General features: G+C 54.7%; 2 protein-coding genes and 1 non-coding gene across 29 annotated transcripts in view; 2 read left to right on the forward strand and 1 right to left on the reverse strand.

Moving 5' to 3' along the window:
- The first annotated feature begins 1,678 nt into the window (after positions 1-1,678).
- Srcin1 (SRC kinase signaling inhibitor 1) lies at positions 1,679-65,990 on the forward strand. 21 transcript variants are annotated; one of them, XM_047543521.1, is made up of 23 exons: positions 1,679-1,936; positions 12,648-12,710; positions 26,737-27,038; positions 30,063-30,161; positions 36,619-36,642; positions 40,136-40,331; positions 40,968-41,166; positions 41,577-41,670; positions 42,203-43,068; positions 44,005-44,097; positions 44,335-44,378; positions 44,676-44,863; positions 45,899-46,074; positions 50,603-50,733; positions 50,840-50,987; positions 51,279-51,525; positions 52,030-52,264; positions 53,977-54,131; positions 54,471-54,623; positions 55,220-55,342; positions 57,859-58,428; positions 59,286-59,432; positions 64,278-65,990. In XM_047543521.1, exons 1-23 carry the CDS (start codon positions 1,762-1,764, stop codon positions 64,410-64,412), a joined length of 4,563 nt encoding a protein of 1,520 aa, XP_047399477.1. In that variant the 5' UTR covers positions 1,679-1,761; the 3' UTR covers positions 64,413-65,990. The 21 variants fall into 21 exon arrangements, with proteins under 21 accessions (XP_047399477.1, XP_047399484.1, XP_047399468.1 ...); XM_047543528.1 differs by lacking the exons at positions 59,286-59,432; positions 64,278-65,990 and adding an exon at positions 56,473-56,620 and having other exon boundaries at positions 57,859-58,085; XM_047543527.1 differs by lacking the exon at positions 57,859-58,428 and having other exon boundaries at positions 1,680-1,936.
- Positions 65,991-72,866: 6,876 nt separating this feature from the next.
- Positions 72,867-139,162, reverse strand: part of Arhgap23 (Rho GTPase activating protein 23) — an 85,216-nt gene continuing 18,920 nt past the window's right edge. Inside the window, exons 1-24 of one of the 7 annotated variants that reach the window (XM_047544138.1) lie at positions 126,200-126,647; positions 122,754-122,915; positions 119,922-119,955; positions 118,608-118,703; positions 118,352-118,430; positions 118,172-118,226; positions 114,060-115,224; positions 112,133-112,288; positions 111,829-111,940; positions 111,626-111,683; positions 109,969-110,112; positions 104,180-104,497; positions 102,873-102,934; positions 102,507-102,637; positions 101,899-102,020; positions 101,395-101,550; positions 96,955-97,033; positions 93,585-93,658; positions 93,270-93,359; positions 92,517-92,642; positions 85,599-85,640; positions 85,046-85,142; positions 83,035-83,069; positions 72,868-75,312 (exon numbers count right to left, since the gene is read on the reverse strand). In XM_047544138.1, the coding sequence (XP_047400094.1) occupies positions 74,290-75,312; positions 83,035-83,069; positions 85,046-85,142; positions 85,599-85,640; positions 92,517-92,642; positions 93,270-93,359; positions 93,585-93,658; positions 96,955-97,033; positions 101,395-101,550; positions 101,899-102,020; positions 102,507-102,637; positions 102,873-102,934; positions 104,180-104,497; positions 109,969-110,112; positions 111,626-111,683; positions 111,829-111,940; positions 112,133-112,288; positions 114,060-115,224; positions 118,172-118,226; positions 118,352-118,430; positions 118,608-118,674 (4,191 nt within the window). In that variant the 5' untranslated portion in view covers positions 118,675-118,703; positions 119,922-119,955; positions 122,754-122,915; positions 126,200-126,647 and the 3' untranslated portion in view covers positions 72,868-74,289. Of the gene's footprint in view, positions 75,313-83,034; positions 83,070-85,045; positions 85,143-85,598; positions 85,641-92,516; positions 92,643-93,269; positions 93,360-93,584; positions 93,659-96,954; positions 97,034-101,394; positions 101,551-101,898; positions 102,021-102,506; positions 102,638-102,872; positions 102,935-104,179; positions 104,498-109,968; positions 110,113-111,625; positions 111,684-111,828; positions 111,941-112,132; positions 112,289-114,059; positions 115,225-116,248; positions 116,378-118,171; positions 118,227-118,351; positions 118,431-118,607; positions 118,763-119,921; positions 119,956-122,753; positions 122,916-126,199; positions 126,648-139,162 lie in introns of those variants that run through there. The other 6 variants (XM_047544139.1, XM_047544134.1, XM_047544137.1 and 3 more) reach the window with 6 other exon arrangements.
- Positions 94,468-94,541, forward strand: Trnag-ccc (transfer RNA glycine (anticodon CCC)). Its single transcript has one exon. It is a non-coding gene; the product is annotated as a tRNA-Gly (tRNA).

Genomic DNA, 139,162 nt, shown 5'->3' on the forward strand with positions numbered 1-139,162 from the left:
ACACTGGTGTGGGCACCATGCCAGCTTCCAAGAGCAACCCTTGCTTCTCTGTTGAGATTCACTCCTAGCTCATTCTTGCTTTGGTCGGGAGGTGGTATCTCCAGCCTCCTTTCTACACCAAGAAGCTTTGGGAGTTCTGAGGTCTCATGGGAGGGAGAGGCGCACCTACCTTTTCCAGGAACAGAGCAGAGGACCAGGTGGAGCCCCTGAAGGATGAGATTGCCAGATCATTCACACTCTGGCTCACACAACTTGAGACCTGGGGGTCTTTGCTCCTGTTCAGAAGCCACATTCCCTCTGACTTCTCCACAGAACCTGTGGGCCCGCTCTCCTAGGTATTTGTGTGTATGGATAAGACATCTCTGGAAACTCGGGGGGAGGGTCAGATGAGCTCATAGCTATGAGATGATCAGAAATGTGAAGGATTCATCATGAGCAACCGAGCTTCCGAAGAACTACTGAATCTGATTTAAGTCCCTCCAGGGGGACATGGAGGGGGATCTCTGCAGGAGCTCTCCTCAGGGAATGGGAAAATGAGTGCTTTGTCCTGATGACACCTTTGGAACTATTCCCAATCCCTGGGGGCTGATTCATGGACCTGTCCCACTCAGTCCTGTTCATTGACTTCTTGGCATCTAGTGTAAGGGTAGAAATATCACCATGTCATTCATTTTCCATTGTCATCTGGGGGAGAATGCCGGTCCTCATTATTGATGAAGTGCCTGTCTTAGCTCTTAGATGCATTCCTGACCCCAGCTCTCTGACAACAACCCTATGGTTATGAGATTTGGTGTGCCTGGGCAGGTCCCTGCTTTTGGCAACCCATGGAGCTAGGAGGCTTTGGCATAGGAGACAGGGTGATTGGCTATATTCCTCTGAGCCTCAATTCCTTTACTGTGATATGGGAATGAAAATTCTCACTTCTATAGGGTTGGTGAAAGTGTTACATTGGACATCTCAGGTAAAGCACCTGCAGATTCTCTTTTCTTTAGGTGGGCAAAAATTGGAAGCAGGAAGAAATTTTGTCTCTAGGGATTGGAAATCTGAATTGGGGAGGCAAAAGGCAGAGGGTCCCGTGTAGCAGCTAAGTGGGGGGCCTGAATGGAACAGCAGGTGTGCTCACACTGGCTCCAGGAGGCTTGGAAGGTGGTGTCCTGCGCTGAGAGGAAGCTACTCTACCAGTCTGACCCCGCCCCCTGCACAGGGCCTGCTGCCTCCCGAGCCCATCCCGGGCAGGCAGCCAGGGAGGGAGCTGGACAGGTGCCCACGGCACTCTCAGAGGCCAAAAGATGGGCACCATCCAGTTGGCAGAGGGAGAGGCAGCTGGCCCACGAGGGGAGAAGTCAGGGTGCCCAACTGCTGGGGTCGTGTGCCCAGACCGTGTGTCAATGTCACAGCACTTGGCTGCCCTCCTGAGTTGTCTGGCAGGAGTTAGGAAAGGCCCCCTCCTCCTCCAGTCCTGGCCCTGCCACCTGGGTTACTGTAACTGGACATTGATCTCTGAGGGGCATTTGGGACCTTGCCCTAGCTGGGCATGTGGTTTGCTCAGAGGTAGGCCTGGGGGCGGGCAGGAAAGTGGGAGAGCCCAGATTAAGGCTGTGACTGGGTAGAACAGGAAGTGGGGAAACCGGTTTGTCATTTGGGCCACTTGGGGTGGGGTCTTCTCTCCTGGATTCTATGCTTGCTTTCCAGTCCGCCTAGTGCGCTACAGCGAAGAGATGTCCTGGGTCCCTGTCTTTATCATCTGAGTTGGCTTTAGGAATGCCAGGAATAAACAAAAGGGGCAGGGGGCTCAGCCCGCCGTCCCTTCCCCAAGAGAGGCTTAGGAGAGAAGGGACTAACCAGAGAACTGGAGGGAGTGAGAGAGGGAGCAATCGGAGCATGAGGAAGGGTCAGCACGGGTTTGGTTCGGAGCTGAAGTCCGCTGAGCCAACAGGTAGGCCAACCACGGTGGGCCAGGGAGGGGTGGGGCGGAGCAGGAGACTCTGCAGGCTGCATGGAGGTGGCAATGGCGCCGCTAAACGAGGCGTGAGAAGGGAGAGTAGTTGGAGCGTCCTACTCTAGGGTCCCACATAAAGAAGAAAAAATAGATTCCCCTTACTCTCAGCACGCGCCGCTGCAGTTCCCGCATGCACCTGCAGGAGGGGCCGCAACCTTTAGTGGGGGGTGGGGGCTAGGAGGCAGCCCAGCAGGGGGCGCCGGGGAGCCAGGTCCCTCCGGAGGAGCTGTGTCTAAGGACTGGGGAGGGGAGGGACCAATGGGGAGGGGGCGCGCCCGCAGAGGCTGAGCGGGGTCCCTACTCTTCCTGCATTGGGCGGCTACCGCCTTCTGAGGTCACCTTGGCTGAAGAGTGGCCCCCAGTCTCGCTGCCTCTCCTCACCTTCCCGCCCCGCCCCGCCCCGAGTGCTTTTCTATCCTAGGAGTCCCCTACCCCTGAGGAGCCCCCTTCCCCAGGTGCCTCCTCCAAGGCCAGTCCCGGATCAATGTATTTGTCTCTATAGTGGCGCGAGGACTTCTTAGGTTGGGGGAAGCAGGTGGAGTGGGGAGGGGAACAGGAGCGTGCCCCGCACCCTACTCGGGTCGCGCGCTGCGGGATCCCGCGGCGCTGCCGGAGGGCGCGAGAAAGCGCAATGCCCCCTCCCCTCCCCCGCTCCCCGCCGCCCCCGGCGGCCCTTTGTACCATCCGGCCACACGCGCGTGCCCGCGCCGCGCGCGCTCCCGTCCGCAGTGACACACCCGCGCCAGCCGCACGCGCGCGATCTCACATACACACACACACACACACACACACTCGCTCTCGCACACTCGGTGACACGCCCGCGCGCGCGCGCACCCACACGCCCGGCCGCCGGCGCCCTCCCAGCTGGTCCACCCCGGCGGGGCCCGCGCCCCCGGCCCGCCCGCCTGGCACCGCGCCCCGGGGCTGGGGCCGAGCGAGGAGCCCGCGAGGCGGCGAGAGGGCGAGCGCCAGGCAGGCCGGCCCGGGGCCCCCGCCCCCCGCGCCCCCGCCCGATGGGGAACGCTCCGTCCCAAGGCATGTCCCTGTCTCTCTCCTCCCTAATGTGCCTCCATGCTTAAGTGGAAGGTATTTCTGTTTTCTTTGTGTGTTTTCCCCTCGGCCGGGGGCGGGGGCGGCGGCCGGGCCGGGGAGGCGGCGGCCCGCGGGGCGAGGGATGCTCGGGACGCAGGTGTGTGTTGGGGGGCTGGGGACCGCTGCACGCCGGGCTTGGGAGAAGGACCCGGGCGAAAGAGTGCTGGGACCAGAGAAGGGGTTAGGGACTGGGGAGACTGGAGACGGGGCGGGAGGGCCTCGCGGCACCCGGGGGAGGGGGCCTGAGGGGGTTGAAATGTAGAGGAGTATGTGTGGAGGGGGAGGGGTGGGAGAGGAAGGGGGATGGATGGCGAGGAGACTGGGGGGAGGGGAGTGGTCCATCGGAGGTGGAGGCAGAGGAGGCTACAGGGGGAGGGGATGGGCATGGAGAAGTGAGGAGCATCAAAGGCCTTCCCCCGCCCCAGCTCCCAGAATGGGGTACGGGCTGGGGCCGGTGGTAATGGGCCCTTCGCATCAGCCCCCCAGGGAAGAAAGGGGCTGAGTGCGTTCTGGGGTTGGCTGTGTTGCCAGGATACAGCCTGTATTCCACCCCCCACCCCCTCGCACCTCGAGGCCCTAGCCCTGGAGACCTCTGAGCCTCAGCAGCAGTTGCAGAAACTGGGGACCTGCTCCCTGCTCTACTGGCGGGTTGGGAGGGCCCACGAGAGGGAGGGGCTGGGGGAGGGGCTATTTGATCTTAAGCCCTCCCCCTGCAGAGGCCAGAGGGCAGGGGAGGGCGCCCCCAGCTGGGGAGGGCATCCAGGGTGAATGAAGAGATGGGGACTGGGGTGGGCTGAGGGGCAGAAGGCGGGGCTGGGGAGGGGACGCGCGGTGGCCCCCCCTCCCCTCCCACGCACCCCCCTGCTACGTCAGAAGCTCCCGGGCCAGCTCCTAGTCCTGTCGGTGGGGGCAGCAGGATGCTGGTGGCAGCAGAGGGGGCCGGCCGGGTGCCTCCGCAGCTAGGCTGGCAGGGCCCGGCGGGGCGTGTGCGGCTGCTGGTACGCGCCCCCAGCCCCACGCCTCCCCATGCAGCCCTGGCAGTGCCTCCGGCGCTTTGCCCTGGCCTGGTGGGAGAGGACCGCGGAGGGCAGCGCCCGCGCTTCCCGGGAGGAGGCTGGACCAAGGGACGCTGGGGGCCGAGGGGAGCCAGGTGAGAGGATCAGGGCTGTGGGCAAGGAGGGGATCCTGGGCCGTCTTTTCCAGTCTTTCTTCTCAAATTCTGCGGGACCAGGAGGTCCTGCAGCCCCCAACTTTGAGGGAAGTGGGGTCCCCGAACTGGGGATTTCTGTCTGAAGCCCTTCAAAAAGAGCTGTAGGAGCTTCTGTCTGTTTGGGGGAAAGGAAAACAGATGAGGGTGGGGTGTGGGGGAAGCTGATCTGACTTCCGATTTGTGGGTCTGAATGTTTTGGGGTGGGGGTTGAGCACTTTAGAGGGGTTAGAATACCTTCTGGACTCTGAGAATCTTGGTCTGGGTGACCTTGAGCCAACTGCTTTTCTGTCTAACTCTGTGCCTCAGTTTCTCTCCTTCCCTTGCTGTCCCTCTGGCTGGTCTTAAAAAAATTGATGATGCATTTGATAGAGATTGTCACTATGAAAATGTAAGGCTCTGTCATTACTGGTTATGGGGGTGGGGGGATGGCTGTGTTTTCTGGCATGGTTGTGCATGTGTGTCTGTATGTGGGGTGACAGTTATGCTGTATGTGTTTGGCTGGTTATGGTTGATGTTGGGGCCACTCTGAGCAAGTGTCAGGGACCGGCATCCACACAGGAAGTAGAGCTTCAGGCAAGCAGAGAGTTGCTGGGACAGAGACCTAGCTGGTAGCCTTGTGTAGAACAAGGGATGGGGGTGAGGACTCTGGGATAAGGGGAGGGGGCTTCAACAATAATATCCCCCCAGTTCCCCACCCAGACTGCCTGGCACCCAGGCACCATTGGCAGCAAGTGCAAAGGCTTTGCCCTGGCTTCCTGCCACCCTGCCTTAGGGACAAGAGGGTCTTTGTCCAGTGCACCCCCCAAGTCCTGCTCCTTCCGCCTTTTCTGCGGTGGCTGATTCTCTGCGATGACCCTCGGGGCTCCAGTGGAGATGCGGTGGGTCCCCCTTCTGGTTCCTGCTATCTGTGCTCTGGAGATCTTTCTGAAAGAAGCAACTGTGGTGTCAGGCAGAGAGTGGAGAGGGGAGGGGTCCCTAGAATAAGCCTTTTGGAGGTTTACCCCCACCCCAGAACTCTACTTGCCTTCTTGCCTAATGCAGGGGCCTGGGGGCTTCATGGCCTGATTTCTGCAGAGCTTCAGGCTTCTTAAAGATGTCTAAGGTATTTGCCAGGATGCAGGGCTTCTCTGGTGCTCTCCTCTCTCCTCTCTTTCCCTGGTCAAGGACCCATCCTGGAAAAAGGGTTTAATTAGAACCATTGATTCCTTCTTTGGCTGCGGGCATTGATCTCAACAGTGTGGTCAGAGATGGGGGCGGGGGTGGCATGGCTACTGTCTGCCCAGTGCCAACCTTACTATTCTTTGCCAAAACCCCTGCCATCCCTGGAAGTGCTGAGGAGGAAAGGGACTGGGTTCTTTGACGTACCTGCTTAGCCCCCCACTCCACCCCACCCTGGATTAGAAAGAAGGAAGACAGGGTTGAGGATTTGAACTGCTGGAACTGTTTAGGGTTAGAGAAAGGACAGGTCATAGTGTTTTCCTTCTGAGTGGTGGGCCTGGGGCACAGGAAGAGGCAGCTGTGGTTGGGAAGAGGACTTTCCAAGAAGAGTCAGGAGGCAGTGGAGGAGGCCTGTGGCTGTGGAGAAGGTAGAGTCCAAGGGAAGGATCCAGGACTTGCCATAAAAGCTTCTCTTTCGAGGAATCCTAAGCACTTATCTCCTCCAAGCTCTGGCAAGGAGATCTGTTTTCTTCTTTCATTTGTGTCCACAAGGCTCAGAGAGGGACAGAAATTGCCTTAGATGCCCAGCCAGCCAGGGTCTGGCTGCTGAGCCTGGCTTCCTGACCTGGGCATAAGGTGTGGAGGGTGAGCCTGCTGGCAGCCTAGGATCGGGTTCCTAGCACTGGTGGGGGCTGGGGACAGGTTGTGCCCCCCAAACCCCAGCAGCCTGCAGTGGGTGGGCTGATGCAGGTGCCGGCTTCAATGAGGCACTCAGACGCTCTTTGAAGAATCCCTAGTTGGCTTCCCAGGGCCCATTCGAGCAAAGATAATAAAAATCTGGCCGTCAGCGGGTTTGAGGGCCGCACTCGCTTCCCCTTCTTTCATTCCAGGCTCTGAAAAGCGGAGATGAAGGCTTTGGATTTGGCTGAGAAGGCCCCCGGGGAGGGAAGGAGGGAGGGAGGCGGAGGGGAGGGAGGACTGATTTCCTGGCAGCCTAGGGAGTAGCTGAGGAGGTGGGCAGAGGGGCAGGTCCCTGGATTCTGCCAGATAGCCTAGGCCCCCACCATCCGGGCTCCTGTTGCCCATACCTGTCCTTTAGGTCCCTGGGGCCTCCTCTGATCTGCTGCCCCCATTCCTCTCTGTCCCTGGGGCTTTCCCCACCCTTCATCATCTCTCCTCCCTGCCACCCAGTCTCCCCGTGTTCTGCCTGGTTCCCCTTCTCCCTGTCCCTCTGTTTCTCCTGCTCTGTCCTTCATGCGCGCCCTCTCTCCCCCCCGCCTTGTCCCCAGTGCCAGTCCCCCCTTCCTCCCTGTGGCTGCCCCCTCCCCTCTACCTGTCCTCCCTCCCTCTTCCTCGCATTGGTCCTGCTTTCTAGGACTGTCTGGAAGGTTGTGAAGCCAAGAGGGGTGGGGGTGCAAAGCAGCGCAGCAGCAGCAGCAGCATAGGAAGGGTTGGGCCTGGCTGGAGATTATGGTCTGTCAGGTGCTATTGTTATCAGAGTCCAGGCAGAAAGGGGCTACTGTGCACTTAGAGATGAGTGCGTGCGTGCGTGTGTGTGTGTGTGCGCGCGCATGTGCGCGCGCCTGTGCAGCAAGGGCACATCCCCCTCCCCGCACCACAGCATGCACCTTGCCCTGACATTGGGCTCTTCCTCCCCTGCCTCAGATGCTTCAGTCACCCTGATGCTTCCCCTTCCAGAGTCCCCAGCCTTGGCTTCTGCCCCTGTGGTCCCCCAGGGATCACCGCCGTCCTTGTACACTGTTCCCCACACACCCACCAGTCTTGCCTCCAGGCTCAGAGGTGGGAGGAGGGGTCCAAGAGGCCTCCCCACTTAGTCTCCCTCAGGGGTCTCTGCTAAACCTGCCTGGAGTCCCCTCCAGGCCCTGGGTCCCCTTCAACCAATTGGTAAATCCCAGAAAGAGCACTGGCCTGGGTCGAGAAACCTAATTCTGATCCTTCTTCAGTGCCCAAGTGTCTGTGTGACCTTGAGCAAGTCCCTTCCCACTGAGGGACTCTTTCCTCACCTGTGAAATGAGGGGGCGTGGGTTGGATGATCTCCAAGGTCTCTTCTGACATTCCGGGCGATGTTGTGTCTCTCTTCTGGGTGATTTGCATATGCTTTGCATATATTAATAGTGCCTGCTTGAAGGAGGAGAGCACCACCCACACCGGCCCAGAGTCCCACCCACCATTCCGACTCCCCTTGCCCATTGGTCCAGGCTTCTGCGGCTCCAGTTTCCCAGAGGGTGGAAGCTGAGGCTGAGCATTCCCTGGGGAGGTGGGGTCTGGCCCCTGCATCCCAGCTGTGCTGGAGGCAAGGCCGAGGTATGGCTTTGTTGGGGGGAATCCCTGTTCTGCTTTAAAAAGGCCAAGCAGGGAAGCACAGTTGTGTGCCTGTGGCCCTCTAGATGCCAGAAGCTTCCTTAGGCAAGAACTCCCCCTCTGCTCCAGCTCCCGTCCACAGTCCCTGGTGAGTTTGGCTGGGTCGTGCCTCTGCCCTGGTCCCTGGACTCCAGGTACGTGGGCTGGATCACAGACCTTAGGGATGATCACTAAGAGAGACCAGGTCACTCGCGGCCTCTCTGGGCCCCTCCTAGCTACCGTACCAAAGGTGGGGCTCCAGGCCCCCTCTAAGGGCCATAGCATCTTCAGGGAGGGACAACCTGCTTGCTTCAGTTTTGCTCCCATCTCTGACAGCCCAGCCTGCTCTCAAGGGGACTTTCCCCAGGGCTTCCTCTCTTGCTGCCTGGTTTGTGCTCAATATTTGGCACTGGGCAGTGCCCTGGATCCCAGCCTTCAGTCCTGACCTTGGTCTCTTTCACCCACATATCACCCGTCACATGGGTCAAGGCTGAAGTAAAGGTTGGCAGCCTGGAAAAGATAATGTGGAACCACTGGATAATGATGAGACTCTGAAAACAGGAACAAAATGCCCTCCACCACCAAGGAGAACAGCCAGGGGAAATGCAGCAAGAAAGATCAAGGTTAGACCTAGTCTTAGGGAAGGACTGTTCCAGGAGACAAATTAGTTTCTCATCATGGAATTTTGTGAAGTGTAAATGAAATAACATAAAACATCCATTGCAGTGCCTGACACATAAAAAGTAATCAATAAATGACATGGGGAGAGGGGAAGATGTTCGTGAACCCAGAGAAGCCTCTTCCTTAAGCCTGAGTCTTTGGATTTGGCAGAGGCTGAGGAGGTGGAGGAATAATTCCTAGAAGATCTGTTTCTCTCGTACTCGGCCTGTTGCTCCCCGCTTTTCCCCTTCACATGCACTAGGCCCCACACATGCACTAGGCTCACGGCCAGCCCCCTGGGACACCCTGCCCTCATCCTTTCTGCTGGGAGTCGGCAAACAGAAGGGTTTGGAGGCTGGAAATCTGCTCTTCTTTCCCTCCCCTTATCTCTGCATAGGACAGCTTCAGAGGAAACAGACCTTTGCTGCAGCAGGAAGAATGGAGGTTAGATAGGAAGAAAAACTTCCCATTTAGTTTCCATGAAGGGTGACCACTTGCAGGTGGGGATCTCAGTGGCATTTTTGCATCTTTTGTATCAATAATAGAAGGCTCAGTAGTGCACGCCTGTAGTCCCAGCGGCTCAGGAGGCTGAGGCAGAAGGATTGTGAGTTCAAAGCCAGCTTCAGCAAAAGTGAGGTGCTAAGCAACTCAGTGAGACCCTGCTCCTAAATAGAATTCAAAATAAGGCTTAGTGGTTGAGTGCCCCTGAGTTCAATCCCCAGTACACCGCCCCCCCCAAAAAAAAATCATTTCAAATGATAGATGTGCTCAGGTAGGTTGGTATTGTATCTAGGGGCAGAAGACTGGTCAGCAGGACCTTCCAGATGACCTTTGGGCATCCTGAGGAGTGTTACTGTTGTGACTGGCGGAATATAGGGTCCTTAATGGAGAGGGATCCCGAGTTGCTGGAGAAGAGGATGCAGAGGTGAAGAACTGGCATTGGCCTGGGGTCTGGCTGCTTGTCTACCCTGCTGCTGTGTGACCTTGGCCATTTCATTGCCCGCCTCTGGTCGTCAGTGTCCTTGGTATAAGTAGAAAGGTTAGTTCCAGAAGGTCTTTAAGCTCCCTTCCAGTTGTCATAGGGTCTACCCACCTCCTCGCTCCTGAGATAATACATGACTTGCCACATGAAGTGTGGGAAGAATCTTTCCCCAGCTTCAGCTAAGCCAGGAGAAATGGAGATTTGGGCCAAGAGAATATGGGGGAGTGTGTGTGCGTCTTACAAACAGCCCCTCCTGTTCTGAAGACCCCTGGCCTAAATCTGTCCTTCGGCCTGGTGGATGGATAAGGGAGTGGCCAGAGGGTTCAACTGTCCCCTAAATCATAACCCCACAGTCTTCCTCAACCTAGCAAAACTGGCTTTGTCACACTCCATTCCATCCAGAGACTATAATCCAATCCATGTTTTCCTCCACGAGGAGCGTCCAGCTGGTGGCTCAGCTCCCCAACAACCTCATCCTGGTTCTTGGTACAGTCAGCCAGCCGGCTCGGTTGCCTGCATGTCCCGGCATGGAGTTCCTTAAGACTGGAAAGAAGTTGAATTTTCCCCATGCCACCACCCTCACCTCTGTAAATATTCTCATTGCATTACCCAGGCTTCTTTCCATCCCAGCCACAGAACATGATGAAGACCCCAGATCCAGGAACGCAGACGGGCCCTCAGACTCAGTCCACCAAGAGACCCCATAGAAAGGCCCCAGCTAGAGGTGTTTGCTGAGCATGTGGGGCAGGGGCCAGGGAGATGGGGATTTGCCCTGTGGCCCACCGCTGCCCAGAGTGCCTCATCATTGCAGATGTAGCTGGTATCCACTGGCATCTGCCTGGGGGAGAATGGCACTCCCTACTGGCTGGTTGTGACCACGCAGACACATGCCTGTAGATGCATTCTGGGCCTGTCCTTTGCCTCTCCTGGGTCCTCCTCACTCTGTCCCCACCATGTGGCCATGTTGGCCTGAGGAGTCCCCAGTTGTTGTCCCCTCGTGAAAGCTAGGGCTAAGAGGAAAAGTGAGCACTTAGGATTGATACAGACCCTTGCTCTGTAGACTCTCAGGTCGTCTGGCTTTCTCTAGCCTGGGTGCTGTAGGACTTCTGGTTGGTAGAATAAGAAGCCTTTGAGGGGCTTTCCACAGCCGCCTCTGTGATGGAGGAGGGAGGAGCCGGGCAGAAAAGGGTTCCTGGACAGACTGAAGTCAGCTGAAGAGGAATGAAGCTCAGGAAATCCTGGACCCATCTCTGTGACCCTGAAAACTCATCACTCCCTTGGTCCATCTGGCTGCCCCAGTTAGAATCATCTGCCTCCCACTCCAAGGATGAGGTGAAAAGAGACTGAAGAAAATCTCCTCTTCCACCTAATTGCCCTTAGGAGATAGTTCATGCTGAAACATGCAATGGAAAGAGATTAGACTTTAGGTAGAACTTCCCAAAGGGCACTGATTGAGAGATAGCCAAAGACTGAGGAGGATGGATGGGAAGCAGTTTAGCTCTAGACCAAGAGCTCAGGCTCTGGAGTCAGATCAAGGCTGGAATCCCAGCACCAATACTCATTTGCCTGGGCTGGGGAGATAGCTCAGTTGGTAGAGTGCTTGCCTTGCAAGTACAAGGCCCTGGGTTCGATTCCCCAGCACCGTGAGGGGGGAAAAAAACAATACTCATTTGCTTTGTGGTTTGGGGGCAAGTAGCTTCACCTATCTGAAGCTTAGTTTCCTCATCCGTAACTTGAGGCTATTAACAGTGATGCATCCCTGGATTCAAAGAGGTAATTTAGGCAGAGTTGTTGGCACATTATAAACATTCAGTGAATAGCAATTTCCCTGTGTTCCTCCTCATTGTCACTGTGAATGACTGAAGCGGGAACCACCCTCCACAGAGGAAGGGGCATGTGTGAGGAAACTCTTGAGACTTTCCTAAGACCACAACATCAGCTTGGCCTCTCTGGGGCTGAACCTCTGGGGTAGCCACTCAGGCTGGTGATAGGAAAGAAGGAAGTTTGGGCTCCCCAGTCTTCACTGGTCCTTTGTGCCCCTGTGTCTGTCTGCCCCTCTTCCCCTCCCAGCCCTAACCCTACTGCCCCATCCAGAAAGCCCTCTGGGGCTGGATCCATCAGTGAGCATTCTTGATTTCTTTCCTAGTCAATGTCCCAACATCTGGGTATGACAGCTGTTTCTCCCTGGGATGTCCGCATGTTGGGTAATCGGTGGGAAAATTGGAACCATGAGATTGGCAGGGGGCTCTGGGAACGCTCGCAGCCAGACGTGATGTGCGTATGGATAGGTCTGAGCCAGCCAAGTGAGGGCTGTGAGGACTGGGTGCCCAGGCCACAGGATCCCCAGGCAGGCGGGTCTAACGCTGCATGCCAGGGAGAAGGCAATAGAGAGGTATTGCCGGCGCCAGAGACAGAGCAGATTTAGAGAGGATTTCCCAGCAAGGTGAAAGGAAGGCATGATGGACAACTGCGGGGATCCTCATGGCGGTTGGAGGCAGGGGCACTGTGGGGCGGGAGCTAGGTGAGCTTCAGGCAGGTCCGGGCACAGGTGTGTTTTTCTGCCGAGCCCCAGCGAGCAAGTGTCAGTGCCCGTTAGCACGTGACGCCTGCTGCCTCCTTACGTGCTGAGGGGAACTTCTTCAGGGTTAGGGGCGAGTGAGGCCGACAGGAACCTCAGGGGCTGGAGAGAGGGTGGGCAGTAGGGCTGCCATGACATGCTTTTCCAAACCAGAATCCACTGGCTTTTCAGAATGGGGTGACCTTCGATGGTGGAAGCAGATGGGCCCTCCGAGGTGCTATCATTTGGGATCTGGCATGGGTACCCCAGAAAAGTCTACCCCTGTTTCTGGGAGAAGAACCAGGCCTGACTTATTGCCTGTCTGTCCTGGGAACCCAATTCCGGGGACCCCGTGTCTTCCATGTTGTCCTGCTGTCTGTCCTCCTGTCTGTCTTCCACTGATATCCCTGCTCTTCTTCCAACACCCAGTCTCTATCCTGCTGCCCCCAAAACCCTGGTGACCCCAAAGGGACAGCTCCTAAGGCTCTGCCTTGCCTTGTCCCTCGTCCCTCCAGGGTCCCTGGCCCTGCCCTACCACATTGAGAGCCCTGCCCCAGCCCCCTCCTCGCTCTGGTTCCTCTGGGGGCCTGTCATTCATGACTCTCCTCCTTTCCTGTCCCTCACCCAGGGCTCCAGCGTGCGGCGGGAGGGGAGTCTCCAGGACTGTGTTCCCTCTGTTTAAAGTCTCCAGGTCAGTAAGCCAGGAGGGAGGCCCCGGTCCTTAGTCAGGCCCCCTCCCTGGCCTGGAGGGCTGGAACTGGGGGAGGGGCTGTCCCTGGTGGGGGACAGCAGATGCCCAGCTCTGGGGAGGGCGCCTTGCCTGGCAGAAAATGTGTCTATGTGTGCATGTGAGTGTGTGCGCGTGCCAGCACGTGGGCATGTCCATGCGTGTGCGGGCAGCACAGCCTCCTTGTACGCAGGGCTGGGAGCGGGCAAGGGGCACTGGCTGGTCCTCTGGTGGAGCGGGCAGCCAGCTGGGGAGAGGGATCAGGTGCAAGGGGCCTCTCAGGGTGGGTGGAGACGGGCCCCTCTGACCTCAGCACAGCCCGGCTTAGTCTTTTTGCAAACCTTTGTCCAGCCGATTGCTTGCTCCTCACTCACCTCTCCACTCAGCAAAGCTCCCTGGATCACCTTTTCTGTGCCAGGCTTGGTGGCAGTGGTGACCAAGACAGAGAGAGTCCCCATGCCGTGCTCAGTGGTGAGCAAACACAGGTGATGCAGGGCTCAGCTCAGCAGCTGTTGTGGCCTGGCCAGCTGACTGCAGGGCACCTGTCACCTCCTCAGGGAAGTGACCGTATGTCCACTGATGCGTGTTTGTCCCTGCTCCTCCGGCTGGCAGAGCCTTTGTTTCTGTCCCTGTAGAGAATCCCCCAAGCTGATGGTGTTCCTCTCATTGTGTAGTCCCACCCAGCAAGCAGTGACTCGGGCTCAAGTGCCTCGTGACCCTGGCGTCTGCGGACAGCATTGTTAGGCTACTGCTGAGGCCATTTCAGAGGGTGTGTAGCAGCCTCAGCCGGGGAGGGCTATGGGAAGAGAGCTCCCCTGCTCAGTGCAGGACCAGCAGCCCAGAGCAGGGGGAGTCAGTGATTTTCACATCCCCACTGAAGCCATCTCCCAGCTGTGTGCCCTTGGACCAGCTGCTTTCCCTCTCTGAGCCTCCTTGTTCTTGCCTGTGGAACAGCAGGATGGTAAAGGAAAGCAGAGCTGGGGCATCTGGCCTGCTGCAGGGCTGCCTGGTGCTGGCTCCCTTTCTGTCCCCACCCCTGCCCTGGCCAGGTGTGTCCTGGGCACTCTCTGGGAGCTTGCCCCCTCCTGCCTTGATGGGCCTCAGCCGCCCATCCTCCAGCCCTCTGCATCTCCCTGAGCTGATGTTCAGACCCAATCCAGGTGGACAGCCTGGGGAGGCGGCCCTCCTCGGCACTGTGGCTGCTGCCGCCTTGATAGCTTTTTAATAACTTTGCTCTGAGACAATCTGCAGAGTGCTCGTTTGTCTGCCTCTTAATTAAAATTACCGTTTTCCTAAAAGAGGAAGGATGCTGTGCCCGCCCTCCCCCATCCTGGCTGCTGCAGGAGAGAGCAGGAGCCACTGGAGGCAGCCCTGCCCCTCACGGTCTCTGGTCCCCTGGCCACTGGCCTTCCATACACAGAGGCTCAGCCTGTGCAGGTGGGGTCCCGGGCAGGGAGCTGGGGAGGAGGCAGGGCCTCCAGCAGAGGCCCGACCGCCCTTCTCTTTCTCCCACCCTCTTCCGGAGTACCTCAGGGAAGGAGCCCAGAACCCTCAAGGCTGGCTTTCTCCATCTGTAAAAAGGTGGGGCAGTGCCAGCCCTGCCTTGTCACCCAGAATGGAAGGAGATCTGGATGGTTCTGGAAAAGTGCTGCGGCCCAGTGCGGGTGTGAGTGGGGACACGGCCTGGGGCAGAGGCCACCACCGTGATGGACGCTGGACGCGGGGGCTCAGCCCCTCACTGTTGACCTCGCCGCATTCAGAAGAGACTGGCGCTTGCCCTGTGGGTGCGGGTGCTCCTTGAGTCTTTTGGAGTTTTGGAGAAAAGTCATCCCTGATCCTCATGAGAACACTAAGGACCAGCTTGCTGAGCGCTGGACTAGGCCTGCGCTCGCGTTAGTTCATTCCGTCCACTGCCGACCATGATCTGGACGCTGTTGACTCTTTCACTGGGGAGGAGGCAGAGAGACCCACCCCAGGGCTCAGGAACATTCCGCGGCCACACAGATAACGCCAGGCTCCACCAGGGCAGCTTGGGCCCTGTGCCCTCTCCTTCATCCTGCCTTCCTCCCTTGCTTTCTCAGGTCTAGCCCTAGTCCCTCACGCTGCGCACAAAGGATGCCTTTGCCTGGCTCCTTTTTGCAAGTAGTTCCTGTGTGGTCCCTGCCACTGAGAACCGACTCAGGTTCATCCCCACCTTCTCCTCCCAACTCCACTCCTCCTGAGATGCCTTTACTGGGACAAAGTGGGGGTTTCACCAGCTTCATGAGCCTTGGCCCTGTGGCTCCTCTTCCAGGGCTGTGCCTGACACATGTATGATCACATAGTCATTCAACAAACAATTACTGCGTGCCAGGCAATGAAGCACAGTTAAGTGCCACCTCCTTCCTCGCCTCCTATTTCTGCCCCACCCTCAGCCTCCTTCCCTGGTCGCCTCTGGTCTTCCCTCTCTGAACCCCTAGAGCACCATCTAATCTCTTCCTGTGATCTGCCTTGAACAGTCGCCAGTTCTATACATAACCAGCTTACTAGTTTACTTTAAAAAATTTTTTTTTTGTACTGGGAATTGAACCCAGGGTGCTTTTTATCACTGAGCCACATCCCCAGCCCTTTTTATTTTTTATTTTGAGACAGGGTCTCTCTGAGTTGCTTAGGGCCCCTCTAAGTCATAAGGTTGGACTTGAACCTGGAATCCTCCTGCCTCGGCCTCCCCAGCTGCCTACTGGTTTACTTTCACTGTTGGAGGCAGCAAGCACACTGCCTTTCAGGGACAGAACATGAGCAATAGAGATGAGGACAGGATGAGGACAATAGGGAACAGTGAGGACTGTGGTAAGGGGAGGCAAATGTGTGCTTCTTAGAGACACTAAAATCCAAAGGGATGAATGAAACACCACTGAAACCAGCAAATGTCTGGACCCCAGGGTGGCCACAGCGTGATCCCCACTAAACCATTCTGTCCCCGCCACACTGCCAGGCACGTGGTCACTGTGAACTGATTGTGGAGTGACTGTATGTCCGCCTTTCTCTCCCGACCTTTCCAAGGTGCATTATTTTCCCCATTTGCCAGTGAGAAACAGATCAAATGACTTGCTCAAGGTCACACATGGGAAGTGACAGAGTGAGTTTGAGCCTTGGCTTGCTTTGTCCTTCTGTCTACTGTTTGGTCATGGGTGTGTGTTTGCCCCGAGCGACAGGAAGCCCTCGGATGGCCAGCAGCCACTCAGCTGATGTGCACCGCTTGCCTGCGAGGTGGAAGGTTGGGAGGTGAGGACCACGAGGCCGGAAGGGAGCAGGTGCCCCTCGCCTGAGTCCACCCCTCCTCCTCAGCCTCTGGTCCTGTACCCACAGCCCGGGGACAGCGTGGTGACAGGTGCCGAGCTGCAGAGATGACAGTGCTGCTGATTCCCCCATAATTACTGTCTGATGAGATGCCAGAATTAGCCACTGCGCAAGCATGGGGTGCGGACGTGGGGCACAGTGCAGGCAAACAACTGGGGGAGGGGAGCTTCTCCTTCCAAGCCTGGGGCCTTCTGGCAGCAGGGTAGCATTGGGGAGAAGGAAGTAGGTTAGCAAGGAGGAAGTACTGTGTGGTTACTATACATCAGGTCTTATTGTGTGGTTGTGGTTTCTCCATCCTCAAGGTGGCCAGTCCTGCCCCTGAGATGGCTGGCTGCTGGACAGGCCATCCAGGGCCTCAGGCCACTGGCTAGAGAATTACAGATAGAGCAGCTACTCACTCAGACTCCCAGTCACACCCTTTGGTGTCTGGGTCTTGGGTCTGCCTTGCGGGGGCTGTGAAGGGCATAGCTGGTGGGGTAGGTCCCTCCAGTCACATGAGCAAGCGCCCGGGGTGGATGGAAGATCCCGCAAGGAGCAGGCAGTTTTCGCTTTCCTGACTGGGAAAGTCATCTGTTCCAGGCAGGAGAAGTCAAGTTGGACCCTGAAGTTCAAGGTCAGGGGAGGCCTGAGGCACAGGAGCAGGGGGCCAGGAAGGTCCGTGCTGGTCTGGGAGCAGCGGAGCAGGACCACTCACGCCCTGGACATTTTTGCCTGGCTGCTATGTGGGAGCAGAGGGGGGCTGGAAGAGGAAGTTAGCAGCGGAAACAGAAAGGAGTCATCTCCTGGGCTGCCGGGACCTGGTCCGGACCACTGGAGCAGCTCTGAAAGCCACCAAAAGAGAGGGGTGGTGACAACATGGGACTTGCCAATCAAGGACATGTAGATGGTCGGGGCTCTGGAGGGCAGGATGCAGGAGGGAGCTGGGCCGCTGGGCACCTGCCCACCCCCAGCGGTGAGCCCTGTCTCCCCAGAGAGGTTGGGTGGGGGCTCTGTGTCACTGAGACAGGAAGGTCATTTGTTCCCTTCCCAGGGTGTGGGCCCAACAGGGACATGAGAAGTTCTGTCCTTATGGCTGAGACAAAGACTCAGGGGCAACCTGATGGCAGAACTGCCACCTTCCTCCGGGGCAGCAGGGTGTAGCGAAAGAAGGGGATCTGAGCCCCACAGCTGAGATCCGCCTCCTCCACTTACCCACTCGAGCCTCAGACAAGCTGCTCCATCCCGAGCCTCAGTTTCCTCACCTATACAATGGGAGAGCAGCCTGTGACAGGTGAGAGCCAAGTGACTCCTGGCTGTACTGTGGGGGTTGTAGAGAGGAGTCAGTTCACAGCTGGCCTGTATTTCCCAGGCATCCGTTAGACCCCGTCAGTCAAGGTGGCAGGGTCTGAGAAGAGCTGGGAGTCTCCAGTCTTTAGCAGAGAGCAGGGCACACGGTTTATGTCCCTGCCTTCCAGTCTCCACTCTACCTTCCATTCTGTCATGATGGAAGGGTTCAGGTTAGATAACAGAGAGAACTTCCCCTGGTATCTGATCAGGCCCAGTTCCCAGGTCTGCCTGGACCCAGTGACCAGGCAGGAGACTTGCCTTCTCCTCCTGCCGTCTTGGATCTCGGCTCTCCTCCTCTCCCACCCTCCATAGCCTCTCAGAATACTAACCTTGGCATCCCTGGGGAGAGGATATAACGGGCTGCAGATTTGGCTGCTGGTTCTCAGCTGACTGTTAGGGCAGAGGGGTGATGCACAGGGCGGCGGGCAGCAGCCCTGTCCTCACCCTTCAGCCTCAGCAGGAAGCTGGGGTGCCGGCGTGTCCGGGGCAGGACTTCTCCGTAGAGGAGGGATGAGGGCCGGGGCATCCAGACCCAGAGGAGAATTTTGAAGTTGGCATTGCTTAAGCACCAGTCAGAGGGGGATGGCCTTGAAGTCGCTGGGCCATCCTGTGTGTCAAGACAGAATGGAAACCCTGGATGTGGCTAAGTAGAAGGAGGCCCCCAGAAAGTGCCTCCATGAAGAGGTGAGGCTGGACTCCAGATGGGCCAGGGGGCGTCCCCACTGTCTTCCCTCCCAAGCTGGACATGCGCTGACCTGGAACATGAGGGAGACAAAGATGCGCTACAACCTTTCTGGGGGACTTGGGTGCACTTGGTGTGTGTGCCTGGACCAGGTGTCCTGTTGGCACAGGTGGCCTCTACCATGGCAGAGCGGAGAGTGAGGGTGGAGACCTCAGTCCTGGCTGGGCCCCGGTGTGTCCCCTGTATGCTGATGGAGGACGCAGGGCAGGCAGGCTTGTGGTGGGCATGTGTCACGGTCACAAGTCTGATGACAGGAGCTGAGCAAGCACACGTGCTGCCCCGGCCTCTGCGCACGGCTCGGAGTCGGCAGGCATCCTGCCACTCTGGTGGCCGAGGGAGCTCTCTGGGTACTGGGGTCCCAGGACTGGGACAAGGCTTTCTAGGGAGGGCTGAGCCCCCTGGAGAATGGGGTCTCTGAGGTGGACTTTGAGAGGTTGGGCCAAGGCTTGGTCTTCTGCCCAGTATTTACGAGGCCCTTGCTGAAGACAGCGTGGCCCCCACCCCACCGCAGATGGAGGGACAGATGGGGCTCCTCCCCCTGGAAACAGGATGCCTCCCTCGGCCATGCCTTCAGCCCATGCAGCTTTCAAGGTGTAAGTTAAGGCCCTTTGGCTCACACCTGCTCTTCCAGGTGCGGCCCCTGGGGCCAGAGAGCCCCTTGGGGAAGAGGGTATTCTGGCATCCTCCTGCGCAAGCTGGGAGGACAGGCTCCCTTCCTCCCTCCTGGCTGCCTCTCCAGGGAGACGTGGAGCTGACAGGACACCTTTCCCGGCGCGTGAGCGATGGAGACACCAGGCAAAAGTTAGCTTGTTAACACAGCACCGCGTGGGCACTGCCAGGGCTGTTCCCAGCTTTTCCAGCTCCGGCTTCAGACGGAGGGTGACATGCTCCTTTCCCAGGGAAGCCAATTAGCCAAATCCTCCTCAGAAGCTAAAATGCAAAAGCCACGATCCTGGAATGATACAGCTCTGACAGCAGGAAAGGAAATGAGGCTGGGGTAGATCAGGAAAGAACTGGCCCCTCACCTCCTTGGTCAGATACCCTCATGCAGGGCACAACCCAAATGCCTGTCTGTGATTAGCATTTAAACAACAAATGAGAGGACTGAGGCTCAGAGAGGTCCCTGACCTCCTCAAGGTCACATAACTAGTTAGTGGCAGAGCCGGGTTGGAGCAGAGCTTTCTCGCCCTCAAATTCAGTGATTTTTGGTGATGCCACAGCTTTGCCTGCTGTGCGTGGGAGGGAGGAGCATAAAGAAGGGGGGCGGTTGTAGCTCTGAAATTCTGACTTGTTGGCCCTTTTAGAAAGAGGGGGTCTTGTCTGAGTGTGGGGTCGGGTTGTCACGTGGAGACCCTGGCTCCTGTGTGGTGAGCATCCTGCCCAGCTGGGCTGGGTACCTGGGCCTCGCTGGCCGTGACCCTCCAGCGCGTATCTCTGGGGCCTGGGTGCTGCAGTGTGCTTTGTGACTCAGAGGTTGTTAGTCTGTGTCCTCCTGGGGCCTGAAACCTGCAGAGAGGCTCCCCTGGTAGTTGCTTTCTGGGAAGGGGCAGAGTGGAATGGAAAAATCCTTGTTCCCAAGAGCCAGGACACCTGGGTCCCCTATCTGGCTCTGCCTGCAGCTCCTGTGTAACCTGGCCAGTTTTGCTTTCTGGGCCTTAATTGCCCTACTGTGAAAGACTTTTGACCACAGAGCACGACCTGGCATCTTTGACTGTTCCCAGCCCTCAGCCCCCTCCAGCGGTGGTTTCCGCGTCTCCTCCTCTCATTCTGTTCTTTAGGACCACCCAATCTGTGTGGAGTGCCACCTCTGCCATCAGGGAGGCCCTCAGACTGAGGGAGGAGACAAGGCCTTGACCTGAGGAGCCCCCAATCTAATGAAGTAAACGAGGGCTCTGAGCTGGGCTTGGGAGTGTCGGGTCTGAGGGTCGCTTTGCCCCACGTGAGGTCCAAGTCTGATGGCACAGACATGGGTCTGCTCCAAGGGTGTGCTCAGTCTGGGGGGCCTGTGGCCCCTGTCCTGGGACTGCTGTGAGTCTGAGAGAGTGACCAGAGCGAGCAGGACAGTCCTGGGGTGGGGAAGCTGGCAGGGTGAGCAGCTGCTGCGGCCTTGCCCCACACCCAGGGGTCCTCAAATGCTCCTCCCTGTGGAAGGCTCCAGAAGCTCTCCTGGGAGCATCTCCTTAGGCTCCACCCTAACAGCCTCTCTAGGCAGGTGAGCTCTCCTTCCTCAGCCCTGACGAGGTCCTTTAATTAGATTCCAACTCGTTTACCAACTAAGTGGCCTTTGGTGGGTTTTAAATCTGCGCAAATTGGTTTGTGTTTTTCTGCCTGCGTGAAGCTGTGGCTGGCGGCGCCCTGCCCTCCCCAGCTCCCTCTGTATCTCCTCTGCTCCTGGCTCCCTCCAGGGCTCCCTCACCCAGATGCCCAGCTCCCTGGAGCTGGGGACAGCAGAGGTCCCTGGGCCCTGGATGGAAGAGAGCACAGGGACACAGGCCACAGTGCTGCCAGCTCCCCTCAGCCCTGGGGCAAGGGAGTCCATGTGGTGACTCAGGTTAAATGACTCAACCTCCTTGGCCCTCGGGTTTCCTTGCTGCCCATGCCTGCCCATGGCGATTCTGCAGCTCATGGTGAAGGGGAGGAGGCCCAGGGATGTCACCAGGACCATCTATACCCTCCTGCCTTGCCTGCCTTCCCTACCCATTCACTGTGGGACCCACAGTGGACAGGGTCCATCTTGGGAGGACAGGCTCTGCTTGGCCGCTTCCATTTTCTCTGTCTTCCTTCTCATATGTGGTGGGAGGGGAGCTGGCCTTCCGGGGGGACTCAGTGATGACAGCTTGCCCAGCCTCGCCCTTCCTCTGACTCCTACCGCCGCAAGTCACCTTCATCGTCTAACCTCCCCCGTGCTTTCACTGCTTTACTTACAGACCCTCCCCAAGGACCCCATCCCACACCCTCTCCCTTCCTTGTTCCTCTGTCCTTCCTTCCAGACCGGAAAGGCTCTCCTGAGGTGGCCTGACATTTAGGGGTTGGCAGAGAACAGGGCAGGGAGTCCTGGGTGCAGGTGTGGGGGTCCCAGGCTGGAGCTCAGCTGAGCCCCTGTCTCTGATCCCCAGCCCAGTGGCCTCCTTCCCTCCAAATGTCCTCCCCCTGTCCCTGCCCAGGCCTCTGCAGCTCTGGTTGGAGTGACGGGGAGACTCAACAGGGCGCTGGGCATTAGCAATTTGGGGGGATATTACACAGGAATGTTTACAGAAAGGCAATTGCCCGGAAAATGACTTTGGTTGCTGTGGTATGGGGCGGAAAAGCTGGTTTTAGAAAACAGACACAGATGGGCTTCTGCTCCAAAGACCCACAGACAGACAGTGGGGTGTGGGGCACAGGCGCAGGGGAAAGACAGTTGGGCACCCAGAGACAGAGGCCAGGTTCTGTGCTGGGTGGGCAGGGGCAGGCTTCCCAGGGCCTCTGCCAAGCTGGAGACAGATCTGTCCCTGGTTGACCTTTGTCCTCTGGCCTCCAACCTCCCAGCACAGTGTGTTTCCTAGCTGCAGTAGGTGTCAGCAGGATAGAGTCATCAGGCAGAATTGAAGGTGGCAGAGCCTCAGGGCTCCTCCAGGGCAACTTGGGCTCCTCTTGCTTTGGCTGCAGAGGGGGGCTGAGGGCGCCTCGTGCTGCAGGTGTTTGCTTGTGTGCGTGGCAAGGCACTCTGGGGTCTGAGGCAGGCCTCTATGCACCTCAATTTCTATGCGAACTTTCCCTTGCCCTGCCTAGTTCTGGAGGCCCTGGGGGCCCTGGGGGCTCCTGAATAGGTGTCACCAGAGAGTTTTCTGCCCTTCCTCCTGCCAGGCCTGCAGCCTGCCTCTGCCCGGGCAGTGGATCAGAGGTACGTGTGTCATACGACATATGACAGTCTTGTTTGACCTCTTGATCTCTGGGGAGAGGGAGACAGGGTCCTGAGCTGGGGGCCTGGTGAGGCCTGCCCCTGGGGCCCCCGGAGTCCTTTGCTCTCGCTTCCAGGCTTGGGGTTTTGCTCTTCCCTCTACTTTCTCCCCTTTGTCTCCCTCCCGTCTTCTCCCTCCCACTCCTCTCTCCCCATTCTCTTCCTCTGATGATGATGTCATGTGTGAATGCTGCCCAGCAGCAGCCAGGGGACAGAGGAGATGGTGACATCCAGGGTGAAGACACCAGGTGGGGATGGGCCCAATGGCTTATGTGATGATGTCACCAAGATGTTGTGATCTTAATTCTTATAATGAGTTACAGTGATCTCATGTAAAAGAAAGCCGTGGAGGATAAAAATATATCAGGCCCATAAATAAATGTGGAATTTGGAATGGGCGGAACAAATAACAATGTCCTCTCTTCTCCAGCACCTGTGCCTTTATCTTCAGCTGGCCACTGGGGGGCGCCTACCAGTTCCCAGTCACCTGCCCGTTTTCGCCTTCCCTGATTTCCCAGGCTGAGGGGAGGGGGTCAGAGCGCCCCTTTCCCACCTTCTGCTTTCCCTCATTGTAATGCTGAATTTCACCAGGCCCTGTATCCTGACTCTCTGATTCAAGATCCAAGAATTAGCTAGGCATGGTGGTGCACGCCTGCAATCTCTGTGGCTTGGGAAACTGAGGCAGGAGGATTCAGCCTCAGTTCAAAGCCAGCCAAAGCAATTTAGTGAGGCCTTAGCGAGATCCTTTCTATAAATAAAAAATAAAAAGGGCTGGGGGTGTGGCTAAGTGGTTAGGCACCCCTGGGTTCAATCCCTAGTACAAAAAAAAAAAAAAAAAAAAAAAATTATAGTAGGCCTTGAATGCAGAGGGCCCTTGGAGAGAAGGGAGACCTGCAGTCCCTCCTTACCTCTCTGGCTCCCCTGATCTTCATTAATCTGCATCCCTCCAGGGGGCCTCATTCCCCTCCCACTCCCCCAGCACACCCCATCTCTGCTTCCCTTACCCTAGAATTCCCTGGCTCAGGGTCCTTTAGCCCCCATATCCCTCCCCATAGAACTTGCCCTGGTCCCCAGCAGTGTCCCACCACTCAACAGAGAGCATTGATCGGCCGTGGGCCAGCAGCCTGCATCCTGCTGCTTGCTATATTGGAATCGATCTCCCTGGCTTTTTTCTGGGCTGCTCAGTCTCGGGAGGCTTGGGGCTGCTTCAGAACTTGCTGGTGGCTGGAACAGGCTCCGGGGTAATCGGGAGGTCATCCTGCCAGGACCCAGCACACCACAGGTCAGGAATGTCTTTCATTGACAACAATGTCCTTTCTCCTCCATTCTCTTCCACTGAACTGTCCCTGTGTGGGACAAGGTTTGGAGTTAACATCCCCATTTTACAGATATAGGATCTGGGGCTTCATAGGGGAGATTTGCTGACTGATTGGATTACTAAATGGGTGGCTAGCCTGGGGTCTCTGGAGGACGGAGGTGATTAAACCCAGGTGTCTTTCTGGCAGGACTTTTTTCTCCCAGTGCTCTGACTTTAGGTGCTTGGGAGGCCCCGGGAGATGAAGTCATGTCTGAGTTTTCAGGGTTGCCTGGAGGCTAGCAGTGGCACCTCTCTCCTAAGGGCAACCAGATGGCTCCCCCACCAGGAGCCCAGGCTGGTCCTCCCAGCTCCACTAGGCCCTTCAGAAAGAAGTTGAATCTGTACAGAGTGGGGAACCAGGACACCAGGGTTATCCAGATACTCCAGTTTTTTTTTGTTAAATAAAGTCAAGAATCTTGAAAGTTCTTAAATTGATTCTAAAGCATTTCAAACCAAAGCCCCTCCTTGCTGCTGCCCCTGGAGTTAGCAGGTTGTCTCTCCAGCTCCCTCCCCATCTCCCATCCCCAAGAGTCTAGCTCCTGCACCCTCCTCTCAATGCCTGGGTACCCCAGAGATGAGCCCTGACCTCCTGGAGGCAGTGAGACTCATCCCTGCTCCTTTCTCAGTTCAAGCCTGCTCCGCAGATCCCTCCCCATTACCTATCCCTGCCCTGGACCGGTGAGACTGGTCATAAAGCACAGCCTGGTGCTCCCACTCTGCGCTCTCCTCTGCCTGCTCTGGGATCACTCCCTGCCATTATCTGTCTGGAAGGGCCTGGGGAGTCCTGGGGGTCCCCCACAGTCACTGCCCATCTCAGACTGATACTCTGCTTGCCCACCCCAGACATGTCAAGATCCCCCCAGGAGGTAGAGAAGGAGGCGTGAAGGAGGACAGGGAGGAGCATAAAGGTCTCTTCTGGGGCCAGGAGAGTAGCAGCTAGAAGATGGAATTTAGAGACTTGTCCCAACAGTAGCTATGTGTGTTCAGAGCCCAAGGAGGGCAGAGGAACTTGGCTGACAGAAGAGGAGGTGTCTGGGCTCAGGCAGGGCTAGAACTGGGCTCCAGAGCTGGTTCCAGCAAGACCCTGGGCAAAATGTCTGAGACCTGGCAAACGGAGGGCTCTGGAGTGTCTAGTGTCTAGGACCCTCGGCTGTGGAGAGTCTCCTGCTGAGCAGTACCCAACAGGGCTACAGACCTCCAGCTGGGAGTGAGGGTGAATGGAGGAGAAGGGAGGTCAATCATGGGACTAGGCTCTCAGAACGGTGCCCCCAATGTTCCCAGCCTCTCCCAGTCAGCTGCCATCTTCCCTGATCTCTTCCATATCAGGGAACCATTTGCACTGTATTATATTAATTCAATATCATTTCTGTTCACTCGACTCACTTTAAACTTAAATACATTTACTTAGAGGAAACCTTATCTCACTGAGATCACAAAGGAACAGTATCCATGAAACCAGTAGTTTGACCTTCTCATTGGGATTTTTTTTCTAATCCTTATAAAATAAAGATCTAATTATTAAAATATAAAACAACGTTCTTCTCAAAATCATCTCTGTACCCGGACCTTGCTGTGGGGAGCACAGCAGGGGGACAGTGATTGTGGTGAGGGATGAAGGATGCCTGAGGAAGGGAGGGGTGATCCAGAGGCCTAGCATCTGGGAGAGTGGCAGATAAGCAAGGGAGCCCCCCCTGAGCTGGGCCACGCTCCCTCAATGACAACTGTCATCTGCAGAGGGAAGTGTGGTGTGCAAACCTAATAGGTACTGGGGTCCAACTGGGCCTCTACCACTCACTGTGGCTTTGGGCAGTAACGCCACCTAACAAGCGTGATGGGAGCTCGTGGGCCATGATAATGGTGGGGAGTCCCTGGTAGGCTGCTGGTCTCTGTACTCTCAAGTGTTGTTCTTGCCCTGGTTTTGGTGGGAGTTTCTGAATCTTCTCAGGCTGTGTACCCCAGATGCACACACTTTAGCCTTAGCCAGGGGAGGGGTGTGTGTGTGTCTGACTTGGTGGCATGGGGTTGCTTTTCTTGAAATACGGAGTCCCCCTGTGCCAGTCAGGACACAAGTGCACACCTTGGCCTGCAGAGCCTAATGCCCTAGTCCTAGGCTACACTTGGGTGGCGGTGCTGCTCTAGGGTTGTGAGGGTGGGCGTGTGCTCGGGAGATTGCTTATTTCCCAATGGGAATGACTTCTGGGAGAAAGGGAGAACTCTGTTGTATGCCCAGGGATATGGCTGAGTTTGGCCCTCGGCATGGCCTCCCACTCCCTGGGGGTGAGGGCAACCTCTGGAACCCCTAGCCATGGGTCATGTGAGCTCAGGGGTAGGGAACAGCAGAGCAGGAGAGGCCAGGAGCTCAGGGCTGGTGGGTTTTGGGGAAGGGATTCAGAGTTCTGCGTGGGGACCTCAACCCCCGGCCTTCTCTTTGTTCCTTGCTTCTGTGCTGTCCTTTGTCCCCTGTGCGTCTCTTATGGTTCTTGAGATTGTGTGTGTGTGTGTGTTGGGAGGAGAGACTGAAAAAGTGGTGGGGTGGGGGCTTAAGCTGTTCTGTCTGCTTTCTTTTTTCTTTAAGTTTGTCCAAATCCATCTCTCGCTGTCCTCTCTGTGCCAGCCTCTCCTGTCTGTCTATCTGTTTGTCTCTGGGGAGGGAGGGGAATGGGGGTCCCTCTGCCCCTCACCTTGGGGCTCCAACCCCTTGGGAAGCCCTCCTTCCCCAATATATCCCAGTCCTGGCCACTTTTCCAGGCAGTCCCCCGTCTTGAGGATACTCTGTCCCGGATATGCAGGTCTGAGGGAGGAGGCTAGAACCTCCTGCCTCTCCTTAGAGGATGCACTGGAAAGGTACACAGTAAAGCTTCCTTTCAGGAAGTATATAACAGCCAACGCCCCTTTTTCCTGCTCCCATGTACACCAATTTTAGGAAGGGGAAGGGGTGCGTGACTAGAAGAGTGTTAGGCCCTTTGCTCCCCTCCCCGCGCCTTGGTCTCAAGGACAGCACCTCCCAAGGTCATCACCGCCCCAACCTCAGCAGGAGGAACAAGAGGTTGCATCTGGACCTTGCTCCCCACCCGTCTCATAGGTCTCTAAGTGCACATTCCACCCGGACTACCCTTCTGCCTCCCTCAGTGCCCCACAGGGGGGACTGCAACTCTTGCCGCACCCCAGAGGCCTTTCCGCCCCTAAACTTAGGCACTGCGGCCCGCCCCCCGGACCCCCGGTGGGGGATGGGCAGCCCCAGGCTGGGCACTCCGTGACCCCGCTGCTCCCCTCTCCCCTCTCGCAGATCCGGAGCGGAGCAGCCCCCCCATGCTGTCTGCGGACGATGCCGAGTACCCGCGGGAGTACCGGACCCTGGGGGGAGGGGGCGGCGGGGGCGGCGGGGGCCGGCGCTTCTCCAACGTGGGGCTGGTGCACACGTCGGAGCGGCGGCACACGGTGATCGCCGCCCAGAGCCTGGAGGCGCTCAGCGGTCTCCAGAAGGCGGACGCCGACCGCAAGCGTGATGCCTTCATGGACCACCTGAAGAGCAAGTACCCGCAGCACGCCCTGGCCCTTCGAGGCCAGCAGGACAGGATGCGCGAGCAGGTGAGTGGGAGCCCGGCTCGGGCTCGGGCTGCGGAGGCGGCGGCGGCAGGGGAGGGAGGCTGACCGGGCTCCCATGACCCAGGCTCATTCCAACTGAGAGGCCTCTGGGACAGATTCGAGGTGGGAGGGCAGAGTTGGGGAACTGTCGGTCCAGGACAGTAGCCCTGGCTGGCCTTTTTTTGGAGCCTGGGGAAGAAGTGGATGGGGCTCAGCTATCCTGGAATTTGGAGCATGGATTGGGCCGAAAGAACCCAACCTTTTTACGTCAGGCTGTTTGGGCAGAAGACAGGAAGGTGTGCCTTGGAGGCCAGAGCAGTGATTGGGAAGAAGGAAAGCGACAGCCCTGGGGACTGAAGGTTCTGAACCTGAGGGTGGAGTTGGACTGTTTGACCTTGGCATTCCTGTGAATTGGGCCCTAAGAGGTGGGGTCCGTGACTTCTCAGCAGGATGGATCTGGTGTGTCCACGCTCCCTGCAAGAATAGAGCCCCAAACTGGGGTCTTTTACCTCCTTTCTCCCTGATTCACCCCAAGACTAGCTGTGTAATTTTGAGCTGGAGGTCTCCTCTCTCTGTGCCTTGGCTTGCTTCCTGCTGTCAGTAAGGCTTACAGAGGGAGTTGAGGCCTTTGCCTCTGCCTCTGCACCAGGACTTGTCTCCTTCCATCTGGGGTGGGGTGCAGGCATATTAGATCAGCGCTCCATCACCAAGCTACACCCCAGGCCCGAAGCTTTTCAACCTTCTCCAAATCCTCAGGTTCCTGACTGCACCTCTCCACTCAAGCATGGGCTTCTGATCTGTAAGAAAGTTCTTTCTGGGGACTAGTATTCTGCTTTTAGTTCTGAATTTGTGAGGTGCCTTACTGATTGCAGCCCATTTAGCTACTTGGACTCTGGGAGAAGAGACTAAGGGATGGTGTCACATCAAATTAGCATCCTTTTGGTCAATACTTGGGGTGCCTTGCGTGATCTTGCTATGTCTCCCTTTTCCAGGTAGTACTGGATGTGCCTGGGGATGAGGAGAAGTGCCCTATCCTCCCCCCATTGCAGGGAACAAGGACATATTGGCACATTGCTGGCACCCTATTTGCCCTTTGATATCATTTCTAGTTTTCTCTGGCTTTTGTCTTCCCCCAGCTTCAGAGTCCTGCTGGGAGCAGGGTCCAGGTTGGGATGAGGAAGAGCTACAGTTTCTGGCCCTTAGTGGTTTCCCCGTGTGCTCAGGCTTGGTGGGGACAGGGACTTTGATGACAAATGGGGAGAAAGGATGGTTAAACTTTGTATGAGGGACACGGTCCACTGAGAGAGGGTTTAGAGGTGGGCAGGTGGGCAGGCCTGATTAGGGAAGGCTTCCAGGAGGAAGAGCTGCCTAAACTAGGCTTGGATGGATGGAGGTTTGAGCAGAGGAAGAGAATACTGGCCTTGGAGCTACGGTGGAGGCGGCATGAGCATATGCCAGAGTTGGTCTGGGGAGTGGCACAGACTTCCCCTTGTCTGGTGCAGTAGGTTCAGGGGAGTGGGGAGCTCAGGGATGTATCGGGGCCAGAGGGTGGTGACCAGGGGACCATGGTTGTTTTTGGATGATGAACAGGAGGGGTGCTAGGGGGCTGGAGGCAGGGGAAGGAGAAGAGAAAGCGCTTGCCTGTAAGGATGAAAAAAAGGGGTGGGGTCAGGAGGGGAGACTAAGCAGGAGTTGCTTGCTCCCTGGATCTAGGAGGCAATGACCGAAAAACAACTTGGGTGACAGGGAGATGTTGGTGCCTTGGAGAGATTGGGAGAGGGAAATGTCGGGGGAGGGGTAGTATAAGAGGAATTGAGGAGTGGGTGGGGCCTCACAGGGATGCCTCCAGCTCCAGAGCAACCACAGCTTCAGGAGGAGACTTGAGAAGTGAGTCCTGGGACATAAGAGGGCCATCAAGGCAGAATGGACTTTGAGAAGGGAAGAGAGCCTGTGATAGTCAGGGAGGGGTATCAGGAACATTTTGGCTCCATGAGGAAGAAAAGGAGGCCCTAGGGAGCAGCTGGCTGGCCGATGACCTGTGCTTCAGAAGTTCAAATGAATGCAGAGTGAGACAGCCATGGGGAGCAGCCAGGAGCTGTGGGTCCCTTTGGGGCTGCGGGCTCATTGCCCCTGGCAGAGTGATGTAATGGACAATTTCAGGGCTTAGGGAGATCGGAGATGATGAGGAACCAGAGCCCTGGTCACAGACCTTCTGGGAAAGTTTAGCAGGACAAAGATGAAGCTAGCTGGGTGGTAGCTTCGAGGGGTGGCAGGCCTGGGAGAGAGGATGCAGCTGTGTTTAGGGACCTCATAGGTGCTGGCATGTTCACTGGTGTGAGGAGGTGGGTGAATACTCAGCAGATACCTAGGGAGTGAATCCACGCACAGCCATCCTCCAGTGCATTTTGCTGTGTCCGTTCTTTACCTCAGAGTGTAAGTGACCAATTCACGGGGGGCTCGGGGCCCCAGCTCAGTGACCCCGGAGGGAGGGATGACTGCTCAAAGGAGGTAGGAAGCTGAAGATGCTGAGTGCCAGCAGACTGTGAGGACGGGTCCCTGAGGAATCAGGTCTGGTGGCCTCCGGGTAGGAGAGGAAGTCACTTCCACTGGCTTAACAGGAAAGAAAGATGTGCTGTGGGGCAGAGACAACTGGGGTAGAGTCATTCCTGCCCAGTGGTTCCCTTCTCTGTAAGATCTGAGGTGGTGTCCTTAGGGAGGAGGGGGAAGGCCAGGAGCAGCTCCCTGTGGAGTGTGAGGCAGGCAGGTGAGGGAGTCAGGAGTGGACAGCGGAGTTTATTTCAGGAATATCCAGTAGGGAAACCTCTTCTGACAGGAGAGATAAACATCCAGAAATAGTTCAGGGTACTAGTTAGAGATGCAGCCCATGTAAGGAACCCTCTATCCCTCTGCAGTGTGAGCTCTGTGCCCCAAGATGTGCCCCAGCAATGCCCCTCCCTGCCCTGTCACAGCCCCAGCGGCTCCTGCCCGCTCCCCCTAATGGGGTGTCCCCTCGCTTCACACACACAGGTTGGTGGCTGGACCGTGGACCCTGTGTGCCTCCTCAGCTCCCTCTGCTCCCACCTCCATGGCGACTCCGCCCCCTCCGGGGCTGGCCAGCCTGCCCAGGTGAGTCACCCACCTCCACCACCACCCAAACCCGTGGCAGAGCTTGGCTTTGGGGAGGATATTTTTCTTTTGGAGGGGGGATATCCAGAATTTTAATTTTGCATCCCTTTCTCTTTTATGTAGGAGCCCCCCCCTATTTCGGGGAGACATCTATGACCTGTACTTGCAAGTCCCCTGATTGTCTAATTCCCTACCATGACCTCCCCAAACTGGTTGGTTTGGAGGAAGGAGCTTTTTGAGGGACCATACTCAGGATTTTAACACACACACACATGCACACACACACACACACACACACACACACACACACTTCTGTATTCTTTCTCCTTTAAACAGGAGACTCCCATATCCCATCTTGCTCCTGGGGTTTCTAGAGGTCTCTTATTCTACACCCCCGACAGGAGATCTTATTCTCCTATCCACACCTTGCTCTTCCATTTCTGAGCACCACCAACCTTCCCCTGATGATTTATCATCAGGAAATTCTGCAGGATGTCTCTCTCCCACACCTCTCTCTATGTTCAAGGCTTGACCTCAAGTTTTTAAGAACACTTGGGCATCTGGCCATTGGTTCTGTCCTGTGCCCTCATCAAGTCTCAGTTTCCCTGATGGGACACACTTAGATAGGACACTAGGGGCTGGGCTCCAGCTCAAGCCTGGACACCGACATGGGAGATAAGTAGGTGTCTGAGGCCCAAGTGGGGAGGAGGGACCAGGGAGTCAGTTGCAGTGGGGAGGGACATCCCAGGAAGTGCTGGACTTGAGAGTGTTCAGATGTAGGAGGCTGAGAAGGGGTAGTGGCTGCAGATCTCATGGACCGGATGGGGTGTCAGTTCCTCACCCAGCCGTGCCTCATGGAGAAGAGCAACAGGGCTTGAAAATTAAATGAAAGAAAATTGTGACCACCTAGGAAACAAGCCTCTAGAGCAAGGACATTCGAGCTGAGGAGCTGAGCATTACTCAGTCTAGCAACAGATTGGTGTGTTTGGCATCTCTCACAGGGCACTCCGCCCACTTCCTTTCGGGCTTTCTGTCCATCTTGGCTGAACTTTGGGGAACAGGGATGTGTCTGCTCCTGATGCTAGACAGCGAGTGAGAGAGTTGTCCTGACTGACCAGGTGTGTAGTGGAGGCCAAAGTGGGGCCTAGAAGAGATGGTGATGGGGCAGAAGACAGGTGTGGTGTGCACAGGCAGGTTCTGTGTTTCTGTCCCCCTCCCCAAGAGGTCCCCAGATGGTTCATCTTGGGCTGTGATATGGTTGGGGTGACAAACAGGAGTGAAACTGGACTTGGTGAGCTCAGTTGCCCAGGTGGTAGAGTTCTAGTCTATACACATCTGGAATCTGCTCTGATGGAGAAAGAAGAGTTTGAGGTGACCTTTGCCCCAGGGCTTTGTAATTACCTGGGAAAGTGGCTGTGCACAAGGTTTGGTAATCACTTGATACTTAGAATTCATCACACTCCCTGCCCCCCAGAACTGAGTCTGAGGTTCTTTTTTGTAAAGTGTAGGAACAGAGACATTCAGCAGAGAGCCAGAGTCACACAGTAGGGCAGGATCAGAGGCCATCAAGGAAATTTAGGCGTCCTAGACCTCCCAGACTGGCTAGGGATTAAGTCATGGGAGAATTAAAAGGGCAAAGTTCACAGCTGAGACCTGGGTGAGGGGAGGTTGTGGGTGGGGAAGGTGGCGGTAGGTCAGACCTTTGGGGTTAGAGACAGTGAGGGTTAGAGAGGTTAGACCAAGCCACAGCCCTTCCCCCCGCTTCCACTAGGCTGTCTAACCTCCCTTCCTCTTGCTGCAACCCGAGTCCCGGGCGGCAGACCGGCGTATCGGGTGACCGCGGCGACGCAGCCACCAGCCTCCGCCGCTCCGCGGCGGGGCTGCGCCGGCGGGGCCGCGCCAGGGGAGGGGGCCGAGAGAGGGGATGTGCACGGCGGCGCGCCGCGCCGCGCCAGGTGGAGTCGCGGTTACCGGGGCGACCAGGGCCCGGGCCGGCTCGGCGGCGGCGGCGGCGGCTCTCGCATTGCAGCAAAGGGCACCGGCGGCGGAGGCAGCTGCGGAGGCGGCCGGGGGAGGGGAGAGCCCGGGCGGGTGGGAGTAGGGGGCGGCCCTCCATCCCCCGCCCCACGCGGGATCTGGGGCTGGGGCTCCAAGCATACACCTGTAGCCACAGGTAAGGGGAGCGGCTGTGGGGGCCGGGGTCGCAGCCGGGGTTCGTCAGGGGGCGGGGACACGGAGATGGGGGTCCCTCTCTGCGGCACTCAGGGCCGATCGAGGCTGGGGGCGCGCAGCCGTTGCCGGTTCCCAGTCTCTGAGAAACGCCCCCTCCCTTCCCCCACCGCATTAGGTGCCTGCCGCGTGGGACGGCCCCCACCCCTAAATGCGGCAGGCGCCCCCTCCCCCAATCTTGGAAAGTCATGACCTTCGCGGGGTGCGCCCGCGCCCCGGCTCAGCGAGGCTCCCGCAGCTCACCCTCTCCCAACACACACTCTCGGCGCTGGGCCGGGGTACGTGTGGGCGGCCATCCGCACACCTAGGGGCAGGGTCGTGCCTGCGCGTGGCTGGGGGCGCCAGCGGGGGCGCGTTGCGTAGCCCCAGGCTGGGGGCCGGTGTTTACGTGGACTTGTGTTCAAGGGAGTTGAGAGGTGGGTGTGTGCGCTGGTGCACGCCGAGTCAGGGGGTTAAGGAACTGGGGGCGAGGACCGTTGACTGGCCTCCCTAGGGGAGGCTGCGTCGTAGCGGCTTGAGGTCAAGGAGGGTTCATGCACTCATCTAACCTACATGGGACTTGGGCCCAGGGGATAGGGGGACTTCAGCTAGCTGAGCTAAGCCTCCCCGGAGGCTTGACCCCGCCCCTCCCAGAGCCGGGTTGCAGAGAGGGAATGGCCAGCTCCCCTCCACCAGCGGCTAAGGAGTGGGAGAGGGAGGGGCTTCAACCCTCAGCTCCAAAAGCTGTTTTCTCTGCTCACCAAGGAGTTGGTTTGCTCCCTTAGGTCTCTGGAGAAACCCCTTTCCCCATTTCTGAAAGCCTTGTTCCAAGAGATGCTTGGTTTCCATCTTATCCTCTTGGAACCCCTCTTATTTTATCCCAGCTCCTGCAAGATCCTTCCCCACAAGTGGTGACCCCTGGCAGGGTCTCTCCTGCTCAACCCTTTCTTCATTTGCCCTCTGACTGCCTTCTGGGAAGTCCAGACCCCTCCTGGGGAATGTGGAGGGAGGTCACTCTGCCTTGGTATTAAGGTTTTTGCTAGGGTTGGGGAGCTGGACCTCTGGGGCCTTTCCTGTCCTCTGCCCTCCTTCCAGGGGGCTTTCTAGTCCTGGGAAATTCCCAGGGAATAGGCCCAGAAGGCTGAGCAGCTGGGTGCCAGGAGATGCAGGGAGTGGGGCCCCACCAGAGTATTCAAAACCACTCCTTCTAGTGGGCTGGTCCTATTTTGTTGGCTTTTATTCTCTGTCACCTATTTGTTGAGGGCCTGCTACATGCCAGGCACCTGTTGGCACAGCAGGAGGGAACAGACAACAGGGGAAAGGGGCCAGAGGTTGGGTGGAGAGTGACTGACTGGCAGCATGCCCCTTGGAGAAAAAGGGAGGACTCTCTGCTCACCCAAGGCTGTCCCATGGGTTAACACCCTGAAAAGAGACAGAATGGGCTGTCTCCCCAGGCCTTTTCCTGCTGCAGTTTCCCCTTCAGAGGACAGTGAATTACCAGGAAACCATAGGCCTCAGTCCTGGTGGGGTTAGTATGGAGGAGGATCATTCTCCCCACTTTTCAGAGGGAGAATGAAGAAGCAGGAGTCACTTCAAACATGTGCCACAGCTCAGATCCAGAAGCCCCAGGATTCTGATCACAGTGTCCCTCAGACATCCAAATTCCCCGAGCACAAACGTGGCTCTTCTTCTGTGTGTGCCCTTTCCTGGGGCCTGGCTGACCGTTCCTGTGGCACTGATGCTTCCATCCCATCCTCTGTTTGGGGCCATGCTGCGACCCATTCCTTCCAGATGACTGCCCTATGGATGTACCAGTGTTGCGACCTCAATGTGGGGGGCCCATGTTGAGGGCATAGCCATTGTGGTTATAGCCAGGCCCTGACCTATCTCCCTCAGGGACACAAAGTGGGTCCCAGTCATCTTCACAAGGTACCCTGAGTCCAGTGTTCTGACACTGGTGGTGGTGGGGGGGCATCTTCTGCCTCTCTTAATTCAAGAGATCACCTCCTTGACATGTGATGTCTGGGACATCATAGGCATGGGAGAGTAGCTAAGGTTGTCAGTGTCACGCAGATCCAGCTAGTAGGGCAAAAGAGAGTAATGACTCTTTCTTTAAGGCCATGAGTGTGTACTGTGTGTTCAGTGCTTTGTGTGTATCTGTGGTGTGTGTGTGTGTGAATGGGTGCCCACATGTCACGTGTGACAGTGACTCTGGGTATGCTGAGGGTGATGTGAATGGTGTCGGTGCTTCTGTCTTCTGTGCCAGTGACAGTGTGTGTGTGAGCAAGTTGGGGTCCTGGGGCACATGTGTGCATGAGTAGGGGTGGCCTCCGTATGAACGGGGCTGAGTTTCTGTTTATTTCTGGGGTGTTTCTGATGGCTTCTAAGTGCTTGTGTGCCTTGGTGGGTGTGTTTTGTTGCTCTGGGTCTGTTGGTAATGTCCTTATCTAAGGATGTGTGAGGCTGTGTGGGAGCGTGTGTTGTGGGGAGCCGTGGGTGGCCCCTGCATACACTTCCTGTGAGGGACGCTCGGCCCTCTCTGCAGAGCTGTCCATCATGCCCAGTCTGCAGACCTGACTCTCATAAACCTTCCAGTGCCCTCTGCCTGGCCCTGCCTGCCCCCTACGGGTCCACTCCCTCTTCTGCCCCTCCCTGCCCTTCAAGGCCACAGCAGCTGTGCCAGGGCCTGTTACTGGGCTTCTCCCCTCCTCGCAGTGAGCATCCCCTGGCACCAGGGGGGTAATGGGGGCGTGCCCATAGATGATCGCAGGCATTGGCTGGGGCACAGACTTTGCCTTCTTCTGCCTAGTGTGTGACTAGTTTTTTGTCTTTTGGAACCAGTGTTACAGGGAGAGATGGGGCTCAGGGCTCAGATGGGGGCAGTCCTGGCAAATGAACCTCTTCATCCGAGCCCCCGCCAGCCTCATCCCCACTGTAAAGGGCCATCTCAGTAAAGCCCCGTCAGGCAGAGTACCCTGCCACTCAGCCCTTTCCAACTCTTCCTGGCCACGACAGCCTCAGTGGCACAGGACACTCCAGCCTCATGTCCTTCTCCATCAGGTACCCCCAATGTCCCTTTTCCCTGCCATGGCTCTGAGGCCTGTGAATCTTGTCTGTTTGTGCCAGGCACCCCAGGGCCAGGCCATCTGCTGCCTCTGTCTTCCTGCTGAGGCTGGCACCGGTCAGCAGGGTGCCCTCAGCTTTGCCAAGAACCAGCCCGGCCTCAGGGTGGCTCTTTCCTTGTTCCCAGCCATCTGGAAGGGCCTTCTGGTCTCTAGGGAAGGCAGGGTGACCCAAGCTACTGTGAATGAGGGGGAACTTTAATCCCCCCATTCCAGGGATGTGAAGAACCCTCTATCATCTCCCCAGCTGGAGGGCATTGCCCAGTCCCCAGCCTCCCTAGCTCCCTTGCTGCCCACAGCTCCCTATCCATTGCCCAGTGCTGGGAGTCACTGGCATCTGTCCACTCTCCTCCATGGTCCAGGCCCATCCTAACACGCAGGCCCCCCTTCCCTGTCCTGGGAGCTGATTGCCCTCTTCCACTCCTACCTCTGTGTCCTGCTGGGGTCCAATTCTGATCCTGCTCTGCTCCATTCATGTGCTGTTTGCCCCCACCTGCAACTTGAGTCTACATACTCAGGGTCAAGGGCCACTCTGCATCTGGCCTCAGCCCCTTTGTGGCCCAGTCTGTACCCCAGCAGCCCGGACTGTGGACTCTTCTCCCATACTCTCTCCTGCCTGCTCCTGGCGCTCGCCCATGCTCTCCTCCACCGAACACACCTTTCCTCCCGATCTCCAGCTGCTCATTTTCCAAGCCCCAGCCCAATGCCATCTTTTCCAGGAAAATTCCCCTGACCTGCCACAACCCATCCCCTTGCCATCTCTCTGACCCCATGGCCCAGATTTATCTTTTAATTGTCTCCTGGGTTCCCTGTATCATGGTCATCTGTGCCTTTTCCTACATATATCTCTCTGAGGGCTGTTACATTAGAGTGTGGCTAGTAAATATCTGGAATGTTCTCTTCTGCCTCCACCAGCAAACCTGAAGCCTTCCCATTCTGGGTGCACCAAGGTGTTCAGGTCTCAGAAGAGAATGGGATGTAATGGGCATTACTTCCTTCCTGCTCCTGAGGGGGTGGAGGGCCCATGTCCCAGGGCTGAGTGCTGAGCTCCAAGGGTCTCTAACTTGCCCCTGCCGTCCTTTCCCTCCCTGCCCCCTCATAACCATCTCTTCTCTTATTTCCATCAGCAGCCAAACTACTGGAGTTTCAAGGTCAGTGTGTGATGCTTCCACTCCCATGACAACTGCATGTGCTGTCTCTCCCCTGCTCCTGTCCCTCCCTCGCACATGCTTTGCACCGGGGTGTGCGTCTGCAGGGCCCCCTCTGGTGTGGGCGTGTGGGCTTTGGGGCTGCAGGCTGTGGCTGCTGCTTTGGGAGAGTCTGGGCTCACCTGCCAACGGCTTATGGATTGAGTGGGAGTTTGGGCCACCCCTGCTGGAGATCTGGTTTGGAGATGCTCAGTCCCTAGACCTCCCCAGTTCACAAGGGGCATTTTGGAATGAGAAGATCTCCCCAGCCCAGAGAAACTGCTGGCTCTGAGACAGGGCCCCCAAACCCATGATCTTGTTAAGGCCTGGTTCCCTGAACTCAGAGTTCACCTCCCAGGGAGATCCTGTGACTCCCTTTCTTACTCCCCACTGTGGAGAAGCTTGTGAATGTCAAGTAAGACACTGCCCTGTACCCCTAAACCTGTGTTCCAAGGGGAGGGCTAGGCTCCAGGGTGGTGCCTTCTGGCCCCCTTTGAAGAATCTGAGTTATCCAAAGGTGGAGAGCTGTCTACCCTCTCCCAGAACATCCTGCTGACCCCTGTGGGAGCACCCTCAGGCACCTCATCCATCTTCCCTGGTGCCCAGGCCCAGAGCTGAGTGGAACTAGTTAGACTGCTGTTTGCTTGGTGGAGTCTCAGGCCCTCTCTCAGGCATCATGATGGGATGGGAGGCCACCATCTGGATCCCCAGGCATCTTGTTTGCATGCATTCTCCCAGAGCAGTGCTAGGAGTCCTTGAATCAGAGAGTGAAGGGGTCTTAGTATCCTGATGCTAAGCATACCCTTCCTGGAGGAGGCAGGAGAGTGTAGTGGTTAAATGCATGAGCCTGAGAGCCAGACTGCTTGATGGTGAATTCCAGTCTGCCACTAACTAGCTTAGTGACCTGGGGCAATGTACGTTCCAGTCCTTTGGGCCTTGGTTTCTCCTTTGTAAAATAGAACAATGACTGATTGTAGAGATTTAAGAAATAAGAAAATGCCAACCTAGGCAGATATCTGGCTCTTAGGCAGACATATGGTGGCTAACCTCAAAGGGTGTCACAATCCTGGTTGATTTCAAAACCCGAATGTGGGGTCCTAGAAAGAGTTTTGTAAAAGCTCCCAAAAGCTCCTGCCCTAGGTTGAAGACAGCTTTGGGGAAATTCCGATCCTGCTCTGACCACCCTACCCATGGTTCCCTCTGCCTGGCCTCTGACCAGGAGTCACGATCTTCTCTGAAGGTTCTCCAGGGACAGTGCTCACTGCCTCCCACAGCAACCCTTTCCAGTCTTTGGAGAGCTCTGCTGGAATCACTATTTTGTTCTCTATCTCCATAGTGGTTGGAAAGTCCTTCTAGATGTCTCACTTTCCTCTGCCCTATTGTCTCAGCTCAGGGATGAAGAGAAGTGTAATGGGCCTTCCCTCTTTTTAGCAAGGTTATCTGTAAAGTCTGTGAGAATAGAAAGGTGTTCATGGGGTCATGACAGAGACAGGAACAGGTGGAACAGAGAATGTGGCCACTTCTTCTCCCAGGGTTCCTGCTTCTACATTCAGCCACCCCCAGGGACCCTGCCCCCTTCATTTGGCCCCGTTCAGTTCTCTTTCTGACATCTCACTTGTGCCCCCCACCATGCCCCTGTGAACCCCCACTTTTATCCTTACCAGTTGCCTCATTCTGCCTGCATTCTGTGACCCCCCTCACCTACACCAGCCTGGCAACCCCAAGACTACCAGTCCAACCCTGGTTCCTCACCCTACTCCAGAGCTCCCCATCCTTCCCAGGAGCTGAAGGTGAGAACCAGGTGCAGGTGACAGTCAATGACAACTGTCAACCTACAGCTGAGCCACAGGGATTAAAGCCTGTACACAGGATCCCCCCAAGTGGGCCCAGTTCCTATGCTGTCTCCCTACTTCCAAGACCCATGCTGACACCGTGCTCAAGGCATTGTGCTTGCCCCTCAATGTCCCCAAATCTGACCTTCCATGTCCCCTGTCCCTTAAGGCCACCTTGGGGAACAGCTGGGCACACTGCCCATCAGAGGAAGATGTTCTCTCTTGTCAAGAGTGCTAATCTGATTAGAACATTAAATTGAGTTAATAGGAAGATGGAAATTAATTAGGGGTTAATCAGGATTTGAGGAAAGAGGGAGCTGAAGTGGGGAATAAATTATTTCTTTTCAGAGATGCTATTATTGTTGTCTCTTTAAAATTATAAAAATATTCTGATTGTGCAAAATTCACTTATAGAGAAGTGTATAAAGTAAAAAAAAAAGTTCTTTCTCAATCCTGAGATAGCCAGTGTTAATGATTTTGAGTGATCTACTGTTAAACATAAACAATTTATTTTATAGAAAAATACAATTAGGCAACATGACTTTTATACAATAAATGCATATACTACATATATAATGTCCATAACATGGAATGGTTAGAACTGATTCATTTTCTCAGTCCTTTAAATAAATGACTTGTGTACAGCAACCTGGTTTGAGGGGAGGAACTGGGGTAGAACGGCAGGGGCAGTGGCCCTGGGTGACAACCTCAGGCTTCAGCCAATAGTACAATTGAAATCATAGTGTGACCCCACCCCACCCCCAAAGAGAGAGCAATCAAGCTGTCCTGTGACATCTTTCCCTACCCCCAGTCAGTCATTACCCAGAGTTATAGCTTCAGGGAAGGGACTGTCATGCTGGGGACTCGGGGAGGCCAGCCAGGCTGTCTGACCGCATGGCAGCTCGTACCACACAGAGAGGGGCGGAGGCCTGGCGCACCCATGCCCTGTGCTCATGTGTATCACACTGGACTTCATACGTATGGTGGGTACTAAGCATGTAGTTTGTTTGAAACTGGGATCTATCTGGCTCTGTGGGGTTTGGGATAGTTTTCTAGTCACCTTAAATCAAGGACATTCTCCATGCCCAGCTCTGTGAGGGCCCTCACCTCCCAACACTGGGATTCTGGGGTCCCTGGTTCTCTTTGCTTTCTCCCTGGGCCCTGCTTCCTGCCATCCACCCAACCCTCTGAACTCCAGGAAGAATAAATTCGCCGCTCACAAACCCGCCGCTTAATTAATGTCTGGAACTAATGCCCCAATTTGCTCAACGATTCTGCTGCTCACCTCGGTGACAAATTTGTGTTGTTGTTGTTCTTTGGAAGCTTAAAATAGCAGGCGTGCCCATGGCTCCAGCTCAGATGGTTTCTTGTCTGGCTTCCCAGGGTGCCTGAGTCCTTTGCCCACTGCTTACCTGTTGGGTGATCCAGGGAAGTCAAGGCCCCGAGAGGTGGGGGGACTTTCCTGCAGCCACACAGCGAGTCTGAAATCCAGGAGACTCTCCTGTGAGCGTGTATGTGTGTGTGTCGCTGGCTGGCTGCTGGGAGCTCCCAGGGCCTGGACGGAGGCAGTGGCTGAGCAACGGGGGATCAAGCTTGGTTCTTCTCGCCCTGCCCGGCCCCTGCAGACACGCAGCTCGCGCCACACTCAGGGAGCCCAGCCGGGGCTGGCAGACCAGGCAGCCAAGCTGTCCTACGCCTCGGCTGAGTCGCTGGAGACCATGTCGGAGGCTGAGCTGCCCCTGGGCTTTAGCAGGATGAACCGCTTCCGACAGAGCCTGCCCCTCTCGCGCTCAGCCAGTCAGACCAAACTGCGATCTCCAGGTAGGGGCCAGCCCAGCCGTGCATCCTCCCTCCAGGCCACAGGCTCCTCCCTCTGCTCTTCTCCCCCAGTCGTCCTCGTCCCCCGCACCACTCCATCCCTCCTGAGCTCCACTCCCTCCTCCCAAAAAACCACTCCCTTTAGGGCCCCTCTGCTTTCTTTCTCCATCCCGCCCTCTCCCTTATCATCCCCTGCCCTACCCACTCCTTCCCTTCGCTCCTCTCCCTCCTTCCCTCCTCTCTACCCCAGCCCTCTCCTTTCCTACTGAGCCTTTTCTCTCGGTCCTACAGCAGCCCTCCATCCATCACCCCTCCCTTCTTCCCCCTCTTTCCTGTTTCTCTCTCTCTCTCCTTCAGCATCTCCCTACCATTCCCAACTCCTTTCAGTTTTTGCTCTACTTCCTCCTGCCCCCAACCCATTTCCCTGGTCCAGGCTCCACTGCCTGGGGTCAGTGGTGCTCTGAGAGGCTGGCCCTGGCAGCATGAGGAGTGCCTGGGTGCACCTGCACTCGGGGGCCGCATCCGGCCTCAGACCCTGCCTCTGCGGAACCGGCTCAGCTCCCGAAGCCTCCCCTCGCTCTCAGGGCGGCTGGTCTGGCAGTGGGGGCAATAACCAGGAAGGTGGTATCTCCTTCGCAGGGGTGCTGTTCCTGCAGTTCGGGGAGGAGACGCGGCGCGTGCACATCACGCACGAGGTCAGCAGCCTGGACACGCTGCACGCACTCATCGCGCACATGTTCCCGCAGAAGCTCACCATGGGCATGCTCAAGTCGCCAAACACCGCCATCCTCATCAAAGACGAGGCGCGCAACGTCTTCTACGAGCTGGAGGACGTTCGGTGGGCGTGGCCCCAGAGGGATGGATGGGCTTCCCTACACTCCTACCCAGGAGAGTGCTCGACCCCCAAGGCCCTTTCCCAGATCCTTCCAGAACCTCCGTTTGTCCTTCCCCTTTCCGCCAGGGTCTTATCCTTCTGTCCTCCCACCCCACTCCCTTCTAAATTTCCCAGTCCTGCGGGTTGAGAGACCCAGACCTGACTTAACCTGGAAACGGCTGCAGAGACTGAGGAAGTGGTCCGGGTGGAGGCTGTGTATGTTGGTGGCAGACAGCCCGAGACAACTGAGCAACTGAGCAAAGGACTTAGGATGGGGTGGGGGTCCTGGTCCCTCTTTTCTGTGCCGGGAGTAGCTGCCTCTCCTCACTGCATGACTGAGAGATGCATGGTGACCCTCTGCACCCTTCCCCCAGGGATATCCAGGATCGCAGTATTATCAAGATCTATAGGAAGGAGCCACTGTATGCTGCTTTCCCTGGCTCACACCTCACCAACGGGGACCTTCGGGTATGAATGGGGAATGCCCTGCGGGACCTCTGGGTATGGATGGGGATGCCCAGGGAATTGGGGAGGCTGACAAAGTAGTCCAGGCTGGCAAAGTGTAAGCAAATGTCAGAGGGCACCACGGCATACTTGGAGAATTAAAGGGGCTGACCCCTTAATTGTGGAGTTATAGAGAAGACCTTCCCCCCTTGTCACTTTCCCCTGGCTCAAGGCCTGTCCAGTCAGGATTTCTCTCACTGACCTCTAAGTATTCTAAGGCCTCTCTCCTGAGCCACTTCTCCTTGATTTCCCCACTCCCACTGTGGGGTGGGCTGAGGGGTTCCCCTTGGTGCCTCTCCATCTACGACTCTGCTACCACCCCCCACACCTGTGCTGGGAGCCCTGATGGAAAAGGTACCCAAGATATAGCAGGAGAGAGGAAAGGCGGAGAACAGGGGGACTTCCTGGGCGTCAGGGGACTTGATGCTGGCTTCTCAAGGAATAGCAAAAAGGTTCCCTTTGTGACCCGCCTTGTGGGGTTCTGTCTTCTGCGCAGAGAGAGATGGTGTACGCGTCCCGGGAGTCATCACCCACGCGGCGCCTCAACAACCTGTCGCCGGCACCGCACCTGGCATCTGGCTCACCGCCGCCTGGGCTACCATCTGGGCTGCCGTCGGGGCTGCCGTCGGGTTCCCCATCGCGCTCGCGTCTTTCCTATGCTGGGGGGCGCCCGCCCTCCTACGCTGGCAGCCCAGTGCATCACGCGGCCGAGCGACTGGGAGGTGCCCCTGCAGCCCAGGGCGTCAGTCCCAGTCCAAGCGCCATCCTGGAGCGTCGCGACGTCAAGCCGGACGAGGACCTGGCGGGCAAAACGGGTGGCATGGTGCTGGTGAAGGGCGAGGGCCTCTATGCGGATCCCTACGGGCTGCTGCACGAGGGTCGCCTGAGCCTGGCCGCGGCCGCCGGCGACCCGTTCGCCTACCCGGGCGCAGGTGGCTTGTACAAACGCGGCTCGGTGCGCTCGCTTAGCACCTACTCAGCTGCTGCGCTGCAGTCGGACCTGGAGGACTCGCTGTACAAGGCGGCAGGCGGCGGCGGCGCGATCTATGGCGACAGCTATGGTTTCCGCCTGCCGCCCTCATCGCCGCAGAAACTGGCGGACGTGGCGGCTCCCCCCGGAGGGCCTCCGCCGCCGCACAGCCCATACTCAGGGCCACCTAGCCGGGGCTCGCCGGTGCGCCAGTCCTTCCGCAAAGACTCCGGTTCTTCGTCGGTCTTCGCCGAGAGTCCTGGAGGCAAAACCCGCAGCACCACGGGCTCCTCCACAGCCGGAGCGCCCCCTTCCGAGCTCTTCCCTGGGCCTGGGGAGCGCTCACTCGTCGGGTTCGGGCCACCAGTGCCAGCCAAGGACACGGAGACCAGGTGAGGGACACTTGCAAGGACTGTGGGGATGGGGTGGGATGGGAAGAGGAGACACCACGCAGAGGTCCCGTCCAGTGTGTTTGCTGAACTCAGAGACCCAAAGTCCTTTGAGGTGTGTAGTGATCTTAAGTGGGTGACCAGAGCATTTTGGATGTGGCAGGGAGGGCATTGAAGACATGGGCATGCCATTTCTCTTTCATTTGCACATCCTGAAGGAGTGGATGAGAAAGCCCCAAATATGGGCTCTAGAGACCTGGGTCTGCATTTGCTCCTTGAACCTCAGTTTTCCCAACTGTAAAATCCAAGGGCTGAGCCAGCCCTTTTTAGTGCCTTTCCAGCTGGGACACAGACTTTTCAACCACAAGAGCTGTCCAGCACAGGGTCAGCTGAAGTTCACTGGGCAGTGGGGTGCTGGTAAGAAATAGGGAGGGGACAGAAACACATTCTTTTACCTAGCCTCCAGGCTGGGGAGTTCTGAACCACCACTCAGTGCCATCTTAAGAGTGTGGGGCTGAAGGAGCTAGCCAGGGTGAGAGTGCTGCTGAGAGGTGAGAAGTCACCTGTCTTCACACTGCAATCTTGTGGCCTGTGTGCCAGGCACTGCACCCAGTTTGCTGATATGAAGTTGGGCAAACCCAGTTCCTGCTTTGGTCTAGAGGGGAGACACACTAAAACATCCAGGTACTGTCCTTGGGTGGTGTGGAGGAAGAGGTTCCTTAAGGCCATTGGGACTTTGGGATGGCCTCAGAGAGGAGGTAGGAAGAAAAGCATGGGGGGGCATATGCAAATCATGGAGTGGTCTGGGTGGGATCCCTTAGGGAGGTGAGAAATGCAGTAGGGGGTGAGCTTGATCTTTAGGCATTAAATCTCTGTGTGCTTGCAGCTGCAGCTGGGGAGGGAATTGAAGGGGTTGTTCAGAACCATCTTCCTCCCCAGGGAGCGCATGGAGGCCATGGAGAAGCAGATTGCCAGCCTCACAGGCCTGGTGCAGAGTGCTCTACTTCGAGGCTCAGAGCCTGAGACCCCCAGGTAAGGTACCTCTCCCAACACCACTGCCAGTGGCAGGAAGAAGGGGCAATGGGCATTAGGAGCATTGACTTTGCCAATGTCTCACTGTGTGACTCTGGGTGAGTCTCTTCCCTTCTCTGCTATTACATCCTAAGATCAGGGAGCTGAAAGAGATGACATCTAAAGTCCCACTCAGCTTTGATGCTCTGGGGCTGGCCTGGACCCTCTGATGACCATCTTCTTTTCCCTGTGTTACAGTGAGAAGATTGAAGGCTCCAATGGAGCAGCCACCCCATCCGCACGTGAGTGACCCTTCCCCTCTTTTCTCACAGGTCCCTGCTCTCTCTGAGTCAGTTTCCTAATCTGTAAAGTAAGGATCAATACCACATCACTGGACTTTCAATGGATAAATGAGTATTCACCTTAATCCAAGATGTCACTGCACTGGTGCTTTGTTCCCCACTGTTAGTGATCATCACTTAGAGCATGAAGTCAAAGTCATGTGCCTCTGGCCACTGTATGGGGTCAGAAGTGGGAGGATCTTGCACCAGCCCCTCTTAGACTCACTTTCTGTTCCCTTTCTCCCATCCTCTCTGTAGCATTCGCATCAGGCAGCAGAAGCAGTGGCGCAACCCCTGTGTCGGGCCCTCCTCCTCCCTCAGCCAGCAGCACCCCTGCAGGGCAGCCCACCGCTATCAGCCGTCTGCAGATGCAGCTCCACTTGCGTGGCCTGCAGAACAGCACCAGTGACCTGCGTGGTCAACTTCAGCAGCTGCGAAAGCTCCAGGTAACACTCCCTCCTGACTTACCTCTCAAGCCAAAAACTAGCCAAAACTCCTTCCCACTAGTACTGCCCCATCCCCCAGTACACCACCCTTTCCCACAGAGCTCTGGGGAATCCCTTGCTGCTCATAGGTCCCTGCCATCTGAACTCTTCCCCCCCCCCGCCCCTTCTTGAGCTCCTGTTACTCACTGAACCTCCGCCCCTGGTCCATGTCCTCCTCACTAGCCCTCCTTCTTCCCGATCGCTCTCCCAGAGTCCCAGTCCACCCCTCCCCGTAGACATCGCTGGGGGTGGGGGCAGCTCTAGTTTCTTCTGGTCCCGCAATTCTTCCCCACGTCATCCTCAGCTCTCCCTTCCTGAGTCCTGGACAGTCTGCCTGGCAGATGGTCCCACCTGTCAGGAGCCTGGCATCGCTGTGCCGGCTACTCGAGAGGGCCCCAGGATCCGTCAGGCAAGGATAATGCGCAGGGACAGGCTGAGGAGGGGGCACAGAGTTGCCATCTGGGCCAAGGATAAGATCTCGCCCACCTCTGCCAGTCAGGCTTGAAACTGGGTTCGACGATTAACTTAGTCTTCTCGTCCCAATCTCGGAAACTATCAACCCCAGCGCTTCATGGGGAATCCCTTGGAATCCTTCATTCCAGGTCCATCCCCATTCAGGGCTGCTCAAAGCCACAGCCACGGGGCCGCGCTGTAGGCAGGGTTCTGAATAGGACCCTCGGCCCCGCGCCACATATTCTCATCCCGTTCTCCTTCTGCCTCTACGCTTCCCCAGAACTTAACCTTCCCCTGAGCCACTCGCCGCCCCACCCCTTTGCTACTGCTCACGGCCCCAGCCATGGAGCCTCACCTTCTGCACTGCCCAGCATAGCACTGCCCAGTAGAGCACGGCTCCCTCCACTATCCCCATCCCAATCTCCTGTCTCCGGTTTCCCCCAAATTTAGCCCTCGGCCCCTACCCCCGCCTCGCACACCTTCGCCCCGCGCGCCTACTCTCCCTCCCACCCGGGTCCACGCGTCCCTCCTTGCATCCCGCAGCTCCAGAACCAGGAGTCCGTGCGCGCGCTGCTTAAGCGCACAGAGGCGGAGCTGAGCATGCGCGTGTCAGAGGCGGCGCGGCGGCAGGAGGACCCGCTGCAGCGGCAGCGCACCCTGGTGGAGGAGGAGAGGCTGCGCTACCTCAACGACGAGGAGCTCATCACCCAGCAGCTCAAGTGAGGCTGGGCCCGGCCGCGGAGAAGGGAGGGTGGGGGGCGCGGCCGGGGTCACCGGCAGCCTGTTTTCCCTGGGAGGCACAGATCCTTTCCTTCGGAATCACAGGTGACGTTGGTTTGTTCTGAAGCCTAATTTCATCCTCCTCTGTGGCCTGATTTCTCTATGACCCACAAACCTTTGACCATCTGGCATAATTCCTGATTTCTTTTTTCTGGCTTGGTGCCTGCTTTTGCTGTGGTCTTGCTTCCTCCTCATCCAGTCCCGCTTCCTGTGTCCTGCAGCTTCACTCACATGTGGCCAGGTGCCTGATTTCTCTCTGACCACGACCTGTTTTTGTTCTGGCCGGTGAACCGTGTAAATTTACCCTAGGGTAGAGCATGCAGGTGGAGTTCAGGACTCATCCCCACTCCAGCTTGGTGCTGACTTGTCACCATTGCCACCACTCCTATCCCCTGATCTCTGAGATCAGGTATAGCCAAGAAAAACCCTCCTCCCTTCTTAGTATAACTGGAACTGGGCTGTAGTGTTCTGGAAGGAAGAAGGAATAGAGAACACCCCACCCCAAATGCTTGGACGTGGAACGGTTAATGTAAGACAGTCTCTGATCCAAATTTAGCAAATGGCTGTCTGGCCGCAATTCCATTGTCTGGCACCTTTGAAAGGAGAAGCTGCCTTTTGCTGTCCATTCAGGAGTGCGCACCCCCCACCCCACCGCAGCTTTCCCTTGTCAGTTACTGAGTCTGAGGCGAAGGCTTCTTCTGTTTTTTTTTCCTGTGTCCCTGTCTTGGTGACCCAGGGCATTAGGGGACTTGGGGTCCAGCACTGAGGGGCCGTGTGCTCAGGGCAGTTCCTGCCCCGCTCTGTGCCTCAGTGTCCTCGTCTGTGTTCAATATTGAGATTTTTGCAGTTATTTCTGGAGAGGAGTTGGGTTGTACTCAGGGGCGCCCAAGAGCCAGGAGAGCTGTTCACAGGCGCTCGGCTTCCTCCCTAAGTCATATATGGAGCCCTTGCAAGGTTCCTGCTCTGTCAACCTGGGGCCCACATAGCCTGGTGGTGCACGCCTCAACAGGATACGAGACAAAGATTCATATAACATTATATGGCCAAGATGAAGTAAGGGGTCACCCCATGTGGAAATAAGCCAGCAGTAACCACCTGTCACTCAGGTGTGATGACTTAGGGAAGCTCCAGCAGATCTCCATTAGACCAGCAGCTGCCATCCCCCTCTCCCAGGGAAATCTCTTTACCTGACTTTCCTGTCCTTTCCTTGTTCCTTTGCAGTCAGCACAGCAGAGCTGGGTTGGAATTTTCAAAAGAACTTTACTGAGACATTAAAGGAAATGTAAAAGCACAGAGGTAGAAGAGATGAAAGGTCTGGTCATTAATGAGTGTCTGGTCCTTGTCTTCCTGGGGGCCTCTGTTCTCCAGAAACACACAGCTCCTCGTCCTCTGCCCCTTATGGGACCCATTGCTCAGACTGCTCTCAAGTGACCTGAAAAAACTGCTTCTGTCAGGATTCTCTATCCTTCTGGAATGGGACTCCTGCCTATTTTGGGTGGGACAGGAGCTGGACCTTACGCCAGCCCTATTGTGGCTTGCAGGCCCTCCCTGCGCAGCTCCCATAGCTTCCTGAGGCATGGGCCCTGCAGCCCCGCCCCCCCCTGCTGCAGCCCCTGCACGTGAGCTTGTCTTACCTCACTCTGCGCTGTCCCTTCATCTTTCCTGGCATCTTGCGAGCAGTTAAGGCTGGTTTGTTTCATCAGCTTGGCTCACTCACCTGTCTGTCTAGCCAAGTACTTGAGCTTTGTCTGGATGCTGCTCTGCCGATTGAGACCTGTTGGCTCCTGGAGGCAGCCTCTGCCTGACCCACCTTTGAAGATGTGCATCCTGTGCAGTTACGCAGGGCCCTCGCTCAGATGAGCCCCACGCTGGGTTTAATGCTCTGCCATCACCATTCTAGAGTTTCTAATTTTTGAACTAGGAACCGATTTCTCATTTTGCAGTGGGTCCTGCAAATTATTTAGCTGGTCCTGTCCTGATCTTTCCCTCTGGACCCTGCCAGGCTGAACACCCAGTAGCTTTTTTTCTTTACTTCTTGTGGTACTGGGGATGGAGCCTAGGGCCCCTCAATATGCAAGGCATGCACTCTACCACTAAGCTACACCCCAGCCCTCAACCACGTTTTTTCTTCTTCTTCTTCTTCTTCTTTTTTTTTTTTTTTGATAGCAGGGATTGAACCCAGGGGCCACATCCCAACCCTTTTTATTTTTTATTATGAGACAGGGTCTTGCTAAGTCACTGAGGCTGGCTTTGAATTCGTGATCCTCCTGCGTCAGCCTCCCAACCCACTGAGATTACAGGTGTGCACCACCGTGCCAGGCCCTCCAGCCACTTTTGAATCCCTATCTAGGCGAACTGGACTGGAACTCATTTGCAGGACCTAACCAAGTTAGTGGCTTCAAAGCTTTGGCAGATTGCGTGACTAGAAAATCAAGGCAGTGACTGAGCCTACAGGGCCTAGTCCCCCCTCTGCCTGAGAATTGTGGCGTCCTTTCTTCCTGAAGGTTTCCCTGAGTCCTGCTTTAAATGAGGGTGTCTTCTCTGATTGATGTTTGGAAGTGATTATTTTACAAAACTGTCCCAGCCTAACCCAGTCAGATGTCCCACACACACACAGGGAAAGTCTTGCCCTCCATGTGGCAGAGTGAGACCTGAGTAGGACAATGTGACTTTAGTCCACTGTGACAACAGAACCAATGGCTGAAGTAAGACTTGAGTAGATACTCAAGGGCTAAGTGTGACCCCCCGCACACAGTAAGCATTTAATACAAGATAGCTCCTTAACCAGCAGTGCTGAGCTGTAGGATTTCGCCCTTGGTTCCAGCCTGTGCCATCTCCTCATCTGCTAGTTAGATGAAGATGAGTGAGGTGTGCTGATAAGATTTGCTGATGACACAGAGCCTTAAGGGTGAGCAAATCTGTTGGATGATGGAACTGGGATTCCAAAGATGTTTGCACCTGGATTGTTGAGCCAAAATCCAACCGATGGGGTTTGACAGGAGTGCATGTAGAGTCCCACATGTGGGTCAGGGATGTCAGTGACTCAAGTACAGAACTGAGGTGACCTACCTGTAGCAATTCTTTCTTTCATTTGTTCATTCATTTCACCATTTTTTACCAGACATCTACTTTGTACCAGGCACTGTGCCAGTTGCTGGGAATTGGAGATAAATCTGGAAGACATAGTCTGCCTAGGGCTAGTGGTCCAGAAGGTCGTACAACCCAGCAAAAAGGAGCTTCAGGGCTTGTGGGGGCAGCAAGCAAGACCCTGGCCCCAAGTGGAGGGACTGGGGGAGTTTTCCATTGAATCCTAAAGACAAGGGGAAATGGGCTGGGGATGTAGCTCAGTTGGTAGAATGCTTGCCTCACAATCACAAGGCCCTGGGTTCAATTCCCAGCACCACACACACACACACACACACACACAAAAAAAAAAAAAAAAAAAAAAAAAAAAAAGACAAGGGGAAGTTAGCTTGCATGTGGTATGTATGTGTGTGTGTATGTGTGTGTGTGTGCATGGAATGTTCTAGGCAGAGACATGGCATTATAGAGGATCAGAAAGGGCAGTACATACAAGGACCTCAGAGAAGTTTTGAACAGCCTAAACAGACACAAGCCAGGTGGGGTGGGGAGTACAGCTGGAGGGAAAACAAAGCAGCCCCCAGAGACCAGCCTGTCCATTATTAGTTAATTCCCATAACAGCCCATGAGGGAAGAACTCTTGCTGGATACCCCCATTTCTTGGAAGAGAAGATCAGGCCCAGAGATATTAGGTAACTTGCTCAAGATCTCTCCGTTGGGAAGGCAGAGCTGGGATTAGATCTGGGATCTTGCTGACTCTAGAGCCAAGTTTCCAACTGCCACCCACATGCCCTTCTTGGCTGCATTGGGAAGTTTGGATTTTAGCCTCAAGATGATGGATCCATTTAGGGTTCAATACAAGGGGGGTGGTGACTTGTTCTGAGTTTCATTTTAGAAAAATGTGGGGCCTCAAATGACATGAGTTCAGTATAAACCAGCTGAAAGCCTAAAGCAGTTTTGGCCTCAAGGAAAGAGACTGAGTGACTGGATCAGTTACCTAAAGGTAGATGGGTGTGGTTGTGTCTCCTCAGACAGGAGACCCCCAGGCAGACGTGCTGCTGCCTCCAGTTCTCAGAAAGTCTCCGAGAGTCTCTACTGCTTCCTTGGCAGAATGAAAACCAGAGACTGCAAGTTACAGCAAGGGAGATTTGGGCTGATGTTGCTAAAGATCAGAGCCTCTCAGGGGGTCCTAGGTCATCTTTGTGGGAGCTCTTTGGAGGTCTCCTCCTCTTTGATATTTGGCATTTCTAGTTTTACTTGGGCATGTGGTCTGGTGAATAACTTTTAATTTTGGTCTTACTAGTGGCCCAATTTCTTTCCAGCTGCTCAATTTCAGGGGGCTGGGCTGGGGCCAGAGGGGCTGAGAGGGTATCTCTGTGGCTGCAGTGACCTGGAGAAGTCAGTGGAGAAGATCCAGAGGGATGTGTCCCACAATCACCGGCTGGTGCCCGGCCCTGAGCTGGAGGAGAAGGCGCTGCTGCTGAAGCAGCTGGGGGAGACGCTGACCGAGCTCAAGGGTGAGCCTGTGCCAGGCAGTGTGGCCTGTGCTCCCACCACCACCATGCTGTCCTCCCAGTCCTTAGTGCTCCCTCCCTCCCAGCTCACTCCTTCCTGTCCCCTCAGCTCACTTCCCAGGCCTGCAGAGCAAGATGCGGGTAGTGCTGCGTGTGGAGGTGGAGGCAGTGAAGTTCCTGAAGGAGGAACCACAGCGTCTGGATGGGCTCCTCAAGCGCTGCCGTGGGGTCACAGACACGCTGGCCCAGATCCGCAGGTCATCCTCTCCCTGACCCGATTTCCCACAGGGTCACACCCTGGGCCTAGATCCACAGTAATGCCCAAGCCCTATCCTGACTCCCCCAAAGTTTACCAGAGTGCTGACTGGATCCGCACCTCACCTCTGACCTGTGACCCCTGTTTTCCCTCATGCTGCGTGCAGTCACTCCCTAGATCCTCTCATCTCTCCTGCAAATCCCAGAGCCCTCCCAGCCTTCCTTGGGTCCCTTCCTGGAGGGGGCCACCCCCTCCCCCGGCCTCACAGCTGCTCCTAACTCTCCCAACCCAGGCAAGTGGATGAGGGCGTGTGGCCACCCCCCAACAACCTCCTCAGTCAGTCCCCCAAGAAGGTGACAGCCGAGACCGACTTCAACAAGGGGTTGGACTTTGAGATGCCACCCCCCAGTCCTCCACTGAACCTCCATGAACTGAGCGGGCCGGCTGAGGGAGCCCCTCTCACCCCCAAGGGCAGCAACCCCACCAAAGGCCTGGATACTTCTGGCAAAAGAAGTGTGGACAAGGCTGTGTCTGTTGAGGTGCGGGGCCCAGGTGGGGTTGGGGGCACAAGCTCCATCCGTCCACAAGTACTCACACCATCCTAGAGTAGGAAGTGCCAAGCAAGTGGGTCCTTTTTCTTGGGGAGGAGGGTAAGTCCTCTAATGGAAATCTGAGAAGGATAATGAGGGTAGACAGAAAGCATATTATAAAGCTAGAATCATCCAAGCAGTATGGTGTTGGCATAAGAGTAGGCTGTGTGATCAATGGAATAGAATAGAACGTACTGAAACATGGTATTATATAATGAAGGTAGTAATGCAGTATTATGTAATGAAAGTAGTATTCCTGATCCACAGGGACGGTATGTAACACCCAAGGAGAAGGATGAGGGTCCCCTGGGGGCTGGATCAATGTGAGGCTTCCTTTCCATCCCTTGCATGTGTAGATGGGGAAGGGGCTGAGCCTTGGAGGTCCTGGATCAGGGCAGCCGCTCTGGAGGGTCTAACACTGGAGCTGACACTAGCCCCTACCTCCACCCCAAGGCTGCAGAGCGAGACTGGGAAGAGAAGCGGGCAGCCCTGACCCAGTACAGTGCCAAGGACATCAATCGGCTACTGGAGGAGACGCAGGCAGAGCTACTCAAGGCCATTCCTGACCTGGACTGTGCCAGCAAGGCCCACCCGGGCCCAGCCCCCACCCCGGACCACAAGCCCCCCAAGGCACCCCATGGCCAGAAGGCAGCTCCCCGAACGGAGCCTAGTGGGAGGAGGGGCTCAGGTATGGGGGCAGAGGGGCTGGTGAGGAGCCCAGAGTTGGGGAACCCCATTCTCAGGACTCTCAGTTGACAGGGGAGGAGCTGGGGAGTGAGCACCATGGTGCTTGGGCTGCCAGAGGAGGGGGCGCTGGCCATCAGCGGCGGGGCCTCAGCCCACTGAAGGAGCGCGAGACCCAGAGGGCAGGGTAAGCTGGACTCCCCTCCAGCTTCCCATGCCCCGAGGGCTGCCGAGAGGCAGGGAGGACCCGCGACTGCAGGCAGTGATCCTCCTGCCCCTCTTGACTGGGCTGAGAGTGAGGTGCCGAGACCAGTACCCACAGGGTCCTGTGCTCCCAGAGTCTGGGAGATGGGGGAGAGGCAGAAATTTGGAGGGGCAACGGCAGTCAGTTGTCCTCGGTTCATTCTTCCATTCCTGCAACGCATATTATTAAGCACCTCTTGTGTACCGGGTGCTGGGGAGATGGAAATAAATGGGTGCTTCATTTCTAGAAGTTCAGAAGTTAGCAGTTAGAAGTTCAGAAGCTAGTTAGTAGACATTCACGTCTACCAAGCGGTTACTATGTGGTGAGAACCGTTCCAGCTGCTTTCTGTGTATGACATGTCATAATTTCACAACAGTCCCAGGAGGTTGGTTAAGGAACGGGTCCTAGACCTTACCTAGCACGTAAACCTGAGGGAGGACTCAGGGCCAAGTGCAGCCAGCAGAGGGGAGCCAAAGGAAGCGTGAGCCGTGTAGACCTGGAGGAGGCCCTGGGTGCTCAGGGCAGCTTCCCAGAGGAAGGGAGTTTTCACTGAGTCTCGAAAATGAGTAGTCACTTCCTGACCAGTGAGAGGACATACCAGGAAGGAGGGAACAGCATATACTGGTGCCTGCAGGTGCACTCTTGATGTTGACTGACAGGGTCCGCATAGGGTCCACGCTGGGGAGTAACAAGCGGAGCAGAGGCTGAAAGATTGGCAGGTGCCAAGGTGCAGGACCAGGGAGCTTGGACTAGTTTGGGGTGATGGGAGCCACTGGCAGATCAAAGGCAAGAGAGTGTCATGGTTTGAGTGACCTTTGGGCATGTTGTTCTGGTAACAGGTGGAGGAAGAATGGGGAAGGGGGAACCTGGTGGGCAGGACTGGACTAGGGGTTGCGGGGCTCAGAACCTGTGGCAGGGGCTGAGGGGAAGGAGACTAGAGTAGTGCTTCTTCAACCAGGGGCACTTTACCAATGAGCTACATCTCCAGGGCTTTTAATTTTTTGTTTTGAGACAGGTCTCCCTAAATTGCTGAGGCTGACCTTGAACTTGAGATCCTCCTACCTCAGCCTCCTGAGTTGCTGGGATTACAGGCAAGCGCCATTGTGCCTGGCTAGAGTAACGCTTCTTAAACTTGAATGTGCCTGTCAATCACCCAGGATTCTGGTTAAGCAGCTCAGGGATGGGTCCTGAATGCAGTTCCAACAAGCTCCCAGGTGCTGCCAATGCTGCTGACCCAGGACATACTTTAAGTAGCAAATGGTCAGAGTGCTGTTAGAGGAAGAGTGACAAGGCATGGGGCTGGATGGCAGGGGGAAGTAAAGAGAGGAGGGGCCCTGTGTCCTTCCTCCCCACCCCCTAGTTTTCTTCTCTCCTCCTGGTCCTCCCTGGAGAAGGAAGCAAGGTTTATCAGACGCTTGTGGTCAGAGGCAGCAGGGCTGCAGCCCTGACCCCAGCCCGCTGGCTGCCTGCAGATGAGCTGACAGTACCCCGCTACCGCACGGAGAAGCCCTCCAAGTCACCCCCGCCACCCCCTCCCCGCCGGAGCTTCCCTTCTTCCCATGGTCTGACCACCACACGCACTGGAGAGGTGGTGGTCACCAGCAAGAAAGACTCGGCCTTCATCAAGGTACTACTTCCCCTCGGGCAGGAGATTGCATTAGGGGGAAGCCCAAGATGACCTGCAGGCACCCTCTGGAGTGGGAGGGGCCCTTTCTCAGAGGCAGTGGGTGGGAAGAGGGGCTGGCGGTGGGACTCTGGACTTCTGGTGTGGGATCCCGGATACAAGTATTTGCCCTAATTCCACCCAGACCTCTGTCTCTTGTGGGGCATCCTGGCAGGGGACAGAGGAAGTTGCAGATTCGGAGCCAGGGTAGGTGGGAGGTGATCTAGAACAGTGGGGCCTGGGAGCTGAGTTGGTGCTGGAAGGGGCCCAGAATCTGGTCTCGACCGGGCCCTGGCTTTTCAGAAGGCTGAGTCTGAGGAACTGGAGGTACAGAAGCCCCAAGTGAAGCTGCGCCGGGCTGTGTCTGAGGTGGCCCGCCCGGCCTCCACGCCACCCATCATGGCCTCTGCCATCAAGGATGAGGACGATGAGGACCGCATCATCGCCGAGCTGGAGGTGGGTCAGAGGCATGCCTGGCCCTGAGGCCTCAGCCAGGCCTGGCTTCCTGCCAGGCTGTCCCCAGGGTGAGGTGTCAGGACCAGGGCAGCCCCCAGCACCCCACCCTTCTTGCCTCCCATTTCTTCACCACTGTAAAATGGGGAGCCTAACCCCCTCCTTGCAGGTGTGAGTTTTTATTGTAGTTTCTGAGACCCACTCGATGACCCCAAACCCACCATACTCTGAAGCCCCGATGCCTGCATATCCTGAGTTCGCTCAGTACTGAGACCCCATCCCGGGTGTTCCGAGGACAGTGTGCCCTGAGACTCTCCTGGTGTTGGAAGCCCCCCTACTCAAGGGTCCTCAGCCCTTCACCCCACCCCTCCCACCCCAGTGCCTAGACCCCTGGACCACCAGGGGTCCCCAGAGGAGGAGACACAGTGGAGGGCAGAGCCGGCCAGTGGCCATGGTGAGGGGCCAAGGGATGAGGCTGGCTGGGGGCTCATGCCACCCCCAGCTGCCCTCTCCACGGGCGCCTGCATCCTTGGCTAGCAGCACCCCTATCCTTCCTGGTGCCCCCTCCTCCAAACCTGCCCCCACCTTCTGCTCCTCAGGTGTTTGAGAGAAGCTCAGTGTCCTCCCTTCCCCCCACGCCCCGCCGCCAGCCGATCCCCACCTTGCTGTCCCCCCAGGACCTGGGGTCTCCCGGGGGCGCAGCCCTGGGCCCCACATGGAAGGTAACGGGCCGCCCCACTCTCACGACTCTCTGCCTGTGCCTCCACAGCGCCTCTGCTCACCTCTCACGCTAACCCGCTACAACGCCGGCACGTCCCTCGGCCACTGCCCAGCTTCTCTCACCTGGACCTGCCCCACCCTCACGCAAGGACGCACATAACTCAGCCTTTCCTCTGGCCCCCTGGGTGGGATTTCCCTGGAGACCCCAGCAGCCTGGGTATCTGGTGGCCCCTGAGTCTGCACTCTCTTACAGGCTGCATCCTGAGGCTGGTGCTGGCAGCCTGGGTCATTTGTTCCAGTTTGCAGCCTGAGTTTTGGTGTGACCCAAAGCCCAAGAGTTGTCTTAGGCCAAGATTAGAGTTTGGATCTTGCTCAAGATGACTTGGGCCAGCTCAAAATGGGACTGTCCTGAGCCCTTGCTTAGATCCTTCCCCCAAGCCCTGCTCTGCCGCTTGTGCCAGGGAGGGGCTCTGCTTTTCCCAGTAGAATCTTTGCCTTGCACTGGGACCAAGACACTCCAGGGGGTTGGCTTACCTACATACAGCCTCCCCTGACCCATGTCCTATCTTGCCCCCTGGTCAAGGAGCTTGGAATATCAGAAACCCATATCTTTCCTTGGCTGCTGGTTCTGTCTTTCTGCATTGGGAAGTTCTTCCTTCTCTCTAACTTTAGTCCTTGCTGCTGTCCTGCTGAACTTATTTCCCCTTATTCTTTCTTGGGAATTTGGAGGTGGACCTGCTGTCTGCACCCCTTGGACTGTGCCTGGGGTGGAGAGTGGGGGAGGTCTGGGGATCTCTCCCTCTGCCTGGCCACACTGGGGCAAATGGGCCTTTGTTCTGGGGAGGGTCAAGCCTCCTGTGCACATAATCTCACTTTCCTTACGTGGTTCTTCCTGACTTGCAGAGGGCTCCATGATGGGTGCCCCCTGAATTCTGGACTGACTGGGGTCTAATGGCACTTTGGTCCGGTAGTGGGAGCAGACAGGCTTCAGGTGGTGGGCAGTGCTGTCTGCTGGGCAGGGGATGGCTGGGATCAGTCCAAGGAGCCATCTAGGCATGAGCAGCGTGGAAGGGGCACCTCTGGGGCTGGCTGTGCCCCTAGTACCAGCTCTTGTTCCTTTCTGGCTTTGGAGACCTGTCTTGAGGGGCCCAGCGGGCAGGGCCCCTTCCCTGGCCTTTTAGGCCTGGCTGACCCTCTGCATCCTGAGGTGCCATCGGGCAGTGGAGCTGGGCGAGCATGGGGTCGCCTGTTTGCCTTCCCAGGCTGCACCCCACTCCCAGGTAAGCAGGTGGCAGGGCTGGATGGTTGCCTTGGGAGGGGGTGGCCGAGGTCCCTGCTGCCCCTACCCGTCTCCCCACAGCTGTTTTTTTTGTTTGTTTGTTTGTTGGTACTGGGAATTGAACCCAGAGGCACTTAACCACTGAGCCACATCCCCAGCCCTTTTTTATATTTTGTTTAGAGACAAGGTCTCTCTGAGTTGCTTAGCATCTTGCTAAGTTGCTGAGGCTGGCTTTGAACTCGTGATCCTCCTGCCTCAGCCTCCCGAGCCACTGGGATTACAGGTGTGGACCACAGAGTCTGGGTCCCTATGGCTTTTTTAGTGGAAAGAGCACTAGACTTGGAGTGAGACTCTCTGGGTTCAAATCCTGGCTCTGCCACTAACTAGCTGGGTCAGTGACAGTGGGTGGATCATGCACTGTTCCCTGCCCTCAGTTCCTCATCTATACAGAGGGGACCGAGAGTGACAGTCATTTCATAGGTTATAGTAAGCATTAAAGATGGGGACATATATGACAGCATCTGGCACCAGCTGGTGCTTAGAATTAAACCAGGATTCACTCAGGTTGGAGGGTGGCTGGGGCCTCTCTGTGTCCCTGGCGGGCACTCGCACAGAAGCAGATGCCAGAGGGAGCTTTGCCTGAGTGCGCGTGCGGCAGAGGACTCAGCCAGCCCAGCCTGCCCCTCCCCCTGGAAATCCTCGGGGAGCACTCACAAAGGGTGGGGGGTTAACCAGGAACATCTGGCTAGAGATGAGGATGATGATCCCATTCTCAGAGGCCAAGTGACATCTGCTCTCTGCCTGCACGGGTCCAGAGGTCTCCGTCATTAAGTTCGTATTTGGGGAGCGCTCACAATGGGCGGGGCTCTGGGCTAACAAGCCTCTGTCCATGTGGACTCACTCTTTCCCACCCCTCCATTATTGCCTTCCCATTGCATGCTGGGTGAACTCTCGGGAGTAACCCTGAAGCCTGCTCCCAGGTTTAGCATGGGCAGTAAGACGCAAGCGTGAACCTGTGCCTCTGTGTAAACTGGCGTCTTTACCAGACAGTAGCAAACCTTCAGGTGGGGTGGAGAGTTTTGCCTCTAACTTACTGGGTAACCTCAGTCGGGACCCTCCCCTACCTCACTTTCCCCACCTATGAGAGGAAGGGCCCGAGCTCACCATGTCGACCCCATCCCAGCTTGGGGTTTGCTTTGCCAGGATCACATTCTTCCTCACGTTCCTTCTCCCCACCAGGCTGCCCCCGGTCCCAGGGCCTTCTGCGTCCCGAGGATCATCTTGACAGAGTGCGCTCCCAACCCTCCCTCCCCGCCAGAGGCCAGGTTTGAGGAACCAGGTCCCACAACAGCCCCCACACCAAGACCCCGGACCCTGGCTGGCAATGGGAGGACCTGGGATGACCCACAGGCCCTGCCTGGGCTCAGGGCGGAGACTCCCTGGCCCAGCTCCATGCCTGAGAAGGAAGGGACAGCTTGGAAGAGCCTGAGCATGGGAAGCCGTAGCCCAGAGGATGGAAAAGCCAGAGCCCCCTGTCCTTGGGGACCAAACCCGAATGAGACTCAGGAGCCCTCAGCTGCTGAGACCCACTTGAAGGAGACCTCCAAGGACTCTGGACATGACGCTCAAACCTGCCATGGGGAGCAGCCTGCAGCTGGCCAAGGCTACAAAGTGCTGGATGTCATCCCACAGCGAATGGACAGCCTGGAGGAGACCCTCCGGGAACTAGAAGCCACCCTGAGCGAGATGGGCACAGCCCCTGCAGCAGGGCCCCCTGGCAGCTCCTCACCCCAGCCCCTCAGCCCCCAGGTGGCTGCCACCCCCACCCTCCCCTGCTGCCCTCATGCTACCTCTGGGCCTTGGAGTGCAGCGAGTGGGGGCCTGCAGGCGCCAGCCCCTCCTCCCACTCTCCTCCTCTCAGCTCACCTCCCTCTTGGGAGCCTGCCACCAGGCTGGGGCTTGCGGGCAGAGCCTGGGGAGGCTGGGAAGCTGGCCTGCCCCGGACCGGGCCCTCCCAGCCTTGGCAAGAGCCAGAGGCCTCTCCCTCTCTGCCCTGTATCTGTAAACCAACAAATAAAGTTCTCTCCCCCTTTTCCATTCCATGCTTCCCCCACTCCTGTCTCTGACTCTCTGTCTCTGTCATTTCTCTGTTCGCACCTCTGGGTCCCCAGAACCTCTCTGGGTAGCCTGGTAACTGAGGAGGCTTGAGGGAGCCAGACTTGCCCATCTCTGGGGAGACTGCAGTAGGATGGGGTGGGGTGGGGCTGTTAGTCCTGCTCTGTCTGCCATTAGAGGACCCTACCCTGCGACCCCCCAACTTCAGGCCCAGGCTGGTGCCCCTTTTGTTTGTGAGTGGGCTTGTTGCTAGGGACTCTCACTTTAGAAGTGACCTCCCCAAGAGGACACAATTGCCCCTGGGCCGCCAGCCACCAAGAGTTCTCATTCAGGAACTGTCGGGATCCAGAAGGGGGTCCTGTCCCTCTGGCACGGAGCCTTAGACCTAGGCTTAGAAAGTGGGCCTTAGTTCTGGCCTGGGACGTGGAACCAGGGAGAGGTCTCCAGGTTCCCAAGCGCCTCTCTGAGGAGATCCCAGACCCAGAGACCCCACCTAGTGCCTACGGTCCCACTAGGACCCTCCAACCCCAACCCTGTTTCTCTTCCTACAGAGTGGTGGTGGCAGCGTGCCACCCATGAAGGTGGTGACTCCGGGAGCCTCTCGGCTGAAGGCGGCCCAGGGCCAAGCAAGCAGCCCTGACAAAGGAAAGCACGGCAAGCAGAGGGCTGAGTACATGAGGATCCAGGCCCAGCAGCAGGTGAGGGCAGGGTGGCGGGCGCCCCACCCAGACCCCCTCAGTGTTGGGCTCCCAGCTTCTGCCTTGTGCCGCCATTCCCATGACCACCATACCTCACTGGCTGCCCAGGGAGACCCTCTGCAAGAACTGCCCCTGTCCCTGGAATCATCTCCCCCTCCTGCACCAGTCCCCGTGCTCTCCGCCTGGGGCCGCTCCCCTTTAGGAGTCCCCTATTCAGGGACGGAGAAGACCTGCTCAGGTCTGGGTCTGCATATTATCCTTTATCCCTTGTAAGGCCCAGCCCTCCAGGGGCCACTGCACCTCCTGCCCTCCTCTGTTCCTCTTCTGCTTCCTCCTCCTGTGCTCAGCTCCCCCGCCTGCTCATCCCAGGCCACCCCCAGCTGAGGGAGAAGCCAGTCTTGCACCTGCCCTTCAACCTTGGGCCTGGTTTCCTTGTTCACTGCTGATCTGTGTAAGTGGGGGAGTGGGGGAGCCAGGGGCAGTAGTTTGGCCCCATTAGTGAGGTGTGGTAGGAGTTGCAGTTGACTGCAACCTCTTGATTGCTTTGTCAGGCTCAAGGTGGCACATAGAGATAGCAGCCCGACTCTCGGGTGTTCGAGGCCTGGTCAGTATAGTATCTCCTGGACAGCTCCTGTGGGCCAGGCCCATTCTGGATGACAGAGTGGGCTTTGCTCTGTCTAGATGCTGAAGGTTCTAGAAGGTTCTAGGCTCAGAAGTGGGAGGTTAGAGATGGGCGAGTCCAGCCACCTTCTTTACAGAAGAGGGGACAGCTCAGAGCAGGAAAGGGAGTTCCCAAAGGTGCGTGACCACCAGCATCAGAGCCAGGACTGGAGCCAGATTTCCCAAAGTCCTTCCCACACATGGCATTGAGATGGCCCCGGTTTGGAAGGCCCCAGGAAGACTGGCTCTCCCCAACCTCCCCTTACCTTCTTCCTCATGGTCCCCAGACACACCTTACAAGACCCACTCCCAGCTCTTTCTCCTGCCACCACCAAAGATGGCTGCCCCTTCTGTCCAGAATGGCTCTTAGGCCAAGAAGAGCAGCCGATGTTGATGGGGCGCTCACTTGAGTCAGTCACGTACATGGTCTCCTTTCACACCTGCCACTCTTTGGAAGGGCCTTGTTATGCCCACTGGGCAGGTGGAGAGACCGAGGCTGGGGAACAGGATGCAGATCTGGATTGCCTGACAGGCCTCTGTACACGTGTGCTTCAGCCTCTTCAGCAGCAGCCCCCGCTGTCACTATACCCGCTGTCCCCTGCTCCTGACTCCCCCGAGCCCAGCCCTGCGCTCCTTGCTCCGGGTTCCACACTGGGGGCCAGCTGCACACAACACTCCCGACCCTCCCCGTGCTCCTCAGCCCTCAGGCCTTCCTGCCTCGCCACAGGGCTTGGTAAGGTCTCCAGGGACCAGGCGAGCTCTTTCCTCCCTCTGCCCCCACCTCTCTTCAGGTGTGGCCTTGTACACCTGCACGCTCACACCTGTGGGGCTGGGTAGACCCTTCCTTGGCACCCACCCCCTCCATCAGCTCCCACAATGCACCTGGCTGGACATCTCTTCTCTGCCTGCCCTATACTTCTGTCACCTCTGACTTATTTTCTAAGACCTGCAGCAGCTTTGTAAAATGAGAATTAATGATCTCTCTCACCCACACCTGCTGAAAACCTGTGCCCTCTGGCCCAACCAGAATCCCCACCAGTGTGGCCCAGCCAGGGCTCTTCATGACAGCTCCATTACCCTCCCTTCATACTATGGTGTGCTCAGGCTGCCTGGACCACCGGGGCTGGCATGTGGTCCCCACCAGCCCAGGAGGCGGCCTTGACCCAAGCCCCGTCTATACAGTGGGAGGAAAACACACAACAGGCCTGGGGGCACAGAGCAGGTGTGGAGAAGAGCAGCTCTCCTGGCTTGGAGTGTGCACATGTCAGGGGCCGCTGAGCCTAGGGCTCGCCTGTCTTCCACGAGGAGCTGGAGGAAGCAGAAGTGCTGAGAACAGAGGTCAGGAATAGGGTGGGGGCTCCAAGAGGGCAGTGCTTTGGGACAGTGTCTTTAATGCAGAGAAGCACCGGAAGTGACTGGGAAACAGCCCTCGAGTGCTGTGCTCAGGATCCAAGAGGAGATGGAGTCCGGATTCCCTGGGGTGCAAGGATCAAGGCGTGGTATAGACCTGAAGCCATGGACTCCCCCTCTTCTGTTAGGACTAAAAAGCCTGAAGACCACCGATTCTCTCTTCTGTGGCTCAAGTGAGAGACCTTAATGGACATGCCCACACCAGAGGGTGGAGGGAATGACAGGATGTTGAGACTCCAGGGACTGGCAAGAGCAGGAGCCAGGACCCGCCCGGGGAGAGCAAGGGGCAGCTAGTCCCTGGAATGACCCAGAAGAGGCAATCCACAGGCTCAGCATGATGTGCTCCTGCAGGGAATTCCGCCTGAGGGCAGGAGGGCTAGAGTCAGCCCAGAGTGGGGAGCAGGCCTCCGCCCAGAGAGTTCCAAGCCTCTCCAGTGGAAAGCCGGACCTCTAGGAGGTTTCTGCTTTGCCACAAAAGTGACGAAGTTCTGTTTCTCTGGACAAAATCTGGACCCTCAGGGAAGGACTGGCAGGTGAAACTGAAGTGAGACCCCTTCAAAGGCAGCAGCTGTGTCACTGGAGAACTCTGAACCACACAGGATGGAGTCGCCAAGCATAGGTGGACCTGCTATGTCCTCTTCCCTACAAGATTTTGGTTGGTGCTGAAGCCAGAATCTCCTGGGAGGGAAAATGGCCTTCAGGGACTTCACAGAACAAATGCTTATAGAGCCATGAAGAGGGGCCCAGTTACCAGTGAACACAACATGTCTAAAGGCCTCGCACTGGCTGTTGGGGGGGAAGAGGGCATGTCGCTTGGGTGAGGACAGGTCGCCTGGGTGGCAGCACACAGTGGAAGGCAGTAGGCCAAAGACCAAAGCTTGGAATAGACCGAGGAACAGAAAGACTTTTATCTAGAAAGACCAGTTCAGAACAAAGAAGACAGCCAGGAGGGAACCAGCACCTTGCTTGGGGGGACATGGTGAGATGTGAAGAGACTCCAGGGAGGAAGCGGGACAAGCTCTCATCACACCCTGCTTTGCAAGAAAGAAATTTAAATGGGGAAGGCTAGAGCAGGGGGAGGGTAAGTGACAAATGGTAAGAGAGCCTCTGGTTGCCTTTAAATGAGTGTCTGGGTCCAGATTCTGGAGCCCCGTAGGGCCATGCTTGTCTCTGGCAGTGGGCAAAGGATGCACGAATCCAGCGATCCTGTGGCTGCAGAACCTTTGAGGAATGGGTGAGCAACCACAGTGAAGAGGAGTGGGCTGGAAAACCCGCGCTCTGGCCTTGACTTTCATAAAGAGGAAATGCAGGCTGTGAACCGCAGTGCAGTAAAAGCCTGGATGAATTGTTAGCAGGGGCCATTTCTGTGCCTGTGGAAGAACAAAAGGTGATCATCAGCAACAGGATGGTTCCCTGGCAGCCAGGAAGACAAGGCCTCCTGTATCCCTGCTGGCTGCAAGGCACCTGGGAAAGCCTACCTGGCAGCATAAGTCCTTGGGAAATGGAGTGACCCTGCCCAGATGTAAACTCAGGAAGGTCTCTGGTGAGAAGCCACAGGACTTTGTTTGCAGTCTTATCTGTTCAGTCATTTTTTTAGAAAATCAAGACTGTTAGTAGCTAAGCAAGTCCAGACGGGACAGCGGCTGCAGTTACAGGGAGAAAGTCTGGTCTGTGTCATCTAACCCACAAGATTCCAGAATTAAACACCAGGGCATCTGCTTAACATGCACATTCCCAAACCCACATCAGAAACAAATTCTGGCTGGGCACAGTCGTGCCCGCCTGTAATCCCAGAAGGCTGAGGCAGGAGGATCACGAATTCAAAACCAACCTCAGCTACTTAGCCGGACCCTAAACAACTCAGTGAGACCCTGTCTCTAAAGAAAATCCAAAACAAGGTTGGGGATGTGGCTCAGTGGTTGAGCGCCCCTGGGTTCAATCCCCAGTACCCCCGGCCAAAAAAAAAAAAAAAGAAAGAAAGAAACATTCTGGAGGGGGACCCAGGAATCTGCATGTGTGACTCAGGCCCTTGAGATGATGCAGATGGCTCTTGAACCACAAAGCCTCCAGGACCAGCATCGATGGAGATTCTCTGGGAGGTGGGAGGAGGGTGAGCAGCTGGTTCTGCCCATGGCGCAGGCCCTTTGCCTCTGCACTTGCAGCGCAGGGTGGGGCTTCCAGTGCTGGGAGGGAGGCTGGGTATGGTTCTTTGGGGAAGTGTGCCTGGGGAGAACAAGCTCACTCCTGTTTCCTCCAAGGTCCTTCTGCTTAGGATCTACCTCTTGCTGAGGTGCAAGGGGGTCTCTGAATGCTGGGCTGGGCTGCTGACCCCCTCTGCCTCCCACTCTGGAGGGCATGCACCCCTGTCACGGCTAACGTTTCACTTCTTCTCCCTCCCCTCCCCCAACCCTCCCCTACCCACTTCTCCCCTTTGCCTATCCCGGGCTCGGTCTCTCTTGTGCTTCTCTGGTGTCTCTCTTCTGCCTTCTCTCTCTCTATCAGTAACCATGGACGGACCCCACTCTGGTTTCTGGGCCCTTTGTTCCAACCCCTGCCCCTCCCCCACCCCACCTCCTTTCTGCCCCTGCAGAGCCCTCCCCCTGCCACTCAATTCAGGCTACTGCTCTCTCCAGATGCCCCTCTGGTTTCTCGCTTTTGCAGTTCATTTTCTCTTGGATTTGTGGAGGTTTTCCATTTTTTTCAAAATTCAGCTGGGGGCCAGCATGAAGGCTCTCCTTTGCTCTCTCTGACCCCTGACCCCTGTTTTTGTTCCAGGCCACTAAACCATCTAAAGAGATGAGCGGGTCGAATGAGACCTCAAGCCCAGTCTCAGAAAAGCCCTCGGCTTCCAGAACCTCCATCCCTGTATTGACTTCCTTTGGGGCAAGGAATTCTTCCATCTCCTTCTAGAAGCCCCTCACGCCTCCACCCCAGCCTGTCCCCTCCCTCACTCCTGCCATCTCTCCCTACTCTTCTTCCCTTCATCCCCCACTGCCACCCTGTCCTCCAGACCCTGGGAAGGGTTGTCATGGGCATGGCCCTCCTCAGATCTCTGTCCTCATCCCTCAGCTGGTGTTTTTGGTTTTTTAAATGATTCACTTTTAATTGTCTTTTTTTTTTTTAAACCAACAGAAGAGTACAATTAAAAACCAAACACGCCACCTCCCTTTGACTTCCCGTTCCCAGATGGCCTGTCCTGGGCCCACTTCCTGTCATCTTCTCTCCCTTTTCTCTTTCGCCACTTGTCCTCCCAAGTCCATCCTGAAGTTCCTGCTCCCTGCCTCCCTCCCCTCCTTCCCCCTAACTTCCCAAGAACACTCCAAACAAACTCTGAGCCACGGAGACTTGGAGCGGCAAGAGGTCCCTCTCCCCTTCCTCCGAACCTGCCTGGAGGAACCTGTGGACATTGGACCAACCCCTGCATCAGGCTGGACAATGGGATGATGGGACGATGGGACGATGGGACGAGGGAGGCCCTAGCCCTGGAGAGGCCCCACTCCCTGTCCAGCCTCCAGGAGACTGGACTTTGCTGCTACTCTGCCCGCTGCCTCTCACCCCCAGTGGGCCTGGAGGCAAGACGGACAGGACCAGCCAGAGAGGAGGCCCAAGTCTGAGAGGCCTGAGGCAGGGTGTGAGGCCAGGAGACCAAGGCAGCAGTCGGGGAGGAGCTGTCTTACTGGGGCGCAGCACCCCACTTGGCAAGGGCTGGCTGGCCTGTGCTAGTGGGGGAGGGAAGCTCTCAGAGGCTGCTGTGGAGGCTGGGCGGAGGGAGGCCTGCCACCGGGGCTCGGCCTTGGGAGAGGGCAGCCCCCGGGAGGGGCATTTGGTACTTTTAGTTTCCTAATTTAGCACTTTAAATGCCATTAACTTATTTAATGGGGTTGGGGTGGGCAAGATTGAAGGGCCTAGAAATGAAGGCCCGGAGGGCGGGAAGGCTCTGGTTGTGAGGGAGATGGGGAGAATAGAGAAGGGATTGGTGGGGGGCAGTGAGGACAGCTCTGACCCCACAAGTGGGATGATCTGACCTTCAACCCTGCTCTTTGTGATTTGAGGGTTTTCAGGGAAGGGATGAGTTGTAGTTTCTCCGTGGGGATCTGGTGACCACTGGTGAGATGTTTGAGGGTCCCCGAGTCCTGAGCAGCCAGCCAGTGTCCCGGCCTGTGAAAGCCCTGACCCGCAGAGGCCTTGGGCAGCGAAGACTGGCTTTTGGCCAGGCCCTGGAGAGAGGAAGGAGAGGCTGATGATTTGGGTTCTCAGTCCTGGCCCCCCAGGGGGTACAGAAAGGGATGGGCAGGAAGACTGGGGAGGAGGATGGAGTCGGCTCCCGGGCACAGGGTTCTGATCTGGAGCACAAAGTGGAGTAAGCACAGGGAGGGGGCATCGGGATTCGTCCCCAGTAAGCACAGAAAGAAGGAGCCGCTGGAGGGAACAGACCCCAAGAACCTGGGGCCTGGCAGGGGAAGGTCAGCGCTGGGGGTTCGGGGAGCTGCTGAGGGTTTGGGGCGGGAGGGGAAACTGGGTTGTGTTTCTTCATTTTTTTTTTTTCTTTGTTTGTTTTTGTTGGTTCATCCTTGTTTTCTAGCTTTGGATCATTTTTGTACCAAGGCGAGTAAGCCTTTTTGAAAAATAACAAAGAAGAGGAAAAAAATATCCCTCCCGGGAAAAAAAAAAAAAAAAAAAAAAAAAAAAACCTAGAAAATAGGGGAAAAAAAGGACCTCATAAATGATGCAATTACTTTTAATTGCAGGCAACTCTTTACATTTAAGTGAAGTGTCTTAACATTTTATATTGTTTTAAAAATATATTTACATATTATATATATATAATATACGTAATATAAATATATATAAATATTAAAAAAAAAAAAAAGAAAAGAAAACCACGGCCCTCTCTCCCTGGCCGCTGTTTTGGCGGGGGAGGGGGGTGGGGTGGGCACATTGGCCTGGCTTCTGTGGTCCAGTGACGCGGTCCGGTTTGATTTGGCTGTACAGAGACCCCCTGACTTGGGAGGGGAGGGGGGAGTGGTGCCCCCTCCTCCCTCCACTCCATTACTCTTTGCTTGCTATTCTTCGCTTGTCCCCACACCCGCCTCAGCCCTGTGACCTGAGTGTGTGCCCCACCGTCATTGTCCTGAGTTGAATGTCCCTTTGTGGGGGAGGGGGAGATGGGGAAGTATCCATCCATGCAGGGGCAGATGGAGGGAGCCGTGTCCCACCCCACCTGTTCCAGTAAAGCCCAGTGGGATTTTCATCTTTCTTCACTTTGGTTCCTGCACATTTATGGGCTGGGAGGCATTCGCTTGGGATTGTGTGCAGCCTCCGTGTTTGTGTGCCCGCGTGCGTGCCAGCACAAGCTCACTTACCCATATGTGCAGATGCATGGGACGTGCATGCACAGGCATGGCCTAGCATGTGTATGTGGGGAAGCGTGCGCGCGCAGGTGCAGGTAATGACTATCTGCACGTTAGTGTGAGAGGAGCTTTGCGCGTGCACTTATGTGTCATGTGTGTGCACACATGCCTGGCTGCGAGAGGCCACATATGGACAGAGGTGTGTACGCGGGGGGCGCATGTGACCTGTGTCTGTGGGTGCGTATGTGTGCACGTGTGTACTGGTGCAGACCCAGAAGTGTGGGAGTACCTGTGTGTGCGCGCGTGCGCGCGTGTGTGCGAGAGAGACACGTGTGTGTCCCCTCATCCCTGCATCACTCGCCCTGGCTCCCTTCCTGAGCCCTCCGTCCCCACTGGCCCCTCAACACCCGCAGCACGCCAACACCCCCAGCTGCATGCGCCTTGCTGCTCTGTCCATCAGTGTGTGCTTGACCAAGAGAAACCAAGATGTCCGGGGGACCCCTGTACCTGGTCCCCGCCCCTGCCCACTGTGCTGTGTTACTCGCATGGGGGCGTTTCTCTCCTGCCCTTTCCACAATATGATGTTTCCCCAAGAGCCTCAGGGCTGAGGGTCTGAGCGGGGTCCCAGGAGGGGCCCCCCGGGGCCAGCCCCAGCTCCGCACCTGCCCATTCCCCCGTAGGGCCCGTGTTGGTGTAGCAGTGATGGCTTCTGTGGATATTCTGTGACCTCTGTCGGTGTAACTTGACAATTTCTAAATGGAAAAGGGTTGCTGTGTTTTCTGTCTCTTTTTTAATGTCCTTTTTTCTTCTCCCCACCTCCCTGCTCTTCTTTTTTGTTTTTTCTAGCCAAGTGTTTGGGGCTTTAATAAAACTTATTTTTTTCCTCTCCTGGATCTCCTGCCCATTGACTGCTGCCTCATTATTTCTCACCTTCACCCTTAGGGTCTGGAAGGAGCTGGGATGGACGGGAAGAGGGTAGGAATCCTGGGATGGCCAGAGCCCTCACAGGGTGGCAGGCAGGGCAGGAAGGATGAGGGGCCGTGGGGCTGGCACTGCCCCAAGGGCCACAAGAACCAATACTGTCCCAGATACTGAAGCGGGACCCCACGAATTTAGGGGTCAATTCCTCACTCAGCAATCTAAGAGGTGCCCAACCTAATCCTCTCAACCACCAGGGAGGTAGCTCTGAGTGCTCCCTGTGGTCCAGTGACAGAGCCGTCACTCAGAGATGTTGGGCATCTTGCCAGAGTCACACAACTAGGAAGAAGTAGATTCGGAATTTAAATCCAGCTCTGCCTGTTCCCATAGCTAATGCTTTCCCCCCAAAACCAAGCAGGATTGAATTACCCCTGGGTGGGCTTCAGCCTCCCGCCCTCTGGTGGGTTGACCCTTTCTGGTGTCCCCCATCTTTTCCAGAGCAGCAGCTTTCAGTCTTCTGAACCTGAAACATGAACCATGCACCTTCCCTCCCCATCTCCACACGCATAAGCAGACACCCCGAACGAAACGAAATGCGCTGACTACCTACAGTGCCCACGCGTGGGCTAGATGGCCTGCTTGGGGTTTTCAGGTGTTCCTGGGATTCCGGAGGTTGCACCAATGTTCTAGTATATTCTAAGTGTCCTTAAGCCTGCCCTTCCAGATGTTGTCTGGCTTGGCTGAAGCCTGGCACTATTGGATGTCTTCTACCTACCTCTCCCCACAAAAAAAGATGTGACTTGTCTCATAAGGTAATGACAGTGTCCTGCAATCATGAGCTCCCAGCCGTCCCTGAAGCCCCAGTGCCTTTTCTTTTCCTGAAGTCCCCCTTAGAGCCAGGGGTTGGGAATCTGCTGTCTGCTGCTAATGCCCACTGCATGAGACCCCTCCTGTCAAGGCCCCTAGTGGCTCCACAGACTGTCGCCCAATCAACCTCCAACCACCCAGAGTTCATCTCTGTGTCCTTCAGCATGTCAGCAGATCCTGCCTTCTTTCTCTATCCTATTCCCAGAAAACTAGGAAAGTCGCCAATACCCTCCTCCTTTATCTCCCTACATCAGCACCCCATTCACGGACAGTTCAAGATCACAGAACAAATGGAACCATCAACTGCACACTGGGATTAGGCCAGATACTTCACTCAGCCTTCATATGCTCCTTGTCAGTGAACTCTGTGCTCCTGGGGACTGCAGGGTCTTTCAGGGGAGCCAGCCAGAAAGCAGCAACACATTTGAGTAAATTGTGGCAGGTGGTAAGCAGTGGCCTGTAAGGGACAGGTCTGTGACAACTGGGCATGAGTGATGGCAACCTCCTCAGGATGAGGAGGTCACATCTGGGTGGAGACCTTAAGAATGAGGAGCGACTTTGCAGGAGCTGGTAGCAGAGGGTCTGTCCCAGGCCAGAGGCCCAGAGTGGGGAGTAATAGGTTCGAAGGAAATGAACAAACCCAAGCAGGGGAGGCGGGGGAGGCCAGCGGTGGGTAGAAGCCCCATCAGGTTTGGGCATCGGCTGGGGTAAGGCAGGTGGATCTCATCTCGGAGTCACAGGAAGCAGTTGGAGGATTTTAAGTAAGGAAGTGTCCATTACTTCGGAAGTTACCTCTGGCCACAGCAGTGGGGAGGAGGAGCAGGAATGAGCACAGAGCCACCATGTAGCTAACAACCCAGGGGCCGAGAAAGGGAAGAGAGAGGGTCAGGTGTAGCTATGAAATGAGGAGTGCTCGTTGACTCTAATGGCTGAGGCAGGAGATAGCCTTACCCCCATTTTATTGGTGAATAAGGCCAAGGAAAGCAAGAGCTAGAGCGAGATCAGGTTGGCCTCAGAGCTCAGGTTCTAATGGGCGGGGCCCAAACAGGAGCCTGGGGAGGCCCTCATCTTCTGTACATCTCCCCGGGACCCCCACCCCTGCGTCTTCTTCCTGTTTTTTATTATTATTTTTAAGAGACAAAGTCTTACTGTGTTGCCTAGGCAGGCCTCAAACTCCTGGGCTCAAGCAATCCTCCTTCCTCAGGCTCCTGAGCAGCTGGGACTACAGGTGTGGTTACCACACCCAGGCTGTTCGCTCCCTCTTTGATAGTTGAGTGGCGTAAGCTATCCCTGAGCTCGCAGAGTGACTGAGCTCTATCCACAGGGTGGAAACCTTGGGCCTGCGGCCTCTGTGCGCCTTCACTGGTAACAGGTTCTTGAAGCTCACTGATGTTGGCAGATTGATGTCACTTACAACAACAGACCTGGCAGGAGGCCCCCATCCCATAATCCTGGTCACCATCACAGAAATCTGATCAAAATGCCCTGACCCTGCTTTGACTCTGGTTGATAGTTATGGTTCCTCTGTAGGTTTCTGCCAGAAGGGCAGTAGAACGCCCTATTTCTTTACTTGAACCCAAGTAGATTTGGAATTTTCTCCCCAAAAATGTCCTCCTGAAGCATGGAACGTCAATGAACAGGCAGAACTGGTTTTAGAATACAGTCCATGGTTTGTCTGTTGGTCTTTAGTGGCTTTATTGAGTTATAGTTTATACACCATAAAGTTCACCCATTTAAAGCAGTTCAGTGGCTTTGAGTATGCTCTCAGATATGTGCATCATTATAATGTAATTTTAGAACAATTTCAACATTCCAGAAAGAAACTCTGACCCTTAACAATTATTCCTCATTCCAACTCCTTCCTCTCTACCACCTCCGGGTCCCCATCCCCAGCCCTAGGTAATTGCTCATCTACTTTCTCTCTATGGAGTTGCACTGCAGACACTTCCACAAATGGAATTATACAACATATGGTCTTTTGTGACTTGCTTCTTTCTTTTTTTGGTACTGGGGATTGAACCCGGGGGGCGGTGCTGTACCACTGAGCCACATCCTCATCCATCCCTTTTTAGTTTTTATTTTGAGACAGGGTCTCCTAAGTTGCCCAGGCTGGCTTTCAATTTGTAATCCTGCTTCAGCCTCCTGGGTTGCTGGGATTTCAGACACGCACCATGGTGCCTGGCTCCTGAGACGGGCTTCTTTCTGGCATGTTTTCAAATGTTATAGCATGCATCAGTATTTCATGCCTTATGTATTTATTTATTTTTAGTACCAAGGATTGAACCCAGGGGTGCTCAATCGCTGAATCACATCCCCAGTCCTTTTTTATTTATTATTTTGAGACAGGGTCTCACTAAGCAAGGGCCTTGCTCAGCTGTTGAGGCTGCCCTTGAACTTTCCATCCTCCTGCTGCAGCCTCCTAAGTTGCTGGGACTACAGGCATGTGCTGCTTTGCTAGGCTTGTACTTCATTCTTTTTACAGCTAAATAATGTTTCATTGTATGGATTTCCATGTTGTTCTTATATGTTAAGAAGTTGATGGACATTTAGGTTGCTAATGTATGTTCATGTACAAGTATTTTTTTTGTGTGTGTGGACATGCTTCAGTTCTCTTGGATATGTACCTAGGAGTAGAAGTATTGGGTTTACAGTAGCTCTTAGTTCACTTTTTTTTTTTTTTTTTTTTTTTTTTTTTTTTGCGGTGCTGGGGATTGAACCCAGGGCCTTGTGCTTGTGAGGCAAGCACTCTACCAACTGTGCTATATCCCCAGCCCCCATTAGATCACATTTTGAGGACCTGCCAAACTGTTTTCCAAAGCTGCTGCCCTACTTTGCGTGGGTTCTAATTTCTCCACATCCTTGTCAAAACTTGTTATTGTCTGTCTTTTCCACTTCAGGCATCTTTAATGTGTGACATCACAGCTCATTGTGACTTTGATTTTCATTTCCCTGACGAGGAATGATGTTGGACATCTTTTCATACATTTACTGGTCATTTGTGTATCTTAAGACTTTTTTTTTTTTTTTTTTTTTTTGCGGTGCTGGGGATTGAACCCAGGGCCTTGTGCTTACAAGGCAAGCACTCTACCGACTGAGCTATCTCCCCAGCCCCAAGACATGTCTTTTTAAATCTTTTGCTCATATTTCATTTATTTTTACTTTAAAATTTTTATTTATTTATTGGTATTAGGGATTGAACTCAGAGATGTCTTTATTTTTCCTTTATTTTTATTTATTTTTTTATTTTGGGGGTACCAGGGATTGAACTCAGGGGTACTGAACCACTGAGCTACATCCCCAGTCCTATTCTGTATTTTATTTAGAGACAGGGTCTCACTGAGTTGCTTAGCACCTTGCTTTTGCTGAGGCTGGGTTCGAACTCGTGATCCTCCTGCCTCAGCCTCCTGAGCTGCTGGGATTTCAGCATGTGCCACCACGCCCAGCTCTCCTTTATTTTCAAAAGACAGACAACAAGGTTTTGAACTCTTCTCATTCAAAGCCTACCAGTCTGTAGACACTGACTCAGTGGGAGGCAACACCATCCCTGTGTCCTCTGCCTAGACTTGAGACTTATCCACCACTTACTTGCAGAGTGGTCTTGGGCAAGTTACATTGCTGCTCTGTGCCTTAGTTTCCTCACATGTAAAATGGAGGTAACAACAGTGCTGAGCTCAAGAGTGTTGGGTGATTGATTTGACCGTGACCATTAAAACCCTGGGAGGCTATACCTGCAAAAACACTAGCTCTCAGCTCTGCAGGGGGCAGGGGATTCAGCAATTGAGCTTCTTCCAGCTCCAGGGCTCCTGTCTAGATTCTCTCTCTTGCTCTTCCTATAGATGCTTCCAGGCTCATCAGAGGCAGCCTGGAAATGGCAGGGCAACTAGAGAGCCATTACAGAAGGAAGCCCACCCCATGTTATGAGCTTATACAGGTGACTTGGACAACAGGCGGGCAAGCCCCACAGTCCTTTCACAGCGTAATCCGGGCCTGGAGTGCCTATGATGACACCTGCGACCATTCTGAAGGTCCAGGCAGCACTGAGGGCCACTGCTGCCCCTCCAACTTGCATCTGCACCTGTGTCACTGCTCACGCCAGCTTCCCTGGACACTTACAAAAGCCACCAGGAGAAATAGGTTTGCCTCCACCTTGCCACCACCTGGTCCAGCTCGTTCCCTCCACAGTACCTCACCTGTCCCCCACCACAGCCCTGCTCTGTCCCACTCCTCCCTCCAAAACAAGTGACACTGCTGACTTGTGCCTCAAGGAAGGCCATTTATTTCCAAGATATAGACTGTACTTTTAAGACAGGACTTTTCAGAAGCAGGAAATCTTAGTTGTTGCTTAGAGAAGTGTGTCAAGGACACAGTGAAAGGACCCATGCGGAGGTGGGGGGAGGGCTTTACCCAACACTGTTACAACACTTTTTTAAATGAGCAAAACATCTTTAAAAATCCTTATAAATTCTTTATAATATGTTACACATTTAGAGACAATATTTACAATAAAAGGCTGGGAGAGGGAGGAGAGAGAATCTACTTTACAGCAAATCTTTGCATAAAACAAGAGAACTGACAGACGTGGCAGAGGGGTTCACAACCCCACCTGGGCTTCCCTGGAATGAGTGAGGGTGTAGGGGGCCTGGTGATCCCAGGTTTATTTACAATGTGAAGGGGCAAGTGGGGGCCGGTCCCACCCATCCTGCAGGAACAGCCCAACAAAAATCAGTGTGTGAGAGAAATGGACACCAGGGCTGTTCTTGAATATTCCCCTCCTTAAGAGAAAGTGGGGGTCTGCGTGCCTGAGCAGTGGAAGGAACAGGCTCCGCTGGAAGAACAAAAAGGAGGGAGGTACCAGCAGGGGACCCAGGACCCTGCCCAAACTGGGCAACAGGGAGTTCCCCATGGTCAAAGAGCTTAGGAGGGTAACTTAAGAGGTTGACAAAAGGGGGTGTGTGGGGTGTGACCCTGGTGAGGGCTTCAGTCCTGTCTCTGTGAAATGGCCCCAACCCCTTCTCTGGTTGTGAGAAGCAGGGGTAGGATCCCTGTGTGCACCAAAGGCAGGGACCCAGGGGGCAGGTGGGAGGACAGGTGGGGGTGAGGGCAGAAGTTGCTACTGGAAACCTTTCGACAGTGACAATACACACACACACACACACACACACACACACCCCTTTCCCCCAGGGGCGCCCCTCTCCTCAGACATACATACACACCCCCCTTAGCTATGAGCTAACTGGGGGGAGGGACAGAGGAAAGAAGCAAAAAGCCAGTATCACCCACTATCTTTCCTTTAGTCTGAAACTTGGGGGTTTCGGACTAAATCCACACCCCATGGTCATCAAGGGTCTCTAGGTGCAGCCATAGCAAGGCTAGGAGGGCAGACTCGAGTTACGTTTTCAGGGTGCACAGGCCTCCGCAGTCCCTCTCCTCCCTCCCTCTTGTTACCTCTATTCCGCTCTGCTGGCAGTAGAGCCCTCCAGTCCAGCTTGGGCTTCTCCTCCGCCGCCCCTTACCAGTTCCAGCACACCAATCAGAGCGCCCTGCAGCCCCGGGGGCGGCACCCGGGGGCTACGGAAGAGAGAGTGCAAGCCAGCGGAGACCCCAGAGGGGTGCTGGGGAAGAGTGGAGTCCGAGTGACAGGGAAGAGGATATCACAGACACTGATGGAGGCGGGAGGCGGCCGGGCGGCGTGGGGGCTGGCTCTGCAGGGCCCCCAGGTCTCCCGGTGGCAGCGAAGCGGCGGACGATGAGGCCCGCGCCTTGGTGGACTCCAGGCTGCTGAGGCCAGAGTCCTTGTTGTCACTGTGTGCCCGCACGCCCGCGGGCTCCGGTCCCCCACCTCCGCCCAGCTCCTTCCATTCGTTGAAGTTGAGGTCGGTCAGAGGGCTCTGCACCACCACCGTGTGGCGGCGCCAGCTGCTCCGGCGCCGCCGCGTCTCAGGCGACAGCGGCCGCCGTAGCCGCACCGCCAGCATGTCGTCGGCTGTACCGCGAAGGCGCAGCCGCAGCGCCTCCATGCGCGAGGGCCGCGAGCCCAGCGACGCCGCGGCCGCCGGGGGGCGCAGCGATTCCTGGCTGCTGGACGAGGCCGAGCCCGGCAGCTCCGGCGCGCGAGCGCCCCCTCGGCCCGCGCCCGCGCCTTCGGCGTCCGGGCGGCTTCGGGACAGGCGGCGCCGCGCCAGGGTGTCGCAGGGGATTAGGTGGTGCGAGCTGAAGGAGGGCCGGCGCGCCATGCGACCCCCCGGGCCCGCGCCACCCTCGGTGTCCGTCTCCACGTGGCTCAGCTCGCTGCGCTCGTCGTCCGCCTCGTCCCCCGCACCCGCCCGCCGGCCCCCGGCGCCCGAGCACACGCTGCGGTCCATGGTGGACAGGGTGGAGTAGCCCGAGACGATGGAGCGCGTGTCGGCGGCCGGCCGCTCCTCGGGAGCCACCGGGGGACTGAGGCGCCGGGGGGCCTCGGGGGTAGCAGCGCTAGGCAGCTGCCCCTCTGGCCGCTCCGGGGGTCCTGGCGCCGGCGCCCCGGGCTTGTGCGCCTCCTGCTCGGAGTCGTCGTCGGTGCTGCTGCCCAGCCCCCGCGCCTCCCGCCGCTTCTTCCGCTTGCGGTTGACCGCCGAGATGAAGGAGATCGCCAGCATCTCCCGGGCATATGGCTCCTTCTTGGGGGCCCACGAGCCCTGTGTAGGGAGACAGGTCAAGATGAGGAGTCCGGGCCCAATGGCCTCAGCGCCCTCCACACTACGCCCAGAACCACAGCACCCATCTGCAACGGGCCCAGACCAAGTTGGAACCCATAAGGGCATATAAGACCTTCCTCCTCCACGGCCAGGTGCAGGCGCACGCTTGTGATCCCAGCACCAGAGCCTGAGGCAAGGAGGATCGTGAGTTCAAAGCCAGCATCAGCAATTTGGCGAGGCCCTAAGCAACTCAGTGGACCCTGTCTCTAAATAAAATTTTAAAAGGGCTGGGGTTGTGGCTCAGTGGTTGAGTGGCCCTGGGCCCAAGCCCAGTGGGAAAAAAAACAAAACAAAACAAAAAAACAGCGAGACGTTCCTCCTCCATTCTTGTACTAGCTGGAGTGTCACCATCCATGCTGAGAAGCCTGTTCACCCCCTGTGGCCTTAATCCCTGCTCACAGCTTTTTTTTTTTTTTTTCCTAGAGCTGGGATGGGTCTCTATCCCTAGATAAATCTAGATAAATCTTTTTGACAACAGCCCTGGTTAGTCTCCCCACAGTGCCTAACACTTGACAGTTTGAGCCCATTTAACATACACAGTCCTGGTTGGAATCACCAGAGCTTCCTGCACACTAATCCTCAGTACCAAGCAGACACCCAAGCTCCCTCTCCACTCACCTGTTTGGGAAACCTAACACAACAGGGCCAAGTACACTCTCCTTTTCCCACCCAGCCAATCCCCAACCCCACAACAATCTAACCACCAGCTGGCTGCCGAAAGTGCCAGAAGTATTCTGTACAATCGGACAGTTTGCAAGGGAGCCATTCCTTCCGCCCCAGCTGGGTGCACCAGCCTCTCCTCCACCAGCCTGTCTGCTAAATCCTGGGGGTTTGGTGAGGGCCTCCCACTCTCTCCCAGCAGAACCTATGCTACCCATCATGGCCTCCTGGATCCTGCTTTTCATCCTCACTATCTGGCCTCTCCTGTGCCCTTGGGGGAGTTCCCCAGGACTCTGTTCTCCACTCCCCTGGAAAACAACGTACAACGCCTCACTGTACTCCTCCACTCTCCTCTGAGCTCCAGAACTCCTCTTCCAACTGCAAATTCACCTCTACCTGGGTGTCTCCTGGCACCTCAAAATTTACCCATCTTGGAGCCACGTTGTTCTGCCTGCTCCACCCCGAACTGCCTCCATTCCTGTTCCTGATTTTAAGGTGGCCCTGTGACTCCTTCCTCTCCCAGCTGTCCATAGCCAAGTCCTCTCAGTTCTCCTGAGATGGCTCCCATGGCCAGCTCATCCTCAGTGTCTTCCTGCGCATCCTCACTCTGCCTTTTCCAGGCGATTTCCCTCCTAATAGGACTCCTCCTCCATCCTTGCTCCACCTGGTCACCCCCTTCTCCAGAGCTATCACTCTGAAGCAAGAATCTGATCTCCTCTCAGCTTTGCTCCAGACTTGCATGTCCCCACGTCCACTGGGACAAGCAATTCCTGGGGTGCACACAGAGCCCTTCAAATCAGCCCCAGCCTCCCCAGCATAGTGCCCTGACCCCAACCCCAACCCAGCCTTCACTCTGGAGATACTGCCCTACCAACCCTTTGAAGTAACATGCCCTTTTACATTTTAGGCAACAATTAACGTCTCCTCGCCCTATTTGGTAGATCATCTGATAGAACTACCCTCTCAAGCCACCTGGTTCCAGCACAGTGAAGTCAGAGTGATCTCTTCCAGGGAATGCTGAGTCAGCAGATTATTCACAGAGTAGAGGTCAAGGGGACAAATCAGGAGAGGCTACTGGAAACTGGCGCTAGCAGAAGCAATTGGGTGCGAATAAGATCTGGATGCAAGTCATTGTAATGAACTTTTCCCCTGCCATAGTGGTCTTATGCATGAGTGAGCCCCTTGTCACCCAAGGTGACAAGCAGAGGCTCCATGGATTGGGTAGATAAGACCCCTGCAGCCTTTCTTTGGTCCAGTGTATTCACCATGCTGAGCAACTGCTAGGTATCATGCATGTGTTTAGAGTGGGTTTACTGGAACCCAGCCAGGGCTGAGAGACCTAACAGAAATGAGCCCAGTTCAACCAGCTAATGATTAGCTGGCTGTTTTTACCCACTGCTATGGACTGAATCGTGTCTCTCCCAAACCTTATGTTGAAGTTCTAACCACCAATATGATAGTATTTGGAAGCCGTCATGAAAAATTTATGCTTCAGTGAGGTTAGAATGCAGGGCCCTAGTGGTGGGATTAATGCCCTTACAAGAAGAGAAAGCAGTGAGCTTGCATGTGGTTTTTCTCTCTCTCCCTCCCTCTTTTTCTTCCTCTGCCTTATAAGGATATGTTGAGAAGGTGGGTGGTCATCCACAAAGCAGGAAGGGAGTCCTCACCACAAACCAACATGCTGGCACCTTGATCTTGGGCTTCTTAGCCCCTAGAACTGGGGGAAATGTCTGTTGTTCAAGCCACCCAGCCACAGTACTTTGTCATAGCGGCCCCAGCAAAGATGCCCACCCTGGTGGCCAGCTCTAACAGCTGTGTGGCTGCGGGGGTGGGGGGAGTCTCTCTGGGGCAGGCACTGTTGTAATGGGTCTGTCTCAGAGGACAGGCACTGAGCAGACAACTAGCGGGCTGCGAGACCTGGGGCAGGTTACAGAAGTTCTTCCTGCCTCTTTCCTCAACTGCAAAATAAGGCTGATGCTGTCTCCAGCTCACAGGGCACTTGAGAAGGTTGATGATTCTGAGCACAGTAATATAGCAAGTGCTCAAAAAATGGCAGGGGTTACTATTGTTGGGTATTTTCAACTCAGCAATCAGTGACAACAGGAGACCTCATTGGTGAGAGCTGAACTGCTGCCTTCACTAGCAAGCTGATTATCAGCCTCAGGCCTCCGGAGAAGGGCTCGGAATGAATTCGCTGCAGGATTTTTGTGTGGAGGTCTTCTGGAGCCGGGGTGTGAAGCTTCCCTCTTCTGTTTTGTTTGCAGGGCTGAGGCTTGAACCCAGGGCCTCACACATGCTAGGTAAGCACTCTACCACTGAACTTTTTTCAACTTTATTTTGAGACTGGGTCTTGCTAAGTTGCCCAGATCAGCCTTGAACTTGTGATTCTCCTGCCTCAGCCTCCAGAGTAACTGGGATTATAGGTGTGTATCACTGTGCCCAGCTTAAACAATTTCTTTTCTTTCTTTCTTTCTTTTTTTTTTTTTTTTTTTTTTTTTTTTTTTGTGGTACTAGGGGTCTAATCTAGGGTCTTATGCATGACAGGCAAGCACTCTACCACTGAGCTACATTACTTGCCCTGTCCTGTGATTTCTGAAGGTGCCTTGAGACCCAAAGTGGAGGGGAATCCTGCTTTCCAGTGTCTGTGGTTAGCGCAAATATTTTCATGTGGCCAGATAGTTCTCTTTCCAGATCCGGGTCATGAGGAGGTTACTTCTGGGGCTTAGGACAGGATGAGGAGATGAGGAACTTATCAGTGGGGGGACGCCAGACAGAGCCCCCTGGGCCAGCCGGGACCTTGGGCTGGTGACTGTGGGCTGCATAGAGAGCTGAACGGGAGTGAGGAACCACCAGAGAAGACAAAGGGGGCTACTTCCCCGAGAACTTGGAATTAAGATGACAAAGGAGCCAGGCGTGGTGGTGCACACCTGTAATCCCAGGCCATTCCTGTGAGGCAGGAGGATCAAGAGTTCAAAGCCAGCCTCAGCACTGGGTTCCTCAGAACCACATAAAAATAAACAAATAGAAGTATTTTTAAAAAAATTTTAAAAGCCAGCCTCAGCAAAAGTGAAGCCCTAAGCAACTCAGTGAGACCCTGTCTCTAAATAAAATACAAAACAGGGCTGGGGATGTGGCTCAGTGCTCGAGTGTCCCTGAGTTCAATCCTCGGTACCATCCCGCCACTGGAAAAAAAACAAGATGACAAAGGAGCCTTCTGGTGTTAAGCTGGTGTGCCCCAGCCATGTGGAGCTAAGAGTGGCCTGTGATGTGTGCTGGCTACTCTCCCATCAGGAACACCCAGGACCATCCTCGAAGGGAGGCAGCATGGGAGTGTGACTGTAATTTAGGACACTGACCCACCTGGGTGACCTGGGTAACAAGCCAGTTGTTACATCTAGAACAACAGTTTCTGATAAGGCTGGGAGCCCCCTTTTCCACCAGTCTTCCCTAGAATCAGCTGTGTCAGAAACAAAACAAGAAGCAGTCTGATCTGCCCCACGCCTCTCGGCCTCTTGTGCACCTATTGGTGGCAATGACCCCATGGAGGCTCCCAGGAATGTGGTTGACAATGCCCACCTAGATTTTAACCAGGCAACAGAATCAGAGACTGCAGAGATGAGTACTGCGCCTGTTCCCACCCACGGAGGCTCACAGCCTGGTGGGGGCCAGGCCCAAGGCAGCCCCTTCCTGATAGCTGAGCTGAGACTCCTCTTAGATGCTTGGTGGTTCCTACCTGGATTCTGACTCCCAGAATTTCGTGCATCAGACTACAGAAACCACCTGCTACACATACAATTCACTATCTGTCACCTTGACAGTCATTTCTCTCTATTACTTAATAACCTGGCAGCCTGGTCTGGGCCTTGGTTTCTCAGGGGCTTGATTCCTGACGTAGGCTAAGGCCAAGGACAGATCTAATTCTTGGGCCAGAAAATCAAGCCCAAAAGCAGAGGATCAGAACTCACACCCCAGAGCATTCTTCAAGGAAAGAAACCATCTAACCAGCTCCCCACTCCCCAGTGCCTTAGAACATGCCCAAACTTCCAGTTACTTGAACCTGCTGAGCCTTGGTTTTCCTATCTATAAAATGGGGATGGTACAAAACTTGGGTCCTTTGTGAGGATAAAATGAAACAGGTATTGGTATAAAGTTCTGTGCATAACTGCTGGCATCTAGCAGGTGCTCAAGAAACATGAATTCACTTCTTGTCTCACACTGCTGATTCTGAGTAACTCAGCAGGGTCACAGTGAAGTCTGAGTAAATCTATAGTAATGAAGACCCACATTCTGAAAGGTGTGTTCTATATTCAAGACCTGGTGACTTAAGAAGAGGGCCCCCTAAGGAGTCCCCAAACAAGTGCAGGAGGCAGGCAGGCCCAGAACCTACTTGTGCCTGGGGAGGTAGGAATTTCATCCCCAGGAGGCTTCAGTGAAGTGTGGCCTGTGAGCTGTTGGGAGGTTGGTACCACATCCACTGCAGACAGGGTATGGTGACAGCAGGCAAATAAGGGTGACTTCTAGCTAGGGGGCTTTCCTGGGAGTGTGGAGGGCCATACCCAGCAGGGCAGGAGAGGCCTGATGGCTATGATCTGGCTCCAAGAGAAGGGGTCACAGCCTTCAGAGGCCCCCTCCCTGCCCAGATGCTCCCCAGTTCCTCCAGGAAACTGGCCTGCTTTCTTGGGACCCAGGTCAGACTTCCCTCACTCTGCCCAAAGCTTTCCCACCTCCTTTGCTCTGAGCTGAGGACCCACCTGCTTCACTGAGAAAAGAGAGCCCTTGGCTGGGAGTGCCCAGCTACCCTCCACCCACGCCACCTGCAGCTGTGCACCCCTCTCCTCCCTCTCCGTTTCCCTGGGGAGGTGCCTTCTCCAGAGTGGTTGGCTCCTGCCTGGGGGATGGGGCTCCAACTCTTCTAACCCAAGATTCCCTCCAACCTCAGGGTTTTGCTCTGTTTGCTCTGAACATCAGTTCACATTTGGCTTCTCATAAGAGCTGTCTGCATATGCTCTCTTCCTTCCCTCACGGGGCAGCCAGCGTGTGAACTCTTTCCACCTGGCTTCCGCCTCCACTGTACCCCAGACCCTGAGATGGCTAGTCATTTGCTCATTGGCTTACTGTCCTCCTCTCATTCGAAGAAAAGCTTTGTGAGGTCTGGAACCCATCTGCTTGGCTCATTGTTCTCTTTTCAGTTAGCAGCACAGTGAAGACACAGTTGATGCTCGGTAAGTATTTATGGTGTGACTAAATGAATACCCTGATCTTGAGACACGCTGTCAGGTTCTGCTGACAGGCTAATGCTGCGCTGGCCTCACAGAATGAGTTGGAAAGTGTTCCTTCCTCTTTCATTCTCTGGGAGAGATTGTGGAGAATTGGTTTCTTGTTTTTTGTTTTTGGTGCAAGGGATCAAACCCCAGGGCAAGTAGTCTAATACTAAGCTACATTTCCAGGCAAATGTTATTTTTTAAATAAGTATTTAAATGACATTTAAATAATAATAATTTAAATATTATGCTAATATAGTTGTATCTGATACATTCTGAGAAATGTATCATTAGGTGATCATATGGCTTTGTGAACACCACAGTGGGTACTTACACAATCCTAGATAGTACAACTTACTATATAACTAGGCAGGGTGGGACCACTGTCATGTGTAGTGTTGTCAACCAAAATGTCATTACATACTGAACGATTCTTTTTTTTTTTTTTTTTTTTGTACTGGGGATTATCCAGTATAAAAACCCAGGACCACCCAGTCACATCCTCAGCCCTTTTTATTTTGAGGCAGGGTCTCAGTAAGTTGCTTAGGGCCTTGCTAAGTTGCTGAAGCTAGCCTCAAACTTGCAATCCTCCTGCCTCAGCCTCCCGAGTTGCTGGGATTACAGGCCACCCTGCCCAGCTTTATTTTTAAATTATACTTTTGTATGTGTGTGTGGTATTGGTTTAGCTAGAGGTTTACCAATTTTATTGAACCCAATTTTATTGCACTCTATCACTCAACTACATTCCCAGCCCCTCTTTTCAAAAGATGTATTTTTTGACAGGGTCTTATTAAGTTGCCCAGGCTGGCCTTGAACTCATGATTCTCCTGTCTCAGCTTCCTGAATTGCTGCGATTACAGGTATACACCACCATGTCCAGATATGGAATGTTCTTTGTTGGAAGGCTTTTAATTATAAATTCAATTTCTTTAATAAGGTATATGACTATTCAGGTTATCTGTTTCTTATGATGTGAGTTTTGGTAGTTTGAATTTTTCAAAAAATTGGTCTGTTTCTTCAAAGTTTTTGATTTTAAGGGCATAGAGTTGCTCACAGTATTCTCTGATTATCCTTTTAACATCTGTGTGGTCTGCAGGGATGTCCCTATGTCATCCCCGGTATTAGTTATTCCTATCATTCCTCTTTTTATTGTGTCAGTTTTGCTAAAGGTTTACCTATTTATTTATTTGTTTGTTTATTTCCAAAGAACCAGCTTTTGGTTTCATTGGTTTTTCTCAATTGTTTTCAATTTCATTGATTTCTACTCTTATTTTTGTTAATTCCTTTCTTTTGCTTGCTTTAAGCTCCCCAGAGACCTTAAAGAATATTTATCATAGCAAACATAGTTATTGCTAAGCCCATTTTACAAGACGAGGAAACCAAAGATCAGAAAGATTAAACAACTTATCTAATATCCTTAAGCCGCGAAGTGGCAGAGCCGGGATTCAAACCTAGGACTGTCTGAATCAAGAGCCTATGCTTCCAACTCCTGAACCATGCTGCCTGTCAGCCACTGGACTCCCAGGCTAGATCTTTCTACTACACCAGATGCCTCACCAAGCATGGCAAGGAGTATGGCTTCTCTGCTCACCTTGGACACTCAGCATTTCCCACCTTCCCTCCCAGGAACCCTCTACTTCCCTCATGGTCTAACTGCCCATCTAATTCTCTTAACCAAAAAACAGTGGGTGGGCTTGCTTGTGGGGGCTGGTCAAGCCTCCAGAATTGCCTTGGCACTTACCTTGGACTTGGCTGAGCTACAGGTGGTGGAATCTGCTGGTGAGAGACACAAAGAAAACTGAAAGTTAGATGGGGCAAGAGAAGGCCGAGCAATGTGAACACAATTCTTTGGCCTCAGAGGCTTCAGAACCCAGGGAGTTCAGAACTCTGAGATCTCCCCAGGCCTCAGGAGTATGATGGAGTCTGACGGCATTTTCTATGGAATGGGGATGATGTCAGTCACCACTTCCTTCAGAGGCAGGAGGTGACATCAGGCTGCCATCCACTGAACCCTTCTCATTTGCCCAAGGTTAAGGGCAAGGGGGTGCTTTGCCCGATTCCTGCCCTCCCCCACCTGTCCCTGTTACTCTGAAGCGCTGGAGAGAAAATGCCAAACACCAGAAGCAGTCCATGGAAACCACAACAGTGAAACACAGCAAGTCACAGATGCTCTGGAGAAATGGAGACCACACAGTGCATAGAGAAGTGGGTGCCACATCCACTCAGCCCCCGCCCCCCAGGACATGAGAAGGAAGAGGGACCATGTAAATGACTCAGTAAAGGGGTGGAAATGAAGTGAGTGGGACACAGGGGTACAGTGGGCTGGTGGTAAGAGTCCTGATAGGTTCCACCTCCAGAGCAAGGTTCACCTGCCCTTGGGGCAAGGTCCCCATTTATATCCAGAGTCATGAAGGAGGGTGACGTCATATTTGTGTGACTAGGATACCACTCCCTTAATATCACTGGGGTGGAGGAGGAATCAGAAACAAGTCCTGGCAGTGTCCTCTCCAAGGCTGGAGAGAAAGGGGATTGACCCAAGGGCTCCCAGGGTCCAACTGGGGAGTGGGCAGGTGCGGTTAATCCACACTCTCTGGCAGGCAGGTTAGAGGCCCCCAGCCCCCTCCCCCTGCACACGGTGAGAAGAGCAGGATGGGCTGACTACACGCGACACACACTGGGCGGCGGCAGCAGGTGATTAGAAGAGACGGGGGGCTCCTCTGCCATCCCCCCAGGTCCTCTGGCCCCTCCCCCAGTCTACTTCTCCCCACTAGGGTTATGTGGCGTGCATCCTCTGGGACAGGAATGGGGGACATGCTGTGTGTGTTGAATGGGGAACAGTTAGTGGCATTCACTTGCTTCTGAGTGATGGAATTCATCTTTCCTCTGCTAGGGGGTCCAGAGGCCCTGAAACAGGACTGAGGGGCTGAGTGACTGAAGCCCCAAATGGAGGCAAAAGCTACAGTCATAGAAAGGCTTCTGGGGGGCATCACTGGTTCCTGAGCTGGGTCCTCAGTCAAGCCTCCCTCCTGTTGGACAACCCAAAGGAACTGGGCTTGGCACGAGAGACGGCCACAGCTTTGAGTTGTGAAGGGCAGCCACTTGATGGCCAGATCTCCAGGCAAGGGGAGGCCAGGCTTCCTGATCCAGTGAGCTCCCCCAGAGAAGGGGCAGAAGGATGGGAGGGGCAGGTTGGGGGCGGAGGGGTCAGTTGTGAACAAGCATGGGTCACTGGTGTGTCCGGGTGGGGTTCTCATTGCCAGGGTCACTTCTGCCTGGCCCAATGCCTGCCCAGCCTTCTTATAATCACCCGCCACTGTTAGTGACCGAGGCCGCGAAACCGCACTGTACCCTTTAAATTTCCAACAGGTCCGCTGGAGGAGGGAGGCAGGGAGAAGAGAAGAGGGCAGGATGGAGGGGGTGGGAGGAGAGCGTGGGGGAAGAGGAGGAGGGGCAGGGTGCGAGGAGAAAAGGAAGAAAAATTAAAAAGAGGAACCTGCCCAGAGCACACAGCTGGCCCCTGAGGAATCGGAGGCTCAGGAAAGAGACTGGAGCAGGAGGTGAGCAGCCTCTGCACAGCCCATACGGCGGAAGCTGAGCAACAGGAGGCTGGGCCTCCCCAGACAGGGAGAAGGCCTGGCGACAGCCCAGTCTCTGGGGTGGGAACGGGAAAGCTGGGCATCTGGCCAGGTATCTGGGACCCTCAGGAGGGCAGAGACCACCCCTCCCCAAGTCCTTTCAGGCCCCACACTCACCTGAACCTGGGTCACCAGGGGGCACTGTCCTGCCAATGTTGGGCAGGAGATACTCGATGTTGGGCACTGACTGAGGCTCTTTGTCATCCACAGGGGTCTGCAAACAGGAGGGAGGGGTCAGCCAGCATGTTCCCAGATGGCTAGACCTCAGAGCCCTCAGAATGTGGTGTGACGAGGGCCTAGGTCTCCTCCATCAGTCTGGGCTCACCAGGCAGGCACTCTTGAGGGGCAGGCCTTACCATCCCCACAGGACTCTTGTGCTTTCCCCAACATGGTGGAATCCCAAAGGCTCCTTCAGCTGAGGGCAAGAGCTGTGTCTCCCCCATCAGACTGGAGCTTCCTGTGTCTTCCACAAAGGATGGGAGGGCGGAGATGGGTTTCCCTAGAGCAAGGCCTATTTCTCCCCCACTCAGACTGGGGCTCATGAAGCCAGGACTGTGTCTCCTCAGACTGGGGACGCCCCAGGGCAGGGACTTCTCCTGCAGGAGTCTTGCTCCCACCCAGCCCCCAGGGCCACTCAGAGTGGATGCCACCCACCCTCTGAGTCACTTACCCTCTCCCCCTTGTCCTCATCGTCACTGAAGAACCAGTCTGACTGCAGAGGAGAGAGAAGGAAGGAATGAAATCAGCAGGGGAGGGGTGGAGGGAGGATGGTGAGACAGGGCTCCTCAACCTGCTGGCCCGGGGACCCACCTAGTGGGAGGGTGCCCCTCGAGAGGGCTCAGAGGGAGGTTGGTGGATCCCAGAACCTACTCTACAAACTGGGAGAAACCCTAAGGGAGAGAAAAGGCGGACCGGTGTGGGAGGGAACTGCAGACTGGGGAGGGAAAGGGTGACAGGCCCAGAGAGCTGCTTTTGCTTTTTTTCATCACAGTCCTGGGGTCGGAGTTGGGGGCAAGAGAGCCCTCTAGTGCCAGCCGGGGGTACTGGGGGTAGAAGGCCAGACATGGCTGCTGGAGTTGAGTGTGCCCAACACCATCTGTGCCATCTGTGGTTACACTGGCGACTGCGATGTCACATCCCTGCCCAGAAAAGGAAAATGCCTGGAGAATGGTGTTAGGAGCTTCGCTTAGGGGCAGGCAAGCAAAAGCCTTCTTACAAATAACAGGATAGAGAATAAAGTAAAAACCTCACACCTGACTCAGTGGCAGAGTGCTTGCAGAGCCTGTGCAAGGACCCGGGCTCTGTCTGCACCTCACCCAAAACAAAACCAAAACCAAAACCAAAACCAAAAAACCCAAATCAAACCAAAACAAACAAAAAGGCCGGTTAGCGTCCGCCTGTAATCCCAGCAACTCAGGAGGCAGAGGCAGGAGGATTGCAAACTCAGGGCCAGCCTTGGCAATTTAGCAAGATCCTGTTTCAAAAAACAAACCAAAAAGTCCTCACATTTAAATATATCTTGGGAAATTTGAGACTGTTAAAGGAAAATCATTCTGAACCTAAACTTTTATAAACTGCCAAACTTTCATTCAAATTCACATGAACATAAAGCTATTCTAAGACATCAGAAAGTTTACTACACAAAGATTCTCTTAACTGAGTACTTGAGGAAGTAATGAAATAAATCCAGGCTGAAGAAGTAAGCTCTGAGAATGATGAATAAACAGCATAGAAAAGAGTTCTGTTAATCAAAATAAGCGATGAAACTCACACACATACACAAACACAAAGAATGCATGCACGACAACCGGAATTCAAATTCTGAGGGGAAACCAGAGATGAGTGAGAGTAACTAATGCACTTGGCTTTTAAACTTGAAAGCCATAGACACTAATAAGGTTTGGGAATTGACAGTGACAATTAAGTCTAAGTACAGGTTTCTACAAGTAGGTGGTAATTTCCAGAATAAAAATAGAATATATAATTTCGTATCAGGAAAATAAATAGTTCAGTCTATCTGAAGCAAGGAAGGATGGACAAGAAAGGAAACGAAGTGAAAATACAGTAAGCAGAAAACAAAATTTAAGATGGCAGAAATAAGTCCTAATGGTCTATTACAACAAAATTACAACAAAATAAGTGAATTAAACTCATTGATCACAAGTAAGAGACCACCATACATGCCTGCAATCCCAGTGGCTCTGGAGACTGAGGCAGGAGGATCACAAACTCGAAGCCAGCCTCAGCAATTTAGCAAGGCCCTAAACAACTTAGCGAGACCCTGTTTCTAAATAAAAAGTTTAAAAAGGGCTGAGGATGTGGCTCAGTGGTTAAGCACCCCTGGGTTCAATCCCTAGTACCAAAAATTTTTTTTAATTAAATAAATAAATAAAAAGTCAGAGACCAAGGGTTACATTTTTAGGTTAAATATATGTATGTATGTATATATGTATATGTGTGTGTGTGTGTGTGTGTGTGTGTGTGTGTGTGTGTAGCTATATATATATGGTCAACAAGAGACATTAAACGAGACAATGTAGAAAGCACAAAAAGTCATGAATCAAAGAAAAATGTTATATTGGTAAAAGAAACAACAGATCAAGTAGTATAACAAATCATATCAGAGATGCATCTAACATCCTTTTCTCTCTTTCTTGGTACTAGGGATTGAACCAGGGGCAATTAATGACTGAGTCACACCCCCAGCCCATTTATGTATTTTATTTAAAGACAGGGTCTCACTGAGTTGCTTAGGGTCTGGATAAGTTGCTGGGGCTGGCTTTAAACTCAAATCTTCCTGTCTCAGCCTCCCGAACCACTGGGATTAAAAGCGTGTGCCACTGCACCTGGCTAACATCTCTTAATATGTATTAAAGAACAATTCATAGAACTATAGGGATTAGAAAAATTAAATATGGTAGGTTAAAAAAAAATAAAGATGCTCTGGGCTGGGGTTGTGGCTCAGTGGTAATGTGCTCATCTTGCATACGTGAGGCCCTGGGTTCGATCCTCAGCACCATATAAAAATAAAATAAAGGTATTGTGTCCACCTACAACTAAAATTTATATATAAAAAAGATGCTCGGAACAACACAAAGAACAAGTCTAATCTAGTGAACACATCTAGAATCTTGTATTCAATGATTAAATATATTCTTCTAGAACACACATGAGTCATTCAAAAACAACCACGGTGGAACTCTCAATAGCTCCTCAGGAGTCAGCATCATACAGACTATGTTCTCTGCTCATAATGGAATAAAATGAGAAAGAGCAACAATTAGAAAGAGCTAAACACTCCACAAGACTTCACATGTCTGGAAACATAGCAATGATACCATGGAGTAATCTTTGCATTAAAGAGGAAATCATAATGTAATTACAGAACACCTGGAGCTAAATCACAATGAAAGCACGACAGGTAAAAATCTGTGGAGGGGAAAACCTCAATGACTTTGCATATAAAATGACTTTTTAGCGAGAACACCAATCTATGAAAGAAACACTCGATAAGATGGACTTTAAAATTAAAATTAAAATTTCTACTCCGCGAAAGACAAGCTAAAAGGATGAGAAGACAAGTCACAGACTGGGAGAAATTATAGCAAAATCTACATACACATCTGATAAAGTACTGTCATCCAAACCAAGAACTCTTAAAACTCAACAACAAGAAATCGAACAACCTGATCAAAAAAATTAGCCAAAGACCTTGAATACCTCATCAAAGAAGAAAGACAGATGTTAAGCAGGGTATGAAAAGATGCATTTCATCATGTGTCTTCAAAGCAATGCAAATTAAAACAACAATGAAGATGGGCCTGGTGGCTCATGCCTGTAATCCCGGCAACTCAGGAAGTTTCCGAAACTTGGAAGCAAACACAAGTCTATGGTTTGGACAAGTCTGTCCCCCAGAGGTCCCCACTTGGTCCCCAGATGGCACTATTGGGAGTGGTGGAGCCTAGTGGGAAGTCCTAAGGTCATTGGAGGGGGTGCCCTTGAAGGGGGCTGTGAGACTCAAGAGGCCCTCTCTTCCTCTTCCTCTTCCTCTTCAGCTTCCTGGAGGATGAAGAGAGATTTCCACTTCCATGCTCTCCAGCCATAACATGCAGCCTTGCCAGAGGCCAAGAGCCATGGGGCCACTCCATCATGAACTGGAGCTACAGAACCTCAAGCTTTTGTCTTGGGAAGTCAATCACCTCAGATGCTTCATCACAGTGACAGAAAGCTGACTCATAGGTGAATGGATAAACAACCTGGGGTGCATCCAGACAATGGGGTACCGAAAAGAAATGAGCTATCAAGCCATAAAAAGACACGAAGGAGACTTTAGTGTATGTTACTAACTGAAAGAAGCCAATCTGTAGGACTCCAACTACGTGACCTTCTGGAAAAGACTGGAGATGGTAGAAGGACCGCTGGTTATGGAGGTTGCTGGGGGTGATCTGGCAGAACACAGTGGGTATTCAGGGCAGTGTAACCTCTCTGATACTATAATGGTGGATACAGATGATTACATATTGGTCCTAACCCACAGAGTACTCAGAAGTGAGCTCAACTGTGTCAACTGTGAATTCCTGGGCTCACAGTTCAGCCCTGGGTGATTATGTCACGCCTGTAATCCCAGACACATGGGAGGCTGAGATAGGAAGATCACAAGTTAGTGGTCAGCCTCAGCAACCTGTGAGACCCTGTCCCAAAACAAAACAAAAAGAGCTGGGATATAGCTCAGTGGTAGTGCCCCTTGGTTCAATTCCAGTATTAAAAAAAAAAACAACAGGAAGTTAATTGGAAGTTTCTGGGTTGCTCACGACCCTCCAGAAGAATTCACACTCATTGATGCCACCTGGCGTTCGCATGTGCTGTCCCTTCTGCCTGGACATGCTTTCTCTCTGCTTACCTGCAGGTTAAGTACCTGTGGTCTTCTGAGACACTTTAAGAATCCCTGATGATACCCAGGACTATGCAGTGTCCTTCTGTGAAGCTTCCCTGTACAAAGCCCAAAGCATGAAGAAACCCTGCCTTTACTGGCAGTATTCTCTCAGAGCAGGGACCACAGCCTGGTCACTCTGTGCTCCCAGCACATGGCTCTACCTCCAGCATGAATATCCATGATGATGGCCACTCACACAACACTTGTAAGTACAGATGTTCATGTTCACTCATGCAGCCCTTTCAACAGCCTTACGCGGTAAATGCTGCTAATATCTCCATCTCACGGATGAGGGAGGCCAGGGACCAAGAGGCCATGCAGCACAGAAGGAGCAGGCTGGCTCCAGAGCCAGCACCCTCAACCTCTTCACCAGGGCAATTTTGTCCCCTGGGATGCCTTTGGCAATGTCCAGAGACATTTCTGAAGGTCACGAGTGGAGAAATGTCCTGGCATCTAGAGGTAGAGGCCAGGGATGCTATAATACCCAGGACGGCCCCTGCAGTCGCTAGTACTGAGACTGAGAAACTTCAGTCATCACTGTTCACTGAGTGAGTAGATGGACAAATGGCCCGAAGTGAGGTGGGCCCTGGGTACAGTAGACGTAGTAAGTAGGATGGACTGGTGGCGACTTCTGCCAGGAGGCTCACACCTGGGTTTGCTCTCAGCTCCGCTCCGCCACTACCTTGCCATGAGCCTGGCTCCTCATGCCTCAGTTTCCACCCCTTTCATAGTATGAGCCATGCTGACCAGGCAGAGCTAGTGACAAAGTTCCTGGGACAAGCCAGCTATAGGCTGCAGCTTTGACTCCCAGCAGGAGGTGATGTTACCCAGTAACTCCAGCAGTCAATGACTGGCCTCGCTCAGAGAAAGGACCAATTCAGTCTCTGCCACAGTCCAGTCCCTGCCCAGGTGTGACAGACTGGGCCACTTGGGTGGGCAGTCTCTTTAGGCCTGTGGAAGGGTAGCTCATCCCCTTGATAATCGGAGGAGAAGAATGAAGGTCACCAGCTCAGTTCTCAGGAATGAATCCCTGGGTGCTAAAGCTCAGCCTGACATCCTCAATTAGCAACTCACACGGTGCGTGTACTCCTACATTCATTCACAAACTCTGAGTGCTCCCTCTGGGTCAGGCGCTGGGCTCTGCTACTTGAGACAGAGAGACCCTCCTCTCCCCACTCTGCTCAGTGGGCTCTCAATAAGTCACAGTTCCATACAGCTCTCTTCCAAGCAGCTGGTTCAGCAGCATGGCCTCATGGGAGACTCCAGGGGCTCCTGTTGCATCAGGGAGCTACACTCTCCCAAAGCCTCATCAGGATTCTGGCGCTGCCCAGTGGCCCCATTTACTGGGCTGAGTGCAAGCCATCAAGCTCCCTCTGGTGGCCAGATCCCAACCATGCAGTGAAGGAGGGGAAAAAGCAGTCAAGGCTTATTCCACTCACTGCCTCACTTCCCTGACCCAGAGCTGCCCCCAAAACCAGCTCCAGGAGGAACCCAGAGTCTGCCCTCCAGGTGTGTGGGGAGGGGACCACAGGCTTTGGGCAGACGAATCTGGGTTAAAATCTTGGGATTGCCACTTATTAACTGTCTGAGCTTGAGCAAGTCATTGCCTGAATCCATTTGCTCATCTGTTAAATGGGGGGTAACAGGACCTGGTCTTTTCATCCCTAAAGTGTCTATGAGCCAGGCACGGTGGCGCATGCCTATAATCCCAGCAGCTCAGGAGGCTGAGGCAGGAGGATCACGAGTTCAAAGCCAGCCTCAGCAACTTATCGAGGCCCTAAGCAACTTAACAAGACCCTATCTCAAAATAAAGAATAAAAATTGCTGGGGATGTGGCTCAGTGGTTTGGCACCCCTAGGTTCAATCCCCAGTATTCCCCCACCTCCCCCCAAAAAAGTGTCTCTGAGTGCAGGAGTGCTCCAGCTGCACCTCCTCTGATGACCAGCTGCCGATCTTATTTCAGGGCAGGCACAGAGGAGGGACCATAGACTCCATTGGTTTCAGTGAATCATAAAATCATCCCAGAGCCCCCAGAAGCGGATGGTGTTGACTTTGGGTTTGGCCGTGGAAGACCAAGGTCTCCTGCGCCCTCTGCTGTCCACTCTGAGTTCTCTGGCCTTCATGGACAAGGGGCTCAAGGTGTCACCAGGAAGCCAGGAAGGGAGGTCAAACAGTCCAAGACACACAGCACCAGGGCAGGATCCTGTCTCAAGCCTATGTGCCCTGCCCCATTTGCCTCTTCCTTACCCCAGGGCCAGTGGGGCTCTGGAGCATGAGTCCAGTCTCTGAGGGCCAGGTCAGGCCTTTGCACCTGCGTGCTGGTACGCAGACATCTCTCCCGGAGCGCCTTCTGAGGCCCTCCTGCATTCACCACTTGTACCCGCCAAGCCAGGAGTACCCTCCCTGCCTCTCCTCCCTCTCAATCTCCTTGGCATCTTGGGCCTCCTGGATCTCCTGCTGAGGACCTGACATCCTTGAAGGACAGGGATTCTAGGATTCATTCCTGTTTAGCCTTGAAATGCATCCTGTAGCTGGGAAGGCATGCACCACCCAAGCAGCATATTCTTCAGCTGCGGAATCCCGGCAGGAGCAAGGTGCTTGGGACATGGCCAAGTCCCAAGGCGTCAGGGCACATGCACAGAACGGGTTGCTTACGTGCTGGATCAGCGTTTCGACGATCTTGTAGCGGTCAGGCATGTGGGTCACCATGTCCGTCATATTGTCCTCAGATGTCCTCACCAACGTTGGCCCAAAGACTAGGGCCAGGTTCCGGGGCTCCATCTGGGCAGTGGAGGGAAGCAGACCAGGATCAGTGCACTGAGCTCTGACCTCCAGCGCCTCTCAGTCCTCTCTCACTCTAGGCCCCTGAGGCCTCCATCTCTAGCCATATCCTGAGCGGCCCCAGCTTGAGACTGGACAACTCTTTGCATGGGCTTAGAGGTGCCTGGCAGGGAGTGCACAGGACAGATCTTAGCCCCACTCATGCCCAGGTCTAGCAGCTGTGAGCAGTGCTCAACCTGGACATCTGTACAGGGTAACCCTGAGTGGTTAGTGCTAGCAGTGGGGGATCTTGGAGTAGAAGACATGTTGAGAGATTCCAAGGGTATTTTAGAAGTAGGAAAAATCCTGTTACTCCTCTCATTCTCGCCACTGCAGAACCAAAAGACATATGGAATTCGATTAAGAAAATGCAATGCAGGGGCTTTGAGCTAGATTAGAGGATACATTTCCACCATTCCCAGGGGACTGTGGCTATCTGCTTCTGTAAGACTCTCAGAGACTCTGGGGGAAAAGCACTGGGTGCAGAGGAGGACAGAATGGCCTTGGGGAGGAGGCCTTGGAACACACAGGAGACCCCTCAGGAAGTCCTGTGCTTCCCCCGGAGACAGGTGCTGCAGCCCCACCCACCTTGTTCTTCTCTGAGTGGTCGGCAATGGTCTTGAGGTGGCCCACAAGGAATTTGAGCGTCTCGTAGTAGTGCCCTGGGAGATCCCGGATCTGGGGAGAAGGGCAGGGGATCAGGTTGTGGCAGCCCCACCCCACCCTCCTACGTGCCAAAGGGGCTCCATTGCCACGCCTCAGGAGCTGGAATCCACCCTCTAGCCCCCGTTTCCTGTTAGAGCCGGGGAAACTGAGGCCCTGGCTCCGCCCGCTGGGAGGCGCTCCGCCCTGCACCTCGCCTTCTCCTGTCTGCAAGCCCTGCTCTCCACAGCCCGTCCTCACCAGCTTCCGCAGCGTCTTCATCCGTTCCCTCGAGTCTTCGATGCGATTGGCCTCAATGAAGTCATTGTATTTGTCTAGAAAACAGTGACACCTCCTCAGAGGTGGGAGGCGGCCCCTTCCCCACTCAAGGGGGAGCGGGAGCTGCTTCGGGCTGGCTGAGGAGGCCCTGCCACGAGGGCAGTGCTTTGTGTCCCCTGCTCCAGTTTGGGGGAGTCCGTGACCTTATGTTTATGTGGCCAAATCCACTACAGCTGTTTAGATGTGCGCCTGACCTGACCGGCTCAGGTGTGTTGTGTGGGAGGAAACAAGACCTGAGCTGCGGGTATGGTGACACTTGCCTATGATCCCAGCCATCCGGGAGGCTGAGGCAGGAGTATTGAAAGTGTGAGGCCAGACTGATCAACTCAACGATATCATGTCTCAAAATAAAAAATAAAAAGGGGTGGGGATGTAGCTCCGGGGCGGAGCACTTGCCTAGCATGTTGGGGGCCCTTAAAAAAAGGAATGTAATGAACCTACTCCAAAATTCCCCCGGGAGGCTAGGGGCGTGCCTCAGGGATCAAGTGCATGTTGTAGCATGCGCAAGGACCTGGTTCCATCCCTAGCTCCAAAAAATAATATAAAATTCACTCAGGTGAGAACAAGATTTGTGTGTGTGGTATCGGTAATTGATCCCAAGGGCACATTGAATCACGTCCCCAGTCCTTTTTATTTATTTATTTATTTTTCTTTTGAAACAAAAAGAAAAACAAGTTTTTGCTCAGTTGCTGAGGCTGGCCTTGAACTTTTCATCCTCCTGCCTCAGCCTCCCAAGTTGCTGGAACCACAGGTGTGTGCCATTGTGCCTGGTGCCAAGAATAATTTTTAAAAGAATGGTATGGGCTGGGGATGTAGCTCAGCTGGTAGAGTGTTTGCCTCCCATGCACAAGGCCCTGGGTTCAATCCCCAGCACCACAAAAAAAAAAAAAAAGAGAGAGAATGGGGAGGGTGGATGTGCCCCAGCAGTGCTGGAGCACACTGCGGATCCCAGGTATGTGGCCAGCTTTGGGCCTCAGCAGAATACACAGGGCTGTGAGGATGAAAGGGGACAATGGGACGTTCACATGATGAAGGTGGCATTTGGATGGGAGGGTTGATAAATGTTCCTGTAACAAGCGACCACCACTGGTGTGTATGGGGGGGTCCGTTTCTATCTTACACAATTATACAAATGAATTTCATTGTTTGATAAATCAAATACATAAAATAAGAAATCACTGAGGAAAAAAATAAAATGTTTTTACAACCATAAGGCCTATACATGAGATACAGAATCTACTAAAGAAAGATGAACAGTTTTTTAAAAAATTATTTTCAGTTTCTAAACTGAAAGATTTAAAGGAAAATGGCAGACCAGAGCAAATACTGGCAAAAACCAACAAAGGATTAGTAGTTAAAGATATGAAGAATTTGCCAACCACAGGTCAATACCAAAAAAAGATAACCCAACAGAAGAATGGGCACACAGTATGGATACGTGCCTACAGAAGAAATAGAAAAAGTCAATAAACTAATAAAAAGAGATTTAGCCAGGCACAGTGGCACATGCCTGTATTCCCAGGTACTCAGGAGGCTGAGGCAGGAGGAGGAAAGTTCAAGTCCAGCCTTGGCACCTGAGAGAGACACTGTTTCAAAATAAGAAAATAAAAAAGGCTAGGGATGTAATTCAGTGGTAGAGTGCTTGCCTGGCATGTGTGAGACCCTGGTTTTAATCCTCAAGATGGCAAACAAGACAAAGAAAACAGAAGAGATTTATTTTATCTCCCTAGTAATAAGGAAAATAAAAAATGAGAACAATAATTAGATGTTATTTCCTGTGGACTAGCAAAAATTTTAAATATTAATAATAATATGGGGCTGGGGTTGTAGCTCAGTGGTAGAGCACTTGCCTAGCATGCGTGATGAACTGGGTTCGATTCTCAGCACTGCATATAAATAAAATAAAGGTCCACTGACAACTAAAAAACAATTTAAAAATAAATAATATGTGCGAAGCCCCAGGTTGAATCCCTAGCACTACAAAAAATAAAATAAAAAACAAAAAATTGGTAACACCCAATGTTGCTGGGGATGTGGGGAGACGCTCACCTGTGCTGTTAGTGGTGGTATAAACTAGGGGCTGCCCAGTGTGCAATTTGACATCAGCTCTCAATGATCTTTAGCAGGACACTGACCTAGCAATGCTACATCCAAGAATCTAGGTGTGCAAGGACATGTTCAAGGAGTCACAGGAACAGCAAATATTTGTAATAGCAAATATTCGAAGACAATATTTGTCTTCTCTTTCTCTACCCATCGGTAGAGAAATTAGTCTATTCAGACTAATACCTGTGATACCATGTGGTTTAGAAGAAGAGTGAGGTGGGGCCTCTCTGCAGCGACACCAATGCATCTCAAAATTACAACCCTACTTTTATTAAGAACAACTCAAGTCGGGCGTGGTGGCACACCCCTGTAATCCCAGTGGCTTGGGAGGCTGAGGCAGGAGGATGGTAAGTTCAAAGCCAGTCTCAGCAATTTAGTGAGGTCCTAGGCAACTGAGCAAGACCCTATCTTAAAATAATAAAAAGGGCTGGGGATGTGGCTCAGTTTACCCCTGGCCCTCCGCCAAAAAAAAAAAAAAGAAAAGAAAAGAAAAAAGGACAACTCTTTCAGTGGTGCGCTGCAGCTGTTCATACTGGCTCCTGAGAGCAAATTGTGAGCATCTCTTCTTAATTCTGTTGGTGACATCATGTTAGTGTCTTGAAATGAGTTGCAGGGGAGTATTTACACCACAGTAATTGGAAAATACGATCAACCCAAGCTTTTTCCCATGAAAGCCAGACGTTAAACTTTTCCAGCCCATCATTGAACTGGCCTGACTCCAAAACCAGCGGGGGCCTAGTTGTCTCTCTCATGTGAATAAGAGGGTCAGGAAGGAAACATGACAAACTTACTGAGCAGCTCAGCACGTGGTCAAGAGAGAGTAGGGCACAACCCTGGCTCTGCCACTCACAGCCTGAGTGCCCTGGAAGTCATTTTAGCTCTCCAAGCCTCTGCTTCCTTGTGTAAAGGGGGGAATGGAGCTGGCTCAGGAGTTGTTGTAGGGAGTGTGCCTGGCACACAGCGGGTGCCCAGAAAGCATCAGCTGTGACCTCTGGGGAAAGCAGTGCCAGCCAGACAGGGCCCTCTGCGGGTGACGTGATTCACATCTGTACTAGCCAGGTTTTTTACATGTTTCTTTTTCTTTTTAACCGAAAGACCATACCCAACAACTCAAATGGAAAAGTGCCCCGGGTCCAGGTGGACTGCTGTCCCGCCCCCTCACCTCCCACTTCTGCCCCCTACTCACCATCGGTGAAAAGAGGCTCGGGCAGTTTTCGGAAGAAGGACTTGAGCAGGCTGCTGATCACGTTGAGGTCTTGCCAGCGCTGGGGAGGGGCAAGGACGTCAGGCCACAGGAGGGCCCGCCCCAGGTACCCAAACCCCACCCCCCAGGTCCAGGCCTGGCGGCCAGTCCAGCGGCCCACGCTGCCATGCCAGTGCGCACAGCTGGCCTCCGCTTCTCCCTGCTCCAGCCGGCCCAGTGTTGCAACATTTGCCCATCAAGGAAAGGACCGTGAAGAACGGGGTGAGCAGGAGCCTGCCCTCTGCACCTCTGTTGGACCAATAAGTGCCAGGCTCAGCTCCTGCCTCCCAGTGCTCCCCATCCACTGAGGAGTCGTCCCCAGACACTCCCTCCTTCCCCAGAGTCTAAGCACCCCTGGCACAGCAGTCACGTGCCTGAATCCCTTCTGTCTCAGGCCCTTTGCACCTCCTCTTCCCTCAACTGCAACCTCTGCTTGGTATGTGACTGGCTCCTCATCCTGCCTACCTGCTGCAGCCAAAGTAGCCACGGGAAACTGCTGCCCTGCTGATTATACCACAGCCCTGACTTTGTTTCTTCTGTGGCACTTACCACAATCTGTCATTATTCTGGTTTTGTTCCCTTGTTCAAGCCTATCTCCCCATGGACGATGTGCCCTGTGAGAGGAAGGAATTCTGTCTACCTTATCTTAGGACTGAGCTGGGGCAGTTAGCTAGGTCACAGGAATCCAAATGGGGGGCAGTTTTGCCCCCTGAAGAATTTTGCAAAGTCCGGAGACATTTTGGTTTTTACAACTTGGGGGATGCCATTCACATTAAGTGTATAAAAGCCCAGAACATTGAAAAACTTCCTCCAGTGCAAAGGAAACCTCCCCAGCACACGATTATTCTACCCAAAATGTCAACTGTGTCAAGGTGGAGAAACCCTAGTCTAAATGGACATTGGTTAAGAGTGAACAGCCAGGTCATTACCCATTCTCTCCACAAGGGGGAACCATCACCCCGTACCTCTGCAAAGTCAGGAGCAACACCTTGCTGGGGCTGGTTCGAAGCACCCTCAGCAGACACAACTCAATCACTGTAATATATTACAGTGCAATATACTACAATGAACCCACAGCTTAATGCCAGACAATCCTGCAAACAATATACTCCCCACAGGTTCAACACACAACACTCACTTTCAGGAAATCCCACAACCAGCCACGTCTAAGAACAAACAACAGCAAGCCTTCCAGCTCTCCCTGGCTGAGGCAGAGCTGATGTGCTTTTTACATACCCACCTCCCACCTGGCATGGCTCCTGCCCACCTCATTCCATTATTCCTCCTGGCTCCAGGAGGGATAAGAGTGCAGGCTCTTCCCATCCCCCAGCTGCCAAGTCTAAGACCTTAGCTCTGATGCTTAGGACCCCTGCCCCAGCTTCCTGAGCATCCCTCTCCTGCTACCCCACTCAGTTAGATGCCGACTTCCTGCTGTCCACCCTCTCCCCAGAGAGCAGCTCCCTTGGTCATCCCCACTCAGTCTCAGCATAAGCTCAGGCTACTCCCCAGTCCATCTCAGCCTAGGACCTGACAATGTTGTCACTTCATGTAGGTGACTTACCACTGATTATCCCAAACCCAATGAGGCCATACCTGACCCATCCCCTCCAAAATGTCCTAAAGTTGCCCATCGCTCATTTCTGCCAGGGACAGACACCCCACCCGCAGTTCAAAGTTTCGCTCTCTCTGGTCTTCCTTCCTGCCCCTCATGGAGCCAGCTCCTAGAGTTGCTCTCTCATCCCCAGGCCACTGGGGCCATGTTATGGTCTAGATGTGGCTTCCCCAAAAACTCACATGTGTGACGATGCAAGATGGTTTGGAGGAGAAATGCTTAGGTTATAGCTTTAGTCTAATCAATGAATTGATCCCTGATGCAATTAACTGAGTGGTAACTGGAGGCAGGTGGGTGTGGCTGGAGGAAGTGGTTCATGGGGGGCGTGGCTATGGGGTATATATACTTTGTACCTGGAGAGGGGAGTCTCTCTGCTTCCCAATTACCATGTGAGTTGCTTCCCTCCACCACCCTCTTCCAATGTCCTGCCTCACCTTGAGCCCTGAGGAATGGAGCCAGCTGTCTATGGACTGAGGCCTCTGAAACCATGAGCCCTCAAATAAACTTTTTCTTCTCTATAATTGTTCTGGTCGGGTCTTTTAGTCACAGAGGTAAAGAAGCTGACTAAAATAGCCATCAAGGCCTCCTGACTTTTAGTGATGCCCATATTCACAACAGGAGCTTCTCCCCTGTCCACCTGCTCCAGGTCTTCCACATTTGTAGCCATCAGGCATATCCTGAAGCATTGCCCTTGCTCAAATCATACTCTCAATTTTGCCTTCCCAGCTTAAGAACCAGGGAAGGGTCGGGCACGGTGGCATATGTCTGTAATTCCAGTGGCTCAGGAGGCTGAGGCAGGAGGACGGCAAGTTCAAAGCCAGCCTTAGCAACTTAGTGAAGCCCTAAACAACTCAAGGAGATCCTGTCTCTAAAGAAAATATAAAAAAGGGCTGGGGATATGACTTGGTGATAAAGCACCCCTGGGTTCAATCCCTGGTAACAAAAACAAAAACCAACAAAGGCTTCCTATTGTTTATTCGATCAAGGTCAAAGGTTTCAGTGAAATCATAACAATCCCTGTATACCTGGGCATCCCCCTCCATGCCTCTAAGACCAGAAGGTACATCCACTCTCTGTTCAATCCTCAAACCCTTCTCTGGGTTGTTGAAAAATCATCACCCCCACCTGGACTACACTCATGCCCACCTGTCCCCTCCTAAGCATCCTTCAGCCCCTGGCACTGCAAGGTGGTGCACACCTACAAACCCAGCTACTCAGGAGACTGACCCAAGAGGAGTCCCCAATTTGAGGTCAGTCTGGGCAACTTACAGCCTGTCTCAAAATAGAATAAAAGGTAGCGTACATCTGTAATCCCAGCAGCTCGGGAAGCTGAGGCAGGAAGATTGCAAGTTCAAAGCAGCCTCAGCAACTTAGCAAGGCCCTAAGCAGCTTAGGGAGACCTGTCTCTAAATAAAAAATAAAAAGGGCTGGGGTGGGCTGGGATGGGCTGGGATGGGCTGGGGAGATAGCTCAGTTGGTAAAGTGCTTGCCTTGCAAGCACAGGGCCCTGGGTTCGATCCCCAGCACCGCCAAAAAAAAGGGGGGGGGCGGTTGCTGGGGATCTGGCTCAGTGATTAAGTGCCCCTGGGTTCAATCCCCAGTAAAAATAAAATAAAATGGCTAGAGGCATAGCTCAGTGGTAAAGTACCTGCCTCGCACATGTGAGGCCCTAGGCTCAATCTGCGGGAACACTGCAAACATGGAAGAGCCAGCCCCTGCTCCAGCCCTCCGCAGCTTCTCCCTCCACTCACATACTTTGATTCTCGAAGGCAGATCACCCCTTTCTCTTGTCTACAATTTCTCCCCTACTTGCCTTCTCTCCCCATCTGCCAAGGACGAGGAGACTCTTTTGTATCACAGGAGGCATCAAGGTATATGACTCATGGGACTTCACTGGCCAGATGCACAGTTTTTCAAAAAATCTTTTTTTACCAGGGCCCCTTTTGTCAAATAAATTCATACATGAAAACCCAAGATGACAGGCAGCGCAAAGCATGGTGGCTCTAGTTCCAAGGACAGGGAGGTGCTGAGGTGCCCTTGGCCTCCCATGGCCCCTCCAAACCACAGGACTCTGGGGAACACCATTTGAGAACCACCGGTCCTGCTACAGACTCTTGAGCATGGCAGTCGATACCTATCCCGAGCTGGTCTCATCTCATCTAATCAGTCTCTTGTCTTCCCATGGTGCATCTGCCGAAATGACCATCCTGAAAACATCAAAGTTCCCCTTTCTCTAAGCCAGGTGTCTGCAAACCACCATTCAGATGTGAAACCCAGCCAGCAGCCTGTTTTGTGTAGCCCTTAAGCGAAGTATGGTTTTTACATTGTTAAAGTATCGCCAAGGAGAGGAAGAAGAGGAGGAGGAAGGTATGTGAGAGGGGAACCAAAGCCTAAAATGTTTACTTTGCTGCCTTCTTACCCAGAAAGTTTGTTCACTTCTTACAAATGCTGATTCTACGCTATTGCCAAAATGTCCCTTACCTGGTTTTCACTGGCTTTTAGTGAAGCCGGCTCATCCTAAAAGCTCAGACAAAACTGCCAGCTGTGAATCTCTGTCTCAGACGCCCCCCACTGCCCCTGTCAGGACTGTATTCTGTGAGGCTTCAGCCTTGGGCAGGTGTCCCCCAGGGCTGGCTGTGTGGAGCTCCTCTCCTGCCACCTTGATGCATGGCACCATACAGTGAACACAACCCAGCAGACCACAGACTCTCCAGCAGAGCACGCCGCATGTGCCACTCGGCCCCCTCGCACAGAGCTCCATATGCACCCACCTCATCCTGCAGGTTGATGTCACTGGGCCCACGATTGAGCTGTTCCTGCAGGCTGGACACCACTGCATTGTTGCCAGGCACCCGATAAATGCCTGTGGACTCCAGTCCCCGTGCTTCCACAATGCGACAACAGGCAGCAACAATCAGGGGGACACGCTGGGGACATGGACAGGCAGAGGTGTTAGGGTGGATGTAGCTAGAGGGGATGGGGAGGCTAAAAAGGAGGCAGCACAAGACCCAGAACTGCTGCCAGGAGCCCCATGAGGAGACCAAGTCCCTTCCTACCTCCAGTGTGGAGACCAGAAATAATGTCAGAGCCTTGACATGGACCAAAAAGGAGCAGGGCTGGGTCTGAGCTCCTGAAGGATGGAGAGGGAGCCCTCCCGGGGCTGTTCCCCAGCCACGTCTATGTGATGTGCAGAGCTGGTTTCATGATCCCTGCAGCTCTGGCCCTCTGTGTCTGGATCTCCCCTGGCCCGTCTGCCCCGGAGCATGGGAACTCACCTGGTTCTCTGTTGCTGGCTGGCACTCCTCCAGCCGGACCCCAAATGCCCTGGGGGTGGCCTTCTTGTTCTTCTTGATGATGTTGATGCCCCAGGGTGTTCTGGGAGCAGCAGAACTGTCATCTGGCAGGGGAGGCAGAGAGAGCCAGAGTGAGCTAAGGGAACCCAGGAGGGTCAAATGCCCTCATAGCCACAGTCACACACATTGGGACATTATGGAGACTCCATCAGAGAAGCAGCAAGGATGCTGAGAGGGATGAGAAGGCCTATTCCAAGAAGAGGTGCTCAGGGCCATGTAAGGACTGCTGTGGGCCTCAGGACCAAACTGTGAGGTGCGACCACAAACCAAAGATTCTGTTATAACCAAAGGAAGAACTTCCTACCATCCAAAAGTGTATAAAGATGGCCAAAGCCACTTCTAGAAAAAGTGAGCCTCTCACCCCAAAGGCACACAGGCAGAGATGTTACGGAGGCCCAGGCCAATCCAGCCCTGAGACTCTGAGGGCCTCCAGGGAACAGACACACGCGGGACACCCTCCCCTCCATGCAGACCCACAGGCCTCACATGTGCACACACACACCACCCTCTCTCAGCTGCCACCTTCCTACCCTTGCTCCCTGCAGGTTGGTCCTGAGTCCTGAGGCCACGTGCCGTACTCTGCTTGAGAAACTCAGATTTGAGGCCCCCCAGGCCCCGAGCGCCTTTTGGGGAGGAATCAGCTTTGGGCCCAGAGCTATGGCTGCAAGAGAAAAGGGGGAAAGGAGTTTTCATCTGGGGTGGCAAAGCACGTCACCCACCCTGGCCTCTGGTCATTTGGGACCTCCCCTCCATTTGAGTCAATTCCTCCATGCCTGTCTGTGGCCTGGAGACCCTCACTGCCCTGCCCCCCAGCCTGGAGGCCAAGAGAATGACCTCTGCCTGGAGTTCCCCACCCCAACCATGGCAGGGACCACTCTGTGAGGGGTGGGCCTCACCTCACTTTGCGGTAATCATTAAGCTTCTTGCTGATCAGAGCTTGGTTGGCACAGCCGGGGTCCTAAGAAAGAGGAGAGAGTAGCCACGTCAGAGCTCTCAGCCCAGCCACGCCGGGGCTTCTTCCTGGCCCTGGCCCAGCTTTGCCACCCACTCCTCTATCTACAAATAGATAGCACAGACCCTGTAGCGAGAAAAGACCAGGGCTGGACTGCTGTCTACCCCTCATCAGTTGTGTGACCTTGGATATGACACTTAGCTTCTCTGAGCCTCAGTCACCTCAGCAGTAAACATGAGGGGCTAACAAGGTAACATCAGATTTGGGTGAAGAACTGTGCACACAGCACTCATCAGTCCCAGTAGGCAAAGAGGTGGTGCCCCACGAGGGGAGCTATTGCAATAATGAAGATGACTCAGGACCACTGACCATGCTCTGCTGGGGACAGCCCAACCAGGCCCCCAGAGCAGAGGCCCAGATTCCAGGCACTTCCCTCCCTGCAGTGAGGAAAGATGCTCTCCTGAGGAGGGTAGAGCCAGTCTGCAAGAGGACATGTCCTAGGTGAGAAGGGCTGTGGTCCAGAGGCTCTGCACTAGTGCCCCTGTCCCATGACCCAAACAGATGCCCACCTGGACCAAGTCCCAGGCACACTGCTGTATTGGCAGGGACTAGCCTTGCCTCAAAGCCCAGGGCCCCACCTAATTCTGCAGGTGCGTCCAGGCATCTGGCCCAGAGGTCAAGGGGAATGGAGACCCAGCTCAGGCACCTGGAGTGAGGTGCTAGCTACCCAGGACAGCTCTCCAAGATTTCTCCCAAAATCCCTGCCAAAGTGCTAGACTCAACCCCTGTCCACCTGCAGACAAAAGCTGAGTGAGCTTCCTGGCCTCCTGGAAAGTCTGTTTGCATCCCCTACGTTGAGCCAGCTCTACTGCGCTCTGGTGCAGGAGCACCTGTTCTGCAAAGCTCCATGGGAGGCTCCGCCCCCAGCCGACTGAGACAGGCTGCGATTGGCCCGGAGCTGTCCTCTTGTGCCAGAGCCTGCCCAAGGGGGTCCCCACAATAATAGTAATTACTATCATTACTGCTGTTAGTCTTGCTCCTGCCAGTCACCGAAAAGGAGGACTCCTGGTACTACGAGCCCCTGTTGGTGCCCTTCTCTTCACACCAAAACCCAGGTGGACGAAGGGAGGACTCTTGCTAGCCCCACTTTCATGAGAGGGAGTGAGGCTCAGAGTGGTCACCCCAGGTCACAGCAGCTGAAAAGCAGCCCTGCCCTGCCCTCCCGGCCCGGCTGGGGCGCCCGGGCCTCACCTCGCCCTCGGCCCTGCTGTTCTCCCGGATCGCTCTGATCCAGCCCAGCATGTCATCCCGGTCCTCAGCCTGAAAGAGATATTCACAGAAGTCAGCGGTGGTCAGCCGGAACACGTGCCTCCTCTTGGTCTCGCTGTAGGAGATGTCCACCAGGCAGGAGCCGATGCAGACGGGCGCCGCCTCGTCCTCACCTGCGCCGGCCGCCGCAGCCCCCGCCGCCGCCGGCCCGGGCTCCCGCCGCTCCTTGCTCAGCGAGAGCGAGCGCGCCCGCAGCGCGGCGTACACCCGCTTCCACTGGCGCAGGCCGCTGCCCGCTTTCTGCAGGGAGACACGGGGTGGGAGAGAGATGGGGCAGTGATGAGTAACAGGCCTGCCCGTTGGCCCCTCGCCGTAGGGGCTGCGGACTGCAATGGAGGCAGACTCACTCCCACTGGGAGGCCTGTTCCACCCGGTCTGCATCTGCGCAGCTGCCTGCCACAGCCCACCTACTCTCTGCAGCAGCCCCACCTGCCCAACACCTCCGCTCAGCACTCTCGGCCCCTCGGAGGACCCCAACCTCCTCCCTCTCTAAACAAGAGCACCAATACCCAGACTCTGTAAGGACACGTAGGCCCCTACCCAGCACCACCCTCCAATAAAATTCTTGTCAAACCATCCCTGGTCCACGCCCCAACCCATACACGCCGCCCTTCAAAGCAAAACTGGCCCAGAGCTGCCCACACACTTGGGGAGCTGCTCTTCCCACTTCTTTGCCTCTCACTCAAGACCTTAATCAGTGTCCCCTGACCAAAAGCTGTTCTCAGGGTCACTCAGGACCAACAAGTGGCCAGAGTCAGTCGCCACTTCCAGCCCTTGTCTTAACCTGTCAGTTGCATCTGACCCAGCCGGCCCTTCCTGCCCGCTCAAGGCCTCTCTGAGCATCCAGGACCACACGTTCCCTGGTTCTTCCTAGTTGGATTGGCCCCTTCTTATGCCCCTCTACTGCCCTCCTCACATCCTCTACACCTACAGTCCTCAGCCAGGGCAATCACACACCCTCCAGGGACATTTGTCTGGAGAACAAATGTGGGGGCTAGGGGCCTAGCACTCAGCAGGTGAGGCCAAGGATGCTGCTAAACATCCTGCCATGCACTGGACACCACCCCCCAACAACAAAGCATTATCTCTGACCCAAATATGGGTAGAATGGAAGGTAAGAGACCCACCCCTGTGGGTAAGGAGCTCCCGAGCTTCTCCTGGGCTCTCCTGTCCTTGCACACCTCTCACGGGGACGCTATCCATGCGCTGGCTTTAAACCCAGTCCATCTGTTGATGGTGGTTCCAAAATGTCTAGCCCTGGCCTGCTGTCTGTCTGCCCCAGCCCTATGCTGAACCTCCCACAGCCTACTCAGTGCCTCCACCTACAAGTCCCACGGGCGCTTCACACACTCTTGCTCACTATGACAGGGCACGTGAACCAAACACTCAAACCTGTTCTCTACCCCGCCCCCATCATTCCAGTTCAGTCAATCCATCCGGTTGCCCAGAAACCTGGGAGTTGCCCTTGACTCCTCCCCTTCCCTCACCCTTGACATCCAACTCATCAGAACAACTGTCCTGTTTCCAAGAGTGTCACACATCTCTGCCATTTTTTTGTTCGCTGGTTTTGCTTTGTTTCTAGATGGGGTCTCACTATGTTACCCAGGCTGGTTTCAAACTCACGGACTCAAGCAAACTTCCTGCCTCAGCCTCCCAGGTTGCTCAGCCTAAAGGTGTGCACTCCCGTGCCCAGCTTGTGCTTCGACCTTTGCCACAACCACTGCGCCCATGTCATCAACAACTCACACCCGGAAAATAACAAAGATCTTCCAGGCCCCACTGGCCTCCTCAGCCCACTCTGCAGCCCTTAGCAGCACGGTCATTTCCAAAGGCGGAGGAGAGCATGTCTCTCCCCTGCAAAGCACTCTCTCCTGAGAGCCCACCCAGTGCCTCAAACCAAACTGAAGGTCATCTGAAGTGTGGCCCCGGCCCCTCCCAAACCCATCTTCCCCCTGGTTATCACTCGTCAAGACACAGGGCCCCTGGCAGTGAGCCACCCTGCCTTTCTCAGGGCCTTTTTGCACTGGCAGCTCCTGCTCCCCAGGGCCCCTCCTCTCATTTTTTCTTGTGTCACTGCCTCCTTGTGGCTTTTCGGACCCGAGCTCCACAGTAACAGACATGACCTCCACAATGAGGCCTTCTCTGACCACTTTTTCCCTAAAGGCAGCCCCCCCACCACCACCATATCTCCCCGTTCACTTTCCCCGAGCACCTACTATGATCTCAGGTCATTCTGGTCCTCAGTTTCTCCCGTAAATGGCAAGTTCCGGGGAGCAGGGAGCTTGTCTGACTTCTCACCCCCACGTCTCAGAGCCCAGAGCCCAGGGCCCGGTGCAGGGCAAGTGCTCATCAATATTTACCAAATCACTGGATTAATGATCCTTGGTGCCACCTGAGGGCAGGTGCTCCATCAGCTATCAGACCAAGGCAGGATGAACTCCCCTTGGGTGGATCCCAAGCTGTGAGTCTGGTCAACATCACAGCACTGCTGGGCCAGGACAAGGACATTCAAAGCAGAGATGGCAGTTCTAACAGTAAAGTTACCAGAATCCTCCTCCAGGCAGAATATTAGTGTTAAGAATGAGTTAGTACCAAGACTCCCCCGATACTAAACAAGCTGGATGGCTTTGGACAAGTCAAGCCACTGGCATCAGTGTCCCCTGATAGTAAATGAGGGTTACGTTGTCAGGGCTCCATGGCCACAACCAGCTCAAATGCCGGCTCTACAGCTGTAAGGATGTCACACACCCTCCTCATACTGATGGTCAGTGGTCTCTGGAGGAGCTGGAGCTGCTGGAGCACAGGGCATCAGGCCCTGGACAGACCAAAGGCCTGAAGCTGACTCAAGGATTCTTCCTCTTACTCCCAGGTCATGATACCCAGGAGACAAGTGACATTGGGTTGTTGCCAGCAAGGGACTAGAAGCCCCTATCCTCCAGAATTGGTCAGGGAGCAAGAAGGGGCCAGTTCCCAGCCCTATCCAGGAAACACTGAAGCTGGGCTTCCAGGGGCCACCTACAGCTGGGGACAGACTACCTAGGAGGAGGAGCCAGCTGCTGTCAGGAGGACTCTCCAAATGGCTTCTGAAAGGCTTTATCCTCATGGCTCCTCTTGCTCAGCTCACACAGCCGCCCCTGCCCCCTCCCAGGTCCCTCCTCCTGGTTTAACTGCCATCACACTGGCTCTTTTTGACTCGCCCCACCCCCCACTTTCTCTCAAGGCTCAACTGGGTCCACTGCCTTCTTCTCCACATACCTAATGCCACAGGCACCTGTGTACACATGATAGACAAAGGCCCTCCCCAGGGGAGCCTCCCCGGAGGGCCACACCCTAAGAATCTCTTTCCCCAGGACACCGCTGCCTGGGTATGTCCCAGGGCCCTCAGCCTTCACATGGTCCCAACAGAACCCCTTTCCCTAAACCTGCTCCTCAAATGCCCAGTGGCTGAGGGGAGGGTCCTACCACCCTCTACCTCTCCCACAGCCTAAGTCAGGAAGCCAAGCGCCACCTGCCTCCTCCTCTGCACTTCCACCAGCAGCAAACCCAGGCCACCTTTTTCCTAGAATCCCCCTTTAAATGGTTGCCTCCTCCTGGCCCTATGCCAGGACCTTGATCAGGCCCCCTTGCTCACCTAGACAACAGTAATGACACTGTCCCCTGTTACAGATCAACAGTTGTTCCCTGTGTCACATACCTCCCCACTTCACCCCTACCTTAAGCCCTAGACAGGCATTCCCTGGGTGTCCAGCCCCATGTGCGTTGGCAACCACCCAGCTCCCCACCTTATCTTCCACCCCTGCCCTGAGTGCTCCTGGCACCCTGCTCCAGCACGTCCCTCCCCACCTTCCCCCAGACCCTCCAAGAGGGCATCTAAGCCAAGGCCACTCCTCCCCATCCCTGCAGCGTGGATTCACGTCTCAGGTCTCAGCCTTTCAGAAATCTGCCCCAACTCCCACCCTACCCTGCTGAGGCCTCTACGCCCATTCTGACAGTTTGTACATTTGCCACTAAATTAGGCAACATGAGTTTTCTCTGCTGGTCATGAACCCTGGGAGGGCAGGGTTAGGTTGGCTCCCTCACCCTAAATTTCTAGAATTTCAACAGAGACCCCCAAGCAGAGTGTGCTTACTGCTCACCAGCAGTGAGTGTCGGGCCTGCCTAGACCACACATCACACTCCACCTCATGACCTACCCTGGAGTAGAATAATCAGTCCCCTTTTCATAGATTAGAAAAGGGAAGCTCAGGGTAGTTAAAGGGATGCCCAAAGCCACATGCTTGATAATGTGGCTGGTAAGGAACTCAAAGTCTGTCTGCCTCAAAGTTCATGTTCTTTCCAGGTACCACAAGATGCCCAGGGGCAGGGTGGAAAATTCGAATACAGTCAGCTCTCAATATCCATAGGTTCCATGCCCATATATTCAACTGACCTTGGATCAACAAACAATATTTGAGGAAAAACTGTCTATAATGAACATGTATGCTCATATGCTGACTTTTTTCTCATTATTATTCTATAAACAATTACAGAATAACAATTATTTACATAGCACTTATATTAAGCAGTATAAGTCATCTAGAGAGAATTTAAAGTATTCAGGAGGGTGTGTGTAGCTTGTATGTAGACACTACTCCATTTTATATAAGGGACTTGAACATCCATGGATTTTGGCATCCAGAGGCCCTGGAACTGTTCCCCTGACACCGAGGGATGCCTGTAATGGCAGGAAGGGAGACAAACAGCAGCTCCCAGGTGCAGGTGCTGGGTAAACCCTTAGCTTCAATTAGGTCATTTAATCCCCAGCAACAGGTTTAGTAGTAGATTCTTGTCAACTCCACCTACAGATGAGGACACTGAGTCACAGGTGGGTGAGTCCCAAGCCCTCAGAGCAATATGCAGTGTCATCAAGAGTCAAAACTAGGTTTGTCCTAACCACTCTGCTGGCTTTGGGCAGGTGGACTGGAGGGCAGCTAAGGGTGGCAGAGGCCACCATCCCTCCTGGCTTTTTCCCAGCCCAGGGCACTGACCTCGGCTCGTGCCTCAGGGATCTACCTTCTCTTCTTGAGGGTCTTGCTTGTCCTCCCTCCAGCACCCTCCCCGCCACCTCCCTCCAGGCCCCCAGGACGTACCCCCTTATCGCTCACCTTGATCTCTGTGCTGGCTTCTAATGGTCTTCTTGCCTCCAGGGTGGCCCCTCTATAATTTTTCCCCAGGAAACAGCCATTTTAAAGCTGCAACTCCCTCCCTGAAGAGCCCCAAGGATTTTCAGTTGCCTTTAGAATGAAGACTGAACCCTCTGTGGGTCCCATAAAGGCCTGAAAAGGCTGGCCTCTGTTTTCTTCTTGGACTTCAACTTCCCTATTAAGGATCACCCTGGCCCTGCTCCTCATTTTTCATGAGCCCCAGTGGCCACTGTCAGGGTTATCTGCCAACCAAGGATCATTCAGGATGGTTTGGGTAATACATCATTTGATGAGATCCATCCTATGACAAAGACCTCCTCTCTTGTTAAGCTCCTTTTTATGGCTTCTTTAAGTACCCTCCACCCAGAAGTTCTTCCCAGCATCTAACCTCCATCCTTCATGCTACAATCTAAGCTGTTTTTTTCTGGCTCCAAGGGCGGTGCAGGGTAGGCAGGTGTAGGAGGAGCTGGAGAGTTCCACAGGAGCCAGCGTCCATCCACCCCCGGCTCATTCCTCCACCCATCTCACCTTCCCCTTCTTGGTGAGGATCTGCTTATAATACAACCAGCCTTCTCTCCTGATATCGCTGAAGGTTGCATCCGAGAGGTCAGAAGTTGAGTGTCGCTTAGAAGGGACATCAGCATCTTCGGAAGTGCCCCAGCTATCCAGAGACTGCAAGGACACAACAGAGGGCAATTTAGGGTGGCTGCCACAGTACCAACATCTCAGGAACCCCATAGACCACTTGCAGCCACACGGGCCTGGTGTATGTCCAGGTTCCACTCTGACGCTGTAACCTCAGGGGCCTTGCTTCCTCTCCCTCTGGATCATTTGTGTTGAGGTCATGAGACGTAATGGAGAAGCCAGAAAGGAGGAAAGGCTGTGACCTGCCACCAGACCACATGCCTCACCATGCTAGAAAAGCCAATCTGGAACCTCCTTTAACTTTACAGCCTAAAAGGAATTAAGGAAACAGAGGAAGAGATCGTGTCAATAAGGAGTTAAGTAAACAGGGGAAGTGGGAACATCAACAAATACTGGGTGAGTGGAGCAGGATGCCATGTCCACAAGGAGTTAAACAGAGGAAGTGACAGTGTCAACAGGACTCCAGCATCAGAAGTGACATGTCAAGGGAGAGTTAAGTAAGCTAAGGAAGTGATAAAAGAGTAAGCCAGGTGGCAATATCTGCAAGGTGTTAAACTAACCAAAGATATGGAGAGTTTGAGCTCACAGTGACTTTCCCTGTTCATAAATAATCAAAAAGCACAGTGGTGCAGGCCTATAATGTCAGTGGCTCAGGAGGCTGAGGCAGGAGGATCACAAGTTGGAGGCCAGCCTCAGCAACTCAGCAAGACCCTATCTCAAAATAAAAAATAAAAAAGGCTGGGGATGTGGCTCAGTGGTAAAGCACCCCTGGGTTCAATCCTTGATACCAAAAAAAAAAAAAAAAAAAAAAAAGTTAAAAGTTAAAAAGAGTTATGGGGCTGGTGGTGAAGCACAGAGATAGAGTACTGGCCCTTGGGTTCCAGCCCCAGTAAAGAGAGGGGAAAAAAAAAAAAAAAAAAAAAGAACAGCAGCCACTACAGACCAGATCCTTTACCTTTCCAGTTCCGGAGGGTGGAAACTCTAGCAGTTCCATCAATCTCACCTGGTCCCCTGAAGGCACCATGCAAACAGCAGCAGTGCCTCCTGGGCAGGCACAGTGGCAGGTACTGGGGGACCCAGTGGAGGCCCTGTCCTCAGGAACTTGTATTCTAGCTTGGGCGCCCAGCCCAGCAGGTAAGATAGATGTGACTGGGTAATGCCACAGTGCTGAGGAAACACAGCAACTCAAAGGGAGACGTGAAATGCCAGGGGTCAAGGCTGAAAGTTCAGAGCAGGCCTAAAAAATCCCGAGGAGAGCAAAAAAGTGAATGGGCGGACGAGAAAAGTTTTCTCCCGGAGAGGGACGATGGCAAGAGCGGAGTCCTCGGGTGGGAGGTACAGTCTTGTTAAGTGATGACGCTGCAGGAGGAAGGCAGGTCACAGGGCTGCCGTGATGGCGGAGGGTGCAGGGAGCAAGGGCAAGGAGCCAGAGTGGCCCGTTTAGGGTCACAGGAGGCACAGGCCCGGGACCCATGCCAAGGCCGCCAGCCCTCCCTGACACCCTCGCGCACGCGCACGCACACGCGCACTTGCTGCTCACCCCATCAGTGAAGAAGCTCCGAAGCATCCGCAGGCTGGGTACACGGTTCGGCAGGCGCCTGGGGAGCAAGGACAAGGTAAGGCTGTGGGAGGCACAGGCAGGATCTTGCTCTCTTGTCACCCATCAAACCCCCAGGTCCAGCCTCAGGAGCAGCTGGCCAGGGTGGCTGTGGCAGCCCCGCCCACACCCAGACAAAGCCTCACCGCAGTGCCCGGCCCTCATCCCGGAAGGTGTTGAGCCCATCATCACAAGACTTGGAGCGCTCCGTGGTGATGGCCAGCAGGTAGGAAGAGCGGCGGCCAGCCTTGATGCTGCCTGCAAAGCCACCCACATCAGGCCTCATGTCGGGAGTGTCCCTGGAGCCCTCCCTTCTGGGTCAGGCCGGGAGGTGACTCTCCCCATGCAGTCCCAGTTGGAGGAGGGCAGACATCAGGTCACAGGCCCAGCAGAGACCCCTGGGGACGGAGCAGTTGGGGAGACGGGTAGTGGAGAGCAGGGAGCACTCACTGCAATCCTGGGAGTAATGGCGGCCCAGGGCAAAGGTGAAAGTTGGTGAAGACGGGCTGGTGCCCAGGACGGGGGCCGAGTTCATGGCACTGGAGACCACAGCAGAGGCAGGGACATGCTTGGCCTGGAGGTCAATACTGGGGCTGGTGGGCTCATCTGTGCATGAAGAAAGGGAGATGTGCAAGTGGCAGAGACTGACCTGCCTGCCCCACCCCAGTCGTGCCAACCCCAGCACCCCTTGCTTCAGACCTTGAGCACACTCACAGACTGCAAGCACTCTGGGACCTGATGGCAACATAACCACCACCCAGGGTGACCTGCCCACAAGACCAATTAGGGAATCTCTCTCCTCAGCAGGGGCTGAGCCTCCACCTCACGTGGAGGACACCCTGAGGTGGTAATGAGCCACCTCCTCAGAGCAGGTTCCTGAAGGCAGAGCCAATATTTCCCCTCTCAGACTGGAAGCTTTAGGGACTGTCTCCCCATGAGACTAAGGGCTCTCTGAAAGCATGAACTGTGCCTCTCCCATCAGACTGGGAACCTCCCAAAGGCAGAGACTGTGCCCCGCCCCCAACAGACTGGGAGCTTCCTGAGGTCAGGAGTTTGTCTACCCCAACATACTGGGAGCTCCTTAAGGGCAGAGGTTATATCTCCCCTCAGACTGAGAATATGTGAGAGCTGCCCTCAGTCTGTCGGTCTCCCCTGGCTGAAGGCTACAGAAGGCATCTCTCCACCCTGCCTCAGGTCTCTGGTCCCTTAATCCCTCAGCTGCCTGGGCAATATCCAACAAGCCCCAAACTTCCTGCTTTTCCTGCCCACCATTCCCAATAGGGGTACCACCCTCCAGTCAGGCTGGAAACCTAGAAATGACCCCAACCTCTCTGTCCTCTTGTTTTCCTTTATTCACCATCCACTCTACAAGCAGCCTTTACAGTCCCCCCTGCTCTCAGGGTGAAGTCCCAGGCCCTAGAGATTGACAAGACCTCTTGAACCAGAGGGTGCAGGAAGAGCATGTTCCCTCTCCCACTGCAGGGTATTTGCATATTCTAGTCTCTCTCCCTGAACATTCTTCCCTAGACTAACTCCTCATCCTTCAAATCTTAGTCAAAATGCCCGTTTTCCACAGGGCGTGGTGGTGCAAGCCTGTAATCCTAGTGACTGGGAAGGCTGAGGCAGAAGAACCTCAAGTTCAAAGGCAGCCTCAGCAATTTTGTGAGGCCCTAAAGCAACTTAGTGAGACCCTTCTCAAAATAAAAAAGGGCCAGGAATGTGGCTCAGTGGTTAAGCGCCCCTGGGTTCAATCCCTGGTACAAAAAGAAGTGTCCTTTTTCCAAGATTCTCTCTGTGCTTACCATACCCTACCTAGCCCTTCCCTGTCCCCCTGGAGCTCCCTGAACCACACCCACACCACTGGCTGGTTCTGTCTGACCATCTAGCCCCAAGGAGAGCCTGGAGCCTAGCACAGTGCCTGACACAAATATTTGTTGTTGAGATGGAGGGTAAAGGTGAGGGAACAAAGAGTGAACATACCAAGGAAGCATGGAAGCAAGAAAGAATGGGAGGATGGAGAGGAGGGCAAAGAAAGAATGATGAATGAATGGATGGAAAGGAGAAAGAAACACATGAATGAATGAACAAAGGAAGGAGAGGGAGGGAATGAAAGAAGGAAGAACAGATGGATGGAAGGAAGGAGGGACATGGGCGAGTGGATGGAATCATGGCTGGAAGGATAAATGAATGGGAAGTAGAATGGAAAAAAGGATGACAGAGAATGGATGGACAGAGGGTTGGATGGATGGATGGACAGGAAAACAAAACAATCCGATCAGCACCAGCCCAGAGCGTTATGCCTGGTAGACAGGTGGGTGGGTACAGTAGGACAAAGCCAAACAAGTCTCCCAGGACAGCCACCTGCACCCTTACTCACCAATGAAGGGGATGGAAGCCAGAGAGTCTTCAGTAGTGGCCAAAGGGGTCACCTTCCTGCCCAGGCGCTCCCCTCGGACACTGGCCTCTGGCTCTGGGGACTCATCACCAAATCCAAGGTTCATTTGTCTGGCAGGAGTCAGCTGGACCTTGCGGCCTGTTGGAGGCTTCTGCCTCAGGACCACCTCATCACGGCGATCCTCAGCAGGAGGCTCCAAGGCCCTGGTGTTGGGTTCTGGCCGGACAACCCTGGGTGGTTCCGAGGCCTCTGGTGGGAACGATGCAGGCGACTGGGCCAAGTTGAAGGTGGGCAGTCCCCCAAAGGGTGAGTCCCGGAAAGAGAGTGCATGCAGGAGGCCAGTCCGGCGCTGGAATGATGGGCTGTAGCTCCGGTATCCAATGTACCCAATATCATCCAGGCCCTGCAGGCCAGGTGGGGGTGCAGCCTGGGGTCCTGACAGGTCCCGAGTCGGGCAGGCAGAGGTGCGGGCAGATGGACGCTGGGAAGCCCAGCCACAGCGCTCAAGGCGAGGTGACACCAGTGTTCCTGGTCCCAGTGCCTCGGCAGAGCGTGTGGTGCGGCTCAGGTAATCATCTGAGCGAGCTCGATGCCAGCCCTCCTGGCCCAGCTGGCTCAAGGCATCCTGGGAGGTGGAGCAGGGCCACTGGCGGTGGGTAGTCACATCCTCCAACCGGTCCTGGGAGGCACTGCGGGCCCTGGGTGGCATGGCTGGGCACCGTCTCTCCCCCGCCCTGCGGGGTACCTGGTTTGACAGCCAGTGTGACAAGGCCTGCTGGCACTCCAGTCTGCTGGGGGGCACCCGGCTGCCAGGCTCTGGGAAGGCACGGGATGTCCGGGGCTCCGAGGGGCGATGGGGGAAGGCACCAGGGCTGGGGCGGGGCTGGCTCATCCCCAAGGAAGAGTTGTCCAGATGGGCACGGGTGGCAGGTGGGACACGGGGCCCTGGGTCGCTCCAGGCAGCAGGACTCCGAGGGTCAGTGGGCAGTGCTGAGATGGGCTCAGGCACCATAGTGGCCCAGGCAGACGCCCGGGCCGGCGGGGCGTAGGTCTTTCGAGGGTAGCAGAGTGGGGGTGGCTCTGGGATGCTGCGGGCCTCTCCAGAATATGGCTCGTTCCCCTTCAGGTAGGCATCCTGGGAGTAGGCCTGGGCAGAGACACAGAAGCAGGTGAGCATGGCCAGACAGGTACCACAGGTTGCACATGGCAACCCTAGGAGGTCCAGGTCTTCAAAAGGGCACTGAAGGGAGAGGACTAAGCAGGAGCATGCTGAGTGGGTAAGAGCAGGAAGGCGTGCTCCAAGAACCCAGGGGAGGACAAAGAAGAGGCCTCGGAGAGAGAGGAAGACATATGCTCTCGCCAGAAAGAGAGCTGCGATTTCTCTAAGACTTATGACAAGGACAACCTTTAACCACAGACTTTTTCCTGGGGTTCTCCCACCAGCCTGGCCACTGCCTCCTCCCTGCTTCTTTTATGTTCAGTGATGCCCACAGCCCCTTGGGTGGAGCTGAGAAACCCAATAGAGACCAGTCAAGGTGGCAGCTGTCAGGGAAGAAAGCAGGCAGAGGGGTGTGTCCAGGGTGGGGTGGGCTACGGGTGGGTGGAGGCTAGGCGAGCCTGAGGTCCCTCTAACCCCTGGATGGGGAGCTAGGGCAGGCTCCTAAGACACCAGGGTGAAGAGGAATTTGCCCACCTCCTGCTCCCTCAAGAGCAGCTTGGCAGAGGAGCCCTACTGGCTAAGGGGCCTCGGGCCACCTTCTGCCACCCCTAGGCCTGGAATTTGGCGCTGGTTGCTGAGGCTGACGCTGCATTGCTGAGGAGTGACAGGGCTGGCGCCTAGGCCCAACCAAAAAAGGAGGCAGCCCCCAGGGACAGCAGCCTTGTGGCCCTGGCCCAGCCCAGCCCTGGATGAGCTACGGGGGGCCCATCTCAGAGTGAACTATCAAAGGGTGGGAGGGCAAACCCAAACACACACACCGCACCACACACAAGGAGACACAGGAAGATACACACCCTGAGACACTCACACACAGCCAACACAATGAGACACACACACACATAACTGGCCCTCCAGTCCCAGACACAAACATCATGTGATGAGGACCAGCTAACCACACCCCCGCACACTCAGCCCCTCCAGCCGGCACACACAGCGCAGGGGACACACATACCTCTCCCTCCTGCCATCGTGCCGGCTCCCGGGGCTCCTTGCATCACAGCGGCAGCGGCAGCATCCTGCCCGCCCTGCGCCCCCCACACGGCTAGCCCCCCCCCAACAGCTGCTGCTCTGGTCCCCTCGGTCGGCCCTCCCAGCCGGCCACCGGCTCCCCCTGGCCCCCACCGGCTCTCTAGGCGGGCTGGCAGGAGGAGGAGGGAGGGAGGATGGGTGTGGAGGGGCCCGCGCGTTGGCTGTGGCGTCAGCAGCTGCTGCTGCCTGATTGGCCTCCGGCCTTGGCTCCCAACCACAGGAATGCCTGGGCCCCACCCTCTGGCTGGCCGACATGGGGGCGGCTAGTGAAGGCCCCCAGATGCTGACATCTGGGGCTGCCAGCCCACTGAAGCCTGGGCAGCAGAGCTCAGGACTGCTGCCCTTCCCACTCTTTGACCCTGGCAGCTAGTGGGGGTGGCCCCTAGATTCCACCCCATGACCCTCTCAAAGCTCATCTCACCTCAGCTTTGGGGGAAACTGGGCCTTTGAGATTTGGGGTGAGCCACTCATCCCTCTGAGTCCCCATTCTTTTCTCCCCTTCCCCAAGAAAAGCAAGGGGACAATTGAGGTCGGTGGCGGAGGCTCCCAGAGAGGCATGGTGCCAAATGTGACACTGTGATTACAGTGATTATAAGAGCACGTCCAGGGCAGAAGCCAGTCCAGCGGCGCCCAGGCCTTGGGGCTTGGCTCTCAGCCGCCCCTGGGGCGCAGTGACCTCAGGGGCAAGCAAACTGGCATCTGGCTGGGACCCATGAGACCAGGGAACTGGGCACTGGGCAGACAGGACAGCCCTGGGCTCTGGGGAGGGAACTTCCAGTGGCCAGCTCCATGCTGCATTCATTCTAGGTATGCAGGGGGTCAGAATGCACATTGTAGAAATTTTGAGTTTTTTATCTTATTTTATGTTATTTAGTGTGTGTGTGTGTGTGTGTGTGTGTGTGTGTGTGTGTGTGTTGCTGGGGATGGAACCCAGGGTCTCGAGCACACCAGGCAAATGCTCCACCATTGAGCTTCATTCCCAGTTCCATCCTGTCAATTCTGGATCCTGTAATATTGCCGAGCGCAGATGCCTGAGGTGGGCTGGGTGTGTTCGTGGATATGCGTGTTGTGATATAATGCGCCAGTGGGCATTTGTGTCACGGAGGCAAGAAGTCCAAATAGACACATTGTGATAATCAGCAGTGTGTGTGCCGCAGGGAACAGAGGTGCTGGCGGGTGTCTCTTGAGGTCTTGCTGTGGTAGGCAGAGGTACTGTGGCAGACTGTGATGCTTGAGGGGGGACTGTGGTGGCTCTGGGGGATTGCCTGTATTGTGACCTGGGTCTGGCTTGGTGTCACACATACTGAAGAGCGTGGTGTGTTATAGGAAGGGTGGTACTGTGCAGCTGTGCTGTGTATCTGATGTGCTCTGCCTGTATATAAATGGTGCCCACAACAATGGGGTGGGTGGGGTGGATGCACTGAGGTGGGGGCAGGTATTCGGCATGTGGGCATGTGGGCATGTGCGTATGTAAATGCCTACAGAGACACTCTCACCTGGGGCCAGGCAGGGAGGGAGATGGGGAAGAGGCATCTCTCACAGGAGCTAATAAGAACATGCCAGTCTGGCAAAGCCCTCCAGGCCACCCTCCTTCTAGATAACCTGGCAAAAATCCTGCCTTCCAAGGCCAACACCTCCCCTCCCCTAGCTCAGAGCAGCCTTGAATGAAGCAACAACCAGCCCCAGCCCAGGGATGGGCCTGGCAGCCCCAGTTGGGCAACGCCAGGCTATGTTTCCTTCTCTGTCTCTCACAGGGGCCAATCAAGAAGCGAGAGCCCCAGGAGAAGGGCCATATGCTGCCTCCAGCCTCAGATGCCTCCATGCAGACCACGGCCACAGGACTCACCAGCTGGAGGATGTCCTCATCCTTGGGCATGATGGAGAGTTCCAGGGTATCATCGCTACAGAGACAGGGCAGAGGGTCAGGCAAGGGGGTCTAGAAAAACAGGGTTCCTAGTCCACCAAGGCCAAGGGGGTAGAGTGAGCTGGGATCTCCTATGGAAGGAGGGAGGTGGGGAATGCTCACCTATTCTGGATCAGAGCTATGACCTGGGAGTAGGTCTTCCCGATAACGCTCTCCCCATTCACCTTCACCAGTCGATCTCCTGTGGACAAGGAGTAGGGCCTCACATAAGGAGTCAAGGAGTACCAATGGCCCCCCTGGGTACCTCTGCCAGGTATCGGTGACAGTGGGGGGACAGGGCCTCCCCAACAGCTGGATCCAAGAATCCCACCCTAACTAGAGGGAGGGTTCAGTGAGCCAGGGAACTGGGACAGCTCACCTGTCCGAAGCCCCGCCCTGTGGGCAGGGCCATCATCCTTCACATTCTTGACAAAGATGGTGTCCATGGGCTCCAGGCGTTGCCGGGAGGAGGGTCCTGGTGGGCATCAGCCAGGTTAACTGGGGGTGGCTGCTGAAGGTCACACCCATGCACAGCTACACACACAGGGGACACACACTCAGAGAATGATCACAATCACACAGACACAAGCATACACGGACTCACACATCCACAGGACACTTCACTGTGAATAGAGTCACAGATGCAGAGCCAGATAAGAGGCCACAGAAGGAGAGTGAAAACTTTCAAGGACACAGAGCCACCCCTTAAATGCCTACCACATCTCTATCATGTTCTAGAAACCAAGCTAAGCAGGAAGTGGAGACACAGTTCTTGACCTAACACAGCCTACTGTCTAATTAGTGAGACAGAGTCTCACACACACACACACACACGTGCGTGCAACATACACGTGTCACAAGACAAAGGAAAGGGTGGCATGTAAAAGGATCACATCACACACACACACAGAAATGTCCACACCACAGGCCGGGGAAGACACTAACACATCTCCCACCCACTCCCTTCCCCAGGGTTGGGAACTCCAGGGGATGTGGGGAGCGCTGCTCCTATTCCACTGCAGCAACACTCTCTGCTGTTTGTAGGCCTGTTCTAGAGCAGCTGACTTCTCTCCCACAACCTGTGGTGCTGGGACTCAGGAAGACAGTGTCCCCATGGCTGCCTGCAGAATCCTAGGGCAGGGCAAGAATGTTACCTGCTTAGGGAGTTTTGCCTAGAATACCAGGGGGAGCCTGGGAGCCAGCAACGTACCCTTGGAGTAGCCAGGGTGACAGCAAGGGAGTTCAGCTCCCATCTTAATGAAGGCTTCAGATCCCCCCTACACACACACACACACACACACACACACACACACACACGTTCCTACCAGGACCTCACTCTCTGACCACAAGGAAGCGCTCTTTCTCGGTGTACCCTACCACTGGTCCCCAGGCCCTGTATCTGGGTCTTGGTCTGTGTTGGAAGAAACTAGAGGGAGGACAGAGGCTAGGTGATAGATACCCATCTACCATCCAGAGTATCAGACATCTGCAGAAGGGACAGGCCTGAAGGGAGACGAACATGAGAAAAGAGGGAGGACAGAGGGTGAGGAGGAGAGGCCCAGAGTGGGCCAGACCAGCAGCACAGGAAAAGAGAAAGAACAGGGTGCAAGTGGGGCAGATGCGGGGGCTGTGGGGAGAAGGGAACTAGAAGCTGGAGGCTGAGTCCAGCCAGCCCTGCCCCATGCCTCCTTACCTCCTCCGCCTCGTCGACCTCCATTCTCTTCCTCCTGCAAGTAATAGAGAAATGGGTGTGGCCCTGGGTTTAGCCCTCAGTAGCATGGGGAGCACAGGGAAAGGCCAGCTTCACCTTGGTGGGCCCCTCCAAGCTCCACCTTGGAGCTCTCCTACCTCTAGGTAGGCCTCTCCTACCAACTAGCCAGCAGCAAGCGGGTGGGCGGGCGGTCAGCTGGGGTGCCAATTTCCAGGCCAAGTTCCCCAGGAATATCCCCTGTCTTGTACTGGCCAGTTCCACCACCCCAGCATCCCAGCTATCTGGGAACCCCCTATCCACACTGGAGCCACGCCCCCTTCCTTTGGGAAGATCCAAGGTCAAGGGAGGAGGTTCCACTCACAGAAGACCCAGGCAGACACAGATAAGCGGGTGTGACAAGTGCAAACAGTGCTATCACTCTCAGAAAATGGGGCAGAATGGACAGGAAGGACTGATTAGCTCTCCTCTGGGGGAGGGGATTTTAAGGCAAGTTTGAGTGGCAGCAAGAAGACATTCTGGGGGAGGGAAATGGGGTGTGCAAATGCTTGGTGGCAGGAATCAGCAAGCACAAGTAAGGGCAGGATCCACTGGGTTAAAGGAGAAGGTCAATAACAACAAGTGACAGAGGTCAGACTAAAGCATTCAGGTTTGAAAGGAGAGAAGAGGGAACTGGTGAGGGCGCTTTTGTGGGAGAGAATGGGTGTTACCAGCAGGGCAGAGGATTCTGGTAGCCAGGTAAAGGGGTTCCACTGGGAGGCCCTGGGAACCAAATCCTGGTGAGGTGACAGGGCATTGACTTTGGAGAAGAATTAGGACTTAGAGAAAGGAGGTCGGAGAGGCCAAACCAACAAGATGTGGCATTTCAGAGCTGGATCAGGCCTTCAGCACCATCTTGTCCAACCCTCTCCACAGATACACCCGTTTTACAGACAACAGGCTGTGACTTGTTCAAAGCCAATCAGAAACTCAGTGGCAGAGACACAGTCAGAACCCAGGATTTACTGGCATCCAGCCAGGACAGGTTGGGCCACAGGAAGGCCACTGGGTGCTGCTGGAGAGCAGGCCCTCTACCCTGCTCCCCATGTGGGGCGCGTGCCCGCTGATGTGAGCTGACAGCACAGAGGGCCGGTGGCAAAGGCAGATGAATGCGTTTGGACGGCTGGGCTCCCTGCAGGCTCCCAGGGGGGCGGTGGGAAGGTGGGGAGCACTCAGCCTCTTCTAGCCTCCAGGTCAAGGGCCCCTACCAGCCCTGGGCAGGTTCTGGAAAGAGGATGGAGCCCTCCTTGATTGGTCCTGCTCCAGGGTCTTCCAGTGCTCACCACCAGGGACCACTGCAGGTGCTTCTGCTACCGCCACCCCTCAGCAGGGTCCCCTGAGAGAAGGTGGCAGGGGCCAGGAAGGAGGGAAGGAAAGATGGGGGTTCTAAGGAATGACAGGGCTGGTGTTCTTGGGTATCAAACAGTAGGGCAGTGCCACACGCCATGGCCCCCGCCTCTCCTCTTAAACACAGCTGCAGCCAACAATGGCCCTGCAGGCGCCCCAGATTCAGACACGAATGAGAGCTGCACAGTGACATGTGCACATGCCATGGATTCATAGGTCCTACATGCGCACATAGAGACACACGTGCAAGTCCATGCCAGCATACCGTGCACTCATGTGCACACAAAGACACAAGCACATGGACATTGAAATCCAATGCCTTGGTTCTCTGGCAGGTAGGACCAAGGTCCCCAAGGGAGACCAACAGCTGTGCAGGCTGATCTCAACCCTGGGGGAAGGGGATAAAGGGGCTCATGACTTGGACATAAATCTGTCTCCCCCTCTGCAGGAAGAGGAAGAAGGGTCAGGGCCCTCGTGCAGACCCCAGGTTGCTGTCTGGGCCATCTCCTACCTTCTTCCCCTACTCCTCTGCACTCTCGGGGGCCCTCCCCCCCACCCAAGCACACAGCTTGGACTGAGGGGCCCTGGTTTCTAGACTCAGAGAACCTGGCATTTAGATTAGAGTGAGAAGAGTTCCTAGTGATCAAGGTAATACAAGCCCTAAGGTTACCGCAGGAGAAAGAGCCAGGGAGGGGTGACAGCCTGGAATCCGCAGTGACTCAGGAGTTGTACGAGGACTAAAACCCTGTGCCATCTTCCCTTTCCAGCACACACAGCTGTGGCAAGCACAGGCCTGGGGCACTGTGGAAAGGGTCTTGGAAGTGTGTTGGGCTGGGTGGGTGTGGTGGCGCACGCCTGTAACTCCAGCAGTTCAGGAGGCTGAAGCAGGAGGATCGCAAGTTCAAAGCCAGCCTCAGCAATTTAGCGAGGCCCTAAGCCACTCAGGAAGACCCTGTCTCTAAGTAAAATATAAAAAAGGGCTGGGGATGTGGCTCAGTGGTTAAGTGCCTCTGGGTTCAATCCCTGGTACCCGCCCCCAAAAATAAGTGTGTTGGGATAGGTTCCCTAATGGCACACACTGGAAACAGAGACAGCAGACCCAGGTTAGAAGCAAGAGTCCTGGGAACTCCATCTTCCCAAGGTATTTGCTCACTTTCCAGAGACCAGGTCTGGAGGTAGAGCAGGGGGCATTCTGGCTCCCCGCCATCCCTTTTCCTGAGAAGACACAGGCCACAGTGGGTAGGAGCTTTGACCACTGTCCCATGGAGCAAATGTCCCAGCCATAGCAGGCACTATCTCCCAGGCCTCAGCAGAAGGGAGTCAGCAGTCCCAGGAAGGACAGCTTCTCTGAGAGAGACTAGTGGGCAAAGGAATCACCCTCCCACATCGAGCCTCCCAGGGACAGCCAGGGCAGTGACGAGCTGGGCATACCTTCAGGCTGCAGTGAATGGCAGACTCGGGTGGGTACACGATGAAGTGGCGCAGGGTGAAACCAAAGCCATCCTGGAGACTTTTGTGCAGCAACAGTGTCCTTGGCCCCTGCCAGGGGAGGGGGCGCCCAGGAGAGCACCCATCTCTTGGGCCCAGTGGCAGCTGTGGAGCACAGGGAGACAGGATGAGTGCCACGTGCCCAGCCCTCAGACCTCTGCACCCTGCCTCCAGCCTGGGACCTGAGAGGCACTGTCAGGGCCCAAAGCCCCACAGAGCCTTTCTGCCTGATCTGTTACTCACCCCTTTCTCCCCACCACCCTGATCAGCCCAATAGCTTCTTCCTTGTTTTCCCCTCAGCCACCTCTTGACACCTTTGCCTCTAGAGGAATAACTTGTTGTGAGCAAGGCCTTCATTTAGTTCAGCAAACACTCGATGAGCATCTACTACGTACCAGGCACTGCACACAGAGCCTTCCTGACCAGGAGAGGCCTTGCAACTCTCATATACCCACACATACAGACACAGACCTGGGCACACACAGACACACAGACACACACACTTATGCAGACAGAACATGCCACACACAGACAAGTACACATGCAAATGTGCACACAAACCCACAAATGCTCACACAGACTTGTAGACATGGGCACACTCAGTAGCATATAAGCACAGTCTTACAGGTGCACAAAGCAGAGACATACCTGCACAGAAAGACAAACAAATACACAGACATATGCTTCAGGAACTCATGAGGACCAAGAGTTGCAAGGGAGCAGACTGGACATCAGACAACTGAAGGAACTTCCTGAAGCTGCAGAATCCAGCCAAAGGCCTGTCTTATTCATAGGAAAGTGGCTTGGAGGTGGCAGGCGGAAGCGGGGGGGGGGGGGGGGGGGGGGGTCTGTCCGAACTGCTAGAGTACGTGGGATTCCCCAGGACCTGAAATCAAGGCTTTAGTGGAGCACAAGGGGCTGTTTCTGGGGCAGAAGGCAAGAGGAAGGCTGTCTGAGAGAAGAAGACTTTCAAGTCTTCTTCTTGGACACAGAGGCCAGTGGGTGACAGGTGGACATTAGAGAAACTGCACAGGGTGACCAACTGGAGGTAAAGGAAGCTGAGAGAAGCTGCCATAGGAAAAGCCAGGAGGCCTCCCTCAGGGACCCTTTAACCCCCACATCAGTCACCCCTAATCCAAACCCCTATGAAGCAAAAAGCCTCCCACCATCCCCTCAGAAGTCCTCAACCTCCTCAGCATCCTCAGAGGTCCGTGGTCCCAGGAGGAGCTTGCACTAAGGGGAGAAAGGCTGGGTGGCTGGGTCGTGAGGAAATAAGCCCCCCAGTTCTGGGGAAAGGAGGTCACACTCACTGTAAAGCTCCCCTTTCGATAACTGAAGGAAGCCCCAAAACACCTGCCAACCCAGTGCAGAGATGCTAAGAAGTTCATCTAAGCATCTACCCACCTTCCTGTTCACACATCCCATGAAGGCAGAGCCAGTACTCGTGACCAGCCCTCTGTCCCAGAGGACAGAGTCAGGTGGAAGATACAGGAGGCTGAGTAACTTAGTAACTGTCTAATGTGAAATGTGATAGAGTCTGGAGAAACACAGATTTGGGGTTGTGAGCTCCCCATCCCCAGCAGAATCCAAGCAAAAACTGGGCCACCCCAGTACAGGAAGCCAGAATCAGACAGGAAATCCAGTGATGTTCCATCATCTCCTTCTACCTTGTTAATGGAAGCTCGTCTCTTCCACTGAGCCCCACACCCCCTGGAGGTCCAGGGAACAGAGAGAAAATTCTTTGGAAATTCTGCTGTCTGAAATCCCCTGGATTTTTCTATCTCTGCTGACCTGGCAAGGAACTGATCAGAGAAAAAAGAGGACCTTGGGGACCACCCACCCCCCAACTGCCCCTCCTACAGAAAACCCTGCTCCTCCCTAGTGTGGGCGGCCCTCTGCCCACCCCTCACCCAGGCTCAGAGCTGAGGCTGTTTGCAGGGCCCATTGTTTTGCTGGTGTCCTGGATTAAGGTTTAAGCCACCAGCTGCCCCAGTGATGAGAAGTGGCTGGGACAGGTCCCCGCACGCCCCCCGCCTCTTCCCCTGTACACATCCTGCCTGGAGCTGCCAGCTGCCTGGGGGTGCCACTCCCTGGGGGGACTTGCCTGTAATCCAGGACAGTGGGCATGCCTTCTTTGCACAGTTCCCTTCTAACCCGAGCACTACTGTCCACCCCCCTTATCTCTGCCTCTCCCTTTCCTCTGTTCTTTCTTTCCAGGCCCCCTTCCCCCACCTCTTCCAACTAGGCCCCTGGGAATGTCAGTAATCCCCCTGCCACACCCCTACTTGAAGAGGAGACACCACAGATCCAGTTAGAGCTGAAGACTCCCCTATGGAAAGTTCTTCCTTAGATTTAACCACAATCCTTCATACTAATATACAAGCATATTTCCTCTCCTCCCCTTAGACCTGGGATAACACTGGGTCTTGCTCTCATCTTGAGGGGAAGGGGGGTGATAGGCATAGAATCAGAAAGACCCAGCAATGGGAACTAGAAAGGCGACTGAACTGGCTCATACACACACCAGACTCTACCTCTCTAATACAGGCACAGAGACAAGGGGAAGAAAAGGGAGACACTCAGGGGGCACAGGGACATACTGATTAAATTCTCCTGGCCCAGACCGATTTCCAAACACACTCACTCTCATGTCAGGAAAGAGACATCTAGAAATATCAATTAATGGTAGAAAGGCAGATGGCCCTAGGCTACACATTAGACTGAAGTGCATGAGTGGTGGGTTGGCAACACCAGGAACTAGAACCCAGGAGTCCTGCTCCTCCCCCCAGGAGCATAAAGAGGTCATTGCAGAAAGCACAGTGTTCAGGCTGGGCATGGTGCCCACTGTGACTCACGCCCTACCAGCCCAATAGATCCGGGACATCAGAAACACTGCCCCCAGCCCCACCAGTCTCACACGAGAGCACTCATTACCTGCTGGGGACCATTCTGCCACCTCAGCCTCCTCTGTCCACTAGGAAGCCCTGGTGTGCCTGTGTCCAGGTTCCCTACCAGGGGGAGAGTGGGGTGGTGCCCACTGCTAGCCGGTGCCTGGCTGGGGTCCCCACCGGCCCAACCACTCTCGGATTCCTAGATGCCCCAGCGTCTGCTACAAGCAGGTCCCTACCATCCTTCCACTGCTTGTAAACCTAAAGGACTGAGATAACTGGATGCCACCGTCCACACTGGGGTTCTCATCCAGCAACCTCTGGGAAAGCTCCACGCCACTAACCTTGCCACTCTCACCCCCATCTCTCTCAATTTCTCACACACTCCCCAGTCCAAGGACCTCAGTCCCGGAATGCCGGGTGCGCACAGCTCGAAGGTGACCCGCTGGCCCCCAGCCCCTGACAAGATCTGCCCTGGCCCCCGTCCCCCGCGGCGCTCACCCTGGCCCCGCGCGACCCGGGAGCGCTGCGGTCGCTGTGGCCGAGGCAGGGAAGCCAGAGGCAGCGCGGTTCCGGGGCGCTGCAGTCCACGCCGACGGCGCGCTCCCAGCGCCAGCCCCCGGCCCCTGCGCGCTCCACGCGCCACACCGCGCTGCCCACGAGCGCCGCAGCCAGCGGGGGCCCTCGCGCCCGGCCGCCGCCCCGGCCCCAGCGAGCCCCGGGCCTGGCTTCCGGAGCGGGGCGCGCCGCGCGGGGCCCCGCGGCAGCTGCTCGGCGCCCACCGGGAGGCGTTTTCGGACCCCCGGGCAGCAGGCGAACCCCGGGGGTCCCCGCCTGCCCCCCAGAGCCACGGGCCCGGGGCCCGGGAGCCCCGAGGGGACGGACGGCCCGCGCGGACGGCGGCAGGACGGCTGGAGCGGCGCCGCGCCTCCCGCACCTCCTGGCTGAAGGCGCCGGAGCCGGAGCCCGGACACGCCGGCGAGTAGCACAGGGCAGACGCCTCCCCCTCCGGGGCGGCTCCCGTGCGCGGTCGCCCGGATCCCACACACCCACACACTCACACACCCACACATGCTGAAAGCACTGTACGGTCCCCACACTGACATGCACGTAGGCATAGACCACACTCTCCCGCTCACACAAAAACTCACACACTCTACCCGAACCTCAAGCCTTGAACCGTCCCGGTACGCACACGCACAGGACAGCTTCATGCTCCCAAAGGAACATTCACACATGCACTACAGGTGCCTCACAGAGCTGCACACACATCAACACACCCCTCCTACTCTGTACAGATCCACACCACACACACACACACACCTATCCACCTGACACCCTCTGTCCACACTCCCTATAGAAACACACCACCCCTCACATACACTCAGGCATACAGTGACACGCCCCACAGAGACACACTGGTAAGCATACCCACTATGTTCCTGAAAGTACACCAAACCCTACAGACCCCAGAGACCCCACACACCCCATGCAGGCAGATGGATGACAGGCACGCCCTGCAGAGCACACTATTCCCTGCATCTCTGTCATGTCCCCTCAGGTCTCTCACACACACTACCCAGCAGAGCACTATGCCACTCTACACCCCATGCCAAAGTGATTAGACCCCCCACACACTTCCATGGGGAAATGTTCTATCCATCTTCCCTAGGACCTTGCCCATTAGCTCTAGTAAAGGGACCACCACTAAGCCAACAATTGACTCCAAGCTGGCCCCTAGCCCACCTTCCAAAAGTGTCAGACAGGAAGCCCCACATGAATGCCAGACCCTAGCCACCTCCCCTTTCCTGGCTCTCTCTCTTTTCTCGGGGCCCCTTCCCCTTCCTGGGGTGGGCTGGCAGAGTGTGTGTGGAATCATCACCACCATTTCTATCTCACATGACTGTTTATAAACAACATGCCTATCACTACAGCCACTCACTGTGGCCCAGGGCCATTACTATGCCTCAATTCGTAGAGAAGGAAACAGATCCAAGAGCACTCAGTTTGCTATGACAGTACAGGGCCACCAACCCCAAGCCCCTCATTCCTACTTTGGATCTTATTCCTGAATCCTAGCCAGCAGCCAAGGAAGGGAGACAGCTCCAACCCTTCCCTGCTCCCAAATCTAGGAGGAATCTGAGAGGAAGAGTAACGGGATTGGGCCTTTTGGGAGGAGCTACCAGAAGGGAGACCCAAGCACAAGAAGTCGGACTCCCTCTTCCCTCCCCCATCCTGTCATCCACTGTTCCAGGGAGGACCTGCCAGGAAGGTAGCCCACGTGAGAGGTACTTGGTCTAGGAAGGGAAGGGGAGGTGGAGGGGCCAAGGGAGGGGAAGGGGGCCGATGAACATGATGCAGTGGGAAAAGAGGAGAGTAGGGGTAGAGGGAGGACCCTGGGGTGGGTAGGATCACCGAGGGAGAAGGCAGAGAGGAGGAAGGGTGAGGGTGAGGCCTGGGGCGGTCCCTGTGTCAGCCAGGGAGCGGTTTTGTTCTCCTGTTTCCTGTTTGCCGCTTGCGGGCCCCATGCAGGAGCTGGACCCCCACCCCCACCCTGGCGGAAGCCCTACGGGAAGAGCACAGCTGCCACAGCTGAGTCAGGAGGACTTAGGGGGCAAGCAGGAAAGGACCGGAGTCAGGGACAGCCAGGGTAGTCAGGGACAGCAGGACACAGGATCTCCATCTGCACCTTCTCCTTGCCCCTCAATCGCTAGAAAATCAAGGATTCTGGGACTGGCTAATTCCTGCCCTCACTTGCCCTGCACCTTCCTGTCACACACACCCTCCCCGCCAGGGCCAGACCCTCATAGACCACCAAGGTGTCTTCAGTCGGATTACACTCTGGAGTGAGGACAAAGGCCTCTAGAATCCTCAGCCCCCAGTCTGGTCTGCTGTCCCAGGAAGCAGTCAGTAAAGCCTGCCTTTACTCTTGCTGCAAGTCCATTCCCTAGACCTAAGGAAATGAAAGCCTGTCCCTTCATGTGACCCATGCACCAACAGGTGCTGCTTATGCCTCAAGATTAGAACATTATCAAGACTGCAGAGGGTTCTGGGGGCTGCAGAAGGACAGAGGTGGAGAGGAGGTCTGGGGTTTCTGTATCAGTGCCTACGGGGAGCTTAAAAGGATGAGCCATATACCATGCCCACATCTTGCCCTCTAACCTGGCAGGGGCAGCAAGGCCTGGCAATGAAAGCAGGGACTTCCTTCAGGAGGGTGTGGGCGCACACAGTAGGGCCTCAAAGATGGTACATAGTTTGAATAAATGATCCTCTAGGCCAGTTGGAGCCACCTCCCTCCCCCATTTCCTCTGGGAAAGGAATGTGGGGTGGGCCCCAGAGGGCCATGGAGGAGGGGGCCAAGGGCTGGGAAATACCAGACGTAGCTGAGATTCTATTCCAAGCCTTCCTGCCCAGCGAATCCTCCCCCCACACCCTGCCCAGCTTCCTCCCCCCCATCAGGAACTACCCTGCTGAGCAGTCCCTCCCATCCCCCTCTAGTTTGACCAGCTTGCAAAATCCGTTCAACCTCTTCTTGGGTCCCTAGGGAGGGGCTTAGAGGCTGTACCCCCAAGGGAAGGCATCCCATCCAGGTCTTCCCTCTCTCCCAAAGAGACATCATCCTTTAATACTGCAAGGCACTTTCACTTGTTCTCAGTTGACCTGTACTCCAAACCCTGGATTTCCAGGGATTATTCTTAATACCCATTTTTCAGTTACAGAAACTGAGGCTCAAAGAGGACAAGTGGCTGGTTCAAGGCCTCACTTTTATGAAGCTGGGATCATGCCCCAGGGTTCTAAGCCCTAACCCAGATCTCTTTCCATTACTCTCTCGTTAATCCATTCAATCACATCTTGAGGAGTGTTGCTACTGCCAGGAGCTGGGACGCCTTAGAGACTAAGACAGTTGTAGTCCCTGCACGCGTTCAGGGATTTTTACAGTTGTTTTGGGAATGTCTTCCAGGTCCTGAAACCTTTTGTGGGGATCTCTAAGTTCCAGACTCAGGCCCTCCCAGCCAGCAAGTGGCCTTGGCCTCCACCAAGTAAGTCCTTACATCAGGGGCAGGGCCTCTTCTATCTGGGAAGGGGCCAGTTTGAGGGTGGGCAGAGGCCTCCCAGGAGATGGGGACTTGGAGAAGCCAAAGCCTGCAACTGCCATTAGGAACCAGGCAACCAGGAACTGGGGAATGGGAGGAGAGCATCCTGGAGCCAGAGGGTCAAGGATATGACAAAGAGGGAAACTGATACTGCCACAGGGAGAGGGAGCGTGATTCAGGAAGCAAGAGAGAGGGGTTCAGGGTCAATTCAGCCTGCTTTTCCTTCCCCTGGGGCTTGCTCAGCACCTTCTAGAATGTAGGCCCCAAACCACAAGGTCAACAGTGCTCCCACCCACAAAGAATCATCCAGAATTTATGAAGCTCCAGCTGGTCCCGTGCACCACCAGACACCAACCCTCTAACCACCCCACAACCTCACACACAGGCAGGGCAAACCCACCGGCAGCGCCATCCCAAGCATGCAGGCCTGCAATACCTACCCACTCCTCTGACCCCTGCCCCAGTCTCCTCCCTCAAGGGCGGCCACCTCCTCAGCCCTCCTCCACCCTTTAGCCCCATTCAGATGCCTGGTTCCCAGCACTGCTGGCTACAGGCTGCCACCTGACATGCCCCAACAGGCCAAGCTGATGAGCCGGCCAAGCAAGCCTGCCTCCCCAGCACTCTCAGTGTGCACAAAACCCTGCACCATGAGAGCTTGGGACCCTGCTCTGGGTCTGGCCAGTGGGCAGGGGGTGGTTTAATTGGTCTCCCCAGATTCCCTTCTAGAGCCACTCCTGCCCTGGGTTGGTATAGAATGTGACACTTCACTCCCTCTCCCTCAAACTGGTCCAGGGTCAAAATAAGGCTGGGGGTGGGGAGAGCCATCATGTGAGACAACCCACCACCTTGGGGAGGGGCAGAGACAATTCCAAACAGTGGTTAGCAGCGGGCTCTGGAGTCCAGGACCACTGGGTCTGTGTCCCAGTCTCCACCTTCTAGCTGTGAGACCCTGATGTGTTACCCAACCTCTTTGAGCCTTGGCTCTTCACCAATAAAATGGTGATGGCACTACCTTCCACCTCAAAGGTCATTGGGAGGATTAAGTCAAAGAAAGCTGTAGCACAGACCCAGAGCACATAGTAGGGGTTTGATAAATGCCAGCTCTTTGGATTGCCTTTTGGAGGATCACTGTCCCATACCCAGTCACATTTGTATCCAGACACACAGGCACTTACAGACCCAGGCAAAGTCACTGGCGCAGGCATCTCCATACCTCCCGCCAATCCCAGGCTCCCACAGGCTCTTGCCATGCTGTTGCCTCCAAAGTACCCGGATCCTCAGGAGCTTCCAGTTCACAGCAGTAGTACAACTTTGGCAAACCCAGAGTCCTAGCTTACAGGCCTTTTGGGAGTGGGAAAGAGTGGGCTGACATGAGACCTCAGGATGAGTCTGCTCCCAGCAGGCAAGGAGCATGGCAAAAGTGCCACACTGGCAGGACCTCCACCCAGCAGGGGGGCTGGGGCCCGCCTGAAGGACGCCGAGGGTGGGGAGACCAAAGAGGAGCATCTTTTCTCATGGTGGGAAATGAGCACTTGCAGAAGAGGGTGAGGCTGGAGCCAGCCACAAAGTAAACACCAGGGTCATTGCTGGGCGACCGCAGGCGGCCATGGGACAGAGCCCGCCACGGACCCTCTCCAGGCCAATTCACTCCACCCAGCAGTCCCTGGACAGTCTTAGGCCCTCTATACGTCCATTCCAGTCTCTGGGCCTGTCTGTGCATTCCCCAAAGGGAAGAGGCTATGCCTCCCCCATCAGACTCAGAGTTCCCTGAGAGGAAGGGCTTCCTCCCTGACAAACATCAGTCTAGGGTCTCCTGGAGGGCATGGATGGCCTCAGAATGTCTTTCCCCCAGATTGGAGACAGCTCAAGGGCATGGCCTCAGCCTCCCCCACTGGACCGACAGATCCCTAAAGACAACAGCTGTTTGATTTTCAAAAATGAATGCTGATACGGTGGCACACTGTAATCCTAGCCACTCAGGAGGCTGAGGCAGGAGGATGGCAAGTTCAAGACCAATCTGGGCAGCTTGGCGAGACCCTGTCTCAAAATAAAAAGGACTGGGGATATAGCTCAGTGGTAGAGCGCCCCTGGGTTCCATCTCAAGTACTGCAAAAGGAAAAAAAATTGATATGCTCTGGTGGTATGTGACTTTCAAAAATTATCTGTGGATGGAGAAAAATTAAATATAGAATTACCTTATGATCCAGCAATTCCAATTCTAAGGAGACATGGATAAACAAAAATGTGGTATGTGCATATGATAGAAATGTGGTATAGCCATACAATAGGATATTATTCAACCTTAAAAAGGAATGAAATTCTGAGACATGCTTCAATGTGGATGAGCCTTGAAGACATCATACTGCATGAAATCACCCAGGCGCAAGAGGACAATTGTCGTACTATTCCACTTTTAAGAGATATTTATATCCACAAAGACAGAAAGTAGAATGCTGGTTGCCAGGGGCTGGGGGAAGGGAGAATGGGACTTATTATTTAATGGCTACAGAATTTCAGTTTGAAAAGATGAAAAAAGTTCTGGAGATGGAAGGTGGTGCATTTGCACAATGATGTGATATACTTAAAGCCATAGAACTATACACTTAAAAATGAGTTTTTTAGGGGCTGAAGTTGTAACTCAGTGGTAGAGCACTTGCCTAACACATGTGAGGCACTGGGTTCAAAATCCTCGGCACCACATAAAAATAAATAAATAAAATAAAGAGAATGCATCCATCTATAGCTAAAAAAAATATTTTTTAAAAATGAATTTTTAAAAAATGAGCTGGGGATGTAGCTTAGTGGTAGAGCACATGCCTAGCATGAGCAGGCTCTGGGTTCAATCCCTAGCACTGTAAAACAAAAAAAAAAGGTAAAATAGTAAATTTCATATTTTTTATTGAAAAAAAACCAGCGAGCCAGGCACAGTGGTACACGCTTGTAGTGCTAGCTATTTGGGAAGCTGAAGCAGGAGGATTGAAAGTTTAAGTTGCCTGGGCAACTTAGTGAGACCTCATCTCAAAATAAAAAAAAAAAAAAAAGATCTAGGGACATAGCTAAGTGGCAGGGTGCCCCTGGGTTCAATCCCCAGCACTGAAGGGGGAAAAATAAAAGGAGGAGGAGGAGGAACAGCAGGTCTCCCCTTGGCACCCAGGAGCAGGCCCTGCCCACAGAGTGTGCTCAGGTTAGCTGCAGGCTGCCTGCCTGGAGGACCTGTCCCTCCCACCCCAGTCTGCACCTTCTCACTGCCCCTACTGTCATCTTCAGGGTCCCAGGGATCCCTGCACAGGGGAAGCTCCCAGGCTGTGGGGAAATCTGAACCTTCTGCACTGAAGGTCCATGGTGTTGATGGGGGCCTCCCATCCATCAGGCTGGATGGATGGTGATAGAAACTCTTCCACGTCCTGACCTAACCCATGGAGCGCGCGCACATCTGTTTCAACCGCACAAGCTGACAGTTACCATCTGTACCTTATACACACAGAGTGAGCCAGCAGAGACCTGTCCCTGTCCTCACAGGCTCCAAGGAAACTGCCTACACACTGAAGGATGCAGTCTTGTCATCCAGCCGGCAGGGCAGGCATCTCTGTGGGCCACAGAGCCCCCTGCTGGCCCAGCTCTGGCACACCTTCCTGCCCTTCCAGCAAGGTGCCCTCATTCCTGAGCCTGTTCCCCCGTCACATTGCATTCTTCAGGTCCTCAGCCCCAGCCTCACCCCTCCCCACTTCCTATAGAGAAACGTCCCCTGCGGAAGCACAGATCACCTGTGGAACCTTGGGGTCTCCCTTTGGTCCAGGAGAACCGAGGAGAAGCCGAAGACCCTTGTTAGACGAGATGGAGCAAGGAGCAGTCATTACCAGAGGAAGGAGGTTGCTTGTGATGCTTCTTTTCCCAAATGGTCACATCCATTCCCCACCTGGACATTTCATTTCAGAGGAAACTGGGAACTTGGCTTGTGAATCACCCTGTGGTCCCCCTCCGGAAGTTCTTCCTATTATTTGACCACCTGGGCAGAGGCAACAGGTGCACCCACTGGTTTCTTTCAGCTCAGTCCTAGTCAAGCTGAGACCACATTCCCTCTCTGGGCAGGTTTCAGCAGATTTCGAAAGTCTCCCCCAGGGCACATGGGGCTCCCTGCAGGGATAGGCTCTTAGCCCCACCCCTGAAACCACCCACCCCCTCACCCTAGCTCTGCCCAACCTGCCCAGGTTCCCCTTCACACATGGCCCTACCTGTGAACTGAACCTCCCCCCAGTCCAAACTGATGCAGCAGAAGCAGGGGATGGTGGCTCTGCAGCTGGGAGCTGGGATGGCCTCTAGGCTAGGCTCCAGGGTCAGAAAAGGACAGGCACATCATCTCTGGCCCAAACCCGAACCCCTGCATCAGCTTGCCTGGTCCCACATCTGGGGACATAACAGGCACAATAGAAATAGACAACTAAGTGCTTGCTATGTGCCAGACACTACCTTGTCAATAGCAGAAGGTTCCTGAAACAGAGGTGCCACCACCACCCACTGCCTGGACCTCTTGGCCCCCACCCAGTCCAGTGCTCAGTAAAAATACCAGGCTCACCCACAGGGCATGGAGGAGTGGAGGATAGGAGGCAACTGAGGACTGCTGTCCTAGCATTGAGAAAGGGCCACACTTGCCAGTGTTACTAGCTCTGGTCCTTTTCTGACTGTGGGACATCAAGATCATCTCTCAAGGTCACACGGATTTTCTTATTTGTTCAACTACAAAATAAAGGCAGGGAGAGCCACCGGGCAAAATTGCCAGGAACACATTCTAAGAACTAATAAATGGAGAAGTTCACATCCCCAGTCCTACGTCCCAGCCTCAGGGTGGCTCTGCTCCCTGATGTCTCCCAAGCCCACCCACTTCTTCACCTTCACCACCCTACTCCAACCAAGCTGCTCTGTCACCCTCTGGCCCTTGACAGTCCATCCTCTGACCTCCACACCTACTATTCCCCCTTTCTCCATGCTCTGGCCACTCTGGCTTCCTCCAGTTCCTGTAAGAACCAGGCAGTCTTCCAGCCTCAGGTCCTTTGCACATGCTGTTTCTGGAATGCTGTTTTATCTTCTCCCACTCCTTTCCTGCCTCACCAAGGGACACTTTATTCTATCTGTTGCCCACCCTGGAACTCTCAGCAAAAATGACACTTGCCCAGATACAACTCCTCAGACCAGGTTAGGTCCTGGCACACCCTCTCATTATCAGTGTTTATATATTTTTCTTTTTTTTCCCAGTATTAAAAATTGAACCCAGAGCCTAGCACCTACTAGATAAGCACTCTACCTCTGAGTTTTATCCCTAGCCCTCATCTTTTAATTTTATTATTATTGTTGTTGTTATTTTATTTGGTGGTATTATTATTATTATTATTATTAATTGGTACCCAGGATTGAACCCAGGAACACTTAGACACCGAGTCAAATCCCCAGCCCTTTTTTGTCTTTTATTTAGAGACAGGGTCTCACTGAGTTGCTTAGGACTTTGCTAAGTTGCTGAGGCTGGCTTTGAACTGGCAATCCTCCTGCCTCAGTGTCCTGAGCTGCTGGAATTACAAGTGTGTGTCACCATGTCCGAGTTGGTGTTTATGTATTTATGAGGCTATTTTACCGATTTCTCCCGCTCGGTGGTGAGTCCCGGAAGGCCAGGACCATGTCTGCTTTGCGCAGGGGTGCACAGCGCACTGTTTCTGAACTCAGGGGAATGAAGAGGGCTGTCAGGCTCTCTCTCCCTGGAGCAGGGGTGCTTCGCTCTCTGTCCATGCATTTGCGCCCCCACCCCTTCCTCAGCAGCATGTGCAGAAGTAGGGGTTCTGGAATAAGGGAGTAAGGACAGGGGAGAGAAGGGAGGCTGCTTTCTCCTCTGCAGCTCTGTGCCTCACCCCAGTGGCCCCCTCCAGCCACCGGGCCTCCCTCCCTGGATCTCAAACATGCCACGCCCGCGTCCTGAGACTCAGCGTTTGCCCACCCCATCCACAGTCCCCTCTGCCCGTAACTGGTCTCCTAACCGCCGCGGCTCGGCCTGACAGTTTCTGAACAGCTTCCCCAACTCAAAAACAGAGGAATTCGCCAGGGCCATAGCTAGGGTCAGCGGGGATTCAAGGTGTGTCTTCCAGTCGGCCGGCGGGCCCCAGGCGTTTCGCCACCTTACGCCTCACTGCTACCAGTTTCTCCCTCTAGGAGGGGCACGAAGGCACGCCCCTCTCTGGGACCTCGGTTTCCTTATGCGCCCTCAGTCACGACGTGGCAGCTAGGACATTAGATTTCAAGAAAACTGGTTGAGAGGGCCAAGGTGGGAGAGAGGGTGGTGGGAGGAGGGGAGAGGGGAACAGAAGAAGGGAGCGGAGGGAGAGGAGGACGAGCCATCCAGACTGCAGAAACGCCAAGTATGCGAAGTACGCCAGCCCCTGAGCTATGAATAGTGCCGCCAGGCTAGCAGCCCAGGGCCGCCCTTCCCGCAGCAGCCCCCACCCACCCTTCCCAGGCGCGCTTCCACAGGGGGCCGAGGAAGCACACTTCTGGGGATCAGGCGCTGAGCTGGGTGAAGGGTGCGGTCATGCAAATGAGACACAAAGAAAGCGCTGCGGGCATCTCTGATTGGAGGATCCTTGCCGGTCCGGGAACGTGGGCAAAACTGGCGTTCAACAAAAGGCGGTGCCCAGCCCTCAGCCACCAGGCAGGCCCCTGCCACCCCGCTGTGGCTGCATTTCCCAAGGCTGGAGATCTCTTCTGGTCATCCGTGGCTGAAATCCCAACCACGCAGTACGCATTCTGGAATCCTCTCATCCTCTTTGGTCAATGCCCTAGTAGGCTCTGCCTCCTTAGGATACCATCCCTGACCACCCCAGCATTATGAGTCAGATTCACCTCCGGAAGCTCCCAGGTCTGACACACAGCTCGGCGCTTGAGAAATCACAACTGACCCGGTCCCTTTTCCTCATCAGTAACCACAAGTGGGACACGCATTGAGCTCAGATGCAGGAGACGCAGTCCACGGCCCTGTCCTGCCCTTGGGTGCCCCCAAACAAATCAGTTAATGTCAGAGCCCAGCTCCCCTTCCTCTCATTCTGGGTCTACTGACTGGGTGTTACCAAGAGCCTGGCAGTAGGCAGGGGGTGGCATGGCAGGACACCAGGGAAAGAAGTCAAAGAGTCCAGGCAGAGTTCAGGTCTCAACTGGGTGACCCAGGTCAAGTTCTTTCCGTCTCCAAGCCAGTCTCCTCAGCTGTAAAAGGAATCTGAAAGGACTCAGTGTGAATGTCTGGCACATAGGAGTCGCTCAACAGATCTTACTACAGCAGTCCACAAAGGATTTTTAAAAATTAATAAAGGCAATTCCTGACTTCATAAAGAACAAGAGATAAGACACGCACGACATAAAGGAGCTGTAGAGCATAGTATTTAAAAGTTCATAAACACAGATACAGTGGGCACACCTGTAATCCCAGACATTTGGGAGATTGAGGCAGGAGGATCACAAGTTCAAGACCATTCTCAGCAACTCAGTGAGGTCCAAAGCAATTTAGAGAGACCTTGTCTCAAAATAAATAATAAAAAGGGCTGGGGGATATAGCTCAGTGGTAGTGTTCCTGGATTCAATCCCCAGAATTAAAAAATAAGTTCCTAAACATGGGCTGTGGGTGTAATTCAGGGGTAGAGCACTTGCCTAGCATGCGTGACATCCTGAGTTCAGTCCCCATTGTGGGGGCAGTGGGGGATTCCTAAAGAGGATTAGAAGGAACCAGGGTTTGAGTCCCAACTCAGTTCCAATTTCCACCTGTGTCCTTGGGCAAGTTACTAATGTCTACTCGGACATCCCAGCAAATATCTCTCAAGCATTGGCAAGTCTCATCTCCTCAGTGAAGTCTCTTGCCCCCAGAGCTGGAGCATCTCAGAGTAGGAAGGGCTCAGTCCATGATTACTGATAGAGCCCTGGGGTCCTCCATACTACTCAAGAGCAAACCCAGGCTGCACACAGTCTCAGAGAAGCAGAACGTAATCATACTCTACATTCACCATTGATTACATCTTCCCCTCTCCTTCATTATGCCCACCCCTACTTGAATTTCAGGGCTCAGTTCAGGGAAGGCAGGTCCCCAAAATGGTGGACCTACCCAGGTTCCTTCTTGTCAAGGAATAGAGCAGAGACCACAAGGACAGGATTAGAATTCAGAAAAGCCCAGTTTCATTTTGTTTTAGATTTTTTTTTAGTTGGCAATAGGCCTTAATTTTATTTATTTATATGCTGAGAATCAAACCCAGTGCCTCGCACATGCTAGACAAGTGCTCTGCTACTGAGCCACAACCCCAGCCTTATTTTATTTTATTCCATTATTATTGATTTATTTGTTTATTTTTGTGGTACTGGGAATTGAACCCAGGGGCATGCTATCATTAAGCTATATCCTTATTCCTTTTTATTTTTTTCCTTTTGAGAAAAAGCCTCACTAAATTGTTGAGGCTGGCCTCACACTTACAATCCTCCTGCCTCAGCCTCCCAAGTAGCTGGGATTACAGGTATGTGCCACCACACCCAGTTGGGACCTGGTTTTAAATTTAGATAACCTTAAGTGAAGCTATTTACCCTCTTAAGATCTTCTTTCTTGCACCTATAAGTATGCAATCACCTCATGATGGTCCTTGAACATTGATCAGAAAGTATTTCACTAAAAAATTCTCAACTTGGGAGTTGGGGGTGTAGTTCAGCAGTACAGCACTTGCCTAGCATGTGCAATGCGCTGGGTTAGATCTCCAACGCAGGGGGGAAAATCTTCAAATTAACAGTAGCCTTGGAAAGAGGAGATGAGAGAAAGGAGATTAATCATATCACCAATGTTTTTTAACCAACCTGTGTGGCAATTCCACCCAGCAACTCCACTTCCATCTTTAAACTTTGGTCAACACATTGTGACCACATGCTGGCTCACACAACATCACAGGAAGACAGTAGACAGTAGCCTATATTTGCAGTACAGGGACCTTTTTTTTTTTTTTTTTTTTTTTTTTCGGTGGTGGTGCTGGGGATTGAACCCAGGACCTGGCAAGCACTCTATCAACTGAGCTATAGCCCCCGCCCAGATGGGACCTTTTTAACACTAACGTTTTGGGAAGGGGAGCCACAGGGAACACTCTGAATTGGCAGGTAATGGAAATGCAAATCTCACAAGTTATGTTTATGAAACCTTAGTGTAGACTTTTTGTCCCACTTTTGGACAGTAGGAAAAGCAGAAAAGGCCCACTGTGCGGGCAGGGCTGGGTCTTATTCATCCAGGTCACAGGAGCCAGAGAGCACCTGGAACAGAAGGGCATGAGAGTCATGGCCACCCACCCACTAAAGGCCCTTTTGCTTTAAGACCTGG

The sequence above is a fragment of the Sciurus carolinensis genome, chromosome 3 (assembly GCF_902686445.1).
Source record: "Sciurus carolinensis chromosome 3, mSciCar1.2, whole genome shotgun sequence".
NCBI classification, from domain to species: domain Eukaryota; kingdom Metazoa; phylum Chordata; class Mammalia; order Rodentia; family Sciuridae; genus Sciurus; species Sciurus carolinensis.

Coding starts and splice junctions, on each gene's coding strand:
- Srcin1 (XM_047543512.1), top strand. CDS start 1,762: ATGCCAGGAATAAACAAAAGGGGCAGGGGGCTCAGCCCGCCGTCCCTT. Junction 30,162..36,618: donor GGGCTGGCCAGCCTGCCCAG/GTGAGTCACCCA, acceptor TATTTCCATCAG/CAGCCAAACTACTGGAGTTT. Junction 44,379..44,675: donor AGCAGCCACCCCATCCGCAC/GTGAGTGACCCT, acceptor TCCTCTCTGTAG/CATTCGCATCAGGCAGCAGA.